Below are 144,179 nucleotides of genomic sequence, written 5' to 3' on the forward strand. Positions count from 1 at the left end.
TCTGCTCCGTGAGTCTGGGAGGGTCGGGTCCCGGCAGCCCGAGGTTCCTATGCTGAAGTTGTGAGTGGCGGTGGCAGGGGACCCTTCCCTCCCCACAAAGCAGGTAAGGTAAACACAGGGATGGGTTTCCTCCTGGGACCTCACAGTTTCTGAGCTGCTCCGGACACAGAGGACTGGGAAGTTGGGCCTTTTCTGCATCTCTGAGTCCTACCCGCGGGCGAGCGGTGAGGAGAAGGAGCTCTGTTGCTGGATTTCAGGGCATTTTCTCCTGATGCAGCTGTGATTTCCCACAGATCCCTCGTGAGGACGGAATCTAGAGGTGGAGGCGAAGGCAGAAATGGCCGGTTCTCAGGTGAGCCTGGTGTCCCCGCGGAGCCGTGTCCTCTGTTTCTCTGCAGCCCATCGCGTTTAGAAGCTGCAGATGTGGATGCCTCGAATCTGAGTGCTTCTCGCTTCTGCGTTCACCTATTTTTAAGATGTGGTCAGAAGTGATACTCATGGTTAGTTCTTTAGAATGCTTTTCTATGTCCCAGAGCCTTCTGTCCTGTGTCCCCAACCTGGCTTCGATAGTGCATCAGCCGTTGTCACTTTGATTTAAAGTCCCACAGGGAGTGACAATATTCCATTGGTGGCAGATCCAGAGGGGAAGGTGTTGAGTCCGAGATTCCTGTGGCTGATGAGATCTGGTCCTGGGATGTCAGGGAGGGAAATCATCTCTCATTCGGGCTCCTCTGGATTCTCAATCAGCTGTGTGCAGCCAGGGAGTAAAGAAATGCAGACATAAACTCGATGAGTGGAGTCCAGAAAAACTTGGAAACTTCTCACTCTAAGAAAGGAGGTGTGAGTGATGAAGTTCCAGAACCTAAGTCAGGTTCGGTGGGGTGAGGTTCGGAGCCGACGGCTAAAGAAAGAATTCTTAAGACGTCTCTGGTGCAAAAAGGTGGTTTATTAGAGCACGGGGACAGGACCCGTGGGCAGGCAGAGATGCAGCTGCCCAGGGCCTGTGAGGAGTGGCTGGTTATATACACAGGAGTTGGGTAGGTGAGGACAAAGGGGTGTTCAGAAGGGCTATTGGGGTAAAGAAGACTATCAGGATATTGAAGGCCTGGTTACTATCAAGCCAAGGCCACTTTCCCTCTAATGAGGCACTAACATAAAGACAATTGGGAGTCTCCTGGTGGAATGTTACATTCCTGCTATCAAACGTCCCTGTTAGTGAGATTTAGGTCTTAAAAGAAATTTAACTTTATTTACTTTTCCTTCTACCTCCGTCTCCTTCGGTTTTTTATGGAGGGGAGGGTGACGTTAGGGCTTGAGGAACTGAGTTATGTGTCCTTGGAAATTGGGCTATTGATAAGACAACTTCTTTGTAGTAAATCTCAAGGACATTTGTAAACCAAGAGAGACTCCTGCCTTGCAGGACTGTGATCTCTGCAAGATAACCATTTGCTCTTCTTTTAGGGCCGTCAGGGGTGCCTGTGAAATGTCACACATATTACCAAGGGGAGTGGGTGGAGAGGGGGTGCAAGGCGCCAGCCCTTGCTCCGTTCTCAGCCAGCCTCTTGCTCCCTCATCATGAGTGTCTTCATCTTCAGCACATGAAAGAGATATTCTACTTAAAGTCCACTAATGGAGTGTGCCTGGGGGCTCAGTCAACTAAGGTTGGACTGTTGATTGCAGCTCAGGTCGGGATCCCAGGATCCTGAACTGGTATCCCTGCTTCTGGCCCTGGGCCCAGAGGGGAGTCCGCTTAAAGATTCTCTCCTTTTCCTGCCCTTACCCATCTCCTCTAAAATATAAATCAGTCTTGGGGATTGAGGGTGCTTCTGTTGGTTAAGAGTCTGCTTTCTGCCTTCAGGTCAGGTCATGATCTTGGGGACCTGACATCCAGCCCCACATCAGGCTCCCAGGTGGGTTGGGATCCTGCTTCTTCCTCTGCCTCTGATTTTCTGCCTGTTTGTGGTCTCTCTCTTGCTCTCTGAAATAAATAACAATATTTTTTTCAAAACTTTACTTATTGTGGCACCTGGGTGGCTCAGTGGATTAAGCCTCTGCCTCCACCTTAGGTCTTGATCTCAGGGTCCTGGGGTCCAGCCCCACATCAGGCTCCCAGGTGGGCAGGGATCCTGCTGCTTCCTCTCCTTCTCCTGTTCTGCCTGCTTGTGCTCTCTCACTTGGCTCTCTTTAAAATAAATACAATCTTTGTAAAAAAAAAAAAAAAATTCTTTATTGGTAAGAAAAAGAGTGAGAGCACAAGTAGGATGTGTTATGGGCAGAGGCAGAAGGCTTCCTGCTGAGCAAAGACACTCCCCCACTGCCCCAATGTAGGAGGCATTCCCAGGACTTTGGGTCTTGGGCTGATGCCCACTGACTGAGCCATCCAGGTGCCCCTATAAATAGAATCTTTAAAGAAGATGAAAATAAAAATAAATCTTAAAAATTCAAAGAAAAGAAACGAGTAAACTAACTATTTCTAGCACAGGGATGCTGTGCTGTCTCAGTGTATTGTCTCTCTCAGTCGCTTGGGGCCCCAGACGAGTGTCTACGATTAGCTCTGAAGTCGGTGCAGCAGCACTGCCGGAATTCCGCTGCGCACACAAAGGTGGTGGAAGTTTCCTGAAGACCTAAGAGATCAGCAGGCAGCAGGGCACAGGAGAGCTTGTCTGCAGGGGGCAGTGTGTGGGGATTGCTTTTCGGGAGAAGGAAGGTGAGGAGTTCTGGGGAACCTGTGGGACTTGCTCCTTTCTGCTCACTGTACCTGGTTGTCAAAAGCCCATTGGTTCATTAGGGTCTTGCTAGTTTTGAGGAGGGTCCCCTGCTGGGCCTGTCTGGACTCAGCCAAGTGATCACTGGGGCCGTTCCTCCACTCCTTTGCTCAAGCCTCCTTGCCTAAAAGCAGCCTCTACAGATCGTATAGTGATTCACTTGGTTAGGTATAGCTACTGTATGTCCAAAATCAGATTTATATTCTGAAATCCTGTTTTCAGCCCAGTGGAAACACCAGTGATGATGTGTCCTTTGATGTGCATTAGGCGCTGATAACATTTGTTTCCATTCAGCTGATGGGAACTTCTTTCATTGGCTTGGTGCTGTCTGCCAGATTTTCCCCTGTCATGTACCTATTTTCCCTCCTATTATTTGTATACTGAGGAATATGCAGGAACTGTCGCATTTCAGATGTAAACTATTCTGTATTTCTCTTGTTGTAGGTTCATTCTTTCTTTCCTTCCTTTTATTTTTTTTTTTTAAGATTTTATTTATTTGACAGAGAGAAATCACACGTACATGGAGAGGCAGGCAGAGAGAGAGAGGGAAGCAGCCTCCCTGCTGAGCAGAGAGCCCGATGCAGGACTCGATCCCAGGACTTTGAGATCATGACCTGAGCCAAAGGCAGCGGCTCAACCCACTGAGCTACCCAGGTGCCCCTTCCTTCCTTCCTTTTAAATGTTTTCTCAGCTGAGAGAGAGAGTGCTTGAGAGTGATGAAAGGGAAAGAGGGAGAAGCAGATTACCACTGAGTGGGGAGCTCAACTCAGGGCTCTATCCCAGGAGTTTGAGATCATGACCTGAGCTGAAGGCAGATCCTTAACCAACTAAACTATCTGGATCCCCCTTGCTTTTAGTTTCTGAGAACAAAGTCAGAAGAGGTGTGGATAAGATAAATTCTCCATCAACTTCCAGTCAGTTGATAAATACCTGAGAAAGGCAGAGTAGGACATTCCTCAGGGAACTCACAACTGCCTCAAGGTTAATGTTTTGTTGGATGCAAAAAGCAGCCTTAGCCTAACAATAGACCTCCAGGATCCTGTAATTCCTCTTTAACATACGAAAATTGCTTTGAAAACTTGAACTCCATTCCTCAAATGTAGCTCAGGCACCATCCTTCAAGCTTGGGGCCACTGATAGAGATATCTGGAGGGTCTCCAGACTAAAAGTGTTATTAAACAGTGAGTGGCCTCATCAAAACACCAGCTGGGAGGCCCTGAGGGTCCTGGAAACTGGCTTCCAAATTCCTTAGAGCCTCCTGCTATCCCTCACTCCCTCCCCACCTGAAAGCATAAAACCAGCCCTGCTCACATTCCTCTCCACTTGTGTTAGGACCACAGTGTTTGTACCATGGCTATCTCAACAATACTTTCTTCATCATTCACTCCAGAACCCCAATATTTCACATCAAAACATGTCTAGAATTTCTTGACATTGGCTCCTCTCCCACATTCCAACACTTTGCACTGGGCAAGGAGGGCTGTCACCTCTGTGTAGTCAATAGAGTTGACTCCTGGGAGTGAAAGTTCTCAACCAGGCAGCCCTCTGCCCCATAGGTTTTTCTTTAACTCCACACGCATCTCAGGGAGAAGGAAAGGTTGGATCTGGTTCTAACTGGTGACATTAACTCCAACTTTAATCTTAGGATACATCGTGAACTGTGTCAATGGCCACTTTTGACTGTGGCATTTATTACAGGGACTGCTGACCTTCAGGGATGTGGCCATAGAATACTCCAAGGATGAGTGGGGATGCCTGACCTCCCACAGTGACAACTGTATGGGGATGTGATGTTGGAGAGCTACGGACACCTCCTCTTCTTGGGTGACGAAGACTCCTTCCAGATTTCCCAAACCCTACTCAGGGTTTTATTCCTTCCCGTGAAGACTGTCTTTTTGGAGATTTCTCTTGGAATGACTAGAATTCAGATCCAGGCAGAAAGGGAAATAAGTAGGGGTTTGTAGATGGAGAGAAAAATCTTCATGGTGTTTCCTTTTCAGCCTTAGCTTCTCCTTCCTCAAGGAAACATCGTTGCTTGTGTAAGTGAGTGGCAGTTCTCAACCTTTAGTGACATAAATGGTGCTGCTCACATCTTAAACTGAAATTTCCCCTTCTTATTATCATGTCTGCTACTTGGAAGTGTAGGTCAGGATGTGAACAATGGAAATTTCTCTTGTGTATTCTTTTTTTTTTTTTTAAGACATTATTTACTTATTTGACAGAGAAGCATGACAGGTAGGCAGAGAAGCAGGCGGAGAGACGGGGGGAAGCAGGCTCCCCACCAAGCAGAGAGCCTGATGTGGGGGTTGATCCCAGGACCCTGAGATCATGACCTAAGCCAAAGGAGGAGGCTTATCACCCTGAGCCACCCAGGTGCCCTGCCTCCTGTGTTTTCTAAAGGGACTGTTGGGGAACAGCTTTTGGGAAACCATTTTCTAAGATTGTACAATATCGTATCTTCTCTCCTGAACACAAGACTGGTGGATAGTTAGAATTGGCAGCAATAGTCATTTTCCTTTTTCCTCATAAACAGGTGTCCTTCTGTCAAAACCAGACCTGATAATGTTTTTGGAGCAAGAGAAGCAGCTCTGGGATGGGAACAGAAAGGAGACTGGAAGCTTCCCTTCAGGTAGGTGTGAATGAATGAGGCAGATGACAGAGGAGAGGTCCAAGTCTGAAGGAGGAGGGTTGAGCAGTGGTTCTAGTAGCTCTCCTTGAATGAATGTCAGTTGGAGACTTGCCTAGTTTAATGTCTCTCTCTTTCCAAGAGAAACAGTCTGCTCTCCAACCTTATCAACTTCTTGTATTCTCTAGGGGTACCCCTTCAGCTCCAGTGATGGTCCATCACGTCCATAGGGAGAGCCAGGACACTCTCCTTTGAGGGGGAGGACCTTCATAATCTGAGAGCTTTCTATTCTTGTGAGGGCCCAGGAGAGGTCATCCTATTTCTGAGGACCTGTACACCATGGCCTTTGTCAGTTCGGGTTTTCATTATGGGACAAGAAAGTCAGGGTAGTTGTATGCACACTGGGGTTTGGTGGGGAAATTCCTGGAACACTGGAGACAGATTTTTTTTTTTTTTTTTTTAGATTTTATTTATTTATCAGAGAGAGAGGGGGGGAGAGAGAGAGAGCACAGGCAGACAGAATGGCAGGCAGAGGCAGAGGGAGAAGCAGGCTCCATGCTGAGCAAGGAGCCTGACGTGGGACTTGATCCCAGGACGCTGGGATCATGACCTGAGCCGAAGGCAGCTGCTTAACCAACTGAGCCACCCAGGTGTCCCATGGAGACAGATTTTTAATGTTTTCTGGCTTATGCTTTCTAATGTTATGGAGGCTTTAATCTTAGTCTTAATAAATTGTCATTTATTACCTTATTTTTAAATAATCGCATCATTGTATGATTGTTCTGTGAACTTCTTGTGACTTTGTCATGTGTGTATTCATTTTCTAATTAGTTTTATGAGGTTTATCTTTGAATTTTTTACATCAAATGTCCTGATACGACATGGGCATGTGCTTTATAAGAAGTGAGTTATACAATTAGTAATATTCCCATATAGTGTGTTTAAAAATTTCATTTTTTTGAGACAGAGAGAGAGAGAGAGAGAAAGAAAATGAGTACGGAGGGGAAGGGCAAAAGGAGAGGGAGATGCCCAGTCCCTGCTGAGCAGGAGGCCCAGTGTGGGGTTGGATCCCAGTACCCTGAGCTCATGACCTGAACTGAAGGAAGATGCTTAACTGACTGAGCCCCCAGGTACCTCAGACCTCCATGTTTGAAAAATCCTTGTGCTCAGTAATGCAGTGTTGCTTTATGGGAAATTAATCATGAGCTTTTTCTTCTACTTTCCTCAGAATGTATCAGAATTTAATCCCAAATATTAATTTCATATACAGAGTCTCTCCACATATTTTCAACATCTATGATGTTTATTTATTCAGAAATGAAGATGTTCATTTCCTCTGTCTTAACGAAATGGACTATAGGGTTACATTCTGTGGAGGAGAATGAATATATTAATACCATAATACACGTCCTTCAAGCTTTTTAAGTGTTCATAAAGTTTTCATTTACAGCTGTTTATGATTGCTTTTAATGAGAATTCTTTATGACATTATAGTTCATGAAGACATGCCAATCAGTTGCTTGTTTTTCATGGGTATATGGACACAGTTCAAAATTATGGAAATATACAAGTTTTCCTTTTCTGTCATACATCAGTGTTTTATTTAGAATTTTGTGGGTTGAGTTTTTGCTTATTCTGGTTTGGTAATTTCTTAAGAATGTGCTTCCTTGTCTGGCTCATTCCATGACATTAGCTAGGTATGGGTTGGGTTTTATCTGTGCAGGTTGTTAGAGGAAGAGAATTTTCAGTTTGGAATATTTCGGCATATTTCAAGACCATGTGAGTATAACAAAAAAGAATGAGCTTTATGCTTTTTGCTGGTGCTGGTAAATTATGTGTATTTTTGTCTTTAGGTTGTATGTCGCACATACATACTATGTCACCCTTACTTTTTTCTCCTTGGCGAGTGGTCAGTGAATGTTGTACCATATCTACATGAGTTGTCATCCACATAGAATTAATTTCTTCATGAATTTGTGGGTGAATTTTTATTCTCTGCATGAGAGAAAGACTTTTGTGAATTCAGAGTAATTTTCAAACATTTTATACTTATGTATCATATTTTGGTATGAAATAAAAAGATATACTTTGATTAATTGTAGGATTAATACCCATGATATGTCTTGGTACCTTTGTCATTGAGTTAGGTATCTTCTATGAGTATTTTCATTGCAGTTACATTAGAGATTTATTAAAACAACTTAGCTCTAAAATGAACCTTTTATTTTTATTTTTTAAATATTTTATTTATTTATTTGACACAGGGAGAGACCACAAGTGCAGAGAGGTAGGCAGGGAGAGAGGGGGAAGTAGGCTCCCCACTGAGCAGAGAGCCTGGGGTGGGTCTCTATCCCAGGACCCTGAGACCCTGAACTGAACTGAAGGCAGAGGCTCAACTGACTGAGCTACCCAGGTGCCCTGAAACAAACCTTTTTAAAAACTCAGTATCAATTATACAGAAAACTCTTCTTCCTGTCTCCACCCCTGCAATCCTCCCAACTTTGTTACCGACATCACACATTCTTTTATGTTGTATACTTTATGACCTACATTTGTGATTTTTTTTTTTTTTCAAAACAAAGCTCTGAAGCAGAAATAAACATGACTGGTATCTCATTACAGCACAGAAGGTTTGTGTAATTGTCTACATATTTATGTTCAGTGGAGAGCTCTGTGTTCTCATGTGTTTGCAGTTTCTGGGTAGAATCCTTTTATGTCATCTAGAAAGACTTCTTTTAATGGTTCTTGTAGGACAGATCTACTGGTAAGATTAGAGGGGTTTTTACTTGGGAATGTCTTTGTTTCCACCTCTGTGGAAAAGAATTTTGCTAGGTAAAGTATTGTTGGTGGCTATTTTTCAATCTTTGAGTACCTGAGTACGTTATGCTGGGCCCTTTGCTGTTCGGACTGCTGAGAATCCTCCTAGTTATTTTCTAGGAGCTCTTGCACAAGATGAAGTGGGTTTGCCATTGTGTTCCTTTTTAGATTTATTTATTTGACAGAAATCACAAGTAGGCAAAGAGGCAGGTAGGGAGGGGAAACAGGCTCCCTGCTGAGCAGAGAGCTGGATTTGGGGCTCCATCCCAGGACCCTGAAATCATGACCTAGGCCAAAGGCAGGGGCTTAGCTCACTGAGCCACCCAGGTGCCCCTGTCATTTTTTTTTTTAAGATTTTATTTATTTATTTGACAGAGCGAGATCACAAGTAGTCAGAGAGGCAGGCAGAAGAGAGAAGAAGAAGCAGGCTTCCCGCTGAGCAGAGAGCCTGATGCGGGGCTTGATCCCTGGACCCTGGGATCATGACCTGAGCCGAAGGCAGAGGCTTAACCCACTGAGCCACCCAGGCGCCCCTGTCATTGTGTTTTAAAAGTCTCTCTCCATCTGTGGTGTTGGGTGGGTTAATTACGACATGTCATGAGTCGTCCCATTCTTTGTATGAGGTCTGCTGTATATACCATAGTTTTATAAGGAAGTAATTTGAAGAAATAAAATATGAAGGCAATCATAATGAAAAGACATTTATTGTAGTGCACTGGATTTATATCAAGCAAACTCCTCTATGTATAAGTGGACTGTTATTGATGAAAAGCACATTATTCAGTGGTTGGATGTATTTGTTAGTAGACCTGAAAGGATTCAGGGGCAGATGGATCTCTAGAGAGAGATGATTATTTTTGTGTGATTCGTTTTTTTCCCTTTGACTCTATTTTATATATGTAGATGGGTTTCCAAAGAAAGCCAGAGTAGCAGAAGTTTCATCAGATAAACTAGCCTTTTATCTTTTGTTTATACTGCTTTGCTGTCAGGGTACTGCTAACCTCACAGAATGGTTTTGAGTGTATTTCTCTATTTCCAAATTAGAAGATTTTATTTATTACTACGATTTTGATAAGGACTGTCATGAATGGTTTTTGTAAATGTTAGTTTCTTTTTCTTGTCCTGAGCCATGGCTCACCATCTAACACCCAGGGGTTCTACCTACTGATCGCTAATTGAACAAAGTCACTACAAATATAATGAGAAGCCACAGCTACACAATTCTCAAGGACTATTGATCAAATTTTACACTGTACGTTTCTCCTCTTGTTTTGTGAGCATAGAAAACACAAGGAGAGTTTTAGGGTTTTGATATGCACAAAATGCGATGTGTCATATTAAGCTAAAAGATAGATTTTGAAGTCCTAGGACTAAGTACGAAGAAGCATGTGTACATACATACGTGTGTGTACCTATATCTTCAGAAGGAAAAGGAACCTTAGTTCAAACCAGGTCATTTCCAAGTTTGAAAACTGATGATTTCCTAGCAAGTAAAGATATTCTAGATTTGTAATAGAAATAGTTTTTTCTGTATTGTATTGAATTTATGCTTACTACAACTCATGTATCTTAGAATCGTCTCTTACATAACTGGGTTTTATTCCTGTAGGATCTACTCTGTTTTCCTTATTCCTGTGTTGACGTGTTGCTTAGCTACCTTGGTAGGGATTTTAACAAGAGTTTCCATGGAATGACATGGTATTCAAATTTAATATAAATGTGAGAGCAATTCTCCAGGGGGCATTATAAATTCCTTTAGTTAAATTGAGACTTCAGTCCTTCCTTTGCAATTGGAGAAGTAAGAGTTCCTTAGTTGTTCTTGTCCCTTCCAGGAAGTGATGTCATCCATGTTGGTCATTTCAGTGTCAGCACTTAAAAACATGTAAAAACATGGAGACTTCATAAATCATGGTATTTGTTTTTCTTTTTCTTTTTCTTTTTTTAACATATATTTGAAGGAAACAGATGGAACACGGCTGGGTGCTGACTGGTTGTTCTAACATAAGCAGAACACAGTGGTCTGTTAGGAGTGATAGAGCAGCCCAATGGAAGAGATGAAACAGATCTAGGCTGAAACATTGGCCTGAATTCTTCATCTGGGGAGAGGACCCCTGTCCAAGGCTACACTACTGACTCTGAATCTAGAAAGAAAATTGTACTTCCTTTCTTCTCAAATCCTGTCCAGTTCTTCTGTCTCATCTCTATTTTGGTGATGGAGACATCACAGCTGACTTTCCCTCCTGTGTTCTGGAAACCTCTTTGTCACTGTACTACCCCTCCCACCTAAGCCAGGCAGGCCCTTGCCTACCCTTAGGAGTGGCTTGGAGTTTTCTTTTTTTTTTTTTTTAAGATTTTATTTGTCAGAGAGAGAGGGAGAGAGAGCGAGCACAGGCAGACAGAATGGCAGACAGTGGCAGAGGGAGAAGCAGGCTCCCTGCCATGCAAGGAGCCCGATGTGGGACTCGATCCCAGGATGCTGGGATCATGACCTGAGCCAAAGGCAGCTGCTTAACAAACTGAGCCACCAAGGCATCCCTGCTTGAAGTTTTCTAATGCCACTGTAAATGGCTGATAACAGGATCACGTGAGGCTGTATGTTTTAAATATAATGTTGTCACCACTGCACTGGAAGAGAATAAAAAATCCATCACTGGGCAAAAGGATTAGTTTAGGCATTTGGCACTGGAAGTTGTGAAGACAGATAAAACATGATGTTGTGACAGTTTGAGAGGAAGGTAAGTGCTATGGAAATGAAATATGGTGAACTCTTGAAATGTGAATGAAGATCTGGTAGAGAGGTCCCTTTGGTCACTGCAAGGCCTTAGGAAGCTATTCATGATGAGACAGAGAAGCGTTCCTGGGAAATGTGGCTGTCTGGGACGTCTGATGCTTTTCTCATGATGTAATGTATTCCCTGCTGGTCCTGAGGACCAGTTGCTATTGGATGATAGAGGTAATTGTACTCTCTGAGGCCCAGATGCATGGACTGTGTGGAGAGGGGGTATTAGTTGATTTAAACATGGTGGGCATAGCTTAAAAGATATCACATGACAGAATAGATGTTGAAGATGAAGAAGGCTGCTGGACACTAAGAGTGAGAACCAGCCAGGTGTGTGTTGCAGTTCCACAAAGCATTGGTATCCCAGGAATATAACCCAACATAGGTCTGATCCAGGATAGATGGGTCACCTTGCAAGCATGATGACCTGTGGTTGGCAGTGACCTCCCTCACTTCCACTCAGCCCTGGTGTGAATCTCTCCTGTGCTCTGATCCATGTGCAAGGCATTAATATATTTAGAAATCAGTCACCAATTACCAGCAGTGATGATTTCTGCTTCAAACAGCCTTCCCAGTATTTGGGGTAGCTGTCCCTATGTTGTTTCTGAGCCCACGCTATCCCTACACCCCTCTGAACCTGACTGAAGAGAGGATTTTTATGAGTTGTAGAGATGGGTAACATTCAAGTTGGGTAGCATGGAACACTCATATTGAACATGGGATCAGTTGAAGGGTAATACATTTTTCAAGGATCAGCTGTTCTACTGTGGTCAGCAATACCATGAAAGCCTGTTGTGTACATGCAGGAAAGAAGGTGGATATTTGGATATTTACATATCCAGTGAGTTGGTAGATGCTCAGATCTTCTGAAATAGCCCAGACAACCTCAAGTATAATCTGACTTTTACATGTCTTCTTTTTGGGATTGTCCCCCAGCCATGTGCTTATACTTGAATTATCCTGGCCCCAGGATAAGTGCCCAGCACCAGAGAGCAATCCATGTTTCTTATAGCAAATGAGACAGTGTAAATCTCATGGGACATAGTGAATTTGATTTGAACCATTTCTGTTCTCATTCAGGGAAAGCCTTCCTCTCTCTACGCCAGTGACCAGAATTGTCACAGGGGCAAGTCTATGCTGAAACACATAACTGTAGCAGAGGTGGATGTGGAAGATATTTTTGAATGTCTCTTCTTTGAATTCTTTCACAGTGTCTTGCACAAAGGCAATGACACTTTGCCCTGAAACTAACTAGCTGTTTCAAGGAAGCCCTAAAACTGAGAGTGTCCTTAGTTAGTACATGCAGATTTTCTGCTGCCTGCATTGGCATGCTGATGAAGAGCTGCTTAAGCCTGCAATTGTTTATGATCTTCCAATAAAAATAGTCAAATACAGATTTATCGTGAGAATACTATATTCAATACTATATAATCCCATAATATATATTAATATCTTTCATGCATTTCTTAACTTAAAAATGTATTTATATAAGTTCCAGATCAGTTTAAAATAAAGTATTTTACAGAAAGCTCAGGTGAGAGACAGGGGAGGGGCAGAGGGAAAGGGAGAGAGAATCTCTGGTTCTACAGTGTGCATCTTGGGTATCTTCCAGACCTTTGAAGTTGGCCCTATGGCTGATGGTTGGAAGATCTTAAAGTGAAACCTTCCAGGTACATTGACTTTGGAATTTACCCTGCATGTGACTGTACAGCAGTGCCAGGTGAGAAACAAAAGGTCATGATGGAAAATGTATCTTTACTGTGGTGGATATCTGAGCCAAACCATACATGTGCCTTATACAGTATTGTCACTCTTCCTTGAAGTCATGTGGTGACCTCGTGATCTGTGTGAGCATTTCTTTGATTGATGTTTTAGTTATAATGGTCATTCCACTCATATTTGTGTATAAGAAGGCTTGGTAGTGTAGTGATAGCATCTTGATCTTGGGTCGAGGACAGATGAGTTTATTGTACAGGAAAACAGATGGTCTGTTTTCATGTCCAAGGATCAGGCATATATGCTAGATGTTCCTTGAAGATACTGGGGTTTCCTATGCTCAGAGTCTCCAACAAAAACCCACTGCATGTGTTGGGGGTGTATGAGTTGGGGGTGGGCGGCTGGCCAGTGGAATTAGTGTGATGAAGATGTTTTATTATGTTTCCTGTGTTATGAGCCATAGGACACTTGGACTTTGACCTGGGAACCTCTTGTCTTCTGCCAGTATTGGAACACCATTACAGACCAACAGGTTATAGTATAGGATGTGTGTCATCTTGGAATTTTTATATTATATTAAGATTATCTATGGACTTGATTCAAAACAAAATAGACATTCATAGGTCTGTTTCTTGTTTGTTCATTTAAGTTGTTGTTTTGGTTGTAGACATAAGTGAATATGTATAGTATTTGTATGTCATTTAGTTCACATTGCATAACACCTTCTGGGTCAAACCACATTATCACAAATGATAAGACACAATGAAAAAAGCTGAAAGAGACACAACTACAATGTATAGCCTGAATGTTACCAGTGTGGAATGGAGAAGGATGATGGGCAACATGAGGAAGTGGGAATGGGAAGTACAGGCTTCCGTGGGGTGAAAAGAATACAGGGAAGTCCTCCAATGGTTTTCCCATAGCATTTTATGGTGCCAGATATTAGCTACTATTGGTGAGTATAGTAGCACCTATAGAGTTTTAAGTCCACATGTTGTACACCTAATGTAATTGGATATTGTAGAGTATATATTAATAGAAAGGAAATCAAGGTGGATACCGAGAAACATATACATATGTAGATTAGTGTCTTAAGAAGTTTCAGGTAAAGAAAACTAACCCTACTCTTCGAAAGAAGCTAATTCTAAGTACTCACAGTAGGATAAAGTCCTAGGAAAGCAAACTGATCTGTATCACAGTGGAGATAAATGTTCCTTATTGTAGAAGGGAAGGGACAGAAAAAGAGAAGCATGTGCCCAGCAGAGCAAAGAAGGGAACTGGAAGACCAAGAAGATCCTGTGGTTCTCACAGGCAGCCCAGGAAGAGCACCCAGGCTGTCCATGGAAGAACAGTCATTTCTGTGAGAGCTTCTTAACTCCATTTCATTGAACTTGGTCTCTCTTCTCTCACCACTGTGGAGCATCAGGAAGGCTTTTCTTTGGAAGTGGATTCTTCAGGGAAGACCATAAAGTGCAACCATGTTGTATAACTGTGCTAACTTTAGGCAAAGTCAGCTTTCAGAACTAAGCCTATGTTCAAAGAGGTGATCCTGTAGTCTGAAACCATGGGTTTTAGCAAAAATGCAGGGGAGAGGTGCCTGGGTGGCTCAGTGGGTTAAAGTCTCTGCCTTCTGCTCAGGTCATGATCCCAGAGTACTGGGATCGAGCCCTGCATTGGGCTCTCTGCTCGGCAGGGAGCCAGCTTCACTTCCTGTCTCTCTGCCTGCCTCTCTGCTTGTTTGTATCCTCTGTCTATAAAATAAATAAATAAAATATTTTTTAAAAAGTGCAGGGGAAACTTGAAATTGATAAAGACCATGGATGCAGTGGGCTCTAAGATAAAAAATCCAGCGTTGCAGCCAAAAGCAGATTTCCCCTGCATTTGTTGTGAAGGAGGGAGTTATTTCCATGAGTATTGTGGCATGGAAAATTGAAGAAAGAAAAATAAGAGGAGGTCCAGAGAAGTGTGATTGGGTTAAGTTTGTTATGCAGGAGTAGGGTTGGCTTGAATGAAGAGTGAAGGAAAGCGAAGGACTCCATACTCACCTGTATGCTCTGTCCTCTTTTTGGAATCTTTGAAACTGTCATGATTCAGTCTGATTCTTTGGTTCATGGTTAGAAAATCAGTCTTAATAACTTGTCCAATTTTAGGAATTTCCTGTTTTGTTTTGTTTTTGTTTTTTCATAAATTTCCTTATTTAAGGGCACTGAGTAGCTCAGTAGGTTAACGCCTCTGCCTTCACCTCAGGTCACGATGCCAGGGTCCTGGGATTGAGCCCGGCATTGGGCTCTGTGCTCATTGGGGAGCCTGCTCCTCCCTTTCTCTCTGCCTGCCTCTCTGCCTACCTGTGATCTCTGTCTGTCAAGTAAATAAATTAAATCGTAAAAAAAAAAAAAAAAATTCCCTATTTATTATTATGTAACGGTTATGGAGTTAACACATGGCCAGTTTTGTTTTATTGATTGAAATGGGCATTACTTTCTGTGTTCCGTTAATGTTAACCTTTTACTTTATTTACTTAAGACCTCTCTTTATTTCATTCCTCTACTAAATTTCATCCTAGTCTCTTCCTTTTTTAGTTTCTTGGTGGAAATTAAGTTGTTTATTTCAAGTTTTTTCTTAGCTCTGTATTGTATAACATGAACAACTTGGGAAATGGGAAGTCTAGTAGGGAAATACTGGCAGAAATAAACAATACAAACAATGACCAAAAGCAGTAAAAAAATTAAAATGATGATTTTAAGGCATTTCTGTAATCATGTCAGGTGTGAACAAGGAGTTTTACTGTTTGTTGTTCACTTTAGATTCCTTTACTCTATTTTTGGTTGTATAATTGTTCTGACTAGAGTGTCCAGTACTCTTCAAAGGCAGTGGTGGGGTCACTTCATTACCTGCTGATGATAGAGGAGAAGGTTGCAGATGGACCCTGCTGAATAGGTTTCATCTTTTCATACATCTGTGGCATTCATTAGGTTGGGGTTTCCTTCTCTCTCTACTTTGAGTGCTTTTAACCTGACACGTTGTCCAGTATGCCCATATTTGTATTCTGTCTCCCTTAATGTGATCATGTCATTTTTTGCCTTCATTCTGTTAATGTGGAGTCTTGAATTTATGGTTTTATGTTGGAGAGCCCTTAATTCCAGGTCTGTGTCCCACTTGATCATCTTGTAAAAAGGGAAAATGTGTGATTGATTCAGTTTACTCTCTTTTATTGGGGACTTTGAGTGAATATGCCTCACAGGTAGAGTTTCGCAAGCTTCGTGTTTTCTAGTGTTTTATTTATTTCTTTGACAGAGAGACCAGGATCACAAGTAGGCAGAGAGGCCAACATAGGGAGAGGAAGGGAAGCAAGCTCTTTGCTGAGCAGAGAGCCCGATGTGGAGCTCAATCCCAGGACCCTGGGATCATGACCTGAGCTGAAGGCAGAGGCTTTAACCCAATGAGCCACCCAGACACCCCTAAATTTTAGATTCTTTTTCTTGTCCTGAACCATGGCTCACAATCTAATTCCCAGGGGTTCTACCGAATGATTGCTAATTGAACAAAGTCACTACAAATATAATGATAAGTCATAGCTATACAATTCTCAAGGACTATTGATAGAATTTTACACTGTATGTTTCTCCTGTTGTTTTGTGAGCATGGAGAACACAAGTAGAGTTTTAGGGTTTTGATCTGCACAGAATGCAATGTGTCATATTAAGCTAAAGACAGATTTTGAAGTCCCAGGACTAAGTAGGAAGAAGCACATGTACATACATATGTGTGTGTACCTATATCTTCAGAAGGAAAAGGAATCTTGTTTCAAACCAGGTCACTTCCAAGTTTGAAAAGTGGTGATTTCCTAGCAAGCAAAGAGATTCTAGATTCATAATAGAAATAGTTTTCTCTGTATTGTATTGAATTTATGCTTCCTATATCTCGTGTATCTTAGTTTGAGAATCTCGCCATGCGAATTGTCTCTTACATAACTGGGTTTTAGTCCTGTAGGATATACTCTGTTTTCCTTATTCCTGTGTCGACCTGTTGCTTAAAATCTTGATAGAGATTTTAACAAGAGTTTCCATGGAATGACATGGTATTCAAAATTTAATTTAAATGTGAGAGTAGGGACGCCTGGGTGGCTCAGTTGGTTGGGCAGCTGCCTTCGGCTCAGGTCATGATCCCGGCGTCCTGGGATCGAGTCCCACGTCGGGCTCCTTGCTCCGCAGGGAGCCTGCTTCTCCCTCTGACTCTGCCTGCCACTCTGTCTGCCTGTGCTCGCTCTCACTCTCTCTCTTACAAATAAATAAACAAAAAAAAAAAAAAATTTAAAAAAAAAAAATAAAAAAAAAAATAAAAAAATAAAAAAAAAAAATAAATGTGAGAGTAATTCTCCAAAGAGCATTATAAATTCCATGTAGTTAAATTGATACACATCACTCCTTCCTTTGCGATTGGAGAAGTAAGAGTTCTTTAAGTTATTCTTTTCCCTTCTGGGAAGTGACATCATCCAAGTTGGTCACTTTAATGTAAACATTTGATTAGGTAAAAATGTGGAGATTTCATGAGTCACAGGTGTTTTGTTTTGAGGTTTATTTGACGAAAAAAAAGATGGGGCAGGGCTGGGAGCTGAGTAGATGTTCTAACTTAAAAAGAATAAAATCTGTTAGGAGTGATGGGGCAGCCCAGCGAAGAGATGAAACTGGTCCACGGTGAAATATTGACCTGAATTCTTCATGTGGGGAGAGGATCCCTGTCCAAGGCTATACTAATGACTCTGAATCTAGAAGGAGAAATTATACTTCCTTTCTTCCCAAATCCTGTCCAGTTCTTCTGTCTCATCTCCATTCCAGTGATGGAGGCATCACAGCTGACTTTACCTCCTGTTTTCTGGAAACCTCATTGACACTGTACTCCCCTTCCCACCTAAGCCAGGCAGGACCTTGCCTAGCCTTAAGAGTAGCTTGGATTTTTCTAGCCACTGTAAATGGTTGATAACAGGATCATGTGAGGCCATATGTGCATTTAAAATACAATGTTGTCACCACTGAACTGGAAGAGAAGCAAAAAGCTATTACTGGGTCACAGGATTAGTTAAGGTCTTTGGCACTGGAAGTTGTGAGGACAGATAAAGCATGATGTGACAGTTTGAGAGGAAGGTAAGTGATATGGAAATAAAACATGGTGAAGTCTTGAAATGCAAACAGAGATCTGTTAGAGAGATCCCTTTGGTCACTGCAAGGCCTTAGGGAGCCATTCATGGTGAGCAAATGGGACAGAGAAGTGTTCCTGGGAAATGTGGTTGTCTGGGACGTCTGATGCTTTTCTCATGATGTAATGTATTCCCTGCTGGTCCTGAGGACCAGTTGCTATTGGGTGACAGAGATAATTGTACTCTCTGAGGCCCAGATGCGTGGAGTGCATGGAGAGGGGGTACTGGTTGATTTAACCATGGTGGGCATAGCTTAAAGATGTGACATGACAATCGATGTTGAAGATGAGAAAGGCTGCTGGATACTGCTAGTGAGAACCAGCCAGATGCGTGCTGTGGTTGCACAAATCTTTGATATCCCAGGAATATAACCCAACAAAGGTCTGATCCAGGTTATATGGGTGACCTTGTAAGCATAATGACCTATGATTGGCAGGGCCCTGCCTCACTTCCACTCAGCCCGGTGATGAATCTACTCCCGTGCTCTGATCTATGTGCCAGGCACTGATTCATTGAGAAGCAAATTGCTAATTAACCAGAAGTGATCATTTCTGCTTCAAAAACCCTTCCCAATAGTTGGGAAAGCTGTCCCTATGTTGTTTCAGAGCCCATGCTGTCTCTACACTCCTCCTGACCTGAGTGAACAGAGGGTTTTTCAAGTTTTATAACTGTGCTCATTTTAGGCAAAGTCAGTTTTCAGGAGGAAGCCTAAGTTGAAACAAGTAATTCCATAACCTGAAGCCATGGGTATTAGTAAAAATGCAGGGAAAACTTGAAATTTATGAACACCATGGATTCAGTGGTTTCTGGTACAAAATCCAGCCTTAGAGCCAGAAGCAGATTGCTCGTGCATTTCTTGTGAAAGATCCTGTGATCTGAGGGGACTGCCCTTCTCAGTGAGGCTTGTCTCAGGCTTAGCAAGCTGAGTCCCTGCCTATATCTTGGCTTCTGAGCAGAGATTTTGCAGGGCTGCAGTCCTGGCGGAGTCGATTTCAGGTCTCCTTTCACATATCTTGTGAAAGATTTTCATGAATATGGTGGTGTGGTGAATTGAAGAAGGAAAAATAAAAAGAGGTCCAGAGAATAGTGACTGGTCAATATGGTTATGCAGGGATACAGTTGGCTTGAATGAAGAGTGATGGGAAGGGAAAGACTCCATGCTCACCTCTATGCTCTTCCCCCTTTTTATGATCCTTTGAAACTCCTTTAAGAAAAAGAGGGAGAGAGGATTTATTTATTTATTTGACAGAGAGAGGGATCACAAGTACACAGAGAGGCAGGCATTGAGAGGGGAAAGTGGGCTCCCTGCTGATGCAGGGCTCAATCCCAGGACCCTGGGATCATGACTGGAGCTGAAGGCAAAACCTTTAACCCACTGAGCCACCCATGTGCCCCCCTTTGAAATTCATCATAATTCAGTCCTGGAATTGTGAGTGGAACATACATTGTCGATGTAGGACATCAGTGGCACATTTGTAAAAAGAAACTCAGACCCCATCCAAACATCCAAATCAGATTATATGACCTTTAAGATCTTCAGTTCATTGTCATATCCATTAACACTGGAGAAGTACACATCTAGGTTACCTACACTCTTCCATTATTCTGCTGTTCTACTCTATTTGATAACTGTGTTTTATATGCCTTAAATCAGGATACATGCTCTTCATTTCCCAGATTATTTGGGATATGGGTTATCCCATGACATCCACATGAAGTTAGGGTGGATTTTGATCTTTGTGCAAAAATGGGATTGGACTTTTGGTAGAGATTGCATTTTCTATAGATCGCTTCAAGATTTATTGTGTTTCAAGTATTCCAGTGAAGGAACATAGATGTGTTTCCAGTTCATTCATTCCTTGATTCCTACACAGTACATTACATTTTCTATAATTTCTGGTTTGACCTCTACCATTATGTCAAATTGGAAGCATTTTTATTGGTGGGGGAGGTGTTTGCTCTAAAAGTGTGATGTTTCAGTTTGGGGAATTGTTCTTTGTTGTGTAGAAACAAAACTAATTTTTATATGTTGATTTGTGTACCAGCTTTATAAAATCCATATGAGTTTTAACAGGATTAAAACAGTAAGCATTCCAAAAAAAACAAAAAAAACAAAACAAAACAAAAAAAAAACAGTAAGCATTCCCAGGAGCAGCAATGGCAGTGGAGTAGGAGGATCCTAGACTCATGTGTCCTGTCATGAGCACCACTAGGTAACTGTCAGGTCATCCTAAGTGACATTGGGTCGAAGAGTGACAGGACAGATTTCCTAAGTAAAAGGAGAGAAGAGTCCACATGGAAGATGGCAGATAGTGTGGAGACATGGTTTAGAGAGGAGAGGAGTATAGCATTGTGGAGGGCAGGGAGCCCCCGCTGTGCAGTAGGTGTCATGACAGAGGAGCACTTGGGATGCCTAAGAAGGTTTCCCCAACACCATTGGCTTGGAATGGGAGAAGGGCTGAATTTTCTGAGTTCTTGGAACCAGCACATCTTAAAGCTTGGAGTTTTAATGGTCCATAGGTTTGGATAGGATAGAACCAGGAGGGCACTAGGGTGCTCCTGGAAAGAATGCTGGCAAAGAACCTGGGGGCTCACAGCATGGAAACAGCCATCTGAAGAACACCTGGAGCGCACAGTGGGGAGAGTATTCAGTAGTCTAGGAGCACATTCATGAGAGGAAACATTCAGTGACATGTGGCTCCAAGAACATGGGAGTTGGATGGTACCATTTCCTTCTCCCATCCTGGAGCACAAAGACAGGGCCCCACTCAGTGAGGACACTGACTGTCTGCCTTGCTTGCACCAGACCCCAACCCCTATGATCTGAGGGGACTGCCCTTCTCAGTGAGGCTTGTCTCAGGCTTAGCAAGGTAAGTCCCTGCCTATATCTTGTCTCCTGAGCAGGTATTTTACAGGGCTGCAGTCCTGGTGGAGTTGATGTTAGGTCTCCTTTCACGAGCAGACCAGAGCTCCCCTAGTTCAAACTGGCCACATTTAGGCCAGGGACCAAACAGGCAAGGAGAGCCCTGCAGACCCCTGGCCTGAAGGATACAGCAGGAAACATCATTGGCTTTTCTATCACAAAGAGGAAGGTAAAGACTTAGACAAAATGCCAAGATGAAAGAATTTATCCAGACAAAACCAGCAGATGAAACAAGGGCCGAGATGCAATGGAAACAGATCGTAGTAAGGAGCTTGATGAACAACTGAATGCATCAATCACAAAGGATACTGAAAGTGTTGAGAAAAGAATAGTGTGGACTTTACCAGAGAGATAAGAGTTAAAAAATAATTGGATGCGGGGCATTGGGTGGCTCATGGGTTAAGCCTCTCCCTTCAGCTCAGATTATGATCTCAGGATCCTGGGATTAAGTCTAACATCGGCTCCCTTCTCAGTAGCGGGCCTGCTTCTCCCTCTCCCTCTACCTGCCTCTCTGTCTACTTGAGATCTCTATAAAATAAATAAATAAAATTTTAAAAAATTAAATTAAAAAAATATTTGGGTGCTTGGCGGATCACTCAGGGAAGCCACTGACTCCTGATTTCTGCTCAGACCTTCATCTCAGGGTCCTGGGATTCAGGCTCAAGTCAGCCTCTGCAGTTAGTTTGATACCTGCATGTGATTCCCTCTCTCTGCAGTTCCCACCCAAACCCTTATGATCCACCCCTCAAATATATGTCTTTCTAAAAAATCAAACATAGGTGAACAATGCAATAAGCAAGATTAGAAACAGGCTTGATGTTAGTTAAACTGAGAAGGCTGGAAGAAGCAGAAGAATGACTTTATCATATAGAAGGAAAAATAAAGGAAAGTATGGACTATGAAAAACAATCTGAGCATTTTGAAGGGGTGGGGGGGTGGGAGGTTGGGGGAACCAGGTGGTGGGTATTAGGGCACAGATTGTGTGGAGCACTGGGTGTGGTGCAAAAACGATGAATACTGTTACACTGAAAATAAATGAAAATTAAAAAAAAAAAAAAAAGAAAAGAAAATACTGAATCTGCACAAAGGGAGGGAGAAGAATCATGCAACTCAGGATTTATTTAGGAAACTCATAGCCTTCATCAAAAGTAGTAAGAGTCCCAGGTCTTGGGCTTTTCTGTGCTGAGAGAGTATTACTTACAAATTCAACTCTAATGCTTCTTATTGGTCTAAGGAGATTACCCTTTTTTTTTGGTTCAAGGTTAGTAATTCATTTTTTTAAAGATTTTATTTATTTATTTGAAAGAGAGAGAGATCACAAGAAGGCAGAGAGGCAGTTGGGGGGGCAGGAAGCAGACTCCCCACTGAGCAAAGAGCCTGATGCAGGCTGGATCCCAGGACTCTGAGGTTATGACCTGAGCCAAAGGCAGAGGCTTTAATGCACTGAGCCAACAGGCCCCCCTAGTAATTCATTCTTAATAACTTGTCTGTTTTTAGAAATTCTGGGCTTGTCAAATAAATAAATAAATAAATAAAAATCTTTTTGAAAATAAATAAATAAAATAAGGGGCGCCTGGGTGGCTCAGTGGGTTAAAGCCTCTGCCTTCAGGTCAGGTCATGATTCCGGGGTCCTGGGATCGAGCCCGGCATCGGGCTCTCTGCTTAGCAGGGAGCCTGCTTCCTCCTCTCGCTTTCTGTCTGCCTCTCTGCCTACTTGTGATCTGTCTGTCAAATAAATAAATAAATAAATATCTTTTATAAAAAAATTAAAAAAAAATAGAAATCCTGTTTTGTTTTTTTTTTCCTAAATTGCCCTTTTTGTTATTATGTAATGGTTTATGGAGTTAAAGCATTGCCAGTTTTATTTTATTGATTGAAATGGACATTACATTCAGTGTTCCATTAGTGTTAATCTGCTCTATATTTTATTTTGGATTTTTCTTTATTTTGTTCCTCTACTAAGTTTCATCAAAGTCTCTTCCTTTTTTAATTCTCCTGGTGGAAATTCAGTTGTTTATTCCAACATTTTCTATATCTGTATTGTATAAGATGAAAAAATTGGGAAATAGAAAGCCTAGTAGGGAAAAACTGGCAGAAATGAACAATACAAACAAGGACCAGAAACAGTAAAAAAATTAAAATGTTGATATTTAGGGATTCCTATAATCGTGTAATGTGTGAACAGAGATAGTTTCAGTGTTTCTTTTTCAGTTTAGATTCCTTTACTTTATTTTTGCTTGCATAATTCTTCTGACTAGAGTATCCAGAAGTATATTCAAGGCAGTGATGGGGTCACTTCATTACCTGCTGATCATACAGAAGAAGCATGCAGACCATCCCTATTGAATAGTTTTCAGGTATTCATACATCTTGGCATTCATTAGTTGAAGTTTTTCTTCTCTCTCTAGCTTGAGTGTTTTTTAACATGACATGTTGTCCAATACCCCATATTTGTATTCTGTATCCCTTAATATGATCATATCATTTTTGACCTTCATTCTGTTAATGTAGAGTCTTGAATTTATGGTTTTCTATATGTTGGAGCACCCTTAATTCCTGGTCCGTTTCCCACTTGATCATCTTGTAAAAAGGGAAAAGGGAAAATGATTCAGTCCACTATTTTATTGTGGACCTCACAGGCAGTGGTTTGTAATCTTCATTATTTGTAGTGTCTTCGTCTGTCTTGAATAAGCTGATAATGCTGGTGCCACAGAGAGCGTGTTCTGCTAGTTTCTCTGATCATCACTCCTTGGAAATGTTTGAGGAGATTTGCAGTCCTTTCCCCTTCAGTGTCTGTTTGAATATCCAGTGAACTCACCTGGCACACAATTTTTGTTTGTTGGTTTTTTTTCTTTTTTTTTTTTCAAAGATTTTATTTATTTATTTGACAGAGAGAGATCACAAGTAGGCAGAGAGGCAGGCAGAGAGAGAGAGAGGAGGAAGTAGGCTCCCTGCTGAGCAGAGAGCCCGATGCAGGACTCGATCCCAGGACCCTGAGATCATGACCTGAGCCAAAGGCAGCGGCTTAACCCACTGAGCCACCCAGGCACCCCTGGTTTTTTTTCTTTATTCCTCCTTCATTCGGCTTCATATTTGTAGATTGGTTGAGATTTTTTCTACTTTTCTGAGTGATGGAGTCTAAATTGGTTATACCTTTTTTAAAATTTATACTTGTCTTTTAGTATCAATTTGTGGGCACTGATTATCCATTGTTGCCTCTTATAATTAAATTTTATTTCTATGGTCAGTTATACTGTATCTGCTTTCACTTCTTCACCTCTCACTTTAGTTGGTCTTTTCTCCATTATTCTTAATTTAGTTCATGGACTGTCAATATTGTTGATCTTTTCTGACAAACAACTCTTTCTGTGGTTGATATGTTCCTATTTTTACTGTACTCTGGTTCATTTCAGTTTTCTGTTTCAATATTGGTCATTCAGCTAATTTTGAGCTCATATGACCCTTTTCCTGATTGTTAGAGATACAGGAAAGTGATTTGTGCTACACTATGACCATACCGCAGAATTCTCTATTAGACTCTGTGCTCACTCAGTATGCTGTGTGCCATGTTGTGTGTCCATGGAAAAATAAAGTCCTGATGACTCCTCTCAGCCATCTTTCTGACATTGTCTAATTCACTTGCTGCTTCTATTTAAGAAGTTTTCAGTATATTCTTCTGAATGTAGTAAGTACAGTGATTTTATTTTTTTGGTATTTTTTATTTTATTTGGTATTTTTCAGCTGTATCTTCACATGACACCCAAAGTTTCCTGCTAAAGCAGAGCATAGAAGATTCTTTCCAGAAAGTATCAGTGCACAGATACAAACATAGTATTGTTGAGATTTTACACTTATGTACAGACTGGAACAATGATGGGCATAGTGACGGACATCAGTTAAATCCTGGACTATACACCCAAACCAAAGTCTATACACCCAAACCAATGTCTTTAATGAGAATCTCCGTGCCCCAAATGGTGAAGGATATAAAACGCTGTGGAAAACCTCCCTTTTTAAGTCAACTGTTTCTGCAGAGCAGTGTGTTTCTGTCAACACAAGCTCCAATCAAATATTCAAACATAGCTACTTGTGGACAGACCGTTTGGAATGTCTGGAAAGTAACCTAGTCCGTGCTGAGGTTAATTATTTGAGCCATTTGGAAGATAGGATTGGCCTGAAGAACAAAGTGCTCAGTGGGATCCATATGAGAGGGCTTCACTGAGGAGTCAACCATCCAGAATGACCAGAGGATTTTCACTGGAGACAGAATTGCTCAGTGCACTGAATCTCAGAAAACATTGAACCAGGGCTCCAGTGTTCACCGATGTGTCAGGGCTAGGTTTGTAGAGAACCATTATGAATGTGATAAATGTGGGGAAGGCTTTAATCCAAGCTCTAACCCCAGTATACATAATGGTTACCGTTTGGGAGATGGTCCTCATAAATATAGTAAATGTAACCAGTCCTCCATTGTTGGTGATCATGAGAGAATTCATGAGGGAAATCTTAGATCTATCCAGATCTAATAAAGCATGTTTAGCCAGTCATCAAGCCTAAATATACATAACATAATTCCTAGGGGAAAGGAAGCTTATACTTGGAAGGAATGTGGTAAATCCTTAGACTGCCACTCAACACATCTCAACATCAGTGAATGCATACTGGAGAAAAAATACATGAATGTGAAGAAGGTGGTAAAACCTTTAAGGACTGTCCATCAATAAATGGACATAGACAAACCTATACAGAAGAGGAACGTTACCAATGTCAAGAATGTGGCAAGGTTTTTAACTGCACTTCACAGCTTATTCAACATCACAAAATTCATACTGGAGAGAAACATTACCAATGTGAAGAATGTGGCAAGAGCTTTATGCAGAGCTCAGCCATTATTTTGACATCACAGAATTCTTACTGGAGAGAAGCCTTACCAATGTCAAGAATGTGGCAAGGTTTTTAACTGGAGGTCAAGTCTTACTGACCATCACAGAATTTATAGTGGACAGAAACCTTACTGATGTAAAGAATGTGGCAAGGCCTTTAATGACAGCTCAACCCTTGTTGAACATCACAAAATTCATACTGGAGAGAAACCATACCAATGTCAAGAATGTGACAAGATCTTTATTTACAGCTCAAGGCTTACGCAACATAACAGAATTCATACTGGAAAGGAACCTTAACCAATATCAAGTCTGTGGCAAGGCCTTTTACCAGAGCTCACATCTTAACGAACATCACAGGATTCATACTTGAGAGAAACCTTACCAATGTCAAGAATGTGGTAAGAGCTTTAACAACAGCTCATACCTTAGTCAACGTTACAGAATTCATACTGGAGAGAAACCTTACCAATGTCATAAATGTTGCAAGGCCTTTAACCACAATTCAAGCCTTACTCAACATCACAGAATTCATACTGGAGAGAAACCTTAACCAATGTACAGAATGTGGGAAGGCCTTTAATCAGAGGTCAAGTCTTACTGAACATCACAGAATTCATCCCAGAGAGAAACCTTATCAATGTCAAAAATGTGGCAAGGCCATTAACCACAGCTCAACCCTTACTCGACATAGCAGAATTCATACTGGAGAGAAACCTTACCAATGTCATGAATGTGGCAAAGCCTTTAAGTGTTCTTCACTCTTTAATCGACATTGCATGATTCATACTGGAGAGAAACCTTACCAAAGTAATAATGTGGCCCTCAGACCTTCCTTGACATCACAGAATTCATGCTGGAGAGAAACTGTACAAATACTAAAAATGTGGCAAGGCCTTTACAGGCACTCAATCCTCACTAAACATCAGAAAATTCATACTAGATAGATAGCTTACCAGCATACAGAATGTGAGAAAGGGGGCACCTGGGTGGCTCAGTAGGATATTTGGCTGCCTTAGACCCTGTTCCTGATCCCAGGTTCCCAGGTTTGAGCACTACAGGAAGCCTGCTTCTTCCTTGACCTCTGCCTGCCCCTTCTCCCTACTTGTGATCTCTCTCCATCTCTGTCAAATAAATAAATACAATCTTTAAAAAAGAAAAAAGAATGTGAGAAAAATTAGTTAAGGAGTGCTTACCTATTCATGCACATCAGAGAATTCATTTTGGACAACAACCTTGCAAATATGACAAATGTGACAAGGCCTTTGTCCAGCATGCACACAGTTACTAAATAGAGAATTCATACTGGAATGACAGCCGATGAATAATGTGGCACACCCTCTAGCTGCAAACGACTGTTATTGGGCATCACAGAATTCATACTGGAGAGAAAATTATGGATGTATGTGAGACTAAGGACTGTTCCCTCCTCACTCCATATCAGAGATTACATATAGGAGAGTTCATGTACAAATACTAAGAATGTGTCTGTGGGGCACCTGTGTGGCTCAGATGGTTGAGCGACTGCCTTTGGCTCAGGTCATGATCACAGAGTTCTGGGATCGAGTCCTGCATTGGGCGCCCAGCTCCACGTAGAGTCTGCTTCTCCCTCTGACTTTCTCCCCCTCTTGCTCTTTCTCACTGTCTCTCTCTCCAATGAATAAAAATTTTAAAAAGTATCTGACCTTTCACTGGAACTCCAAACTTATTAAAATCATACTTATCATATAGGAATAAAATGTAATAAAATGTAATGAAATGTAAAGGATGTGGCCAAGCATTTAACTGGAATTCAGTCCTTCCTCAGTATCTCAAAATGCATACTTGATTCAAACCCTTGCAACATAGTGAATGTGGGAAGACCTTCATTTCAGTATACATTGGAGCAAACACCAGAGAGAGCTTCAAGGAAAGTTAATTGAGAGTTAGCATTGTTTAGAAAACTAATTATTTGAACATCAAATGCCAATGTATGTAAGAGAAATCAAGCCAGTGGAATATATTATTCACTCTACTCAGACATTACTCTGTATGAACATAGTGATTATAAGGAAAAATCAAACTTAAACACTTAGAAAATGTATGTGGTATTCTGTTGAACAGATTTCGAGGGTGGACATTTACATACATATAAGGGATTTCAGTATTTTCTCATTCTTACGTTAACTGCATTTGAGATTTGTGACTAACAATATTAATCTATTTTCCTCTGAAATCACTCCCGAAAATTCCTCTGTTCCTCATGGGTGTGTAAGACTATGTGGTTGATTGTTGGTACATTAAAGATACTAAATGTCCTGCTCCATTAAGTGGGACGCATGCGTACCTAATTTTCCATGGAGGAGGACCATATGATATACAGCATATGAAGTACATCTCAGTGGAGATGGTACTTACAGTTATAACACTGATGTAAGATTCCATGGAATAGGTGTTCAGAGCACACACTTCTGCATGTACTGAAACTAAAGAACTACCTCAATATTAGAAATACAAGGTTTTCCTGATTGTTTTTTATGGAAAAAGAGGTTACTGTCCAGTAAATTACCATTGTATCTTCCTATGTGTTATCGTTAGAGAGTATGACTACAGAACATAATATATTTTTATTAATAAGACACTTTTTTAACATATGGATATGGGTGTGTCATGAATTATGTGTTATCTCTACATCTAGTGTTTGTCTATCTCAACGAGGGTTGTAGGGTGCTAATCGAGTCAATCATTTGTTTGATACTGGAGTAAAACAATATACCTAGGAATCCATTTTCCCAGTGGTCTGAAGGTTTAAGGGATATGTGATTATGTTTTCCCCTAGTCTATCCTGTGATTTTTCTCCTCTTTGTAAATACAATGATATTACTGTGAGTGTATTACTGAAGTATGTAACATAGAGATGATGTTGACGTTCTAGCACATGTACTCCATGATGCAGCTACTGGGCATTGATTTTGTGTAGCCAGTAGTTTTGCAGGGGTCTTGGACTGACAGGAGCCCTTCTCACTAGTGCATTCCCCAGTCAGCATGCTGCGGGGTCACAAGTTAGTATGACATGTGATACGACATCTGCACTCTGACCTTGTGAGCCACCATCTCTCATTTCTTCCAAAGCTTTCCCTCCTCCTGTGTCTCATAAAGAAGATTCCCCCTCCCCCAAACCTTTCCTAAATCTGTTTTAGTCGGAATGGCATGTTCTGGATTTAGACTTGGGACTCTATAGCACTGCACCATGGCCCCAAATGAAAGCATGTGCCCTGCACGCTACACTGAGTGTTGTTTTGATGTGTCTATGAAGTACACATGCACATATGACCATGCTATGTGTGTCATAGATACCCCGTAAGAAAGAGAAATCTATCCAAATAGGAGTCATGTGGTAGCCAGGAGAGACAGAAAATAAGATGAAAAATTAGCATGTAGAGAAGGACAACTGTCCTGAGTAGCCCAAGTGACTCCCTAGTTGTGGAAAAAGAACTTCTGTTTGTTTTATGACCTACTTTTCTCCAGATCTCCAGTTGTATTTGTCCTCATTTTTCTTCCTCTCTACATAGGAACCACAACCGTTCTTTTCTGCCTGTGGAGAGAGTGTCATCAGAAAATGCTTCATTGAGATTAGACAGATGGAAAGCTGGTGGGTATTAACACGTTTAGCACGGGAATGTGGGTTGTAAATCTGAGTAAAATTTGAGGAAGGCACCATCCTTAGAGAAGAAGACAAGACCTATTAAAAGGAAATGTGAGGAACTCTTTCCCTTGTGGGTAGGGAACCAGAGGTGGCTCCTTTTAGTCACTGGAAAGGCACATGAATACATGTAATGGGGACAAGAAAAGGCAAATGTGGGTTTCTCAGGAGTAGGGAGGTCCTGGTTTATCTTGACGATTTGATTGATCTCCTATGTCTTCCTGGGAATAATGCTGTTGGATGTCAGTGATTACTGTATGTCCCCGGCCTAGATCCGTGACAAAGGATGGAGGAGGGGTTGGATGATGCAATCATGTGGGCAACGTTAAGCTGTCCCACGGTAGAATGGATGTTTGAGATGAAGAAGCCTTCTGGGCAGTGGAATAGGCCAGATCAGCAAGGCATGTGCTGTGGTTGCTCCCTCATTTCCCAGGTAGGTAACCCCAGTCAAGGTCAGATCCAGTGTGATTGGGTGATTCTTCAGGGAAGCTGCTGTGTGGGACCTGCCAACCTTTCCTCAGTGCCATAATGGGTGTAGTTCTAGGGTCACGTGGGTGGCTCTGTCTTTAAGTGTCTGCCTTGGGCTCAGGTCATTAGCACTGCATCAGGCTCTCTGTTCAGCCAGAAGCCTGCTTTTCCCTATCCCCCTCCCCCATCTTGTGTTCCCCCTCTCACTATGTCTGTCTCTGTCAGGTAAATAATTATAAAATAATTTAAACAGTATAAAGAAACTGGTGGAAACATTTATATTCTATTACTGTCTGCAAGAGCCCACCCCCTTCAGTGCTAAGCATACAACAACCTCCTTCAAACATGAACAGTGTAGCTTTTAGGGGGTCTGGGGGATCAGTTAGTTAAGGGTCTCACGTTGGCTCAGGTCATGATGTCAGGTTCCCAACACAGCCCTGCGCTGGGCTCCCTACCCAGTGGTGACTTGGTTTCTTTTTCTTCATCTGCCCATCCCTATGCTCCACCATGAGTGCCTCTCTCTATCTCTTAAATCAAATATTTGAAAAAGGAAAAAAGAAGTGTACCTCTTTTTGAGCAGAAATCCCAGCCATGTGCTACATCAATAATTGCACCATAAATCATCATAGAAGTTCTTCCTGATCACTGTGCTGAAGGATCCGACAATTTTGTTATCCAGAAACCCAAGCTGGCTGCCATTTCTTTGAAAAGCCAATGCATAGGGCCAAGAGCTCTGATGGGAATGGAATATCTGCATTATTCAGGAGATGAGCCATTTGGAAAGAAGACAGACTCATGTTCAAAAATCAACTCCAAGGATTTTGCCAGTCCTTCAGAGTTTTTAAAGGAGCTTGAGGACAGTGAATCAATAGGAGGGACACAGGGAAGTCTGACACAGTTCATGATTGCCTGTGGACTTACTGTGCCTCCTACAGACATTACAGAGGTGCTTGGAGGTTGCAAATGGGTCCCCAGGGGTGTTTGTGCCAGAAGGTGGGATTACCAGTCCTTGGAAACAATGTGTGGTGTTTAGATGTACAAAGAAGGGTTTAGTCCATCATTCATGGAAAGGTGCATGCAGAAATTTAAGGACTATTAAGTTGGCCCAAGAGGCCAAGGTGAGGTTTCATGTTAAGTTTTGAAAACTGTCTTCCATGGGTACCTGGGTGGCTCAGTGGGTTAAGCCTCTGCCTTTGGCTCAGGTGGTGATCCCAGGGTCCTGGGATCAAGCCCTGCATCAGGCTCTCTGCTCAGCAGGGAGCCTGCTTCTCTTTGTGCCTCTCTGCCTACCTGTGATTTCTGTCTGTCAAATAAATAAAATCTTTTTATAAAATGAGTGATTTCCCCCCTACTTTATCTATTGTCCTCATTTCTCTTTATTGTGCTGACTGTGATATTATTATGGATATATTACAGATTTTGTAGAGGTATTGTTGACATTTTAGGTCATGCACTCCATGATACTGCTACTTAGCATTCACTTTGTGTAGCCAGTAGTATGGTAGGGTCCATGAACAGACACCCGTCCTTCCACTAGCATGTTTCCTAGACAACACTCTGCAGAATCACAAAGTAATGTAACTTCTGATACAACAACCCCAATCTACGCTTGTGCGCAACCATCTCTCCTTTTTTCCAATGCTTTCCCTTCCTGTGTCACTTACAGAAGACTCCCACAGAGCTGACATGGACCTGTTGTAGCTTCAGTGGCCTAATCTGGAGTTAATCCTTGGACTCGAAAGCACTGAATCGTAGGCTCCAAAAAGCTGTGTTCCCCACTTCCTATGGGGGGTGTTCCTTTGATGCATCTGTGAAGTTCACATGCTCATATGATAGTGCTGGCTGTGGATTTAGAAAAATAATTTCTGCTTTTTTTATTTCCTAGTTACCTCCTGATTTGCAGTTGTATTTTTCTTCACTTTACTTTCCAACTGCATAGGCATCAGAGCCATTTTTTTTTTTTTTTTTGAGTTGTGGTGAGAGTGTGCTCCAAAGAGTTAACTGAGATTAGAGAGATGGACAGCCACTGGATATTAATTCAGATATTTAGCCCTAGGAGGTGGGATGTGAATCTAAGTAAAATTTGGTGAGAGAGAGAGGTAAGACCTATTAAACATCAAGAAATCCTTCCCATGTGAGGAGGGAACTGGAATCAGCTCCCTTTAGTCACTGCAGAGGCACAAGCAGCTGTTGCTTTTCTCATCTGATGAGTACATGTTATAGAAAAAAGAATTGCCAAATATGTGGGTTTCTGAGTAGGGAAGTCCTCCTTCATTCTCATGATTTCATTATATTCCTGTGTGTAACTGAGGACCAGATGGCCTTAGATGACAATGATGACTGTGATCACCCAAGTCTGCCTCAGTGGCAATGAATGGAAAGGGAGGCATATTGGATGGTGGAGTCAATTGGGCATAGCTTTACAATGTCAGATGGTAGAGTAGCTATTGGAGGTGGGGTTTCCTTCTGGACAGTGGGATAGGCAGGATGTTGAGTAAGCCATGAACTCCAGTTAAAGGCCTTGCCACAATCCTGATTATTTATAGGGTTTCTCCCTAGTATGAATTCTGTGATGTCGAGTGAGGTGTGGGTGTTTGTTAAAAGCCATGCCATGTTGTTGACATTGGAAACATCTCTCTCCAGTATGAATTCTGTGATGTTCAGTAAGGTATGACCTCTGGTTAAAGGCCTTGCCCCATTCCTGACATTGGTAAGGTTTCTCTCCAGTATGAATTCTGTGATGTTGAATAAGTTGTAAATGAAAGATAAAGGCCCTGCCACATTCTCAACACTGGTAATGTTTTCCTCCAGTATGAATTCTGTGATGTTGAGTAAGGTTTAAGCTGTGTTTAAAGGTAGTGCCACATTCTGGACATTGGTAAGATTTGTTCCCAGAATGAATTCTGTGATGTTGAATCAGGTTTGAGCTTCCATTATGCCTTGCCACATTCTTGACATTGGTAAGGTTTCTCTCCAGTATGAGTTCTGTGATGCTTAGTAAGGGTTGAGCTGTGGTTAAAGGCCTTGCCACATTCTTGATATTCATAAGGTTTCTCTCCAGTATGAACTCTGTGATGCTTAGTAAGATTTGATCTCTGCATGAAAGACATGCCACATTCTTCACATTGGTAAGGTCTTTCTCTAGTATGAATTGTGAGATGTCAAGTAAGGTGTGAATTCTTGTTAAAGGTCTTGCCACATTCTTGACACTGGTAAGGTTTCTCTCCACTATGAATTCTGTGATGTTGAGTAAGTTTCAAGCAGGATTTAAAGGCTTTGGCACATTCATTACACTTGTAGTTTTCCCCTGCAATATGAATTTGGTGATGTCTATTAAGACTTGAGTGATTGTTAAAAGCCTTGCCACATTCTTGACATTTGCAGGGTTTCTCTCCAGAATAGATCTGCGAATGTCCATTTATTGATGAACAGTCCTTAAAGGTTGGACTACCTTCTTCACATTTGTGTATTTTTCTCCAGTATGCATCGCGGATGTTGAGATAGTGTTGAGTGGCATTCAAAGAATTTACCACATTCCTTAAAAATGTAAGTTTCCTTTTCCCAAGGGCTTATCTCATTGATGTTTAGGCTTGATGACTGACTAAACATGATCCATGGTTTATTAGATGTGAATGGGCTTTTTCCCTCACAAATTCTCTGATGATCATTAACACTGGAGGATGGGTTATGAGCTTTCCCACATTCATTATATTTATGAGGACTGTGTCCCAAATGGTGAACCATTATGTATACTGAGGTTAGAGTTTGGATGAAAGCCTTTCCCACATTTATCACATTCATAATAGTTCTCTGCAAACCTAGCCCTGACATATCAGTGAACACTGAAGCCCTGGTTCAATGTTATCTGATATTCAGTGTACTCAGCAATTCTGACTCCAGTGGAAACCCTCTGGTCATTCTGGACAGTTGACACCTCTGTGAAACCCCTCTCGAATGGATGCCACTGAGCAATTTGTTCCTTCATTTCTACATCTCTGATGATCAGAAATAGTTGACTGAAAGGACAGGCCAATCCTATCTTCCAAATGGCTCAAATCATTATTTTCAGCATGAACTAGGTTACTTTTTAGATTTTCCAAATGGTCTGTCCACAAATCGCTATAACTGAATATTTGATTGGAGCTTGTGCTGACAGAAACACAGTGCTCTGCAGAAACATTTGACTTAAAAAAAGAGGTTTTCGGCAGCAGTTTATATCCTTCACTATTTGGGGCATTGACATTCTCATTAAGGGAAACTGCCTTGGTTTGGTTGTATCATCCAGGATTTCACTGATGCTCTTCACTGTCCCCATCATTGACCCAGTCTCTGCATAAGTGTAAAATCTCAACAGCACTGTGTTTCTATCTGTGCATTGATCCATTCTGGAAAGAACTTTCTATGCTCCACTGTAGCAGGAAACTCTGAGTGTCATGTGACCATAGAGCTGAAAGATACCAAAAAAAAAAGTAAAACCATTGCACTTACTACATTCAGAAAAATATACTGAAGACTTCTAATGTAGAAGCATTGAGGCAATCAGACAGTATCAGAACAATGGCTGAGAAAGAGTCATCAGGACTTCATTTCTCCATGGACATACAAAATGGCATATAATGTACTGAGCATGGAGTCTAATAGATAATTCTGCCTTATGGTCAGGGTGTAGCACAAATCACTTTCCTGTATCTCTAGCAATCAGAAAAAGGGTCACATGTGCTCAAAATTAGTGGAATGATCGATATTGAAACAGAAAACTGAACAGAACCAAATAGAGTACAGTAAAAATAGGAACATATCAAGCACAGGAAGAGTTGTTTATGGCAGAAAATATCAACAACATTGACAACCCATGAACTAAATTAAGAATTGTAGAGAAAGACCTACTAAAATGAAAGGTAAAGAACTGAAAACAGACACAGTATAACTGACTGTAGGAATAAAAGTAATTATAGAGGAACAATGGATAATCAGTGTCCACAAACTAATAGTAAAAGACAAGTACAAATTTCAAAAAAGGTCTAACCAATAGAGACTCCATCATTCAGAAAAGCAGAATAAATCTCAACTGATCTACATCCATGAACCAGAATTAAAGACGAATAAAAGAAAAAACTCCAACAAACAAAAACTGCATCCCGATGAGTTCACTGGATATTCAAACTGACACTGAAGGAACTATACCTCAAGTCTCCTCAAAGATTTCTACGGTGTGAAGATCACAGAAACTAGCAGAACACTCTGTCTGTGGCACCAGCATTACCAGCTCATCCAAGCCAGATGAAGACACTACTAAAAACAAAGTTTACAAACTACAGCCTGTAAGGAATATTCACTCAAAGCCCACAATAAATAGCCATCTGAATCAACAGCACATTTTCCCTTTTTACAAGATGATCAAGTGCAAAATGGTCCTAGAATGAAGGGTGCTCCAACATATAGAAAAAAATATAAATTCAAGCCTCCACATTAACAGAATGAAGATCAAAAATGATATGATCATACTAAGGGAGACAGAATTCAAATATGGGCACACAGGACAACATGTCATGCTAAAAGCACTCAACGTAGAGAGAGAAGGAAACCCCTCAATGTAAACAATGCCATAGATGTGTGAAAAGCTGAAACATATTCAGTAGGGACAGTCTCTTAGCTTCTCCTCTATGATCAGCAGGTAATGAAGTGACCCCACCACTGCCTTTGAGTATAGTCCAGGATACTCTAGTCAGAACAATTATGCAACCAAAAATAGAGTAGAGGAATCTAAATTGAAAAAGTTAAAACTATCTCTAATCCCACTATGACATGATTACAGAAATCCCTAAAAATCATTGTTTTAAATTTTTTACTGTTTTTGGTAACTGTTTATTGTTTATTTCTGCCAGTTTTTCCCTACTAGATTTTCTATTTCCCAATTCCTTCATGTTATACAATACAGAGTTAAGAAAAAATATTGGAATAAACAAGTTAATTTCCACCACAGGAACTAATAAAGGAAGAAATTTTGATGAAACTTAGTAGAGCAGAGGAAGAAATAAAGAAAAATCTGAAAGAAATAAAATAGCAGATTAACACTAACTCAACACTGAAAGTAATACCCATTTCAATGAACAAAATCAATAAAACTGGCAGTGCTTTATCTCTGTAAAGCATTACTTAGCAACAAATAGGGTAATTTTAGGGGGAAAAATGAGAGAATTCCTAAAAATAGACAAGTTATTAAGACTGATGTACTAACCTTGAACCAAAGAAATTGGAAATCTCCTTAAAGCAGTAAGAATCCGGAAAGTTGAATTTGGAATCAATACTCTCCCAGCACAGAAAAGCCCAAGACCTGGGACTCTTACATTGATGAAAGCAATGAGTTCCCTAAATAAATTCCATGTTGCATGAGTCTTCCCCATCCCTTTGTTCAGATTCAGTATTTTCCTTTATTTTGCCTTCTATATGACAAAGTCATTTTTCTGCTTCTTCCAGTCTCCTCTTTACATCAAACCTGCTTCTAATCTTGCTTATTAAATTGTTCACCTATGTTTGATTTTTTAAAATTTTGAGAGAGAGAGAGAATGGAATTACAAGAATACAAGAGGGAGCTATAGAGGCAGAGAGGGAATCACAAGCAGGCATCACACTGAGGGCAGAGCCAGCAAGCATGTTACTACTCTCTGTTTCCCTTTTATCTCTGGCCTTGGCCTTATCTGTTTGTTATGTTGCAGATAAATTCTTTCATCTTGGCATTGTCAGAGTCTGTACCATCCTGTCTCTACACTGGAGAAGCCAGTGAAGGGTCCTGCTGTTTCTTTCAGGCCAAGAATCTGCAGGGGCTCTCCTTGCCTTCTATGGGCAGTGCTTGGTCCCTGACCTGAATGTGGCCAGTTTGAACTAAGTGAGCTCTGGTCTGCTCCAGAAAGGAGACTGGATGTCATCTCCATCAGAGCTGAGGCCCTGCAGAAATCTCTGCTCAGGAGACATGATGTGGGCAGGGGCTTACCTTGCTGAGCCTGAGACAAGCCTCACTGAGAAAGGAAGTCCCCTCAGATCACAGAGGGTGGGGCCTGATGCAAGCAAGGCAGACAGCCAGTGTCTTCACTAAGTGGGGCTATATTCCTCTCCTCCCTAAACCATGTCTCCACACTATCTGCCATCTTCCATATGGCCTCTTCTCTCCTCTTACTTGGGGAGTTTCTCCTGTCACTCTTTAGTCCAATGTCTGGGACATTTAGGATGACCTGACAGTTACCTAGTGGTACTCATGACAGGACACACGAGTCTAGGGTCCTCCTACTCCACTGCCATTGCTTCTCCTGGTAATCCTTATTGTTTTAATCCTGTTAAAACTCATATGGATTTTATAAAGCTTGTACACAAGCCAACACATAAAAATTAGTTTTGTTTCTACACAACAAAGAACAACTCCCAAAACAGAAATATCATACATTTACAGCAAACCTCTTCCCCCACCAACATCCTTCCAATTTATCATAATGGTAGAGGTCAAACCAGAAACAATGAAAAGTGCAATATACTGTGCAGGAATCAAAGAATGAATAAGTAGGAAACCTAACTATGTTCTTTCACTGGAATAATTGAAACATAATAAATCTTGAAGCGATCTACACAAAATGCAATCTCTACAAAAACTCCAATGCCATTTGTGCACAAAGATCAAAATCCATCCTAAATTTACAAGGATGTCATGGGATAACTCATACCTAAAATAATCTGGGAAGTGAAGAGCATATATCCTGATTTATGACATACAACAAGGCACAGATATCAAACTAATGTCCTATAGACATGACATCAGGAGTAGAATAATGGAAGAGTCTGGCTGAGCTAGATGTGCATGTCTCCAATGTTCATGTGTATGACAATGAACTGAAGTTCCTATTAAAATTCATATTCCGATTTGGATGTTTGGGTGAGGTCTGAGTTCCTACTTTTCACAAATGTGCCACTGATGTCTTACATTGACAATGCATGCTTCCCACAGAATTCCAGGACTGAATCACGATGAAGAGTTTCAAAGGTTCCTAAAAAGCGGGAAGAGCATAGAGGTGAGCATGGAGACCTTCCCTTCCATTCCCTCTTCATTCAAGCAACTCTACCCCTATAAAATTTTCTCTGTACCTCCTCTTCTTTTTGTTTTTTCAATTCACCACGCCACCGTATTCATGGAAATAGCTCCATCTTTAACGAGAAACGTAGGTGCAATCTGCTTCTGGCTGCAACCCTGGATTTTGTAGCTTAGACCCCACTGCATCCGTGGCCTTTATCAATTTCAGGTTTCCCCTGCATTTTTTTCCTAATACCCATGGCTTCAGCCTACAGGATCACTTCTTTGAACCTAGGCTTCCTTCTGAAAACTGACTTTGCCTAAAATGAGCACAGTTATACAACCTGGTTGCACTTTCTGGTCTTCCCTGAATCCACTTACACAGAAAAGACTTTCTGAAACCTGTGGCCATTATCACACTCCTCAATGCTGAGAGATGACAGAGATCACACTCAAGGAAATGGAGTTAAGAAGCTCTCACAGAAATGACTGTTCTTCCATGTACCCCCTGGGCTGCTCAGTCTATGAAGACCACTGGCTCTTCTTGGTCTTCTAGTTCACTTCTTCACACTGCTGGACAGATGTTTCACTTTCCCTATCCCCTCCCCTCTACATTAAGAAACTTTTATCTCCACTGTGATACAGATCAGTTTGCTTTCCTAGGACTTTATCCTACTGTGAATACTTAGGATTAGCTTCTTTGGAAGAGCAGGGTTAGTTTTCTTTACCTGCAACTTCTTAGGACACTAGATTAATCTACATAGGTATATGCTACTCAGTATCCATCTTGATTTCTTTTCTATTAATGTATAATGGACAATGTTCCACTAATTCAGGTGTACCACATGGGTATTCAACAACTCTGTGGGTTCTACTGTGCTCACCACAAGCAGCTACCATCTTGTACCATAGAATGCTATCAAGATACCATTTGAGAAGTTCCTTGTATTCTTTTCACCCCATGACTAATTATTCCATAACCGCAAGACTATACTTCGCATTCCCATTTCCTCATGTTGCCTATCTTCCTTCTCCATTCCACATTGGTAACAATTAGGCTACTCATTGTACTTACAGGTCTGTTTCTGCTTCTTTCATTGTGTCTTGTCATTTATGACAACGTGGTTTGAACCATGAAGTATTATGCGATGTCAAGTAACTTAGACAAAGACAAATACCATATATATTCACTTATGTATACAATCAAAACAAGAACATAAATGAACAAACAAGAAACAGGGTGCCTCGGTGGCTCAGTGGGTTAAGCCTCTGCCTTCAGCTCAGGTCATGGTCTCAGGGTCCTAGGATCGAGCCCCGCATCGGGCTCTCTGCTCAGCAGGGAGCCTGCTTCCTCCTCTCTCTCTGTCTGCCTCTCTGCTTACTTGTGATCTCTGTCTGTTAAATAAATAAATAAATAATTTAAAAGAAAACAAACAAGAAACAGACCTATTAATATCTATTTTATTTTGAATAAAGCTCATGGAGAATCCTAAGAAATATAAAAATTCCAAGATGACACACATTCCACACTCTAATCTGTTGTTCTGTAACAATCTCCCAGTACTGGTGGAAGACAGGAGGTTCCCAGATGAAAGTCCAAGTGTCTTATGGCTCATGACACAGCAAACACCATAAACTTCTTCATCACACTAATTTCACTTGTCAACTGCCCACCCCCCACTGATAAGGGAGATGCTGCACATGCAGTGGGTTTGTGTTGGACACTCTGAGCATAGGACACCCCAGTGTCTTTAAGGAATATCTAGCATAGCTGCCTGATCCTTGGCCATGGAAGGAGACATCTGTTTTCCTGTACAATGAACTTATTTGTCCTCTACCCAAGAGCCAGATGTGTTCACTATATTCCCAAGCCTTTTTATACACAAACATGAGTGGAATGACAAGTACAATTAAAACATCAATCAAGGAAATGCTTTTGCAGATCACGACATCACCACATGACTTCAAGGAATAGTTAAAAGTCTGTAGAAGGCACATATATGAATATATGATTTGGGGCACATATCCACAACAGCAACCAATATGTTTTCCTTCATGATCTTTTGCTGCTCACCTGGCAGTGATATACAGTCACATGCAGGGGAGATCACAAAGTCAATGTACCTGGAAGGTTTGACTTTAAGATGCTTCCAACCATCAGCCATAGGGCCATTTGTGAGGGTCTGGAAGACCCCCAAGATGCACACTGTGCCACCAGGGACACATCCCTGGCCACTCTGTCAACCTAACAAAGAAGTGTGCATCCAATGTCATGGCAGAAATCTTTAACCCAAAAGCTATCAGTGTGGGTCAGACTCCATTACAGACAATGTCCAATGTTTCCCTGTTTGGCAATAAAAGCTATAGAACTTATCCTACCTCCAGTGAAGTAAAGAGCGACATCTATCAGGTTGCCACGATTGCAGGGACAGCCTGCAACACAAAGCCTATGGCAACTGCCCAGCTCCTGGAGGCATGTCTGCTGTGGGAAAACAGGAATAATCATTCATCTGAGCACAGAGGCCCATGCATGGTCTGTGACACCACAACTGACATTGGGTGTCTGGTCCTGAGAGGCTGCTAACACCACTAGAGGAAGAATACATAGAGTTAATTTAACGGAGAAGTCAGCATCTAAGATCTTGCCTGTGTGAATCCATATCAAGACATGACTTGTGTAGGAAAGACTGTGTGGCTCAGTCAGTTAAGCTTCTGCCTAAAAACTGAATCCTGATGCAGGGTCCTGGGATAGAGCCCTGCCTGGGGCTCCCTGCTCAGTGGGGAGTCTGCTTGTCTCTCTGTCTCTGGCCCTCCCTTGAACTTGTGTTCATTATCTCTCTCAAATAAAGTCTTTAGAAAAAAAAAATGATTTGTGTAAGAAAATGGAAAGAAAACATAGTTCAACTTCTCCAGAATACGTTTCAATCTGTTAGACGTGTTGGGGGAAAAAATAGAAAACCTCAGACACTAAGAAAACCACAGAGCACAGTAACTTATAATCCATTTCTTACTTAAATTTTACACAAAATGATGTGTTTATAGAGGATTATACAAAGGATTCAGTCTCTGTGGTAGGGTATAAGAAAAAATTTCTAAGACGAGGGAAAAAACATCACTAACCACAAAATGTGAAATGAAGAATGAGATTACAATAAAATTAAAAACTTTTCTGCATCACAAGCTCAAAAGATAGAAATAGAGGTAGACTGAGATATGGGGACAAAAGACTCATTCTCACAATATACAGCCCTACAAAGATTGAAGAAAAAAGTGTAACGAAAAGGTGACCACAAGAATTCATTAGACACCTTGTAGAAGAGATTATCCCATGGTTCATGTCCAACTCTGTAATAACAGAGAAAGACAACACCAGCAAAATGCAAATAAAACCCAGACTTAGTATCATCATGTATGAACCAGGAACCCAACATCAAAATCACATAACCTACCAAAATGTGGAAAAGCCAGAATCCCCATGCACTGCTGGTGGATGTGAAAATGGACACAAGTGTTAGAGAAAGAACATGATAGCATCTATTAAAGCTGAACATATATAACCTATTTACCAACAATCCAGTCCCATATAAATAGCCAGCAGATATGCATGCATGTGCTAGTAAAAGACAAATTACAGATTTTACATACCAGTACCATTCATGACAGTCCGCACTGAGAACCCTCCCCCCATTAATAGTAGAATGATGCAATCACTTGGTATTCACACAATGGAATTGGAGCATTCTTCTTCTCCTTCTCCTTCTTAAGATTTTATTTGTTTACATGAAAAAGTGCTACACATCACTTGGAATCAGGGAAATACAAATCAAAACCACAATGAGATACCACCTCACACCAGTCAGAATGGCTAAAATTAACAAGTCAGGAAATGACAGATGTTGGCAAGGATGCAGAGAAAGGGGAATCTTCCTATATACACTGTTGCTGGGAATGCAAGCTGGTTCAGCCACTCTGGAAAACAGTATGGAGGTTCCTCAGAAAGTTGAAAATAGAGCTACCCTACAACTGAACAATTGCACTAGTGGGTATTTACCCTAAAGATACAAATGTAGTGATCCGAAGGGGTACGTGCACCTGAATGCTTTAGCAGCAATGTCCACAGTAACCAAACTATGGGAACAACCTAGATGTCCATCATCAGATGAATGGATAAACAAAATATGGTATATGTATATAATGGAATACTATGCAGCCATCAAAAGCAATGAAACCTTGCCATTTGCAACAATGTTGATGGAAGTAGAGGGTATTATGCTGAGCTACATCAGTCAACCAGAGAGGGACAATTATCATATGATCTCTCTGATATGAGGAATATGAGAGGCTGGGTGGGGGTCATGGGGGTTTGGAAGGAAAAACTGAAACAAGATGGGATGAAGAGGGAGACAAAGCATAGGAGACTCATAATCTCACAAAATAAACTGAGTGTTGCTGGGGCTGGGAGGGTAGGGAAAGGGTGGCTACATGATGGGCACTGGGGAGGGTATGTGCCATGGTGAGTGCTATGAAATGTGTAAGCCTGATGATTTACAGACCTGTACACCTGGACAAATAATACATTATATGTTAATTTAAAATAAGTGTGTGTGTGTGTGTGTGTGTATAAAATTTATTTGTCAGAGAGAGAGCACAGAGTGAGAGGTGTGCAGGCAAAGCAGGCAGAGGGAGAAGCAGACTCCCTGATGAGCAAGGAGACCCATTCAGGACTGAATCTCAACACCCTGGGATTATGACCTGAGCTGAAGGCAGATGCTTCACTGACTGTGACAACCTGCCTTCCGGGGACCCGTCCATTCTAATGAATGATGCACAGTAATACATGGGAATACACATCAACTCACAAATAGACAGAAACAAAGCCAAATACAAGAGCCCGCACTGCCTGACTCCATTTACAAAATGTACTCCAAAGTACAAAATGAGCACAGCAACCTCTTGCCTTACAGGTGAAAAGAGTGCCAAGTTTGGAGGAGGGTTACTGAGGAGCTCAGAGGGAATGTTAGAGGACAGTACTCTGTGTTCTGATCTCACTGGCTTGGAGAGATGTGAGCAGTTTGTGAAATTCCACTGAGTGGTTTTCACTTCTCTTATGCACACGTGACTTTACTTTAAATACAAAAATGTACTCATGAAAACCAGATGTACATAAATACGTAAGCATTACAATGTCCACGTACTGACAGACTGAAATCACAGGTATGATGTAATGTCCTACCGTGACCAGATTCAAAAAGCATGCTTAAGAAAAAAAAAGCATGCCTTGGGCACCTGGGTGGCTCAGTGGGTTGAGCCGCTGCCTTCGGCTCAGGTCATGATCTCAGGGTCCTGGGATCGAGTCCCGCATTGGGCTCTCTGCTCAGCAGGGAGCCTGCTTCCTCCTCTCTCTCTCTGCCTACTTGTAATCTCTCTCTGTCAAATAAATAAATAAAATCTTAAAAAAAAAAAAGAAAAAAAAAGCATGCCTTTATTTCTAGCTAAAGCAACGTTACTGAATGTGTAATGGTCACAGAGAAGGACTGAAAGTTTATATTTTCCTAATACAAACACAGGAAAACACAAAACAGAAATAGTAAAACAAAACAATAGGTAAGGTATAAAGTAAAACATTAAAATACATGGTCAATCCAAATCCCAACATCTCCATTATAATATTAAACATGAATGAAACAAACGTTCCAGGTAACACTAAATGATGCTTCAATATATTTCACTGGCATTTTTCCTGTATCTATAACTTAAAGAAATGACTATCAAATTATGAAAAAAAAAGAAAGAAAGAAAGAAACAATTCAGGTAGTGATAAGCAATCAAATAAGCAGCATGGCAACATAAACATCTCATAGAATAATTGTTAACACGAAAGGCATTTGTCTCTCTTAGCATGTTGTTTCAATATCAAAAAATTCACATTTTAAACATTCTACCTCTTGGATATCAAACATCTGTATGTGCAAATTCATACACACATATATACAAATACATACCCACAAACACATGCATTCAGAGAAACATCTCTTTTTAGCCTGGGAGAGAGAAAACCGTTCCTCACAGAGGGAGGACATCATCCAGATGGTGACAAAGTAGTTCCACTTTCGCTCAATGAGCAACTGTTCACATGAGACACCAGTGCATGATTCTCAATACAAAAGTGTGAGGCTGAAGCACCGGGGACCCCAGAGACCAAGAAGGACAACCATAGAAGTGTAACAGGAGCAATTTCACATGGACCCCAGTGCGTGTTCCCTGGGCCAACACAGTGTGCCACTAGCAAGGACCAGAAGGAACTACAATGGCTTCAGGATAAAAAAGACAGACCAGAGTGGACATCCAGCATTCCCCAAATGGCAAACCACTCCCTGGGTGGCCCAGTGAGAGCTCACCTCTCTGCCTCTCTGCTTCGGCCTTCAGCTTCCCTGGGGGAGTCTGTAGTGAGGGACCACTGGGGACCCTGTAGACACGGAGAAGGTGGGCAGGGCTTACAGTAACTAGTCCTCAGATCTTAGAGCTGCCAGACCAGACAGTGCTCCAACTTGTAGTGTCAATGAATCAGAGATCCACGGGAATGTGGATGTGGGCAGAGAGGAGATGAACCTACCTGGCTAAGGAGATTTGTCAGCAGCTGTGACTGACTTAGGTGTCCTGCCAACGCTTTGAACTACTTTGAACTGACTTAGGTGTCCAGCCAACGCTTTGAACTAGAACATTCTCTGTTCTCTGAGTAGCTTTGCAAGGTCTAAGTCACTTCCCATGGCTGATCCTAGCCTCCAATCCTGCCCCACTGGAAGCCTGAACAAAGATCCTAGACAACCTCAGAGCCTTTCTAACCAGCCTCTGGGGAGAAAACCAAGCCAGCAGCATGGACCAAGCACTGAGCATAACCTCTTGCTCTTCATGAGGAGGGAGCCTCCTCAGTGAACCTGGGAAGCCTCAGAGTGCAGCCTATGGTCCTGCCGAGCAACAGAGAATAGCCTTTGGTCCCGCCACATGCTTAGCATCACCTCTGGCCCCGGCTGATCATGGAGTTGCCAGCATAGGTTTGGAAGGCACTCAGGAGTCCACACATATCCATGGACAGATGTCTAGCCCTCTGTGCTCATAGAGAATAAGTTTATATCCAAAATGATCGCACATGTTTTACAGCAGAAGCTGCCGAGGTCCATGGGATACCTCTAGAAGGAATGCCAAACAGTTGGCTACATTCAGATGATGGTGAATAAAACCACTCAAATTTGCCTTCCTGGGGTGCCTGGGTGGCTCAGTGGGTTAAGCCGCTGCCTTCAGCTCAGGTCATGATCTCAGGGTCCTGGGATCGAGTCCCGCATCGGGCTCTCTGCTCAGCAGGGAGCCTGCTTCCTCCCCTTTCTCTCTGCCTGCCTCTCTGCCTACTTGTGACCTCTCTCTGTCAAATAAATAAAATTTAAAAAAAAATTGCCTTCCTGACAATTCACTAAAGGAGAAGTCACAGATACCAGAGTGAGCAGTTCCACAGTATTTCAATGAAAATTGGCATCAGACAGATACTTCCCATGTTTCAAATGCACATGGACTATTATTTTTAACAAGGTGCACTATTCACATTCAAACAGAGAGAATTCAGCATGAAACATGACTTGTGGGTGACTTTTTAATCATTAAAAACAAAATCCAAAATATTCACTAGTGTCTGATATTTTCCTCTGCATACTGCATACACTGTATGTCCCACACGTTACTGATGAATTATCTACTATTAATGTATTCAATGTTTGAGATTCCATGGATTAGGGCTAATACTACTGTCCTTTCACTGAAAGAAATGATTTAGATAAAGGAAGGTACAGGGAGCCTCTCACTATTGGTAGAGTCAGGGTTTGAATTTGGGTGCCCTACACAGGAACAGGAGGCACACAGAACATATACCATTCTAGAAGGTGCCCATGTTTGGGTTCTCTTCCCTTTTTGATACTGAATGGTTCACCCAGCCATCCACACACAGAACAGCTTCCATGAATGGACATTTCAAAGTGAACATTCTAGCCCATACCACAAATATAGACTGAGTGGTTTTCTGTTTGAATCCTCAGAACTAGACACAAAAGATCAGACATCCAAGGTACAATATAGGAAAGGCCCAACACACAGGAGTCCACATTCTCTCCTGGAGAACCAAGTCGACACAACTGAGTATCTCATTACCTTACCCATGAGCTACTACCTTCCCTGAAGAAAACAACTATGAATGTGTCCCCAGATATAGGTTCTCAAGGTCTAGTCCCTAGACAGCCACCTGAGACTGGGTAAGAAAGGAAAGGTGAGGGGCTGCACCCCCAGAGCTACTGACATGGGCACAGCAATTCAAGATTTACAAGTGCTCCCAGTGATTCTGACCCAGGGCAATTTGGACAACCTCTGCAGAAAATAAGTCCCAGGTCAACCCTGAGCTATTCCCACAGAAGTCACTCTCAAAAACCCTCTGTGCTTGTGGTCATGTTAGTGTTGGGACACATAGACACAACATACACAACACACATTTCCTTTATTCATTACTAAATCTGACTCTAACAGAGTCTGTCTTGGCTTCCTCCACTTCCAAGTCTCTCTTCTCTTCCAAATAATACCCATCTGAGGACAGAAACAGAAATAAGAACCACCAGGATTCTGCACCCCAATGGAGAAAAAAATGGACCAAATAACCTTTTAGAATGCTCCAGAAACCAGTTAGGAGAACACAGCACGCCCACACAAGTACAAATGAAGTAGAGACATTGAAGAGACAAGGAAAGATTGGGACAGTTTCCCACAAGGCTGTTCACCCTAACTTCCATGGCAACACTATGAGAAAACTCCTTCCTCTCCTCAGTGCAGAGACAAATGAGTGACCTGAAGCTTCAATAATCTGACTTCTTTTCACTTGCCTGACATGGAAGACACAGAGAATGAGAGCACCTCTGGAGGCAGTGTGGTGGCTACTCAGACAGAAGGCTAGTTTTTGCTCAAATAAGGAAGAGACTACAGAGCTGAAGGCAAAGGGAGAGGAGAGGATCACTCATTCTAAAGTAGTAACTCCCCTTCCTGAAACCAGGAAATTACTGTAGCATCGACTTGATAAAATGCTCAGGACATGTGTGACAGAACCCAGAACTGCTATTATTAGTGTTCGCCTGAAGAAAGCAAGTCCATCATTCTGGACCCACAGGCTATTTTCTTAAATTCCAAATTACCACTCAAAGATCACAAGGCATAAAAAGAAACAGAAAAATATGCTCCAATTAGAGGAACAAAATAAATCACCAAAACTAGCCCTAAGTTAATAAAGACTCATATATTGCCCCCCCCCCCAAAAAAATCACTGGGAAGAATTCAAATTACCATCATAAAGATCCTCATGGTGGAAGAAGAGAAAACACACAGGTGATGAAACATAATTGGGAAAATGAAGCATGACCAAAATATAAACCCAAAGAGACAGAAAGTGTAACATCCATGAACCAGAAATTGAGAGCCGATGAGAACAATTACTGAATTGAAAAATACACTAAGGGATCAGCAACAGTCTTGAAGGACAAGAATGAATCAAAACTCTTAAAGACACCTTTTCTAAATTCTCTACTGAGGGGACCAAAGAAATAGGTGGAAAAGGACAGAGTCTGAGGGACTCAGGGACACCAACGAGTGGTCCAATATGCACATTAAGAGGCCCCCATAAGGACAGGTGTGTGACCTCTGTGGACACAAGAGACAATTCAAGCTTGCTAAATTCTAAATAGGATAAAGGGCAACACATGAACCCAGTAACAGATTGTAATTAACCCATCAAACACCAAAGATAAAAAGAGACTTTTGACATGGCATGGCAAATGCACTTCACCTTGTGCAAGAGCTCCTAGAAGGATATAGTGGGATTCCCAGCAGTCCCAACAAGAATGGGGCTGGCATAATTTATTCAGGTACTGAAAGATCGAAAAATACTACCAAGAATACTTTACTGGGCAGAACTCTTTTCCACAGATGTAGAAATGAAGACATTCCCAAGTAAAGACCCCTCTACGTTTACCAGTTGATCTGTCCTACGAGAACCATTAAAGGAAAGCTCTCGATGAAATAAAAGGATTCTACCCAGAAACTGCAACCACACGAGAACACAGAGCTCTCCGCTGAGCATAAATACGTAGACAATTAAACAAACCTGCAGTGTTGTAATGAGATACCAGTCACATTTATTTCTGCTATACAGTATTTTTTTTAAAGATTTATGTATTTATTTATTTGACAGACAGAGATCACAAGTAGGCAGAGAGGCAGGCAAAGAAAGAGAGAGAGAGAGAGGAGAAAGCAGGCTCCCTGCTGAGCAGAGAGCCCGATGCAGGGCTCAATCCCAGGACCCTGAGATCTGACTTGAGCTGAAGGCAGAGGCTTAACCCACTGAGCAACCCAGACACCCACAGTTTTGTTTAAAAAAAAAAAAATGTAAGACTCATCAATGTAGGTCATATAGTACACACGGAAAAGAATCTGTGACATCGGTAACAAAGTAGGTGCAGAGAGGAGGAGACAGGAAGAAGAGTTTTCTATGGAATTGACACTATGAGTTTTAAATGGTTCAATTTACAACTAAGCTGTTTTAAAGAATCTCTAAGGTAACCACAATGAAAATACTCACAGAACACACAAAAGCCAATGAGAAAGTACTAGGACCTATCATGTGTTTTAATGCCACAATTAAAAATAAAATGTATGTTTTGAACTTCATACAGAAACATGACACAGAGGTATAAAATGCTTCAGAATTACTATGAATTCTAAAAAGTCTTTCTCTCATGCAGAGAGAATAAAAATTCACCCACAAATACATGGTGAAATTAATTCTATCTTTCTTTTTTGAAGGTTTTATTTGTTTATTTGACACAGGCAGAGAGAGATCACAAGTAGGCAGAGAGGCAGGCAGAGAGAGAGGGGAAGCAGGCTCCCCGCTGAGCAGAGAGCCTGTTGCGGGGCTTGATCTCAGGACCCTGAGATCATGACCTAAGCCAAGGCAGACGCTCAACCTACTGAGTCACCCAGGCACTCCAAAATTAACTCTACCTTGATGACAACTCAACAAGACATAGTACTACATTCACTGACCACTCAGCAAGGAGAGAAAAAGTAGGGGTCACATGGTACATATGTGTGACATACAAACACAAGACAAAGACACACACAATTTACTGGCAAAAAGCATAAAGCCCATTCATTTTGAGTTATACTCACATGGTCCTGAAATATACTGAGCTGAAAATTCTCTTTCGGTAACAAACAAATTAATATTTGGGGTTAAATTCTGATACATTCTGAGGAAAGTAGAAGAAAAAGCTCATGATTAGTTTTCAATGAAGCAACATTGCATTGCTGAACACAAGGATATTTCAAAATGGAGGTTTGGGGTACCTGGGGGCTCAATCAGTCAAGCAGGTTCCTTCAGTTCAGGTCATGAGCTCAGGGTTCTGGGATCCAGCCCCACACTGGGCTCTCTGATGAGCAGGGAGTCTGCTTCACCCTCTCCTTTTACCCTTTCCCCACTATTTCTCTCTCTCTATGTCTCAACAAAATAAAAATTTTTTAAAGATTTTATTTATTTATTTCACAGACAGAGATCACAACTAGGCAGAGGCAGGCAGAGAGAGAAGAGGAAGTAGGATCCCCGCAGAGTAGAGAGCCCGATGTGGGGCTCCATCCCAGGACCTTGGGATCATGACCTGAGCAGAAGGCAGAGGATTTAATGCACTGAGTCACCCAGGTGCCCCAAGAAATAAAATTTTAAACAAACTATATGGAAATAGTTCAAGTTCTAAATGTGCTAGTTCCCCAATAGCATTTGTTATGTAGGAATTCTAGGAAACAAATAGAGACATTACATTACTTCACCACTGAGGAATGGAACTCATAGGGTGGAAATTTCTATATGTAAAAAAAAAAAGAAAAAAGAAAGAAAAAGAAAAAGGACATTTTGAAGGGAAATAAAGTAGTACATTTTCTCATTTTAGGGCGGTGCTTTGTTATCTGAAGTTACTGACACTCAATTTTGTACGACTAAGATTAAACCCTACATAATATTAGAAAGCAAAAGCCAGACAACATTAGAAATCTGTCTCCAGTGTTCTGGGAATTTCCCCACCAAACCTCACTGTGCATACAACTAACCTGACCTACTTGTCCCATGATGAAAACCAGAATTGACAAAGTCTGTAGCGCACAGGTCCTCAGAAATAGGATGACTTCCCCAGGGCCTTCACAGCAATGGAGGGAGATTATGGAGGTCCTCCCCCTCCAAGGAGAGTCTACTGGCCCTCCCTCTGGATGTGATGGACCATCACTGAAGCTGAAGGAGAATCCCTAGAGAACGCAAGAACTTGATAATATTGGAGAGCAGATGTTCCTCTGGGAAAGAGAGAGACATAAAACTGGGCAAGTCTCCAACTGACATTCCTTCAAGGAGAAATAATCAAACCACTGGTTAAGGTCTACCTTCCTCCTTCAGACTTGGACCTCCCCTCTGTCATCTGCCTCAAACATTCCCACCTACCTGGATGGAAGCCTCCAGTCTCCTTTCTGTTCACATCCCAGAGCTGCTTCTCTTGCTCCAAAAACATGATCAGGACTGGCTTTGACAGAAGGAGATCTGTTTATGAGGAAAAAGGAAAAGGACTATTGTTGTCAATTCTAACTTTCCATCAGGTTTGTGTTCAGCAAAGAGGAGACCCTGTAGAATTCTAGAAAATGGTTTCCCAAAAGCTATGGCCCAACAGTCCCTTTAGAACACACTGGAGGTATTTACAATGTTCACATCCTGACCTCCACTTCCAAGTAGTAGACATGGTAATAAGAAGGGGAAATTTCAGTTTAAGATGTGAGAAGTGCCATTCTATGCCACCAAGTGTTTAGAACTGCCACTCAACTACATCAGGGTTGATGTTACCTTGAGGAAGGAGAAGCCAAGGCTGAAAAGGAAGCATCATGAAGATTTTTCTCTCCATCTACAAACCCTACTTATTTCCCTTTCTGCCTGGATCTGAATTCACTTCATTCAAAGTGAAATCTCCCAAGAGACAGTCTTCACAGGAAGAACAAAACCCTCAGTGAGGTTTGGGAAATCTGGAAGGAGTCTTCGTCACCCAAGAAGAGGAGGTGTCCGTAGTTCTCCAGCTTCACATCCCTGTACAGTTCCTGCTAAGAGTGGGCCAGGCATCCCCACTCCTCCTCAGAGAATTCTATGGCCACATCCCTGAAGGTCAGCTGTCCCTCTAATAAATACTAAAGTCACCAAGTGGCTATTGACACAGTTCATGATGATCCCTAAGATGAAACAGAAAGTTAGTGTCACCACCTAGAACCAGATTAGACCTTTCCTTCTCTCTGACATGGGTTTGGAGTTAAAGAAAAACCTATGGAGCAAGGGGCTGCCTGGTTGAGAACTTTCACTCCCAGAAGTCAACTCTATCGACTACACAGAGATGACAGCTCTCCTTGTCCAGTGCAAAATGTTGGGATATGGGAGATGAGCCAATGGTCAAGAAATTTCTGACATGTTTGTGATCTGGACTGAATGATGAAGGAATTATTGAGATAGCCATCATACAAACACTGAGGAAAGTTGTGAGCAGTGACTGCTTCTATTCTTTCAAGTGGGGAGGGGGAGAGGAATAGCAGGAGGCTCTAAAGAATTTGGAAGCAAGTTTCCAGGACCCTCAGGGCCTCCCAGCTGGAGTTTTGAAGAGGCTACTCACTGTTAAGCAACACTTTAGTCAAGAGACCCTCCAGATATCTATCAGTGGGCCATAAGCTTGAAGGATGATGGCCAACCTATATTTGGGGAATAGAGTTCAAGATGTTTCCAGAGCAATTTTCATATGTTAAAGAGGAATTACAAGGTCCTGGAGGTCTGGCTAGTGTCAAGTTAAGGCCTCTTTTTGCATCCAACAAAATATTAACCTTGAGGCAGTTGTGAGTTCCCTGAGGAATGTCCTACTCTGCCTTTCTCAGGTATTTATCAACAGACTGAAGGGGCACCTGGGTGACTCAGTAGGTTAAGCCTCTGCCTTCAACTCAGACATGATCCCTGGGATCTGGGATCAGGAGACCCTCATCAGACTCTCTGCTCATCAGGGAGCCTGCTTCCCCTCTCTGTCTGCTGCTCTGCCTAATTGTGATCTCTCTGTCATATAAATAAATAAATATTTTTTTAAAAAATTTTTAAAAAAGAACCAGACTTGAAGTTGATGGAAATTTAATTTTATCTACACATCTTTTGACTTTGTTCTCCTCATCAGAAAGCCTAAGCAAGGGGTCCCTGGATAATTCAGTTGGCTAAGGGTGTGCCTTCAGCTCAGGTCATGATCCCAGACTCCTAGGATGGAGCCCTGAGTTGGGCTCCCCACTCAGTGGAGAACCTGCTTCTCCTTCTTCCCCTTTCCACACTCATGTACTCCCTCTGTCTCAACTGAGAAAATGTTTAATCCAAACAAAAAAGAGAGAGAGAGAGAGAAACCTACAAGTAAGAGAAAATGAGATGAATGAAGTTTGCACCTGAATTGGGATAGTTCCTGCATATTCCTCAGTATCCTATGTTCCTTACAAATGACAGGAGGGAAAATAGATACATTACAGGGGAGGATCTGGAAGACAGCACCAAGCCAATAAAGGAAGTTCATATCAGCTGAATGGAAACGAATTGCTATCAGTGCCTAAAGCACATCAAAGGACACACCACTGATGGTGCTTTTCTGTAGACTGAAAACAGGAATTCAGAATATAGGCCTAATTTTGGAAATACACTGGATATACATACTCAATTCAATCAATATATGATCTGTAGAGGCTGCTTTTAGGTAAGCGGGCTTGAGCAAAGGAGTGGAGGGAGGGCCCCAGTGACCACTTGGCTGAGTCCAGACAGGCCCAGCGGGGGACCCACCTCCACTTTCCCAAGGCCCTAATGAACCAATGGGCTTCTGAAACCAAGTACGATGACCAAAACTGGGAAGGTTTCACATGTTCCCCATAACTCCCCTTTAAGAAACACCCCTACTCACTGTTCCTTACAGACCTGCTCTTCTGTGCCCTTCTGCCTGCTGGTCTTTTAGGTATTCAATTAACTTCTCCAGCCTTTGTCCTGCCTCAGGGGAATTCTGACAGTGCTGTGGGATGAGCTTCCAGCCAATCACGGACCCTCGTCTGGGGCCTCGGGCAACTGACAGAGACACTACACTGAGACAGAACAGTGTCCATGAGCTAGAAATAGCTAGTTTAGTCCTTTTTAAATTTTAACTCCTGAAGATTTATGTAATCTTTTCTTTTTCTTTTTAAGATTTTATTTATTTTTTTGACAGAGATCACACATAGGCAGAGAGAGAGGAGGAAGCAGGCTTTCCACCAAGCAGAGAGCCTGATGTGGGTCTCGATCCCAGGACCCCGAGATCACGACCCGAGCCCAAGGCAGAGGCTTAACCCACTGAGCCACCCAGGCGCCCCTATATAACCTTCTTTTTAAAGATTTTATTTATTGGAATGCCTGGGTGGCTCAGTAAGTTGGGCATCAGCCTTTGGCTCAAGAATGTCTCTCACAATGGTGGGCGGGTTTCCTTCCTCAGCAGGGAGCCTTCTCCCTCTGCCCACTGTTCACCCTACTTGTGCTCTCACTCTTTTCTTACAAATAAATACAATTGTTTAAAAAGATTGTATGTCTTTCAAAGAGAGTGAGAGAACGCACAAACAGGGAGAGGAGCAGCAGGAGAGGAGGGTGCTGGCTGATTTTGGAGCTCACTGTGGGGCTGGATCCCAGGTCCTCAAGGTCAGGACCTGAGCTGGAGGCAGAAAGCAGACTCTTAGCCAACAGAACCACCCTGGTCCCCAAGATTTATTTATACTTTAGAGGAGATGGAGATCAGCAGAAGAGGGAGAAAGAGAATGTCAAGCAGACTCCCCTCTAGGCACAGAGCCAGAAGCGGGGATATCAGTCCAGGACCCTGAGATCCTGACCTGAGCTACGACCAACAGTCCAAGCTTAGTTGACTGAGATTCCCAGGCACCCTCCTCTAGTGGACTTTCACATGCTAAAGGTGGAGAGATACACACACTCACATTTTAGAATGAGAAATTTCCAAATTTTTCTGGACTCATACCCACCGAGTTTATATCTGCATTTCCTTATTCCCCAGCTACACAGCTGATCGAAAATCCAGATGAGCCTGAATGAGAAATGATTTCCCTCTCTGATATCCCAGGACCAGACCTCAACAGACACAGGAATCTCGGACTTGACACCTTCCCCTATGGATCTGCCACCAAAGGAGTATTGTCACTCCTCGTGGGACTTCAATTCAAAGAGACAACAGCTGATGCCCTATCAAAGCCAGGTTGGGGTCAGGGCAAAATGCTCTGGGACATAGAGAAGCATTCTAAAGAACAAACCATGAGTATCACTTCTGATCACATCTTAAAAATAGGTGAATGCAGAAGTCAGAAGCACCCAGACTCAAGGCATCCCCATCTGCAGCTTCTAAACGCGAGGGTCTGCAGAGAAACAGAGAACACAGCTCCGTAGGGACACCAGGCTCACCTGAGAACTGGCCATTTCTGCCTTCGCCTCCACCTCTAGATTTCGTCCTCATGAGGGATCTGGGGGAAATCACAGCTGCGTCAGGAGAAAATGCCCCGAAATCCAGCAACAGAGCTCCTTCTCCTCACACCACTCGCCAGTGGGCAGGACTCGGAGATGCAGAAAAGGCCCAACTTCCCAGTCCTTTGCGTCAGGAGCAACTCAGAAACTGAGCTCCCATGAGGACACCCATCCCTGCATTTTCCCCACCTGCTTTGTGGGGTGGGAGGGGTCCCCTGCCACCGCCACTCACAACTTCAGCATCAGCATCAGAACCGTGGGCAGCATGGACCCGACCCTCCCAATCTCACTGAGCAGAAACCCTGTCACCTCTCCAGGACCAAAGCGGCAAATCCACTCTAGGAAAACCCTCAGGCTCCCCTCTGGCCTCCCTGAGAAACTCCTGGAGCTCTTAATTAACACAACAGTGTTGTTTTCACACAAACCAAGGGACAGAGTCTGAGGGTAAGGCCAGTAGAGAAGATCCTTCCTGAAACTCCACAGGTGACCTACTGGGAAGGAACTGGGGAGGTGACCAGGCCAAGCAGGGTAACCATGGCTGGGGCTGGGAGCAGAGTTTGAGCCCTGCCTTCTCCACCATCAGAGTTTCAGGAGGCTGACACCTTCTGCCTCTTTCTGCTACACAAAGGGAGATACCCGACAGACTGAACTTTACTATATAAATGCAAATGTGTCTTTCAAAGCAACACAGGATTTCAGAGCTTTTCCTTTATCTGCCTTTTATTCAAAATAACCAGCCGAAAATAATGCTCAGGCCAAGGAGACATATTTTGGGGTAACAAATAGTCCCCTTCAGTAAGTGTTTCTGTTTATAAGGACCTGCCACACAGTTATCCACAGTCCGTCTACTTTTTACTCTCCCATCAGCGATGTACAAGAATTCTAATTCTCAGCGTTCTCAGGAAAATTGGGTGTTGTGGTTTTTCTTTATTTTAGCCATTCCAGAAAATACTGACTGGTTTCTCACTGTAAAGTATGAATTCTTACAACAGCTGTCTTGCTGACTGAAATGAAAACCACTTAAAAAGCAATAGGTTGAACACAGAAAAAAGCAATTAATGCTTCAGTGGGACTCCATTTCCAAATAAGTAACCTTTCTCTTCTCCACAAACCTCTTCTCCTCACTTCTCAGCACTTTGTTTTGGGAATTGGTTCCACCCCGACAACATGATTAACAGCACTGGCAGCACAGATACAATTCCTCTGGAATTCAGACATAATCCAGTGTTTTCCTACAAACCCCCAACCCCTTCCTCTGGGTCGGCTGCAGGTTTCACGCCCCAACCTGCTGAGGCCTCCTTGGCTGGCAAAGCAATGAAGCTCTGGCTGCCCTTGATCCCCAGCTCTGTCTGCACGTTCTGTTCCGGGTCTGAAGCATGGAGGTCAGTTCACACAACAGAATGAATGTGAGGAGAGGAAAGTTTGTTTTTCCTGTGTTGTTCTCAATGATGTCAGACAGTTTCACAAACACACACACACACACACACACACACAAACCCACAAAAAACACCAAGTTCTTAAGTATGGGATTGAGAAAGACATGAGGCTCAAAGAGAAGGTGAGGCTTCTGTGTCATGGTGACTTAAGGAGGTGGAGGTGGGATTTAGAATTTCCAAGGAGGGGATTGTATTCAGAGGAGAAAGAAGAGACTAAATATTTATGAAACAATGTTTGTCCCTCCAGGTGGACCACTCTTTTTTTTTTTTTTGTAATTTATTTTTTCAGTTTTTGAAGACTCATTGTTTATGCACCCACCCAGTGCTCCATGCAATACATGCCCTCCTTAATACCCACCCCCGGCTCACCCAACTTCCCACCCACCCCCTCCAAAACCTTCAGTTTGTTTCTCAGAAACCACAGTCTCTCATGCTTCATCTCTCCTTCTGATGCCCCCCAACTAACTTCTCCTCTGCATCATGCAATGTCCTCCATGTTATTCCTTATGCTCCACAAATAAGTGAAATCATATGAAAATTGACTCTCTCTGCTTGATGTAGTTCATTCAGCATAATCTCCTCCAGTCCTGACCACGTTGATACAAAAGTTGGGTATTCATCCTTTCTGATGGAGGCATAATACACCATTGTATATATGGACCATTGTATATATGCACAATGTATACACCACTGTATATATATGTATATATACATACATATATAGATACATATATATACATATATATATATATATATATACATATACATATACATATACATATACATATATATATATGTATATATGGACCACATCCTCTTTGTCCATTCATGAGTTGAAGGTCATCTTGGCTCTTTGTGCACTTTGGTGACTGTAGCCATGGCTGCTATGAACATTGGGGTACAGATGGCCCTTCTTTTCCCTATATATCTATCTTTGGGGTATATACCCAGGAGTGCAATTGCAGGGTCATAGGAAAGCTCTATTTCTAATTTATCAAGAAATCTCCACACTGTTTTCCAATGTAGCTGTACCAACTTGTATTCCCACCAACAGTGTAAGAGGGTTCCCCTTTCTCCACATCCTCTGAAACCCTTTGTGTTTCCTGTCTTTTTAATTTTGGCCATTCTAACTGGTGTAAGGTGGTATCCCAATGTGGTGTTGATTTGAATCTCCCTGATGGTTAATGATGATGAACAGTTTTTCATGTGTCTATTTTAGGTAGGCAAGTCTTTTTATTTTTTTTTTAAGATTTTGTTTAATTATATGACACAGAGAGAGAGAGAGATCACAAGTATGCAGAGCAGTAGGCACAAGAGGCAGAGACGGGGTGGGGGTGGGGGGAGCAGGCTCCCTGCTAAGCAGAGAGCCCCATGCTGGGCTTGATCTCAGGACCCTGGGATCATGACCTGAGTCAAAGGCAGAGGCTTTAACCCACTGAGCCACCCAGGCGCCCTAGGCAACCCTATCTGTATCAACTGCTGGGGTGCCTGGGAGACTCAGAGGGTTCGGCTTTTGCCTTTGGCTCATGATCTTAGGGTCCTGGGATCCAGCCCCACATCAGGCTCTCTGCTCAACACGGAGCAAGCTTTCCCTTCTCACTCTGCCTACTAGTGAACTCCCTCTCTCTGTCAAATAAATAAATAAAATCTCTAAGAAATATATTTTATTTCAGAAAATGAGAGAGGCACTTGTGGTGCTGGGTGGTGATGGGCAGAGGAGAGAGAGAAACCAAATCACCACTGAGCAGGGAGCCCAATGCAGGGCTCATGACCTGAGCCTAAGGCAGACATTTAATGACTGAGCCACCCAGACACCCCTAGTACTACATTCATGATGGCACTGAAGAAGGGAGGAAGGTTTAGCACAGCAGTGAAGTATCTTCCCTGAAGTATCTCCCAACCACACTGGATCTGCCCTTGACTGGAGTTACCTACCTGGAAAATGAGGGAGCAACCACAGCACATGCCCAGCCGATCCAGCCTTTCCACTGTTCAGAAGGCTTCTTCATCTCAAACATATATTCTACCAGGTGACATCTTAAAGCTGCCCACATGATTGCATCATCAAACACCCTCCTCCATCCCTTGTCATGGATCTAGGCAGGGAAAGTACAGTCATCACTGACAGCCAACAGCATTAGTCCTCAGGAAGATGCAGGAGGTCGATCAAATCATCAGGATAAGGCAGAACTTACCCACTCTTGAGAAACCCACATTAGCCATCTCTTCTCCCCATGACATGTATTCATCAACTGACACCAGCAAGAGCTGCCTGTGCCTTTGCAGTGACTAAAGGGAGCCACCTCTGGTTCCCTCCCCACATGGGAAAGAGTTACTCACATTTTCTTTTTATAGGTCTTGTCCTTCTCTCAAAGGATGGTGCCTTCCTCAAATTTCACTTATATTGAATTCCCCCATCCCTGTGCTAAATGTCTTAATATCCATTGGCTTTCCATCTGTCTAATCTCAATTAAGCATCTTCTGAAGACTTGCTCTCCACAAGACAGGCAAAAGAGAACGGTTGTGGTTCCTATGTAGCTAGAAAGAAAAATGGGGGTGAATACAACTGGAGATCTGGAGATAGGTAGGTCATAAAACAGGTAGTAGTTATTTTTTTTATATCTAGGAAGTCACTTGGGAAACTCAGCACAGTTATCCTCCTTTACATGTTAATCCCTCCTCTGAAATTTTTTTTTTTTTCTCCTCCTGGGCTACCACATCACTCCAGTTGGGAAATATTTCTCTTTCTTATGGGGTATCTATGACATACATAGCATGTTCATATGTGCATGTGTACCTCACAGACACATGAAAACCACCCTCAATGCAGGACATGGGGCACATACTTTCATTTGGGGCCTTGGGACAGTACTTTAGAGTCCCAAGTCTATGTCCAAAATATGCCATTCTGACTAAAACAGATTTAGGGAAGCTCTGGGGGAGGAGGAATCTTCTCTATGGGACATGGGAAGGAAGGCATTAGAAGAAAGGAGTGATGGTGGCTCACTAGGATCGAGTACAGATGTCTTATGAGATGTTCTGCTAACTTGTCACCCTACAGCGTGCTGACTGGGGAATGCACTAGTGAGAAGGGCTCCTGTCAGTACAACGCCCTAACAACACTACTGGCTACATAAAATCAATGCCAAGTAGCAGTATCATGGAGTACATGAGCTAAAACACCAACAATACCTCTATGTCACAAAGCTTGGTAATACACACAATACACAGTAATATCATCCTATTCATAAAGAGGAGACAATCATAGCATAGACTGGAGAAAAATAATCACATATCCCTTAAACCTTCAGAGCACTGGGAAAATGGTGTCCTAGGTATATTGTTTTACTCGAGTACCAAACAGGTGATGGATTTGATCAGTTTCATACAACCTGCAATGAAATAGATGAACACTAGACGTAGAATAGGACATCATTCATGACATATTCATATCCATATGTTAAAAACCAGTATTTTATTGAAGCATGTGGGTGGCTAAGTGGGTTAAAGCCTCTGCCTTTGGCTCTGGTCATAATCCAGGGTCGTGGGGTCCAGCCCCACATTGAGCTCTCTGCTCCACCAGGAGACTGCTTCCTCCTCTCTCACTCTGCCTGCCTCTCTGACGACTTGTGATCACTTTCTGTCAACAAAATAAATTCTTTTAAGGAAGAAACACCACTGTTTTATTAATGAAAATACATTAATTTCATACATACACTGAGTAAGTAATACATATCAAATCCACTCTACTGTCTCCATTCAAAACACAGAACATACATGTGCAAAAGCATTCAAGGGTTGTCAGAAGGATGTGGGAGTACCTATTTCCAAAAATTTCACGACTGAGGTACATTGCTCAGAAATGTGTATGTGCAGTGGTATGGCATTGTAGGGAAGAGTTAGCTACCCTCCTGCAGTCATCTGTCAGGATTTCCTCATTTAACCACATCAAGTCATACTCTAACGTTTGCACTTAAAAAGATACATTCAGGGATGCCTGGGTGGCTCAGTTGGTTAAGCAGCTGCCTTCGGCTCAGGTCATGATCCCAGGGTCCTGGGATCGAGTCCCACATCAGGCTCCTTGCTCGGCAGAGAACCTGCTTCTCCCTCTGCCTCTGCCTGCCTCTCTCTCTGCCTGTGCTTGCTCGCTCTCTCTCCCTTTGTCTCTGACAAATAAATAAAATCTTTAAAAAAAAAAAAAAGATACATTCATAGTTTACTGCATGGCTACCTCTTTTTCCTTAAACAATTAGGAAAACATCCTATTTCTAATATTGAGGCAGTTCTTTAGTGTCAATACATCCAGAAATGTGTGCTCCAAACACCTATCCCATGGAATCTTACATCAGTGTTATAACCGTAAGCACCATCTCCACTGAGATGTACTTCATATGTTGTATATCAGATGGTCCTCTTCCATGAAAAATTAGGTACACATGAGTCCCACTTAATGGAGCAGGACATCTAATATATTTTATGAAGCAACAATCAGCCCTGTGTTCTTACACACCCACAAGGAACAGAGGACTTTCCCAGACTGAGTTCAGAAAAAATACATTAATATAGTTAGTCACAAATCACATACAGGGTTAATGTAAAAATTAAAAAATAGTGAAATCCTTATATATATAAAAAAGTCCATTCCCTAAATCTGTTCAACACACTACCATACACATTTTCTAAGTGTTCAGGTCTGATTTCTCCTTATAATCACTATTTTCATGCAGGGTAATGTCCGAGTAGGGTGAATAATGTATTCCATTGGCTTGATTTCTGTAACATTCATTGGCATCTGATGTTCAATTCAATAGTTTTCTAAGCATTGCTAACTTTCAATTGACTTTCCTTAATGCACTCTCTGGTGTGTGCTCCAATGTATACTAAAATGAAGGCCTCTACACATTCCAAGGGTTTGAATCTAGTGAGCATTTTGACATATTGAGTAAGCACTGAATTCCAGTTACAAGCTTGGCCACGTTCTTTACATTACACTTTCACTCTTGCATGAAAACAATGATGTGAAGAAAATTGGGAGTCCCACTGAGAGGTCAGACACATTCTTAGCATTTGTACACTTACTCTCCTCTTTAAAATCTCTCATATGCAGTGAGGAGGGAGCAGTCCTTAGGCACTCTCTCACATTCATTACATCCGTAATTTTCTCTACAGGGTGAATTCTGTGATGTGCAGAAAGGGTTGTCTGCCTGCTAGAGTTTTGGCCACATTACTCATCCGGTTTCTTTCCAGTATGAATTCTCTGTTTAGAAGGCGTGCATGCTGGACAAAGGCCTTGCCACACTGGTTATATTTGTGAGGTTATTGTCTAATATGAATTCTCTCATAGGCATGAATCGGTGAGCACTCTTTAACCAATTTTGCTCACATTCTCTTTTTCTTTCATTCTTTAAGATTCTATTTATTTATTTAAGAGAGATGGAGAGAGAACACAAGTATAGAGGAGGGTCAGGCAGGGGGAGAGGGAGAAGCATGCTGGCCGCTGAGCAGGGAGCCCGATGCAGAGTTCAACCCCGGGACCCTGGGATCATGACCTGAGCCTGAGGGAGCCCCATAAGCGCCTGAGCCACCCAGGTGCCCCTGTTCTTACATTCTATACACTGATAAGCCTTCTATCTATTATGAATATTATGGTGTTTAGTGAGGACTGAGTGCATGTAAAGGCCTAACAACATTCTTTTTTTTTTTTTTTAATTTTAAGGATTTTATTTATTTATTTGAGAGAGAATGAGTGAGAGAGAGCATGAGAGAGGAGGTCAGAGGGAGAAGCAGACTCCCCAAAGAGCTGGGAGCCAGATGTGGGACTCGATCCAGGAAGTCCAGGATCATGACCTGAGCCGAAGGCAGTCGCTCAACCAACTGACCCACCCAGGAGCCCCGCCTAACAACATTCTTGATGTAAGGTTTCTCTCCAGGATGAATTCTCTGATGCTCAGTAACACTTGACCTCCAGTTAAAGGCCTTGCCACATTCATGACATTTGCCAGGTTTCTCTCCGGTATAAATCCTGTGATGTCAAGTAAGTATTGAGCTGTGTATAAAGGCCTTGCCACACACCTGACATTGGTAAGGTTTCTCTCCAATATGAATTCTGTAATGTTGAGTAAGGCCTGAATTGTTGTTAAAGGCCTTGCCACAGTCTTGATATTGCTAAGAAGTCTTTCGATTACAAATTCTCTGATGCTGACTAAGCCTTGAGCACCAGTTGCCACATTTTTGGAATTTATAGGGTTACGCTCTAGTATGAGTTCTGCTATGTTGACTGAGGTGTGAGTTCACCTTAAAGGCCTTGCCACATTCCTGACACTAATAAGGTTTCTCTCCAGTATGAATTCTGTGATGTTGTATAAGGTCTGAGTTGTACATAAAGGCCTTGCCACATTGACATTGGTAAGGTTTCTCTCTAGTATGAATTCTGTGATGTTTAATAAGGGATGACCTCCGGTTAAAGCTCTTGCCACATTTTTGACATTGGTAAGGTTTCTCTCTAGTATGAGTTCTGTGATGTTTAATAAGGGATGACCTCCAGTTAAAGCTCTTGCCACATTTTTGACATTGGTAGGGTTTCTCTGCGTTATGAATGTTGTGATGTTGACAAAGATGTGAAATCCACTTGAAGGCCTTCCCACATTCTTGACATTTGTAAGGTTTCTCTGCACTATGAGTTTTCTGATGCCGAGAAAGATTTGCCCTCCTGGTAAAGGCATTGCCACATTCCTGACATTGGTAAGGTTTCTGTCCAGTATGAATTTTGTGATGCTGAGAAAGATCTGACCTCCTGGTAAAGGCCTTGCCACATTCTTGACATTGGTAAGGTTTCTGTCCAGTATGAATTTTGTGATGCTGAGAAAGATCTGACCTCCTGGTAAAGGCCTTGCCACATTCCTGACATTGGTAAGGTTTCTGTCCTGTATGAATTCTGTGATGTTTAGTAAGTTGTGAAGGGATGGCATAGGCCTTACCACATTTTTGACATTGGTAAGGTTTCTCTCCACTATGAGTTCTGCAATGTTCAGTAAGAGTTGTGCTGTCCTTAAAGGGCTTGCCATGTTCTTCACATTGGTAAGATTTTTCTCCACAATGAATTCTATTATGCTTAGCAAGACCTGACCTCCAGTTAAAGGCCTTGCCACATTCTTGACATTGGTAAGGTTTCTCTGCGTTATGAATGTTGTGATGTTGACAAAGATGTGACCTCCACTTGAAGGCTTTGCCACATTCTTGACATTGGTAAGGTTTTTCTGAACTGTGAGTTTTCTGATGCTGAGAAAGATTTGCCCTCCTGGTAAAGGTATTGCCACATTCCTGACATTGGTAAGGTTTCTGTCCTGTATGAATTTTGTGATGCTGAGAAAGATCTGAGCTCCTGGTAAAGGCCTTGCCACATTCTTGACATTGGTAAGGTTTCTGTCCAGTATGAATTCTGTGATGTTGTATAAGGTCTGAGTTGTGGATAAAGGCCTTACCACATTTTTGACATTGGTAAGGTTTCTCTCCAGTATGAATTCTGTGATGTCGAGTAAGGGTTGAGCTGTGGTTAAACCTCTTGCCACATTGTTGACACTGGTAAGGTTTATCTCCACTATGAATTCTCTGATGTTGAATAAGTTTTGAGCATGATGTAAAGGCTTTGGCACATTCATTACAGTTGTAATTTTTCCCTGAAATATGAATTTGGTGCTGTCTGTTAAGACTTGAGTGATTGTTAAAAGTCTTGCCACATTCTTGACATCTGCAGGGTTTCTCTCCAGAATAGATGTGTGAATGTCCATTTAGAGATGAACAGTTCTTAAAGCTTTGACCACCTTCTTCGCATTTGTATACTTTTTCTCCAGTATCCATTTGCTGATGTTGAGATAGTGTTGAGTGGCAGTCAAAGGATTTACCATATTCCTTAAAGATGTAAGTTTTCTCTCCCTGAGGAATTATCTCATTGATGTTTAAGCTTGATGACTGATTAAACATGGTCCCTGGTTTATTACATGTGAATGGGTTTTTTCCCTCATGAATTCTCTGATGATCACCAACATTGGAGGACTGGTTACGAGCTTTCCCACATTCATTATCTTTATGAGGACTGTCTCCCAAACAGTGACCATTATGTATACTGAAGTTAGAGCTTGGATGAAAGCCTTTCCCACATTTATTACATTCATAATGGTTCTCTGCAAACCTAGCCCTGACACATCTGTGAACACAGGAGCCCTGGTTCAGTATTTTCTCAGATTCAGTGCATTGAGCAATTCTGTCTCCAATGAAAAGCCTCTGGTCATACTGAAGGGTAAGCTCCTCAGTGAAGTCTCTCTCATATGGATCCCACTGAGCACTTTGTTCTTCATTTCTAAATCTCTGATTTAAAGTCAGACAAATCCTATTTTCCAAATGGCTCAAATCATTACTCTCAGCATGGACTAGGTTACTTTCCAGATGTTCCAAGTGGTCTGTCCACAAATCGCTATGGTTGACAATCTGATTGGAGCCTGTGCTGACAGAAACACACTGCTCTGCAGAAACAGTTGACTTAAAAAGGGAGGTTTTCTGCAGCAGTTTATATACTTCACTATTTAGGGCAGTGACATTCTCATTAAGGGCAATTGCCTTGGTTTGGGTGTATCGTCCAGGATTTCTTTGAGGCACTTGACTCTTCCCATCATTGTCCCCATCTGTGCATAAGTATAAAATCTCAACAGCACTATCTTTGTATCTGTGCGTTGACCCATTCTGGAAAGAACCTTCAATGCTACACTCTAGCAGGAACCTCTGGGTCTCATGTGAAGATACAGCTGAAAGATACGAAATAAAAGTAAAACCACTTAAAAGCACTTACTACATTCAGAAGAATATACTGAAAACTTTTAAAAGAGAAGCATAAAGGCACTCAGACAATGTCAGAAGGATGGCTGACAAGGAGTCATCAGGACCTCATTTCCCCATGAAAACATAACATGGTACAGAACGTAATGACCATATATCCTAATAGATAATTCTGTGATATGGTCACAGCGTTACCAGAAATCCCTTTCCTGTATCTCTAACAATCACAAAAAGGACCATATGAGCTCAAACTTAGCAAAAGAATGGTGGATATGGAGACAGAAAACTGAACTGAATCAAACAAGAGTACAGTAAAAAAGAAACATATTGAGCACAGGAAGAGATGTTTTGCAGAAAAGATAAACACTGACAGCCCATGAACTAAAATAAAGAATAACAGAAAAATACTGACTATAATGATAAGTGAAGAAGTGAAAGCCGACAAATTATAACTGACTATAGGAATAAAATTATAAGAAGCAATAATATTTGAGGGGGTAATCATGAGATTTTGGGTAGGAGCTACAGAGAGAGGGAATCACATGCAAGCATCACACTGAATACACAGTATGACTTGAGCCTGTATCCCAGGACCTGAGATCAAGATCTGAGCAGAAATCAAGAGTCAGTACAGGCACCAAGCACCCAATTATTTTTTTAACTCTTAGCTCTGTGGTCAAGTTCTCACTATTGTTTTCTCACTCCTTGAGTATCCTTATGATTGTGACTTTAAATTCTCCATCAAGCTCCTTACTACTATTTCCATTTTATCTCTGACCTTGGTCTTATCTGCCAACTTTCCTTGAGATAAATTCATTCATCTTGGCATTTCTCTAAGTCTCTACTTGCCTCTGTCCATTAGAAAAGTCAGTGATGTGTCCTGTTGTATCCTTCAGACCAGTGGTCTGCAGGGGCTCTCCTTGCCTGCTATGAGCAATGCTTGGTCCCTGGCCTGAATGTGGCCAGTTTGAACTAGGTGAGCTCTGCTCCAATTGTGAAAGGAGACCTGACATCAACTCTACCAGGACTGCAGCCCTGCAGAATCCCTGCTCAGGAGACGTGATGTGGGCAGGGGCTGACCTTGCTTAGCTTGAGGCAAGCCTCACTGAGAAGGGCAGTCCCCTCAGATCACAGGGGGTGAGGCCTGGTGCAAGCAAGGCAGACAGCCAATGTCCTCACTGAGTGGGGTTCAGTCTCTATGCTACAGGACAGGAGAGGGCTCCCATGTTCTGGAAGCCACATGTCACTGAATGTTTCCTCTCAGGAATGTGCTCCTAGACTACTGAATACTTTCCCCACTCTGCACCCCAGGTGTTCTTCAGATTACTGTTTCCACACTCAGTGCCCCCAGGTTGCTTGCCAACCTTCTTTCTGGGAGCACCCCAGTGCCCTCCTGGTTCTATCCCATCCAAATCTGCTGACCATTAAACCTCCAGACTTTAAGATGTGCTGGTTCCCAGAACTCAGAAAATTCAGCCTTTCTCCCTCTCCAAGCCAATGGCTTTGGGAAACCTCCATAGGCATTCCTCTGAGTGCTCCTCTGTCATGAATCCTACTGCACAATGGGGGCTCCCTGCCCTGTACAATGCTATACTCCTCCCTAAACCATGTCTCCGCACTATCTTCATCTTCTCTACTATTACTTAAGGAGATTCTCCTGTCACTCTTCAGCCCAATGTCTGGGGAATTTAGGATGACCTGACTTTTACCTAGTGGTGCTCATCACAGGACCAATGAGTCTAGGACCCTCTTACGCCACTGCCATTTCTTCTCCTAGGAATTAGGAGGATTAATTGTTGTGATCCTGCTAAAACTCATATGGATTTTATAAAGCGGGTACACAAACCAACACATTAAAAATTAGTTTTGTTTCTACACAACAAAGAACAATTCCCAAAACAGAGACATCATACATTTACAGCAAACCCCGTCCCCCCACAATAAATGCTTCCAATTTAACATAAAGGTAGAGGTCAAACCAGAAACGATGAAAAGTGCAATATACTCTGCAGGAATCCTAGTAACCTAACCTATAATTAGGTTTCCTAACTCACATTCCTAAGTAGGAAACCTAACTATATTCTTTCACTGGAATAATTGAAACACAATAAATCTTGAAGTGATCTACACAAAATGCAATCTCTACCAAAACTCCAATGCCATTTTTGCATAAAGATCAAAATCCATCCTAAATTTATGTGGATGTCATGGGATAACCCATACCCAAAATAATCTGGGAAGTAAAGAGCATATATCCAGATTTATGGCATACAAGGCACAGATATCAAATTAATGTCCTACAGACATGACGTCGAGAGTAGAATAATGGAGGAGTCTGGCTGAGCTAGATGTGCACGTCACCAATGTTAATGTGAATGACAATGAACTCAAGATCCTGTTATAATTTATAGTCTGATTTGGATGTTTGGGTGGCATCTGAGTTTTTACTTTTCACACATGTGCCACTGATCAACAATGCATGCTGTGCTCAAAATTCCAGAACTGAATCACGATAGTTTCAAAGGTTCCTAAAAAGGGGGCAGAGCATACAGGTTAGTATGGAGTCCTTTGCTTCCCTTTACTCTTCATTCAAGCCAATCCTACTTCTGCATAACAAACTTAACCCAATCACACTTCTCTGGACCTCCTCTTATTTTTCTTTCTTCAATTTCACATACCACCATACTCATGGAAACAGCTCCCTCCTTCACAAGAAATGCAGGTGCATATTGCTTCTGACTGCAACGCTGGGTTTTATACCTTGGACCCCACTGTATCCAAGTTTCCTCTGCATTTTTACTAATACCCATGGTCAGGGTACAGGATCACTTCTTTGAACTTAGGCTTCCCTCTGAAACGGACTTTGCCTAAAATGAGCAGCTTTACAACCTGGTTGCACTTTCTGGTCTTCCCCAAAGAATCCACTTCCAAAGAAAAGCCTTCCTGATGCTCCTCAGTGGTGAGAGGAGAGAGACCAAATTCAAGGAAATGGAGTTAAGAAGCTCTCACAGAAATGACTGTTCTTCCATGGACGCCGTGGGCTGCTCTTCCTGGGCTGTCTGTGAGGACCACAGGATCTTCTTGGTCTTCTAGTTCCCTTCTTTGCTCTGTTGGGCACATGCTTCTCTTTCCCTGTCCCTTCCCTTCTACATTAAGGAACATTTATCTCCACTGTGATACAGGTCAGTTTGCTTTCCTAGGACTTTATCCTATTGTGAGTACTTAGGATTAGCTTCTTTGGAAGAGTAGGGTTAGTTTTCTTTACTGGAAACTTCTTAAGACACTAATCTACATTGTATATGCTTTTTGGTATCCGCCTTGATTTCTTTTCTATTAATATATACTCTACAATATCCCATTACATTAGGTGTACAACATGCGGACTCAAAAACTCTATGGGTGCTACTATACTCACCAATAGTTGCTAATATCTGGCAAAAAAAAAAAAAAAGAAAGAATAAAAATTACAAATGTGGGTAATAGAGGATCCAACATAAAAGAATTTGTAATGTCGGTAACAAAGTCCAGAGGGTGTGCAGGTATGGAGACAGGAAGAAGAGTTTTCTATATAATTGACACTATGTTTTAAAACGTTTGTTTTGGGTGTGCCTGGGTGGCTTAGTCAGTTGAGCCTCTGCCTTCGGTTTAGTTCAGGATCTAAGGGTCCTGGGATCGAGATCCACCCCGGGTTCTCTGCTCAGCGGGGAGCCTGCTTCCCCTTCTCTCCCTGCCTACCTATCTACCTACTAGTGATCTCTCTCTGTGTCAAATAAATAAATAAATCTTTTAAAAATAAAAACAAATATAAAAGGTTCATTTATAGCTAAGTTGTTTTAATGAATCTCTAAGGTTACCACAATGAAAATACTCATAGAAGATGCATAACTCGATAACAAAAGTACCAAGATATATCATGGGTATTAATCCTACAATTAATTAGATAAAGTATATCTTTTTTATTTCATACCAAAACAGAAGTATATACAGAAGTATAAAGAAGTATACAGAAGTATAAAATGTTGAAAATTACTCTGAATTCAATAAAGTATTTCTCTCATGCAGAGAATAAAAATTCACCCACAAATACATGATGAAATCAATTCTATGTGGATGACAACCCACCTAGACATGGCACGACATTCTCTGACCACTCACCAAGGAGACAAAAAGTAGGGGTGACATAGTATATATGTGTGACATATAAACACAAGACAAAAACACACAGAATTTTCCAGCAAAAAGCATAAAGCTAATTCTTTTTTGAGTTATACTCACATGGTCTTGAAATACGCCAAAATATACTGAGCTGAAAATTTTATTCCTCTAACAACCTGCACAGATAAAACCCAACCCACACCTAGCTAATGTCATGGAATGAGCCAGACAAGGAAGCACATTCTTAGGAAATTACCAAACCAGAATAAGAGAAAACTCAATGCACGAAATTCTAAATAAAACACTGATGTATGACAGAAAAGGAAAACTTGTATATTACCAGAATTTTGAACTGTGTCCACATACCCATGAAAATCAAGCAACTGAGTGGCATGTCTTAGTGGACTATAATATCATGAAGAATTCTCATTAATGTCAATCATAAAGAGGTGTAAATGAGAATTTCATGAACACTTAAAAAGCTTGAAAGACGTGTATTATGGTATTAATATATTCGTTCTCCTCCACAGAATGTAACCCTATAGTCCATTCCGTTACAACAGAGGAAACAAACAATATCTTCATTTCTGAATAAATAAACATCATAGATGTTGAAAATATGCTGAGACACACTGTATATTATATTAACATTTGGAGTTTAATTCTGATGCATTCTGAGGAAAGTAGAAGAAAAAGCTCATGATTAATTTCCCATGAAGCAACACTGCATTACTGAACACAAGGATTTTTCAAACATGGAGGTTTAGGGTACCTGGGGACTCAGTCAGTTAAGCATCTTCCTTCAGTTCAGGTCATGATATCAGGATTCTTGGATCCAGCCCCACACTGGGCTCCCTGCTCAGCAGGGACTTGTCATCTCCCTCTCCTCTTGCCCTTCCCCTCCGGACTCATTTTCTCTCTCTCTCTCTCTGTCTTGAACAAATAAAATTTTTAAACAAACTATGTGGGAATATTACTAATTGTCTAACTCACTTCTGATAAAGCACATGCCTATGTCGTATCAGGACATTTGATGTAAAAATTCAAAGATAAATCTCATATAGAACTAAATAGAAAGTAAAAACACACAGGACAAAGTCACAAGAAGTTCATAGAAGAATCATACAATAATTATTAAAAAATAATGTAATAAATGAGAATTTCTTAAAGGCTACAAGTTCAAGTTCTAAATGTGCTAGTTCCCCAATATCATTTGTTATGTTGAAATTTCTAGTAAACAAATAGAGACATTACAGTATTTCACCACGGAGGAATGGAACTCATAGAGCAGAAATTTCTATATGGGAAAAAAAAAAGAAAGAAAGAAAGAAAAAGAAAAAAGACCATTTGAAGGGAAATAAAGCAGTATATTTTCTCATTTTAGGGTGGTGCTTTGTTATCTGATGAAGTTTTTGAAACTGAATTTTATAAGACTAAGATTAAAGCCTCCATACCTTAGAAAGCATAAGCCATAAAACATTAAAAATCTGTCTCCAGTGTTCCGAGAATTTCCCCACCAAACCCCAGTGTGCATATAACTACCCTGACCTACTTGTCCCATAATGAAATCCAGAATGTACAAAGGCCATAGCATGCAGGTCCTCAAAAATAGGATGCCTTCCCCAGGGCCCTCAGAACAATGGAAATCTAGCTTGGCGTGGCTGCAGGGGAGGCCGCGGCGGGGAAAATGGCGGACGGGAAGGCGGGAGAGGAGAAGCCTGAGAAACCGCAGCGAGCTGGAGCCGCCGGAGAACCTGAAGAAGAAGCAGAAAAACCTGTGAAAACTAAGACTGTTTCTTCCAGTAATGGAGGGGAAAGTTCCAGTCGCAGCGCTGAGAAGCGATCAGCTGAAGAAGAAGCTGCAGACCTCCCAACAAAACCTACAAAGATCTCCAAGTTTGGATTTGCCATAGGTAGTCAGACGACAAAGAAAGCCTCAGCCATATCCATCAAACTTGGATCAAGTAAGCCTAAAGAAACTGTTCCAACACTTGCTCCAAAAACCCTTTCAGTAGCAGCAGCTTTTAATGAAGATGAAGATAGTGAGCCAGAGGAAATGCCTCCAGAAGCAAAGATGAGGATGAAGAATATTGGAAGGGATACACCAACATCAGCAGGACCAAACTCCTTCAATAAAGGAAAGCATGGTTTTTCTGATAACCAGAAGCTCTGGGAACGAAATATAAAATCTCATCTTGGAAATATCCATGACCAAGACAATTAAATGATGTGTTGAAATTGGGGTGTGGGGGTGGGTGTAAAGTTAAAAGAACAGTTTCCTTTTTTAAAGAATGGTATAAGACTATCTTTGGAGCCGCCTTTTTTTTTTTTTTTTTTTTTTTTTTAAGATTGAGTGGTACACTAATAAATGAGAGTTTGAAATTAGAGGTAATTTATGTTTTATATACAGATTTCAAGACATTTGCTAATTTTGTAGTTTCATGTGATTAGTTTCCAAAGGTTACAGATAATAAAAAATCAGAAATGGTACCTTTCTAAGAATTGCATATTTTTTTAGACACAACTATTAGCACATTAAGAGGAACGCAAAAAGTTATCATCTATTAACCTGCAAGCAATTACTCTTAACTCCCTTATTAACCTAAAGTGTCTGGCTCCCAGGAACAGCCTTATAGAGAGGGAGTATTGTATTGGGAAGAAAATGTTACTGACCTATAACTGAAAAAAGTACGTTAGATAAAATTAAAATACGGCTTTTTTCCCCCCTAATGGGCATTTGTTTTGTTTCAAGTCATTGTAAACTAGATATTGCATTGCTATCAGTTGGTACAGATGCTTAGCTCTTCAAAAAATTTTTTTTAATTTTATGTAAATTGTTGAGTATTGGAAATAGCCCACTTCACTTTAATGGGTCTTGTTTACCTTAGTATTCAAAGACCATTTGCTACCAAAGTAAATCAGTATTTTGAATGTGCTTCTCTTGGTTTTTGTTACTAGCTAGTTCCTGTAAGCATTTCCACCAGATCTTGAGGCAAATCGTAAGGAAGCTGTTTCTTTTAAAATACAAACCACCACCAAAAATTTAAATGTACATAATACTTAAATATTTGGCTGTTTTTATTTTTAAAAGGTAGAAACACCAAAAAACAACATTGTATGAAGATGAAAATGAGAAAGATGCACTTGCTGTAACTTCATTTAAGCTTAATTTAAGTTACTAACTTGTGAAAGCAAATTTGATTTGAACCTAATCCAAGAATTATTTTAGTACAGTAATATGGTTTATTTGAAGTGTATACATATTAACCAGTGGCCTCTCAAAAGCACATTTTAGGTACTGAAGAAAGAAAGAAAATGCATCTTTAAACATATCTTATGGATTCGTTGACCACATATATGTTGTTAGACCTATGTATTCTAGGGTTTTTTTTTAAATTCTTGTATAAATTATTTTTTAATGTGACAGTAAAATACATCTTTAAAAGCTTTGTCACAAATAAAAGAAACAGTATAATGATTTCTTTGAATACTCCTGCAGTGCTTAATTTGGAGGCAGCTTCAGACTATTTTATTGGTGGTAACTACTTGCTGAGCTCTTTTAATAGGTAATAACTCCAGAGAAGCAGCCTGTATATATATATTCCTAACATTTTGTTCATTTGCATTTAAGTTTAGAGTAAGCCCCAAGTAAAACAATGGAAATGTATATAGAACTATTAGTTCTTACATGATTTAATTATATCAAGACACATGAATTTAACTTGCTTTAATGTAGGCAAACTTTCCACTTTTGTCCATTTTACTGCTTATGTTAAAATAACATCCCTCTCCTACTTACTCTTTTATTGACTCAAGTGAAATATTAACCTAAGGTCAAGATGGGAGAGAACGACTGAGATGAATGTCTTTACTAAAATACCAATAAATTTGTCAAACTCAAAAAAAAAAAAAAAACGGAAATCTCTCAGATTAGGAGTGCCCCCCCCCTCAAAGGAGAGTCTCCTGGCTCTCCCTATGAACGTGATGAACCAACACTGGAGCTGAAGGAGAATCCCTAGAGAAATCTAAGAACTTGATCATGTTGGAGAGAGATGTTCCTCTGGGAAAGAGAAAAAAAAAAAACTAACTGGGCATGTCTCCAACTAATCTTCATTCAAGGAGAGCTACTCAAACCACTGCGTAAGGTCTACCTTCCTCCTTCAGACTCGGACCTCCCCTCTGTCATCTGCCTCATTCATTCCCACCTACCTGGATGGAAGCGTACAGTCTCCTTTCTCTTCACATCCCAGAGCCACTTCCCTTCCTCCAAAAACATGATCAGGTCTGGCTTTGACACAGTGAGACCTGTTTATGAGAAAAAAGGAAAACGACTATGGCTGCCAATTCTAAATTTCCATCAGTCTTGTGTTCAGGAGAGAAGAGACGATATTGTACAATCCTAGAAAGTGGTTTCCAAAAAGCTGTCCCCCAACAGTCTCTTCAGAACACACAGGAGGTAGGGCACCTGGGTGGCTCAGGGGGATAAGCCTCTTCTCCTTCACCTTAGGTCATGATCTTAGGGTCCTGGGATTGAGCCCCACATCAGGCTTTCTGTTTGGCATGGAGCCTGCTCCCCCCACCCCGCCTGACTATTTCCCTACTTGTCATCTTTCTCTGTCAAATACGTAAACAAAGTCTTAAAAAAAAAACTCACAGGAGGAATTTGCAATGTTCACATCCTGACCTACACTTCCAAGTAGTAGACATGATAATCAGCAGGGGAAACTTCAGTGTAAGATGTGAGCAGCAGGGGCGTCTGGGTGGCTCAGTGGGTTAAAGTCTCTGCCTTTGGCTCAGGTCATGATCCCAGGGTCCTGGGATCGAGCCTCACGTCAGGCTCTCAGCAGAGAGCCTGGCAGAGAGCCTGCCTACTCCTCCTCTCTCTCTCTGCCTGCCACTCTGCCTACTTGTGATCTGTCAAATAAATTAAAAAAAAAAAAAAAAAGATGTGAGCAGCACCATTCTATGTCACTAAAGTTTGAGAATTGCCACTCATCTACACAAGCAATGATGTTTCCTTGAAGAAGGAGAAGCTAATGCTGAGAAAAAACATCATGAAGATTTTTCTCTCCATCTACTTATTTCCCTTTCTGCCTGGATCTAAATTCTAGTTATTACAAGAGAAATCCCCAAAAATACAGTGTTCACAGGAAGGAATAAAACCCTGAGTGAGGTTTGGGAAATCTGGAAGGAGTCTTCCTCACCCAAGAAGAGGAGGTGTCCATAGCTCTCCAACATCACATCCCGGTACAGTTGCCGCTGAGTGTGGGTCAGGCGTCCCCACTCCTCCTCAGAGAATTCTATGGCCACATCCCTGAAGGTCAGCTGTCCCTGTAATAAATACCACAGTCACCAAGTGTCCACTGACACAGTTCACAATGTTTCCTAAGATAAAAGTTGGTCAGCAGGGAGCCTGCTTCTCCTCTCTCTCTGCCTACTTGTGATCTCTGTTGTCAAATAAATAAATAAGAATAATAAAAATCTAAAAAAAAAAAAAAAAAAGCACCTATGGAGCATGGGGCTGCCTGATTGAAAACTTTCTCTCCTTTCTCTCCCAGAAGTCAACTATATCCACTACACAGAGGTGATAGCCCTCCTTGTGCAGTATAAAGTGTTGGGATGTAGGAGAGAAGCCAATGGTCAAGCAATTCCAGGCATGTTTTGATGTCAAATATTGGGGTTCTGGAGTGAATGATGAAGAAAGATTGTTGAGATACCCGTGGTACAACAACTGTGGTCCTAACACAAGGGGAGAGAAACGTGAGCAGTGACTTTGCCCAAATTGACAGGTATTGCAGGCATGTCTGATGGCAACTATGTGGCTTGGCTTCTGGCCTGAAGAGGCCACTAAAAGTTCAACCTAGAGATTCCTTATAAGAAGTTCCAGCAAAGCAGATTCTAAAAGATCTATATGATCACTCACTGTTCTTACTGAGGTTATGGTAAATAATTAGGCCAAGTTTGTTAAAACTGGACTATTTTTTCAAATAAATTAGTCCCGATATGGCTATTTCTGGAAATGAGGGTTATTTTAGAGAGAAAAATTATTTTTTAATAACACACCTTGATGGATGTTAAATTCTAGATTTGATTGTCTTTAAATGTTTGTTTACCTAAGCTAGGCAACTTGAGGTAAACTTCAGAGAAGTTGCATAATAGCTCAATTAGATGATCTTGCCTAATATTCTGTAGGGATAATAACAGAACCCATTGGGCACATAGCTCAAATATTTAAACATATGGAAAAATGAAATTGATTCCCCCCAAATTGTATAACTTACCTTTCACCTTGTGTGTGGCTGGAATAATGAAATTACCTAAAATTCAGCATACCGCACTCAATAGACTTAACTATGGACTTGTGGAGATAATGTATGACCCCATTTTATGATTGGATTGAATGATGCTTGGGGGACTCCCCTTATCTCTTGACAAGTTTTCTCCCACTTGCCAATGATCCTCTGTAATCAGGATATCGTTAAGGCTGGACCACTCAAAGGGCTTCTAAATGGTTTCATCCCTCTGTCATATTTATCCTAGAAGCCACCTCTGAGGTGCAGTTGCAAACAGTTGCTTTAGCAAAGCATAAAACAGCCTTCCTCATAGAGCCTCAGATCTCACTATGGGACAGTCCCTGACTGTAATGACTTCACATCAGGTCCAGATTTGTCTTAGAAGCCAAAGGCCATGAATGGATGATGGGGGTCGACTTATTAAATACTGGGCTACACTTACAGATATGCCAGAAATAATACTTAAAACTTGTCAAACTTTAAACCTAGTTACCCATATGCCTGAACCTGACCATTGTGCTTCTTTCTCTATGGAGCAAAAACTGTTTGAGGTTACTGATCTTGCTTACTCTGTTTGGCCAGATTTAAGATGTCCCTGTTAAAAATACAAATGACAGTTGGTTTACTGATGACAATACTTTTCATAAAAAGAATAAGAAAAGCTAAGTATGTCATAGTGCTCACTAGCACTTTGCAATTGCCAAAGCTTTACAAATAAACATGAATACTGACTCCAAATATGCCTTCCTGGTACTACATGCCCATGGAACTATTTGGAAGGAAAGGGGATTGCTGTCAAGCCATAACTCCTCAATCAAATATGGGCCTAAGTTACAAAACCCTCCATATTGCTATACTGACGATGGCATATATCAAATCTGGGATACATATTTGTGGCTCATACCCATTATTGGACAGCTCATTCAAAAGGCAGTTTAATGGTGGGAACAAAGAAATCAGACATATGATACTTGGGCAAATAACACACAACATCTGGGATGACTATCATTAGAAATGTGTTCCCAATGGGACGCCTGGGTGGCTCAGTTGGTTAAGCGGCTGCCTTCGGCTCAGGTCATGATCCCAGCATCCTGGAATTGAGTCCCACATTGGTCTCCTTGATGGGCAGGGAGCCTGCTTCTCCCTCTGCCTCTGCCTGCCACTCTCTCTGCTTGTGCTTGCTCTCTCCCTCTCGATATCTGACAAATAAATAAATACAATCTTTAAAAAAAAAGAAAAAGAAAAAGAAATGTTGTTCCCAAATAATAGTACTCCAGGCTACTGACGGTTTGCTACTAATTGGGTAAGGCGACCTGGCATTAGATGGTCAGCTCCAAACGGAACCCACTGGATCTGTGGAACTAACCTGGGCAAAGATGGACATGATCTCTTTTTAAATGGTAAGGTCACTTATCCATTTTTGCTCCATCTGTGGGACTAGAGCATGTTATGTGGCATGTAGAAGCCCTTAATAAATATACTACAAAGGCACTCTATGATTCACTAAATAGCATCTCTTTACTTAATACCGAAGTCTTACAGAAATGCAAGGCAGTCCTACAAAAATAGAATGGCCTTAGATGTTGTCGGAGGCAGGCCCCTGGCCAGGGTGGCCTCCGCCATTAAAAGATGGCGCCTGGCTAGTTGCCAGGTGAGGATTGACTCGTGAGACTAAGCGGAACGCCCAAAGAGGAAGTAAACAGCATTGGTTGCTAGCGAAGTTGTTCGTTTAGGTGCACAGCCTGATTCGCTCCCTCCTGTACCCTGCTCGCTGATTGGTCATGTAAGCGTATATAAGTGTGTAGACTTGCGGAAATAAAGAGAGAAGAGTGAGAAGATGCATCCGAACCAGGGCGTCTTGTCGTCCTTGCGGGGCGAGGGCGATAAGATGTCCTGACAGCAGCACAGGGTGGCACATGTGCAATTATCAAAGCAGAATGTTGCGTGTACATCCCAGACTATGGGACAAAAATGTGACAGGACTAATAAAAAATATGAATACCCAGATTAAGGTTCTACATGATCCTTCTCTCCCTCTAAGTGATTGGTTAAGTTCCTGGTTTAAAGGAGGACTATGGCCAACAATTAAAAATCTCCTTTTTGGGCTTTTCATTCTTATAGCCTTATTAATCTTAATATGTTGCCTTGTTCATTTTTTCTCTACTTGGTGCCAAGACTCCATTGCTGCAATGACTTCACAATGATCCTTACCATGCACAGAGACACTTCTTCACTGTCAGCCCTGGATTCAGCTGCCTCCATCTTCTGTAACTCCCCTCCACATTCCTCAACTGACCAATGTTGACCCAACTAGGTAGGGACAGTTCTACACCCCTATTCAGCAGGAAGAAGTTACAGAAGATGACACTTTCCACTTTCAACTACCTTAAAGAATTAAGGGTCAAAATTGTTCAGGAGGGAATGATGAGGAAGCAGGAGGCTGGCTGAGGACAAAGCAAAAGCTGGAACCTTGTACCCTCTCTCCACCCGCTCCCCTCCTCACACACCCTTGGCTGCACTAAAGGAAAACAAAGAGTTAACTTGCAGAGATCACAATCCTGCAAGACAGGAGTCTCCCTTGGTCTACAAATGTCCTACTGATTTAAAACAAAGAAGCTATCTTACCAGTAGCCCAATTTCCAGAGGCAAATAACTTAGTTCCTCAAGCCTTAATGTCGCCCTCCCCTCCATTAAAACTGAAGGAGGCTGAGGTAGAAGGAAATGTGAATAAAGTTAAATTTCTTCTAAACCTAAATCTCACTAAAAAGGATGTTTGATAGGATGAATGTGACATTCCCCAGGAAACTCCCAATTATCTTCATATTAGTGCCTTATTAGAGGGGAAAATGGCCTTGGCTTGACAATAATCAGGCCTTCAATATCCTGACAGTCTTCTTTACCCTGATAGCCCTTCTGAACACCCTCTTTGTCCTCACTTACCTAACTCCTGTGTATATAATCAGCCACTCCTCAGGATAGATGGGCAGCAGCTCTTCCTGCCCATGGGTTTTGTCCCCCTGCATTAATAAACCACCATTTTGCACCAAAAATGTCTCAAGAATTCTTTCTTAGTCATAGGCTCAGGACCTCACCCCACCGAACCTCACCTATGTTCTAGAACTTCATTACCTGGGAACCTGGGAGCCCAATGTGGGGCTGGATCTTAGGTCCCGGGATCACGACCTGAGCGGAACGCAGAAAGCAGACTCTTGGGGCGCCTGGGTGGCTCAGTGGGTTAAGCCGCTGCCTTCGGCTCAGGTCATGATCTCAGGGTCCTGGGATCGAGTCCCGCGTCGGGCTCTCTGCTCAGCAGGGAGCCTGCTTCCTTCTCTCTCTCTCTGCCTGCCTCTCAATGTACTTGTAATTTCTCTCTGTCAAATAAATAAATAAAATCTTAAAAAAAAAAAAAAAAAGAAAGCAGACTCTTAGCCAACAGAACCGCCCTCGGTCCCCAAGATTGATTTATATTTTAGAGGAGATGGGGAAGGGCAGAAGAGGGAGAAAGAGAATGTCAAGCGGATTCCCCTCAGGGCACAGAGCCAGAAGCAGGGATACCAGTCCAGGACCCTGAGATCCCGACCTGAGCTGCAACCAAGAGTCCAACATTAGTTGACTGAGCCCCCAGGCACCCTCTTCTAGTGCATTTTAAGCAGAATATCTCTTTCACGTGCTAAATATGGAGACACACAAACACCCTTTCTTAGAATGGGAACTTTCCAAGTTTTTCTGGACTCATACCCACCGAGCTTCTGTCCGCATTTCATTCCTCCCCAGCTGCACACAGCTAATCGAGAATCCAGATGAGCCTGACCAAGAAATGCTTTCCGTCCCTGACATCCCAGGAACAGACCTCATCAGCCACAGGAATTTCAGACTCGACACCTTCCCCTCCAGATTCACCACCATCGGAATATTGTCACTCCTCGCGGGACTTTAAGTCAAAGTGACAACAGCTGATGCACTATCGAAGCCAGGTTGGGGACAGGACAAAACGCTCTGGGACATAGAGAAGCATTCTAAAGACCTAACCCTGAATATCACTTCTGACCAGGTCTTAAAAAGAGGTGAACGCGGAGGAAAGAAGCACCCGAACTGGAGGCATCCACATCTGCAGCTTCTAAACAAGAGGGTCTGCGAAGAAACAGAAGACACGGCTCCGCGGGGACCCAGGCTCACCTGAGAACTGGCCATTTCTGCCTTCGCCTCCACCTCTAGATTTCGTCCTCACGAGGGATCTGGGGGTAAATCACAGCTGCATCAGGAGAAAATGCCCTGAAATCAAGCAACAGAACTACTTGTCCTCACACCGCTCGCCCTCGGGAAGGACTCGGAGATGCAGAAAAGGCCCAACTTCCCAGTCCTTTGTGTCGGGAGCAGCTCAGAAACTGTGAGCTCCCGTGAGGACACCCATCCCTGCATTTTCCTCACCTGCTTTGTGTGTGTGGGGGGGTCCCCTGCCACCGCCACTCACAACTTCAGCATCAGCATCCGAACTGCAGGCTGCATGGACCCAACCCTCCCAGACTCACGGAGCACAGACACCCTGCCACCTCTCCAGGATCAAAGCCACAAATCCACTCTCAGAAAACCCTCAGGCTCCCCTCAGGCCTCGCTCAGAATCTCCTGGAGCCCTTAATTAACACAACAGTGTTGTTTTCGCCCAAACCAACTGGCAGAATCTGAGGGGGAGGCCCGCAGAGAAGATCCTTCCTGAAACTCCACAGGTGACCTTGCTGGGAAGGAACAGGGGAGGTGACCAGGCCAAGCAGAGTAACCAAGGCTGGGTCTGGGAGCAGAGTTTGTGCCCTGCCTTCTCCACCATCAGAGTTTTGGGAGACTGACACCCTCTCCCTCTTTCTGCTACACAGAGAGAGCCCCTGACAGACTAAACTTTCCTGTATAAATGCAAATGTCTCTTTCAAAGTAAACACAGGATTTCAGAGCTCTTCCTTTTTCTGCCTTTGATTCAAAATAACCGGCCAAAAATAATGCTCAGGCCAAGGAGACATATTTTAGGGTGACAAAATATTCCCCTTCAGTGTTTCTGCTCATAAGGACCTGCCACACAGTTTTCCACACTGCATGTTCTTTTTACCCTCCCATCAGTGATGTATGAGAATTCTGATTCTCAGCATTCTCAGGAAAATTGAATGTTATCCTTTTTCTTTATTTTAGCCATTTCAAAAAACACTGAGTGGTTTCTCAGTATGAAGTATGCAGTCTTCTTACAATAGCTGTCTTGGTGACTGAAATGAAAACCACTTGAAAGGCATCAAGTTGAACAAAGAAAAAAGCAATTAATGCTTCAATGGGACTCCATTTCCAAATAAGTAACCTTTACCTTCCCCACAGACCTCTTCTCACTTCTCAGCCCTTTGTTTCAGGAACCTGGTGCCACCCTGATAGCATGAAGAACAGGACTGGTGGCACAGACAAATTCCTCTGGAAATCAGCCATTGTCTAGCATCTCCCCACAAACCCTTGGCCTCTTTCCCCAGGTGGGCTGCAGGTTTTGTGGACCCGACCTGCTGAGGTCTCCTTGGCTGGCAAAGTAATGAAGCTAATGCTGCCCTTGATCCCCAGCTCTGTCTGCACATTCTGTTCCGGGTCTGAAGCATGGAGGTCAGTTCACACAACAGAATGAATGTGAGGAGAGGAAGGTTTGTTTTTCCTGTGCTGATCTCAATTCTTCGGTTGGTCTAATACTTAAAATGATGTAAGACATTTTCAGTAGAGAGAAAACAATGAAGTTCTTAATTATGGGAATGAGAAAGACATGAGGCTCAAAGAGAGGTGTGTTATTCCCAATAATGGGTCCATGATTAAAGGAGTGAGACTGATATAAAGCGAAGGTCAAGCAAAGATTTATTTCACACCAAGCATCAAGAATCTAACCGAACGTTCAGGGATGCACCTCTTACAAGAGAGGGCGAAACTTTTCTCTTTCGCAGACTAGCTTTTAAGGACAAAGGCTATGCGGTTGGGCCTGTCCATGCACAGGTGGCCAATGAGATTGTCACAAACACAAGGAAACTCCACAGTGATGCTAGGACCTATTGAATTACAATTTACCCTAGTAGAAATTTGAACCAGCCTATCACCTTGGTCAGAATTCGTTCCCCAAAAGGTGACCAAAGGGCGGGTTCAGACTCCTTGGTAGCTATGGAAACAGTATGCAACCCCCTTCTGATCTGATGTCTGCACCTAGTCTGACCCACCCTTATATCTGGGCTTTGTTATCTGGAGCTGGTTTCTGGGACTTGTTTTTAAGTAAATCCCCTGGGGGGAGGGGAGCAGGGACAGGTTAACTTTAATGAAAGCCTCTTGTTAAATAGGTCCTTACAAAGTGATTGAAGCTTCTGTGTCGTGGTGACTTAAGAAGGAGGAGGTAGGATTTCGAATTTCCAAAGAGGATATTATATTCAGAGGAGAAATAAAAGATGAAATATTTATCAAACAATGGTTTGTCCTCCAGGTTGGCAACTCTTTTCTTCTTCTTCTTCTTCTTCTTCTTCTTCTTCTTCTACTACTACTTCTTCTTCTTCTTCTTTTTTCTTTGCAATTTTATTTTTTTCCAGTGTTCCAACATTGTTTATGCACCACAGCCAGTGCTCCAATATGTGCCCTCCTTAATACCCCCTACCGGGCTCACCCAACCCCTCCACCCCATCCCCTCCATAACCCTCAGTTTCTTTCTCAAAGTCAACAGTCTCTCACACTTCATCTCCCCCTCTGATTTCCCCCGAATCACTTCTCCTCTTCTTCTCCATGCTATTGTTCTCCATGCTATTCCTTATGCTCCACAAGTAAGTGAAACCATAAGATAATTGACTTTCTCTGCTTGACTTATTTCACTAGTCTCCTCTAGTCCCATCCATGTTGATACAAAAATTGGGTATTCATACTTTCTGATGAAGGCATAATATTCCATTGTATATATGGACCAGAGCTTCTTTATCCATTCGGGTGTTGAAGGTCATCTTGGCTCTTTGCACACCTTGGTGACTGTGGCCATTACTGCTATGAACATTGGGGTTCCGATGGCCCTTCATTTCACTACATCTGTATTTTTGGGCTAAATACCCAGGAATGCAATTGCAGGGTCACAGGGTAGCTCCATTTTTAATTTCACAAGGAATCTCCACACTCTTTTCCAAAGTGAGTGCACCAACTTGCATTCACACCAACAGTGTAAGAGGGTCCCCTTTTCTCCACATCCTCTCCAAAACTTCTTTCCTGTCTTGTAATTTTGGCCATTATAACTAGTGTAAGGTGGTATCTCAATGTGGTTTTGATTTGAATCTCCCTAATGGCTAATGATGTTGAACATTCTTTCATGTGTCTGTTATAGGAAGGCAACTGTTTGTGATATAAACTATGAATCTCTGGTATCCATGTAGGAAAGAATGTTATGGTTTGATACCCATGGCAAGGAAAGAATTCTCAAGATGTCTATGGTGCAAAAGGTGATTTTGTGAAAGCATGGGGACAGGACCCAGGGGCAGAAAGACCACACTCTGTTATGAGGCGTGGCCCATTATATAATTTCAAGTTGGAGGGGGTTATGGATAGCACAAGTATCTAAGGAATTTTGGAAGCAAGGTATTCAGGATCTTGAGGGGGCTATCAGTTCTTGGGAAAAGGTCATTTATTACCAACCAAAAACCCTTAGTCATGGGACCCGTCTGATATTTATCTGTCGGCCATCTGCTTGCAGGATGTTTACCAATAGGTAGCTAGAGGGTTTGAGAGAAAAGGGAAGTTTCCAAAGGAAATGTTTTAAGTTAAAGTAGACTTACAGGATCCTGGTGGGGGTTGGGGAGTTCAGGTCAAGATGGTCTTTTCCCTAGTAACAGAATACACACTCTTCTCTAGTGAACATGGATCATTCTCCAGAATAGATCACATCATCGGTCCTAAATCAGGTTTCAAGCGGTATCAAAAGATTGGGGTCATTCCCTGCATATTTTCAGACCAAAATGCTCTGAAGCTAGAACTCAACCACAAGAGGAAATTTGGAAAGAACCCAAATACATGGAGTCTAAACAGTATCCTTCTAAAGAATGAATGGGTCAACCAGGAAATTAAAGAAGAATTGAAAAAAATCATGGAAACAAATGATAATGAGAAGACGACAGTTCAAAATCTGTGGGACACAACAAAGGCAGTCCTGAGAGGAAAATATATAGTGGTACAAGCCTTTCTCAAGAAACAAGAAGGTCTCAGGTACACAATCTAACCCTACACCTAAAGGAGCTGGAGAAAGAACAAGAAAGAAACCCTAAACCCAGCAGGAAAAGAGAAATCATGAAGATCAGAGCAGAAATCAATGAAATAGAAATCAAAAAAACAATAGAACAAATCAACAAAACTAGGAGCTGGTTCTTTGAAAGAATTAATAAGATTGATAAACCCCTGGCCAGACTTATCAAAAAAAAAAAAAAAAAAAAAAAAAAAAGGAGAGAAAAGATCCAAATAAATTAAATCAAGAATGAAAGAGGAGAGATCACAACTAACACCAAAGAAATACAAACAATTATAAGAACATACTATGAGCAACTCTACGCCAACAAATTTGACCATCTGGAAGAAATGGATGCATTCCTAGAAACATATAAACTACCACAACTGAACCAGGAAGAAATAGAAAGCCTGAACAGACCCATAACCAGTAAGGAGATTGAAACAGTCATCAAAAATCTCCAAACAAACAAAGGCCCAGGGCCAGACGGCTTCCCAGGGGAATTCTACCAAACATTTAAAGAAGAACTAATTCCTATTCTCCTGAAACTGTTCCAAAAAATAGAAATGGAAGGAAAACTTCCAAACTCATTTTATGAGGCCAGCATCACCTTGATCCCAAAACCAGACAAAGATCCCATCAAAAAAGATAGCTATAGACCAATATCCTTGATGAACACAGATGCGAAAATTCTCACCAAAATACTAGCCAGTAGGATTCAACAGTACATTAAAAGGATTATTCACCACGACCAAGTGGGATTTATTCCAGGGCTGCAAGGTTGGTTCAACATCCGCAAATCAGTCAATGTGATACAACACATCAATAAAAGAAAGAACAAGAACCATATGATACTCTCAATAGATGCTGAAAAAGCATTTGACAAAGTACAGCATCCCTTCCTGATCAAAACTCTTCAAAGTGTAGGGATAGAGGGCACATACATCAATATCATCAAAGCCATTTATGAAAAACCCACCACAAATATCATTCTCAATGGAGAAAAACTAAAAGCTTTTCCGCTAAGGTCAGGAACACGGCAGGGATGTCCATTATCACCACTGCTATTCAACATAGTACTAGAAGTCCTAGCCTCAGCAATCAGACAACAAAAGGAAATTAAAGGCATCCAAAACGGCAAAGAAGAAGTCAAACTATGACTCTTTGCAGATGATATGACAGTATATGTGGAAAACCCAAAAGACTCTGCTCCACAACTGCTAGAACTTATACAGGAATTCAGTAAAGTGTCAGGATATAAAATCAATGCACAGAAATCAGTTGCATTTCTCTACACCAACAACAAGACAGAAGAAAGAGAAATTAAGGAGTCAATCCCATTTAAAATTGCACCCCAAACCATAAGATACCTAGGAATAAACCTAACCAAAGAGGCACAGAATCTATACTCAGAAAACTATAAAGTACTCATGAAAGAAATTGAGGAAGACACAAAGAAATGGACAAATGTTCCATGCTCCTGGATTGGAAGAATAAATATTGTGAAAATGTCTATGCTACCTAAAGCAATCTACACATTTAATGCAACTCCTATCAAAGTACCATCCATCTTTTTCAAAGAAATGGAACAAACAATCCTAAAATTTATATGGAACCAGAAAAGACCTCGAATAGCCAAAGGAATATTGAAAAAGAAAGCCAAAGTTGGCGGCATCAGAATTCCGGACTTCAAGCTCTATTACAAAGCTGTCATCATCAAGACAGCATGGTACTGGCACAAAAACAGACACATAGATCAATGGAACAGAATAGAGAGCCCAGAAATAGGCCCTCAACTCTACAGTCAACTAATCTTCGACAAAACAGGAAAGAATGTCCAATGGAAAAAAGACCGCCTCTTCAATAAATGGTGTTGGGAAAATTGGACAGCCACATGCAGAAACATGAAATTGGACCATTTCCTTACACCACACATGATAATAGACCCAAAATGGATGAAGGACCTCAATGTGAGAAAGGAATCCATCAAAATCCTTGAGGAGAACACAGGCAGCAACCTCTTCCACCTCAGACATCTTCCTAGGAACATCGCCAAAGACAAGGGAAGCAAGGGCAAAAATGAACTATTGGGATTTTATCAAGATCAAAAGCTTTTGCACAGCAAAAGAAACAGTTAACAAAACCAAAAGACAACTGACAGAATGGGAGAAGATTTTTGCAAACGACATATCAGATAAAGGGCTAGTGTCCAAAATCTATAAAGAACTTACCAAACTCAACACCCAAAGAACAAATAATCCAATCAAGAAATGGGCAGAGAACATGAACAGATATTTCTGAAAAGAAGACATCCAGATGGCCAACAGACACATGAAAAAGTGCTCCATATCACTCGGCATCAGGGAAATACAAATCAAAACCACAATGAGATATCACCTCACACCAGTCAGAATGGCTAAAATCAACAAGTCAGGAAATGACAGATGCTGGCAAGGATGCGGAGAAAGGGGAACCCTCCTACATTGTTGGTGGGAATGCAAGCTGGTGCAACCACTCTGGAAAACAGCATGGAGGTTCCTCAAAATGTTGAAAATAGAACTGCCCTATGACCCAGCAATTGCACTACTGGGTATTTATCCTAAAGATACAAACGCAGTGATCCGAAGGGGCACATGCACCCGAATGTTTATAGCAGCAATGTCCACAATAGCCAAACTAGGGAAAGCACCTAGATGTCCATCAACAGATGAATGGATCAAGAAGATGTGGTATATATACACAATGGAATACTATGCAGCCATCAAAAGAAATGAAATCTTGCCATTTGCGAAAAAATGGATGGAACTAGAGCGTATCATGCTTAGCGAAATAAGTCAAGTGGAGAAAGACAACTATCATATGATCTCCCTGATATGAGGAAGTGGTGATGCAACATGGGTGGTTAAGGGGGTAGGAGAAGAATAAATGAAACAAGATGGGATTAGGAGGGAGACAAACCATAAGTGATTCTTAATCTCACAAAACAAACTGAGGATTGCTGGAGGGAAGGGGGTTGGGAGAAGGGGGGTGGGGTAATGGACATTGGGGAAGGTATGTGCTATGGTGAGTGCTGTGAAGTGTGTAAACCTGGCGATTCACAGACCTGTACCCCCTGGGGATAAAAATATATGTTTATAAAAAATTAAAAATTAAAAATTAAAAAAAAAGATTGTCTTTTCCCATTAGCAACCTATTAACATCATGGCAGTTAAGTCCTTGGAGGAATGTCACTCTGCCTGTTTGAAGGATTTGTCAATGACTTGTAGGTATAAGGATATTATTAGTATGTTTTCTTCTGCCTTTGTTTCCCACATCATGATCCTCTCTCTTCCTAATAAAGGTCCCCCATCTAATTGACTCTTGCGCGCGCGCGCCCACACACACACACACACACACATAACTCAGCATCATAGCAGAAGGCAATAATGCCATTTGTATTACAGGACAAACCTTGAAGACAGGCTTCTAACTTTTTTTTTTAAGATTTTATTTATTTACTTGACAGACAGAGATCACAAGTAGGCAGAGAGGCAGGTAGAAAGGAAGGGAAGTAGGCCTCCCGCTGGGCAGAGAGACTGACACGGAGCTCGATCCCAGGACCCTGGGATCATGACCTGAGTCAAAGGCAGCGGCTTTAACCCATTGAGCCACCCAGACGCGCCAAGACAGGTTTCTAACTTAAATTGAAACCCTCCCTTGGCCTCTTGGGCCAACTTAATAGCCTTTAAGTTTCTGCGTGCACCTTTCCATGAATGGAGTAAACTCTTCTCTGTACATCTATATATCACACACTGTCTACAAGAAGGACTGGAAATTTCATCCTCTGACACAACCACGCCTGGGGACACATACATATCCTGCAAGCACCTCTGTCATGTCCATAGGAGGCACAGTGAGCGCACAGGCCATCAAGAACTGTATCAGACTGTCCTTTTCCCTCCTCCTGATTCACTGTCCTAAAGCTCCTTCAAAACTCTGAAAGCCTGGTAAATTTCTTGGAGTTGATTTTTTATTTTAAAGATTTTATTTATTTATTTGACAGGCAGAGATTACAAGTAGGCTGAGAGGCAGGCAGAGAGAGAAGAGGAAGCAGACTCCCCGCCGATCAGATAACCCGATGCGGGGCTCGATCCCACGACCCTGGGATCATGACCTGAGCCAAAGGCAGAGGCTTTAACTCACTGAGCCACCCAGGCGCCCCTGGAGTTGATTTTTCAATGGAATGGCAGCCAGCTTGGGTTTCTGGATAACAAAATTGTTGGATCCTTCAGCACAGTGGTCAGGAAGAACTTCTGTGATATTTTATGGTGTAACTTAATAAGTTTATTGAAGTAGCATGTGGATGGGACTTGTGTTCAGAAAGAGCTACACTTCTTTTTTTTTTTTTTTTTTTTTTTCTTTGAGAGAGACACCCTCCTGGTGGCAGGTGGTGATGGGCAGAGGAAGAGAAACAAAACAACTTACCACTGGGCAGGGAGCCCACTGCAGGGCTATGTGCTGGGAACCTCACATCATGACCTGAGCCAAAGTGAGACCTTTAACTGACTCACCCCCGGAGCACCTAAGAGCTATACTTTTAATGTCTGAAGGAGGTGGTTGTATGCTTAGCGCTTAAGGGGGTGGGCTCTTGCAGACAGAAGTAGATTATAAATGATTCCACCAGTTTCTTTATATTTTAAGAAATATTATTTTTCTCCCTTTTCTAATTTTTAATTTTTTAAAATATTTTTATTAACAGATAATGTATTATTAGCCCCAGAGGTACAGGTCTGTGAATCATGAGGTTTACACACTTCATAGCACATACCTTCCCCAATGTCCATAACAACCCCACCACCCTCTCCTGGCATTTCCCTGGAAACCCGCAGTTTGTTTTGTGAGATTAAGAGTCTCTTATGGTTTGTCTCCCTCCCAATCCTATCTTGTTTCATTTATTTTTTTCCTACCCCGCAATAAAAATATTATTCTTTTTGTAAGGGCCTACTTGGTCAGTACTGGCTTCATCCCCATAGAATAGCCATCCCCAATATATAGGTAGTGAACTTAGATTGAACATACCCCTTCCCCCAGGGAGAAAGCGCTTAAAAAACAAAACCAGTGAAATACAGCTGGCTGGTGAAATATGGCCAAATAGCCCCAATAATGGAGCACAGATACCAGGACATGTCACGCTGACCAGAGATAACAGAGTCCAGATACAGTGACATGTCCAGCCAGATGGGAACATCCAATCAAGGGAAAGCGCACATATTACCTCTCTACCCGCCAAGGACATGTTCAGCCAGGTGGAGTTGTCCAATCAAGTAAAAGCGCACGTATTACCCTCCAGGGAGTGTGAGCCCCTGCCCTTTGGATACCAGCCAAAGGCGCTGATTCTAGCCGAGGTCATAAGCTGAGTTAAGTGACTATCATGGGGTAAAATGTAATCTAATTGGCTGCCCGTACGAAACCTAGCATGATTGTGTGACGTTTTCTGTGTGCAGCATTCTCACTGGCCAGGCTCAACTATGTGGCTTTTGCTCTATAAAAACTAGCCTATGAGAATAGAAGGTTGTCACTTTCCTTTGTGAAAGGTGACCCCAAACGTTGGGTTCCGGTTTTTGATGCTTGGCGCGAATTAAAGCCCTGCTTAACCTTCGCTTTGTATTGGTCTCGTCTTTCTGTCACGGACCATTTCACTTTTTTTTTTTTTTTTAATTTTTTTATTTTTTATAAACATATATTTTTATCCCCAGGGGTACAAGTCTGTGAATCGCCAGGTTTACACACTTCACAGCACTCACCATAGCACATACCCTCCCCAATGTCCATAATCCCACCCCTTTCTCCCAAACCCCCTCCCCCCAGCAACCCTCAGTTTGTTTTGTGAGATTAAGAGTCACTTATGGTTTGTCTCCCTCCTAATCCCATCTTGTTTCATTTATTCTTCTCCTACCCCCTTAACCACCCATGTTGCATCACCACTTCCTCATATCAGGGAGATCATATGATAGTTGTCTTTCTCCGCTTAACTTATTTCACTAAGCATGATACGCTCTAGTTCCATCCATGTTGTCGCAAATGGCAAGATTTCATTTCTTTTGATGGCTGCATAGTATGCCATTGTGTATATATACCACATCTTCTTGATCCATTCATCTGTTGATGGACATCTAGGTGCTTTCCCTAGTTTGGCTATTGTGGACATTGCTGCTATAAACATTCGGGTGCATGTGCCCCTTTGGATCACTACGTTTGTATCCTTAGGGTAAATACCCAATAGTGCAATTGCTGGGTCATAGGGCAGTTCTATTTTCAACATTTTGAGGAACCTCCATGCTGTTTTCCAGAGTGGCTGCACCAGCTTGCATTCCCACCAACAATGTAGGAGGGTTCCCCTTTCTCCACATCCTCGCCAGCATCTGTCATTTCCTGACTTGTTGATTTTAGCCATTCTGACTGGTGTGAGGTGATATCTCATTGTGGTTTTGATTTGTATTTCCCTGATGCCGAGTGATATGGAGCACTTTTTCATGTGTCTGTTGGCCATCTGGATGTCTTCTTTGCAGAAATGTCTGTTCATGTCCTCTGCCCATTTCTTGATTGGATTATTTCTTGATTGGTTTTTGGGTGTTGAGTTTGCTAAGTTCTTTATAGAATCTGGACACTAGTCCTTTATCTGATATGTCGTTTGCAAAAATCTTCTCCCATTCTGTCAGTTGTCTTTTGATTTTGTTAACTGTTTCTTTTGCTGTGCAAAAGCTTTTGATCTTGATGAAATCCCAATAGTTCATTTTTGCCCTTCCTTCCCTTGCCTTTGGCGTTGTTCCTAGGAAGATGTTGCTGCCGCTGAGGTCAAAGAGGTTGCTGCCTGTGTTCTCCTCAAGGATTTTGATGGATTCCTTTCTCACATTGAGGTCCTTCATCCAATTTGGGTCTATTATCATGTGTGGTGTAAGGAAATGGTCCAATTTCATGTTTCTGCATGTGGCTGTCCAATTTTCCCAACACCATTTATTGAAGAGGCGGTCTTTTTTCCATTGGACATTCTTTCCTGTTTTGTCGAAGATTAGTTGACTGTAGAGTTGAGGGCCTATTTCTGGGCTCTCTATTCTGTTCCATTGATCTATGTGTCTGTTTTTGTGCCAGTACCATGCTGTCTTGATGATGACAGCTTTGTAATAGAGCTTGAAGTCCGGAATTCTGATGCCACCAACTTTGGCTTTCTTTTTCAATATTCCTTTGGCTATTCGAGGTCTTTTCTGGTTCCATATAAATTTTAGGATTGTTTGTTCCATTTCTTTGAAAAAGATGGATGGTACTTTGATAGGAGTTGCATTAAATGTGTAGATTGCTTTAGGTAGCATAGACATTTTCACAATATTTATTCTTCCAATCCAGGAGCATGGAACATTTGTCCATTTCTTTGTGTCTTCCTCAATTTCTTTCATGAGTACTTTATAGTTTTCTGAGTATAGATTCTGTGCCTCTTTGGTTAGGTTTATTCCTAGGTATCTTATGGTTTGGGGTGCAATTTTAAATGGGATTGACTCCTTAATTTCTCTTTCTTCTGTCTTGTTGTTGGTGTAGAGAAATGCAACTGATTTCTGTGCATTGATTTTATATCCTGACACTTTACTGAATTCCTGTATAAGTTCTAGCAGTTGTGGAGCAGAGTCTTTTGGGTTTTCCACATATATTGTCATATCATCTGCAAAGAGTCATAGTTTGACTTCTTCTTTGCCGTTTTGGATGCCTTTAATTTCCTTTTGTTGTCTGATTGCTGAGGCTAGGACTTCTAGTACTATGTTGAATAGCAGTGGTGATAATGGACATCCCTGCCGTGTTCCTGACCTTAGCAGAAAAGCTTTCAGTTTTTCTCCATTGAGAATGATATTTGTGGTGGGTTTTTCATAAATGGCTTTGATGATATTGATGTATGTGCCCTCTATCCCTACACTTTGAAGAGTTTTGATCAGGAAGGGATGTTGTACTTTGTCAAATGCTTTTTCAGCATCTATTGAGAGTATCATATGGTTCTTGTTCTTTCTTTTATTGATGTGTTGTATCACATTGACTGATTTGCGGATGTTGAACCAACCTTGCAGCCCTGGAATAAATCCCACTTGGTCGTGGTGAATAATCCTTTTAATGTACTGTTGAATCCTATTGGCTAGTATTTTGTTGAGTATTTTCGCATCTGTGTTCATCAAGGATATTGGTCTATAGCTCTCTTTTTTGATGGGATCCTTGTCTGGTTTTGGGATCAAGGTGATGCTGGCCTCATAAAATGAGTTTGGAAGTTTTCCTTCCATTTCTATTTTTTGGAACAGTTTCAGGAGAATAGGAATTAGTTCTTCTTTAAATGTTTGGTAGAATTCCCCCGGGAAGCCGTCTGGCCCTGGGCTTTTGTTTGTTTGGAGATTTTTGATAACTGTTTCAATCTCCTTACTGGTTATGGGTCTGTTCAGGCTTTCTATTTCTTCCTGGTTCAGTTGTGGTAGTTTATATGTTTCTAGGAATGCATCCATTTCTTCCAGATTGTCAAATTTGTTGGCGTAGAGTTGCTCATAGTATGTTCTTATAATAGTTTGCATTTCTTTGGTGTTAGTTGTGATCTCTCCTTTTTCATTCATGATTTTATTTATTTGGGTCCTTTCTCTTTTCTTTTTGATAAGTCTGGCAAGGGGTTTATCAATTTTATTAATTCTTTCAAAGAACCAGCTCCTAGTTTCGTTGATTTGCTCTATTGTTTTTTTGGTTTCTATTTCATTGATTTCTGTTCTGATCTTTATGATTTCTCTTCTCCTGCTTGCTTAGGGTTTCTCTCTTGTTCTTTCTCTAGCTCCTTTAGGTGTAGGGTTAGGTTGTGTACCTGAGACCTTTCTTGTTTCTTGAGAAAGGCTTGTACCACTATATATTTTCCTCTCAGGACTGCCTTTGTTGTGTCCCACAGATTTTGAACCATCGTATTTTCATTATCATTTGTTTCCATGATTTTTTTCAATTCTTCTTTAATTTCCCGGTTGACCCATTCATCCTTTAGAGGGATACTGTTTAGTCTCCATGTATTTGGGTTCTTTCGAAACTTCCTTTTATGGTTGAGTTCTAGCTTTAGAACATTGTGGTCTGAAAATATGCAGGGAATGATCCCAATCGTTTGATACCGGTTGAGTCCTGATTTAGGACCGAGGATGTGATCTATTCTGGAGAATGTTCCATGTGCACTAGAGAAGAATGTGTATTCTGTTGCTTTGGGATGAAATGTTCTGAATATATCTGTGATGTCCATCTGGTCCAGTGTGTCATTTAAGGCCTTTATTTCCTTGATGATCTTTTGCTTGGATGATCTGTCCATTTCAGTGAGGGGAGTGTTAAAGTCCCCTACTATTATTGTATTATTGTTGATGTGTTTCTTTGATTTTGTTATTAATTGGTTTATATAGTTGGCTGCTCCCACGTTGGGGGCATAGATATTTAAAATTGTTAAATCTTCTTATTGGACAGACCCTTTGAGTATGATATAGTGTCCTTCCTCATCTCTTATTATAGTCTTTAGCTTAAAATCCAATTGATCTGATATAAGGATTGCCACTCCTGCTTTCTTCTGATGTCCATTAGCATAGTAAATTCTTTTCCACCCCCTCACTTTAAATCTGGAGGTGTCTTCGGGCTTAAAATGAGTTTCTTGGAGGCAACATATAGATGGGTTTTGTTTTTTTATCCATTCTGATACCCTGTGTCTTTTGACAGGGGCATTTAGCCCATTAACATTCAGGGTAACTATTGAGAGATGTGAATTTAGTGCCATTGTATTGCCTGTAAGGTTACTGTTACTGTATATGGTCTCTGTTCCTTTCTGATCTACCACTTGTAGGCTCTCTCTTTGCTTAGAGGATCCCTTTCAATATTTCCTGTAGCGCTGGTTTGGTGTTGGACCCTTTCACTTTTAAGATTCTATTTATTTGACAGAGATAGACACAGTGAGAGAGGGAACACAAGCAGTAGCAGAAGGATAGGTATCAGGCTTCCCTCTGAACATGAAGCCCAATGCAGGGCTCATGACCTGAGCCTAAGGCAGACACTTAATTGCTGAGCCATCCAGGTACCCCTAGAACGACACCCATTATGGTGCTGAGGAAAGGGAGGAAGGTCACACAGTAGGAAGGAGCTTCCCTGAAGGATCACCCAACCACAATGGATCTTATTACCTACACTGGGGTTAAGTACCTGGGAAACAGGCCTTGGGATCAACCATAGCACATGCCTTGCTGATCTGGCCTATTCTACTGCCCAGAAGGCTTCTTCATCTCAAACATATATTCTACTGTGTGACATCTTAAAGCTGCCCACATGATTGCATCCTCCAATGCCTCCTCCATCCCTTGTCACAGATCTAGCCAGGGGAATTACAGTAATCACTGACATCCAACAGCATTAGTCCTCAGGAAGACACAGGTGGTCATTCAAATCATCAAGATAAAACAGGACTTCCCTAGCCAGAGAAAACCACCTTTGGCAAAAATAGCTTTTGTTTCCCCATTACATGTATTCATCAGATGACACCAACAAGAGCTGCCTGTGCCTTTACAGTGACTAAAGGGAGCCACCTCCTATTCTCTCCCCACACTGTAAAGAGTTCCTCACATTTCCTATTAATATATCTTGTTATTCTTAGTAAGGGTGGTGCCTTCCTCAAATTTTACTGAGATTCACATCCCACATCGTCGTGCTAAATGTCTGAATTAATACCCATTGGCTTTCCATCTATGTAATCTCAATGAAGCATTATCTGAGGACACTGTCTCTGTAGCACAGGAAAAAAGAATGGCTGTGGTGCCTTTGCAGATGGAAAGAAAAATGAGGGGGAATACAACTGAAGATCTAGAGATAAATAGGACCTAAAACAAGTAGCAATTATTTTTCTACATCTAAGGAGTCACTTGGGCAACTCGGGACCCTTCTCCTCTTCTACATGCTAATTCTTCATCTTAAATATTTTCTGTCTCTTCCCTGGGCTACAACACCACTCCTATTAGGATAGATTTCTCTTTCTTAAGGGTTATCTATGACACACATATCATGGTCGTAGGCTCATGTGTACTTCATAGACACATCAAAACAACACTCAGTGTAGAACATGGTGCACATGATTTCATTTGGGGCCATGGTGCAGAGCTATGGAGTCCTAAGTCTAAGTCCAGAATATGCCATTCTGACTAAAATATTTAGGGAATTCCTGGGGGAGGGGGAGTGTTCTCTGTGGGACATGGGAGGAAAAGCATTAAGAGAAAGGAGAGATGATGGGCCATAAGGACAGAGTACAAATATCCTATCAGATCTTCCACTAACTTGTGACCCTGCAGTGTGTTGACTGGGGAATGCACTAATGAGAAGGGCTCCTGTCAGTGTAAGGCCCTGAAAAAACTACTAGCTACACAAAATTGATGCCAAGTAGTAGCAACATGGAGTACATGAGCTAAAACACCAACAATATCTTTATGTTACATGCCTCGGTAATACACCCACTGTAATATCATCATATTCACAAAGAGGAGAAAACCATAGCACAGACTAGGGGTTAAACAGTCACATATCTTTGAAACCTTCAGACCACTGGGAAAATGGATTATTAGGTATATTGTTTTACTCAGTGCCAAACAGGTGATTGATTCCATCATTAACAGGCAACCTTCAATGAAAGAGATTAACACTGGAGGTAGGATAACACATCATTCATGGCACACCCATATCCATATGTTAAAACACTCTAGATTTTATTAATGAAAATATATTAAGCTCACACATACACTAAGTTATGCATTTCAAATCCAGTCTATTGTCACCATTTGAAATACAGAATACACATGTGCAGTAGCATTTGCGTGTTGTCAAAAGGATGTGGGAGTCCCTATTTCCAAACATTTCAGAACTGAGGTACATTCCTAAGAAATTTGCATGTTCAGTGGTATGGCATTGTAGGAAAGGGTTAGCTATCCTGCTTCTCATCTGTCAGGATTTCCTCATTTAATCACATCAAGTCATACTACGAATCGATGGTGCTTACAAAGATGCCTTGGTAGTGTACTGACTGCCACCTCCTTTTTCTTAAAGAACAATTAGTAAAACCTTCTATTTCTAATATTGAGGAAGTTCTTTAGTTTAAAACATGGAGTAGTAGGTGTCCTGAACACCTGCTTCATGGTAACTTACATCAATGTTTTAACCATAAGCATCTCCACAGAGATTTTCCTTGTATGTTGTATATTATACAGTCCTACATCTTCCATAGAAAAATAAGCATTCATGCATCCACTTAATGTAGCAGGGCATCTAGTATCTTTGATGGAGCGACAATCAGCCACATGCTCTTCCATATTCAGCAGGAGTAAAGGGATTCTCAGGAGAGATTTCAGAGTAAAATACATGAATATTGTTAGTCACAAAAGTCACATAGGGTCAATGTAAAACATAAAAACATTGAAATCCTTTATACATATGTAAAAGTCCATTCATTAAATCCGTTGAAGCAGAATAACATATACACATTGTAAATGTTTGAATTTTCCTTATAATCACTATTTTCATACAGAGTAATGCCTGAATAGAGTGGATAAAGTTTTTTTTTTTACTTGATTTATGTTACATTTATTGGAATTTAATGTGCAATTAAATAGTCTTCTAAATATTTATGCCATTTGACTTACTTTCCTGAATGCACTCTCTGGTGCATAATATTCAGTGTATATTAAAATGAATGTCTACCCACATTATGTTACAAGGGTTTGAAACTCATATGCATTTTGTAAGACTGAGTAAGGATTAAGTTCCAAAAAAGGCTTGTCCATTTTCTTTACATTTTATTTTTACTCCTATATGGTAACTATGATGTTAAGTAAGTTGGGAGTTCCTTTGAGAGGTCAAACACATGCTCTCTCTGTGTACAGTTATTCTCCTATATAAAATCAGATATGCACTAAGGGAGGAGCAGTCCTTGGGCATTTTCTCATATACATTACATTTGCAGGTTTTTCTCCAGTACGAATTTTCTCATGTCCAGTGAGGGTTGTTTGCATGTTAAAAGCTTTGCCACATTAAATTCACTTGTCAGGTTTCTTTCCAGTATGAATTCTATGTTTAGTAAGGTATGTGGCTGCTGGACAAAGGCCTTGCCACATTCTTGACATTTGTAAGGTTTCTCTCCAGTGTGAATTCGGTGATGTTTAGTAAGTGATGAAAGCCATGTAAGGGCCTTCCCACAGTCTTTACATTGGTAAGGTTTCTCTCCAGTATGAATTATTTGATATCTAATAAGCTCTGAGGGTGACTTAAAGGCCTTCACATATTCTTGACATTTGTAAGGTTTTTCTCCATATGAATTATGTGATGTTGGGTAAGCGCAGAGCACTGTTTAAAGGACTTGCCACATTCTTGACATTGGTATAGTTTCTCTCCACTGTGAATTCTATGATGATGAATAAGGGCTGAAGCCTGGCTAAAGACCATTCCACATTCTTGACATTGGTAAGGTTTCTCTCTCCACTATGAGTTTGGGGATGTTGAGTAAGGTCTGAAGACCAGTTAAAGGTCTTACCACATACTTGACATTGTAAAGTGTTCCCTCCTATATGAATTATGGGATGTTGAATAAGGTCTGAAGACCAGTTAAAGGCCTTGCAACATTCTTGACATTTGTAAGGTTTCTCTCCAGTATGAATTCTGTGATGATGAGTAAGCCTTGAGCTAATGTTAAAGGTCTTGCCATATTCTTGACATTTGTAAGGTTTCTCTCCAGAATGAATTATTTGATGTTGGGTCAGCCCTGAGCTCTGTTTAAAGGCCTTCCCATATTCTTCACATTGGTAAGGTTTCTCTCCAGTATGAATTCTACAATATTGCATAAGCTTTTAGCTGTGGTTAAGTGACTTTCCAAATTCTTGACATTGGTAAAGTTTCCCTCCAGTACAGATTTGCTTATGTCCATTTATTGATGAACAGTCCTTAAAGGCTTAACCACCTTTTTCATATTTCATTTTTTCTCCAGTATGCATTTGCTAATGTTGAGATAGTGTTGAGTGGCAGTCCAAGGATTTACCACATTCCTTAAGAATGTAAGTTTCCTTTTCCCAAGGGATTATCTCATTGATGTTAAGCTTGATGACTGACTAAACATGGTCCCTGGTTTATTACATGTGAATGGGCTTTTTCCCTCATAAATTCTCTGATGATCACCAGAACTGGAGGGTGGGTTATGAGCTTTCCTACATTCATTACATTTATGAGGACTGTGTCCCAAATGGTGACCATTATGTATACTTATGTTAGAGCTTGGATGAAAGCCTTCCCTACATTTATCACATTCATAATGGCTCTCTGCAAACCTAACCCTGACATATCAGTGAACACTGGAGCCCTGGTTCAATGTTTTCTGAGATTCAGTGCACTGAGCAATTCTGACTCCAGTGGAAACTCTCTGGTCATTCTGGAGGGTTGACTCCTCTGTGAAGCCCCTCTTGTATGAATCCCACTGAGCACTTTGTTCTTCATTTCTAAATCTCTGATGATCAGAAATAGTTGACTGAAAGGACAGGTCAATTCTATCTTCAAAATGGCTCAAAATCATTATTCTCACCATGGAACTAGGTTACTTTTCAGATGTTCCAAATGGTCTGTCCACAAATAGCTATGTTTGAATATCTGGTTGGAGCTTGTGCTGACAGAAACACACTGCTCTGCAGAAACAGTTGACTTAAAAAGGGAGGCTTTCCACAGCAGTTTATATCCTCACCATTTGGGGCATTGAGATTCTCGTAAGGGCAATTGCCTTGGTTTGGGTGTATCATTCAGGATTTCTTTGATGGTCTTCACTGTCCCCATCATTGCCCCAGTCTGTGCATAAGTGTAAAATCTCAACAGCACTATGTTTGTATTTGTGCATTGGTCCATTCTGGAAAGAACCTTCTATGCTGCACTTTAGGGGAAAACTCTGCATGTCAGATGAAGATATAGCTGAAAGATTTCAAATAAAATAAAATCATTGCACTTACTACATTCAGAAGAATATACCCTTGAATGCTAATATAGAAGCAACAAGTCAATCAGACAACGTCAGAAAGATGGCTGAGAAGGACTCATCAGGACTTCATTTCTCCATGGAAACATAACATGGCACACAACATACTGACCATATATCCTAATATATAATTCTGCAGTATGGTCACACATATTTGCTGTCTCAAAAATCAATTTCCTTTATATATAACCATCAGGAAAAGGGTCGCATGAGTGCAAAATTAGCAGAATGATGGAAACTGAAACAAAAAACTGAAATGAACCAAACAGAGTACAAAAAAAAAAAAAATAGGAATATATCAACCACAGGAAGAGTCGTTTGTCAGAAAAGATTAACATCATTGACAACCCATGAACTAAGTTAAGAATAATAGAGAAAAGACTGACTAAAATGAGAGGTGAAGAAGTAAAAGTAGATACAATATAAATGACGGTTGGAATAAAAGTTCTTATAAAGGCAACAATGAGTAATCAGTGCCCATGAATTCATACCAAAAGATGAGTATGAATTTCAAAAGAAATGTATAACCAATTTAGACTCCATCATTCAAAAAAATTAATAAATAACTGATCTATAAGCACAAAGCAGAATGAAGGATGAAAAAAAGAAAAAACTCCCAACAAACAAAAATTGTGTGCTGGATGAATTTGGTTTATATACAGACAGACATTGAAGAAGAGAGGACCGCAAATCTCCTCAAACATTTCCAAGGAGTGCCGATCAGGGAAACTAGCAGAACACTCTGTCTGTGGCACCAGCATTACCAGCTCATGCAAGCTAGACAAAGACACTACAAATGACAACGTTTGCAAAACTCTACCTGTGAGGAATAGTCACTCAAAGTCCACAATAAAATCAGCACATTCCTCAGTGGTGGAACAATCACCATGCCTTACTACCTACATCAAAGATTTTTATACTTTGGTGGAAAAATCAGCACATTTTCCCTTTTTACAAGATCAAGTAAGAAACAGTCCAGGAGTTAAGGGCACTCCAACATATAGAAAACCATAACTTGAAGACTCCACGTTAACAGAATGAAGATCAAAATGACATGATCATATTAAGGGAGACAGAATACAAATATGGGCACAGTGGACAACTTGTCACATTAAAAACACTCAATGGAGAGAGAGAAGGAAACTCCTCAACCTAATGAAGCCATAGATGTGTGAAAAACTGAAATCTAACCTATTCAATAGGGAAAGACTGCAAGCTTCTCCTCTGTGATTCCCAGTGGGTCTGACAGGACTGGGGCTGGCATCGAGTACTCAGGTACTGCAAGATAAAAAATGGCCACTAAGCATGCTTTATCGGGCAAAACTCTTTTCTACAGTGGTAGAAATGAAGACATTCCCAAGTAAAAATGCTCTACATTTACCAGTGGACCTGTCTTCTGAGACACGTAAAAGGATCACACTCTTGATGAAATGAAAAGGATTCTACACAGAAACTGCAAACTGCAACCACACGAGGACACAAAACTGTCTTTTAAACATAAATATTTAGATAATTACACAAACCTGTAGTGTTAAGTGTTGTAATTAGGTATCCCTGACGTTTATTTCTGCTACAGAATTTTGTTTCTAAAAAAGTATAAAAATCTTTGATGTAGGTAGTAAGGCACACGACCTAAAGACAGAATCTGTGATATCGGTAACAAAGTGGTTGCAGGGGTGGAGACGGGATGAAGAGTTTTGTGTGCAATTGATGACATGAGATTTAAAATCTTTTTTTTTTTTTTTTTTTTTTTTTTTTTTACTTCTAAGTTGTTTTAAGCAATCTGTAAGGTAACCACAATGAGAATACTCACATAAGACACAAAAGTTAATGAGGAATGTACCAAGTCATGTCATGGTATAATACTACAATTAAAGATAAAATATATATTTCTTATTTAATACCAAAACACAGTACAGAGCTATAAAATGTTTCAGAATTACTTTTGATTCCAGAAAGTCTTTTCTCTCATGCATAGAGAAACAAAATTCGCCCACAAATACCTGATGAAATTAATTCTGTGTTGATGACAACTCATCTAGACAGAATGCAACATTCACTGACCACTCACCAAGGAAAGAACTTAAGCAGTAGGAATCACAGAGTATGTATGTATGATATCCAAATACATACAAATATACACATAACTTTATTGACAAAAAGTATACAGCTCATTTTTTGAGTTAGGTAATGACTGGGGCTTTATTAAAGGCTACAAGATCTGAGTTCTAAATACTCTAGTTCCCCAATAGCATTATTTATGTAGGAAGACTAGGAAACAAATAGAGACATTACATTGTTCCACCACTGAGGAATAGAATGCAGAGAGTGGAAGTTTCTTTAATAGTTAATATTTTATTTAAAGATTTTATTTGTTTGTCAGAGAGAGAGAGAATGCACAAGCAGACAGAGTGTCAGGAAGAGGCAGACAGAGAAGCAGGCTCCCTGCTAAGCGATGAGCCTGATGCAGGACTCGATCCCAGGACCCTGGGATCATGACCTGAGCCAAAGGCAGTGGCTCAACCTGCTGAGCGACCTAGGCACCCCTGTATTAGTTAATATTTAAAAAAAAAAAAAAAAAAAAACTTTTGAAGGGAAATAAAACTACACACTGTCCATTTTTGGGTGGTGGTTTGTTATCTGATGAAGTTCCTGAGTCTCAGTTTTTTTTTTTTTAATTTATTAATATGACAGAGAGAGACACAGTGAGAGAGGGAACACAAGTACGGGAAGTGGGAGAGGGAGAATCAGGATCCTGCCAAGCAGGGACCCTGATGCAGGGCCCTATCCCAGGAGCCTGGATCATGACCAAAGCTGAAGGCAAATGTCCAACCATCTGACCCACCTGGAGAAGCTCTCAGTTTAGGGGGCACTCTCCCTCCAAGCAGTCTCCTGACCTTCCCGGTGGACATGACAAACCATCACTGGAGCTGAAACAGAATACCTAGAGAAATCTAAGAGCCTCATAATGTTGGAGAGCAGATGTCTCTCTGGAAGAGAGAGAAAAAAGAACCTGGGCATGTCTCCAACTAATCTTTTAAGGAGAGAGATTCAAACCACAGCTTAAGGTCTACCTTCCTCCATCAGACTTGGATCTCCCCTCTGTCATCTGCCTCATTCATTCCCACCCACTTGGATGGAAGCCTATGGTTTCCTTTCTCTTCACATCCCAGAGATGCTTCTCTTGCTCCAAAAACATAATCTGGTCTGGCTTTGACACAGTGAGACCTGTTTATGAGGAAAAAGGAAAAGTGACTATTGCTGCGGATTCTAACTTCCCATCAGGCTTGTGTTCAGCAGAGAAGAAGGGACACTGTAGAATTCTAGAAAATGGTTTCCCAAAAGCTGTTGCCCAACAGTCCTTTTAGAACACAGAGAAGGCATTTCCAGTGTTCACATCCTGACCTCCACTTCCAAGTAGTAGACATGGTAATAAGCAGGGAATATTTCAGTTTTTTTTTAAAGATTTTATTTATTTATTTGACAGGCAGAGATCACAAGTATGCAGAGAGGCAGGCAGAGAGAGGAGGAATCAGACTCCCTGCTGAGCAGGAAGCCCGATGTGGGGCTCGATCCCAGGACACCGGGATCATGACCCAAGCCGAAGGCAGCGGCCTTAACCCACTGAGCCACCCAGGCGCCCTGAAAATTTCAGTTTAAGATGTGAGCAACAGGGGCACCTGGGTGGCTCAGTGGGTTAAGCCGCTGCCTTCGGCTCAGGTCATGATCTCAGGGTCCCGGAATCGAGTCCCGAATCGGGCTCTCTACTCAGCAGAGAGCCTGCTTCCTCCTCTCTCTCTCTCTCTCTCTGCCTGCCTCTCTGCCTACTTGTGATTTCTCTCTGTCAAATAAATAAATAAAATCTAAAAAAAAAAAAAAATGTGAGCAACACCGTTCTCTGTCACTAGATGTTGAGAACTGCCACTAATCTACAATAGGGATGATGTTACCTGGAGGAAGGAGAAGCCAAGGCGGAAAAAAAATATCGTGAAGATTTTTCTCTCCATCTACAAACCCCTACATATTTCCCTTTCTGCTTGGATCTGAATTCCAGTAATTCAGACAGAAATCTCCCAAGAGGCATTCTTCACAGGAAGGAACAAAACCCTCAGTCGGCTTTGGGAAATCTGGAAGGAGACTTCCTCACCCAAGAAGAGGAGATGTCCGTAGTTCTCCAACATCACATCCCTGTACAGTTGCCACTGAGCGTGGGTCAGGTGTCCCCACTCCTCCTGAGAGAATTCCCTGAATGTCAGCAGTTCCTGAAATAAATACCACAGTCATCAAGTGGCCATTGACAGAGTTCACAATGGTCCCTAAGATGGAAGAGGAAGTTAGTGTCACCACAAAGAACTAGACCTTACCTTTCCTTCTCCCTGACATGGGTGTGAAGTAAAAGAAAATCCTATCAGTCAGAGGGCTGCTAGTTGAGAATATTCACTCCTTTCATTCCCAGAAGTCAACTCTATCAACTATGCAGAAGTCATGGCCCTCTTTGTCCACTGCAAACTGTTGGCATGCAGGAGAGGAGCCAGTGGTCAAGAAAGATCATCCTTGAAATGTTTCTGATGTGAAATCTTGGAGGCATGGGAGTGGATGATGAAGAAACAATTACTGAGAGGTCTTCAGTGCAAAAGCTGTGGTCTTCTTGATGATGCACAGGCACAGGCCCCACAGGTCAGAGATGCTGCACTGGGGTGTAAGCAGGAACTCAGTCTGCACTATAATGGTGAGTGGCTCAGGAGCACAGCCATCACTGAGGAAGCTGAAAGCAAGGTTCCCAGGACTTTGAGGGCCCGTCTGGTGTGATGATGATATCACTTACTACTGTTGAGTGAAACCTTAGACAGAAGATCCTGCAGATCTGTATCAGTGGGGGACATGCATGTAGGATGATGGCCAACATGCATTTGGGGAGAGGAGATAAAGAAAACTGATCTTGATGCTAAGGCACACCCAAGGACACACCATCACTGGTATTTTTTTTGTGCTCTGAAAACAGGAATTCAGAATACGAATCTCATGAAAACAGAGGATATATATACAGTTCAATCACCTAGAGTCTCTGTAGGGGCTGCCGTGAGGCAAGTGGGCTTGAGCAAAGGCATGGAGAATGGCCCCCAGTGACCCCCTTGCTGATCCCAGACAGGCCCATCAGGGGCCTCACCTCAAAGGAGCCACAGGCCTGAACTGACCAGTGAACTACTGACAACCAGGGACAGTGCCCAGAAGTGGGAAACTTCCCTGAGCCCCCTAACTCCTCACCTTCCTGCACTAAAAAGAGGCCCCACCACACCCACAACTCCTTGCACAGAGCCTCTCTCTCCTCTGCCACCTGCCCCCTGCCTCCCTCAAGATATTCCCAGAACTGCGAAGAGCGTGGTTCTGCCTCAGGTGAACTCTTCAATCCCACTTGATTTCCTCCACCCAATCATGGACCCGGGTTTGGGGACCCCACCTGACCGGCAGAGACACCACATTTAGACAACAGAGTTTCTATGTCCCCTATGAGGCAGTATAAATTTTTCTTTTTAAGATTTATTTATTTATTTGACAGACAGAAATTACAAGGAGTCAGAGAGGCAAGCAGAGAGAGAGGAGGAAGCAGGCTCCCCGATGACCAGAAACCCCGATGCAGGGCTCGATCTGAGGACCCTGGGATCATGACCTGTGCTGAAGGCAGAGGCCTTAACCCACTGAGCCACCCAGGCGCCCCGAGGCAGTATAGTCTTAATTACAGATTATTTACACTTTAGTGCAAGGGCCAGGGAGAGGGAGAGGGACAGAATCTCAAGCCGATTCCCAGCTGAGCCTGCAACCAAAGGAAGAGCTCATCCTAGGATCCTGAGATCAAGGCCTGAGGGGAAATCTACAGTCTTGAGGCTTAACTGACTGAGCCCCCAGGTTCCCCTCTAGTGTATTTTAACTAGTGTATTTTACATAAAATACCTACTGTAAGGGCATATTTAGCTAGAGAGATTCCATCTCGGTTAAACAGTGATTTTGTTGTTTATGCAGTAAGACTTACACTGACCTTGCCCCCCCCAGGGGAGCTTATTTAATAGCAAGTTCAGGAAACCAGTAAAATATAGTAGACCAGTCCCTGATAACAGAGCCCAAATACTAGGGGAGGTCAGGTCAGGTGGAGATAACAGAGCCTGAATTCCAGGATGAGTCAGGCCAGGTGGAGACATCCAATCAGTTGGGGTGCATACTGTCTTCCTAGTTACCAAGGAGTGTGGGCTTCACCTTTTGGATGCATTTTTGGGCACCAATTCTGACCAAGGTGATAGGCTAGTTCAAATGTCTATTATAGGGTAAATTGTAATTCAACGGGCCACCCGTGTGTGACCTAGCATGACAATGCAACTTTCTCTATGTGTTACAATCTCATTGGCCACCTGTGTGTGGCCAGGTTCAACCACATGGCCTTTGCTCTATAAAAGTTAGTCTGTGAGGCTGGGAGGGTCTACTCTCTCTGTAAGAGGCAGTCCCGGACGGTTGGTTTGATTCTCGATGCTTGGCACAAAATAAAGCTTTGCTTGAACTTTGCTTTGTATCAGTCTCGTTCCTTTGATCACGGACCCATCATTGGGGGACCTATCACTTACTTCACGTTCTAAAGAGCAAGTCTCAAGGACCCCACTTCCCACACTTTTCTCTCAGAGAACATCTGGAGTTATTCTGGACCCAAATACATCGAGTTCATTTCTTGATTTCCTGAGCCCTGGGCTACACAGTGCTGAGAAAAGCAAGCACTTGGGACCTAAAGGAGAAAGGTTTTCCCCCACTGACAGCCCTGGACCAGACCTTAGCAGCAGCAGAATCACAGACGCAAGGCTTCCCACTGTGTGTCTGTGATTCAGAAACTACTTTCAATGCTTGCAGGACTTTAACTCCCAGTGACAGCTTCTGCTGTCCTATTGTAAGGCATGTTGGAGACATGGGAGAGAAGAATCTGGGATACAGAGGAGAAGGGTTCTATAGACCTGGCCTTGAGTATCATTTCTGGAAAGATCTTCAAAATAGGTGAAAACAGAAGGGAGAAACATCAAAACTACAGGAACCAACATTTGCAATTTCTAGAAGTGAGGAATTTCAGGAGGAAAACATGACATGGCCTTTCCTGGGACACCAGGCTTACCTGAGAACTGACCATTTTTTCTTTCACCTCTTCCTCTAGATTTCTTTTTTTTTTTTTTTTTAAGATTTTATTTATTTATTTGACAGAGAGAAATTACAAGTACACTGAGAGTCAGACAGAGAGAGAGAGAGAAGGAAGCAGGCTCCCTGCCGAGCAGAGAGCCCGATGCGGGACTCGATCCCAGGACCCTGAGATCATGACCTGAGCCGAAGGCAGCGGCTTAACCCACTGAGCCACCCAGGCGCCCTTCCTCTAGATTTCTTTCTCACAAGATATCTGCAGTGAAATCACAGCAGCATCAGGAGAAAATGCCCTTCAGGCCACCAACAGAGCCTGTGCACCTGGAAACTGTTCTGGGACTGGGCTGGATCCTGCAGAAGAACCGAGCGGCCCTGGGAGACCATGGGGATCAGAGTTTATTTAACATCAGTGGGCTCAGAGGAGGGTGACTATTCTCCCAGGGTCTGAGCCCGGGGCACAAACAAAGGGGGGAGTTTATACACTTTTACTTCCGCGTCTGTTCCTCTCTTGTGGCCATGGATGGCGGGAAAGGGGGGAAAATCCAGAATGGGCCTGGGGCCAAGACAGGGATTCCCTGCTGGATGGGTTAGCTTCCTGAGAACAAGGATTTCTCTTATCAAAACTACTTCCCTGGAGGCAGGACACTGAAAAACAGAAAAGGCTCAAATTCCTACTCCATTGTGTCAGGAGATACTCAAATAAGCTCCTACTACCATAATAATCTTTGAATTTTCCTTCTCAGCTTTCAGGGGGCTCCCCTCCCACAGAATGCCCACAAATTGAGCTTCAGCATAGGGACCGTGCACTGCATGGACCTGACCCTCCCAGACTCACGCAGCAGAGACCACCTTACCTCTCCGTGAGCCAAACTCTGCTCTCCACTCCCATAAAACCACCAGAAGCCCTTGTGCTTAACCTCTGGCCCACTTAGAATCTCCTGCCACCCTTAGTAATGCAACAATGTTGTTTCCACCAAATGGATGGGTAGAATTTGAGGGGGAGGGGCAGCAAATAAGATTCTTCTTGAAACTGCACAGGTGATGCTATTGGAAAGCATCTGGGGAGGAGAGCCCGAGAAGAAGGGAAACCAAGGCTGTGGTTGTGACCACATTTAGATCCACGTTTTCTCCACTGATCAGAGTTTCTGGAGACTGACACCTTCTCCCTCTTTCTGCTACACAGGGGGAGACACCCTGAAAATGAAGTTTTCCCTTATCAATCCAAAGTATCTCACAGAGGGAAACCTGGGTTTCAGAGCTTTGCTTTTTCCCTTTCTTTAAAATACCAGCCTAATATAATCCTTAGGCTAAAGATGTATTTTAGAGGGACAAAATGATCCCCTTTATTAGGTAAATGTTTATTTTCATATATAACTCCAAAATAGTATTCCAAACTAATGTACTTTTACCATACCATCAGCAATATAGGAGAATTCGGATTCCTCAACATTCTCCACGAAATATGGTGTTTTAACCTTTTTCATTATTTTACCCATTCTAGAAAATACCGAATAGTTTCTCACTGGAACATATGAAGTGGTCTTCCTACAGTTGTCCTGGTGACTAAAATGGAAACCATTTCAGAGCATCAAGCTGAACAGAAATTAAAATGGCTGCATTAATGCTTCAGGGAGACTCCATTTCAAACTAAATGACACTTTGCCTCTCCCCTCCTTTCTCAGCCCTTCTTTGTTTCAGGAACCTGGTTCCACCCTGACAACACAGTGAACAGGGCAGGGAGCACAGACACAATTCCTGCGGAAACTGGTGAGATTCTCTATTGCCCTAGAAACCCCAGCCCCTTCTCCGGGTTTGCGGCAGGTTTCCTGGACCGACCTGCTGAGGACTCCTTTGCCGGTGAATCAATGAAGCTGCTGTTCCTCTTGATCCCCAACTCTGTGTTCACATTAGATTTGGGGTCTGAAGCGTGTAGATCGAATCATACAGCAGAAGTGAATTTAGGAGAGAAAAACTTGGTTTTATTGCTCCATTCTCATTTTGGCCTGCTAATAATTAAAAAGATGTAAGACAGTTTAAGGAGACTAAAAAAAAATCTTAATTATGGGAAACTGAAGGACATGAGGCTCAGAGACAGGTGACGGGGGCTTCTGTGCCACTGTGATAGGACGAGGGGAGAGGATTTAGAATTTCAAACAGGGGACATACATTCGCAGGAAATAGAAAATGCATGTCCAACAATGGTTTGCCAATCCACTGGGACAACTCTTCATGATTTAAAAAGTTAATGTCTGGCGTCAGCTCTCTTCTTTATAGATGAGGCAGAAAAGGCATTAGGGTTCCAATACTGATGGCCAATAAAGAATTCTTGAGAGGCCTTTGGTGTAAAAATGTGGTTTTGTTGAAGCTGGAGGACAGAACCTGTGGGCAAAAAGAGTTGCCCTGGGATTATGAGAAGTGACCTATTATATACATTCATGTTCTGAGGAGGGTAGGGATAGCTTAAGGCTCCCAGGTATTTTGGAAACAAGGTTTCCAACACCTTGAGGGAGCTAGCTATTGTTGAGAAAGGTCATTTATTACTGTTTAGTAAAATCTCTGGTATGAGACCCTTCAGATGTATATGGGAGGGTCATAAGTTTGGAGGATGATTGCCAACATGTATTTTGCAGGGTAGAGAAAAAGGATGATTCGAAAGCAGTTTTTATATGTTAAAGGAGATTTACAGGATCCTGGGGGATGGGCTAAGATTGCCTATTGCCCTTGGCAAAATGTTAAGCTGGGAGGCAGTTGGATCCCTGGAGGAAGGGCAACTCTTCCTGTATCAAGGACTTGTCAGTGGGCTGTAATTGTGAAGAAATATAATAATCTTTCTTCACCTTTATTTCTCATATCATCCCCCACACCGAAAAGTTTCTACCCTTAAATCTTGAAGGTTGCTCAGAGCGCAAGTTCTCATCTTTTGTAACTTCTACCTGCTGAATTGATACATAGCGATGTCCCTACTTATGGGTCAACATTGGTCATTTGGGGCTTATACAGACATGACTTATGAAACAGAAGCAGCTGAATCCAATGGAGACTGCGTATGTGGACATCTTGGGTGGAAAGGGTCATCTGTGAGCTTGAAGTCATGGCAGGTAAGGCATCTCAGGACCAAGTGGGGAGACTTGGGACAAAATGACAACACAAAAAGAACCCTAAATAAGGGTCCTCTGATAGTTGACAAAATCTCCTGGACTCTAGGAGTTTCCCTAAGCATTGAAGGAAGAAGAGCAATTGTCACATGCCAATCTGAGTGTCCATGTCTGTTAAAACCCAGAAATACTTTCGTAGTCATCTAGACTGTGTACACAGCATTTTGTTTTCAGGATAGCACACATTCTATCTTGTGCAGCTGTTACAACATCTAACGCCTTTCTAGTCAGAAAAACTGCTTCATGCATTCGTGTTACTTAAGTATTTAGTAGAGAAATACTATTCTGAGAATCATTTAGGGCTTTGATCATGTACTTAAGAGCTTTCCTGTGTCAAACAACCACCTCCAGTCCCAAAGAGGAAAAAAAGAATTAAGTGGTACTACCAATGAGACACAGAAAATGTCCACCAGTTTTAACTTTGTAAGGTTAGGGACACCTGCGTGGCTCTGTTGTTGAGCATTTGCCTTTGGCTTGAGTCATGATCTCAGGGTCCTGAAATGGAGCCCCACATCAGAGAGAGCCCCCTCTCCCACTCCCCTGCTTGTGCGCTGTCAAATAAATTAATTAATTAAGGAAACAAAAATAAAAATACACTTAGAAGGTTGGCTGGTTGATCATGGTGTTAATAATGCATCTGTGCATCCAGGCAAAACGCAGAGCACAGTGGACCCTCCAGCCTGAGGGAAGCCATGGACATATTAGAGCCACATAGCCACTGAGTCCCCCTAGCAGACATCCATCTAATTTGGGACCTCCTTTTGATGAGGGAGCAGAAGGCTGGCTGAGGACAAAGGAAAATCTGGTACCTTACAACCCCCCTCCCACCTCGGTGACACATATGACATCCCTCAGGCACTCCTGGCTGCCCTAAAAGAAAAACAAAGAGTTAACTTGCAGAGATCACAATCCTGCAAGACAGGAGTCTCCTTCCATCTACAAATGTCCTAGTGATTTACAACAAAGAAGCTTATCAACAGCTTCGGAGACAAGTAACACAGTTCCTAAAGCCCTAACATCACCCTCCCCTCCATAAAACTGAAAGAGGCTGAGGTGGAAGGAAATGTAAATAAAGTTAAATTTCTTCTAAAGCTAAAGCTCATTGTGTGATAGGAGGAATGTGACATTCCACCAGTAAACGCCCAACTGTCATCATGTTAGTGCCTCATTAGAGGGCTTGACAATAACCATGCCTTCAGTATCTTAACAGTCTTCTTTACCATGAAAGCCCTTCTGAACACCCTCTTTGTGTTCAGAAGGGCTGTCACCTACCCAACTCCTGTGTATATAATCAGCCACTCCTCAGGATATCAGGGCAGCAGCTCTTCCTGCCCAAGGGACCTGTCCCCGTGCTTTAATAAACCACCATTTTGTACCAAAGATGTCTCAAGGATTCTGTCTTGGTCATCAGCTCTGGACCTCACCCCACTGAACCTCACCTATGTTCTAAAACTTCATCACTTTAACTGCAGTCAAGGTATCAAGGGCTCTTCAGTTTTGGGGGGGGGGGGGGTCTTTTGAATTTGTGTCATAAAAGACAGTCTTCTGTCACTTTGTAGGGACCAAGAGAGTCCAAATCTAGGGACCAATTTTCTTAGCAAAGTTCTTTTTTTTGTTTTGTTTTGTTTTGTTTTTTTCTTTACCTCCGTGGACTTTCTACACAAATCAACAGCCTGGTGTAAACCCAGTATTACCTTCCACTGCTTATTTTTGTGTATAAAGATCTTTTCCTTCATTATCAATGAGACAGTCCTGTGCATTTTTGAATATCTTTGTTCCTGGGCTATGTGAATTTCTCAGTCTGAAAAGACTGGTCTTATGGACTTTCTTGAAGTTCAGACTGTGCTCACTCTGACAAATAAATAAATAAAATCTTAAAAAAAAAAATTGTTTTCAACCACAGGCCCAAAGAGGATTAGGCATCCTTACAGATAAAGGCAAAATAGAGAAACTGGTTTTTCCAGGAAGGGAAAGAGAAAAACAACTGTTCACATTTTCTCATCAAGAGCAGACCAAAAATTCAAGAAAACTTTGTCTTTTACAAAAATAAAGGAGACTCTCAGTCTTACACCAATGTACTTTAAAACCCATTCATTTCAGTCTTAGTCTATCCTGACCACACCTAAAATTCCTTTCCAAAGATTTCCCTTCAAAATGTTCTACAATTTTCCTTTGCATTCAGATGTTTCCCAGGCCACTTTTCTCCAAAGAAGCAATGTCATTTAGGACAAAACTACTTTCTTTTACCTTCAACAAAAATGTATTCCCATTCTTTGATCTTCGTTGTACACACAGAGTTGCTTTTCCTTTTTTTTTTTTTTTAAGATTTTATTTATTTATTTGACAGACAGAGATCACAAGTAGGCAGAAAGGTAGGCAGAGAGAGGAAGGAAAGCAGGCTCCCCATTGAACAGAGAACCTGATGTGGGGCCCTGAGATCATGACCTGAGCCAAAGGCAGAGGCTTAACCCACTGAGCCACCCAGGCTCCCCCAGAGTTGCTTTTCTTATTTCTATGAGTGTTAATTACATTTAGCAGCATTTTGCACTCTTCAAAATCTTAGTCTCCAGGGAAGACTAAGTAGTAATCAACTGTGAACTGTTACATCAGAACTCTTTGGATGACAAATTTATGAATCAGTTAAGCACAAAGCATTTTTACCCACACATTCAAATATCCTTAGTTCCTTTTCAATAAGAAGGCAAAAGCACAGTTCTACATTCAGTAATCAATGCTTTAGTATTTTATTTCATTTGAAATAAAACTAGATGTCCAATGAATTCAATCCCACTTATCATCCAAGCAAAACATTTCAGGTTACTGAAGACTTTGAAAGCTTTCTTAACAATGGCCCATGAAAACTTTGAGACAGACAGTGTTAACCATCATTTCAAGTCATCTTTTTGCTATCAAATCCCAAAAGAGGTAGCATGAGCTTATTTGACCTTTAGCAAACCTCAATAGGATAAAAGCTTTACATTTTATGCCAATAACCTTAAAGACATGTCTATCTTAATTAAACCAACAAAGTACCACCGCATTGCCAATTTTTACCTGGAACACTGGTGGGGAAATCTTAACTGGGCTGTGCCAAATCCACGGGGTGGTCTTCTTTGCTCCTCACAATGAATAGTAGTAGGAGGAGAAGCCAATGATTCTGGAGGCATGGAGGCCAGTAGAGAATCCAGTAATTCAGGCCCCACCCATGCTGGTGTAGAAATGGGTGGAGGGCCTGGAAGTGCTCCCAGAAAGCAGACAGAGGGTGTCGTCCACTTGGCCAGGGGATTAAGCACCATGCTTTTTCCACCAACAAGGGGAATTAGGCAGTCCATGTCAGGCCAGAGATGACAGGGAATTTCCCCTGAAACAAAGGGCGTTTCAGCAGCTGCTTGGGAATGCCCCTTATATGTCCCATCCTCCCCTTTTACAAAGATGGTGCTGAAAGCTAAGAAGGAAGCCCCTGCCTCCCCAAAACCGAAGCCAAAGCAAAGGCTTTGAAAGCCAAGAAAGTGGTTCTGAAAGGTGTCCAGTCACAAAAAAATGAAGATCCGCACATCACCTATGTTCCGACGACCCAAGACTCTGCGTCTCCGAAAGCAGCCCAAATACCCTCAAAAGAGCGCCCCGAGGAGAAACAAGCTTGATCACTATGCCATCATCAGGTTCCCCCGACTACTGTGTCAGCCATGAAGGAAATAGAAGACAACAACACTCTTGTGTTCATTGTGGATGTCAAGGCCAACAAGCACCAGATCAAACAGGCTGTGAAGAAGCTTTATGACATTGATGTAGCCAAGGTCAACACCTTAATCAGGCCTGATGGAGAGAAGAAGACATCAGTTCGGCTGGCCCCTGACTATGATGCTTTAGATGTTGCCAACAAAATTGGGATCATCTAAACTGAGTCCAGCTGGCTAAATCTAAATACAGTTTTTTCGTGATTTAAAAAAAAAAAAAATGTCTCATCCTGAGGGAGACCAACCACAGCTGGCTCCAGTCAGAGGCATTAAAATGGGCAATGAGTGAGGGTGAAGCCCCCACATCTATTAGGAGCAAGAACAGTGAGAGAGAGAGAGTCAGAAGCCCCTTCATCCACAATAGCCTCTTTCCTCCCCTAACCTGGGTTTGTTTGGAGGAGGCCTATTTAGATAATTACTATCCAGTAGGTCAGGTGGGAGTTTACTGGTCTGCTTGTGTCCAAACACATTCTGCAAGAGGCCTTTATGTTCATGTCCTGATTTAGAGCCTTGAAGGCCTGGGATGGACCAGGGTACTTATGTCTATTTTCCCAGTTTCCTGCAGAAAATATCTAACTGATAGATCCTACTGAAGCCATGCATGCATGCAGTAATTAATTGCATTAATTACATTTGCAGGCAATGTAATTAAATGAGGCATTTACATGAAAACAAAAGGAGAATGGTGATTCATGATTAAAGCAAATGTTAAGCCAGTTTCTGTCTTCTAAGGGTAGCAGTTGACCAGACATCTGGTCAGATGTCCAACTTGAAGTATCTTGAGATAGAGGACAGGTAGCAACCACCGGACAGATCTTCCTGGTTTATAGTTCAAATGCATCTGCTCTTGTTTTCAGTGGCTCATGGAGCCACAGCCCTAAGACTGTTTATACGGGAGCTATTAGGACAATTTTATTACATCAGATCATTTACGTTAAGTTTGAAGACCTTTGGGGGAAAAAGCCAGTTTTTGTTCTTAAATGATTCCAAGTGTGAAACATGAGAGAAGAATCAAAATGTTAATATAGGGATTGGAAGCCAGGCACTAGACGACCCTAGAAGAAATCTGGATTCAGTACATTTTATTATAAATACTATTAAAATTTTTAATCTATATACATGTGTTATTAAAACATATTTTTCTCTGTAATCACCTCATTGTTACCAAACACACCCAAATTAACACTAACTTTATTGTAAAGTAAGTCTAGCTCAAGAAAGAAAACTTGGCCTGGTTATTTACATAAGCACACCAAGAATAGAGTTTTGACTTATAGCCTCTTTTTTTTTTTTTTAGATTTTATTTATTTATTTGACAGAGAGAGACCACAAGTAGGCAGAGAGACAGGCAGAGAGAGAGAGAGAGAGGGAAACAGGCTCCCTGCCCAGCAGAGAGCCCAATGCAGAACTTGATCCCAGAACCCTGAGATTATGACCTGAGCCGAAGGCAGCAGCTTAACCCACTGAGCCACCCAGGCACCCTGTCTTACAGCCTCTTTAAGACCAGCTTTGCTGACCATTTCATAATGAATCTCTAGACTGAAATTTCAATACTTCCCCCAGGCCAAAAGTCAAGCCAAATACTTCCCAACAGACATTGCCCAGGAGTCCTATAGATTTGGGTGAGTTCCTCTTATCTTAAGATCCCCAAATATCTCTAGGTTCCTGCACCTGTTACAGAGTGATCCTCTTAATAACCTGGTAAGGCTGCTGGACACTCTCTAAGCAAGGTGTCAGGATGATATTTCCAAAGGGGTTTCATTGGTTGCATAAAGTGAATTTTAGTCCCTTTTAGCTGTCTCATTATGTGTGAGTCTATGCATTTCATTCACAGCTACAACACTCCAGTCAAAGCTTTGGTAATATAACCAGTGTTTGTTAAATACTTTTGTTTAAAAAAAATTTTTTTTAACATTTTATTTATTTATTGGACAGACAATCACAAGTAAGCAGAAAGTGAGGAAGGGAAGCAGACTCCCTGCCAGGCAGAGTCCAAAGTGTGGTTCAATCCCAGGACCCTGGGACCAGGACCCAAGCCGAAGGCAGAGGCTTTAACCCACTGAGCCACCCAGGTGCCCCGATAATTTTTATTTTATGTATTTCTTTGAGAGAGAAAGTATGAGCATGAGCAAGGGAAAGGACAGAGGGAAAGTGAGAAGCAACTTCCCCAGAGCAGGGACCTGATTCTGGGCTCCATCCAGGATGCTGGGATCATGACCAGAGGTCAAGGTAGGTGCCTGGTATGTGCTGAGCCACCCAGGTGCCCCATAGCCAGTGTTTGTTTATGTTTCTTGTCATAAGCAGACATAGTCTTATTGAAATTATGCAAATACATATTTTGGCATAAAAGTAGAATAGTCACTGAGAGTTTCTGAACTTGGGGGGAATCTGGAAGGGAGGAAAGAGAAATGTTTCAATTTGTTTCCAAAATTATTTTTTCTGCAATGGCTAGGAGTCAATCAATCTAAGACAAAAAGTTTAAGTCAGCCAAAACAAAACATTTCTAAGGCTCTTGTTTACATTTCAGTTAGTTAACATATAAGGTAATATTCATTCCAGGAGTACAATAGTTACTATACAATTCCATATAAAACCTGGTGCTTGTCACAATTGTACTCCTTAAACCCTGTAACTAGTTTAACTCATCTGCTTACTTACCTGGACGCTGGCTTCCATCAGCTTGCTCTCTATAGGTAAGAGTCTGTTTCTTTCTTTGTGTCTCCCTTTCTTTCTTTCTTTTTTCTTTCTCATTGCACACTTTTTCATTTGTTGAATTCTACCTATGAGTGAAATCATATGGCATTTCTCTTTCTCTGACTGATATCACTTAGCATAATACTCCCTAGCACCATCCACATTGTTGCAAGTGGCAAGATTTCATTCCTTTTTATGCTAATATTCCATTGTACCTACATATCAAATCTTATTTATTCATTCAGTAGTCAGTGACTAATTGGGTTGGACTGTTCAAAACAAAAATACTCATTCGCTCTTGCCACTGAACTGCTCCTGTAGCTAATCAGCACCACGGACAGAGCCAGAACCTGAGCCCATACTCCTCATGGTACTGACTAGAGAAGAGGCCCCACACAGCAATGCAGCTGCTTCCCTGAAAGGTCCCCCCATCTGCAATGGATCTAACCTTAACAGTGGTTATATTCTTATGGACTGTGGACTGGATCCTGGCCAAAGGACCAAGTGGCACTCAGAGACCATGGAGGACCAGAGGTTGATTTCACACCCGCAAGCTCAGAAGAGAGTACTCTCTCAAGGTCTGAACCCCGAACAAAAACAAAGGGAGTATTTATACATTTTTACTTCCTTATCTGTGTCACTCTTGCAGCTGTGGCTGGTAGGGCTAGAGGAAAGCCTGGGATGGCCCTGGGACTGGGACTGGGATTCCCCTGTTGGACTGGTCGGCCACTTCAGAACATATGATAGGTTTTCCTTAGAATATACATTCTTCTAATGCTGAGTCTGTTGTTCACCCCAGACCACAGTTCTTCACACGCTAATTCATCATGTTCTAATATTTTATATCTCTTACCTGAGCTACAATATCACTCCATTTAGAATAGGTCTCTTCTACTTCTGGCATGTCTGTTACACACACATCAAGGTCATATGCACATATGTACTTCATAGACACATCAAAACAACAGCTCAGTGTAATATACCTTTACTAGGGGCCATGATTCAATGCTTTAGAGTTTGAGCAGTAAGTCCAGACTAGGCCATTGAAACTAAAACAGGTTTAGGTAAGCTCTGCGGAAATCGTCTCTAAGGGACATGGGAGGCAGAAGCCTTGGGGAAAAGGAGATGGCTGCTCACAAGGGTGGATTGTTGTCATATCAGAATTTACATTGTCTTGTGACTCTGCAGGGTGTTGTCTAGGGAACACACTAGTGAAAAGGGTAGGTGTTAGTTCAAGGCTCCTGGAAAACTACTGGTTACACATAGGAGATGCCAAATAGCAGTATCATGGAGCATGTGAACTACAAGGTCAACCATACCTCCATATAATCTGTAACATACCAACAATAATTACACAGTATTCATAAAGAGGAGAAAATGATACAATAGATAAACTTGAGGGGGGAATCACACATGATTTTAACTTAAGGAACTGAGAGAATGGATTCCTAGGAATATTATTCCACTCCATTACCAAGTAGAGGATAGATACCATCAGCTCTCTACAACCTTTAATAGAGTGAGATAGTTTCACGTTGGTGGTGGGATAACACATCATTCATTACACACCCATATTAAGATGTTAAAAACCATTATGTTTTATTAGTTAAAATGTATTAAGTACACCAACTAGGTTATGCATTTCAAATCGACTCTATTATCCCTGTTCAAAATACAAGATGCAAGCATTAAAAAGCCCTCAAATGCTGGTATCATGAAGTGGGAGTAGTGATTACCATATATTTCAGGCCTGAGAATCATTAACAAATGTGTGTGTCCAATGATATGGCATTGTAGGGAACAGTGAGCTAGGATCTTTTTGCTATCTGTGAGGATTTCTGCATTTCAACCACAGCAACTCCTACTCTCTAAAGATCACTATTACAAAGATACATTAGTACTGAACTGGACGGCCACCTCTTTTTCTGTAAAGAACAATTAGTAAAACCTTGTATTTCTAGTTCGAGGCAGTTCCTTAGTTTTAATAATGGATAACAATCATGATCGGAACACCTATCTCATGGTAACTTACATCAATATTATAACCATAAACAGCATCTCCATTTAGATTTTCTTCATTTGTTGCATATTATCCTGTCCTTCATCTTCCATGGAAAATTAGGGATGCATGAGTCCCATCTAATGCAGAAGGGCATCGAATATCTTTGATATACCTACAATCAGCCACATGGTTTCACACACACACAGTAGGAATAAATACATTTTCTGAAGTGATTTGAGAATTAGGTACATTATTATTAGTCACAAATCTCAAATAGGATCAATGTAATGAAAAAGTGCATTGAAATTAATTATATCTTTGTAAAAGTCCACCCATTAAATCTCTTGCATATAACAACATATCTATTTCCTTCAACTTTGTCTTTTTCCTTGGAATAACTGTTTTGATGCAGTGTACTGTCTGAATAGAGTGACTGATGTATGGCTTTCTACTTGCTATCTGTCAAATGTTATTGACATCTGATGATCAATTAAATAGTTTTCTAAACACTGGTATCTTTCAATATACTTACTTTAATGTCCTCTCTGGTATTTGCCTAAGTGTATATTGAAAATAAGGCCTTTACACATTCATTATATTTCTAGGGTTTGCATTTTTTAAAAAGACTTTATTTATTTGACAGAGATCAAAAGTAGGCAGAGAAGTAGGCAGAGAGAGGGGGGAAAGCAGGCTCCCTGTTGAGCAAAGAACCTGATGTAGGGCTCGATCCCAGGACTCTGGGATCATGAACTGAGTGGAAGGCACAGGCTTTAACCCACTGAGACACCCAGGCTCCCCTAGGGTATGCATTTTTTGGAACTGAGTACAGACTGAACTCCAGTTAAAGGCTTGACCACTTTTTTTTTCACATTTTCCAGTTTTCTTCCTATGATAATGATGACGACGTTAAGTTGTGTGCTCCAGGGAGAGAGAGGTAAGACACATTCTTTATATTTGCATAGTTACTCTCCAATATGAAATCTCTGATGTAGTGTATGGTAGAGCTGTCCTTAAGCATTTTTTACCACATTCTTTATATTTGTAAGATTTCTATCCAGTATGAATTCTATTATGGTTACTAAGGTGTAAGTGCTGTTGAAAAGTCTTTCCAATTTCTTTACATTTATATGCAATTCTGTGATGAATTCTGTGATGAGTAAGTGTTGAGAACAATCTAAAGGCCTTGCCACATTATTTACAATTCTAAGGTTTCTCTCCAGTATGAATCCTGTGATGTCGAGTAAGGTTTGATTGCCTCTTAAAGGCCTTGCCACATTCTGGACATTTGTAAGGTTTCTCTCCACTGTGAATTCTGTGATGTTGAGTCACGTGTGAGTGCTGGTGAAAGGCCTTGCCACATTCTGGACATTGGTATGGTTTCTCGCCAGTATGAATTCTGTGATGTTGAGTAAGGTTTGATTTCCTCTTAAAGGCCTTGTCACATTCTGGACATTTGTAAGGTTTCTCTCCACTGTGAATTCTGTGATGTTGAGTCACGTGTGAGTGCTGGTGAAAGGCCTTGCCACATTCTGGACATTGGTATGGTTTCTCGCCAGTATGAATTCTGTGATGTTGAGTAAGGTTTGATTTCCTCTTAAAGGCCTTGTCACATTCTGGACATTTGTAAGGTTTCTCTCCACTGTGAATTCTGTGATGTTGAGTAAGGGCTGAGTGCTGGTTAAAGGCCTTGCCACATTCTGGACATTGGTAAGGTTTCTCTCCAGTATGAATTCTGTGATGTTGAATAAGGGCTGAGTGCTGGTTAAAGGCCTTGCCACATTCTTTACACTTGTAAGGTTTCTCTCCAGTATGAATTTTGTGATGTCGAGTAAGTGCTGAGTAAAATTTAAAATCTTTGCCACATTCTTTACATTTGTAGAGTTTATCTCCAGGATGGATTTGCCTGAGTCCAGTTAGTGATAAACAGTCCTTAAAGGTTTTACTAAATTCCTCACATTTGTATGGTTTCTCTACTGTATGATTTCTGTGATGCTGAAATAGGGTTGAGCTGAATTTAAAGGTTTTGCTACATTCTTTACATTGGAAAGGTTTCTCTCTGTATGTATGCTCAAATATTTGATTGGAGCTTTTACTGACAGAAACACACTGCTTTGCAGAAAGAGTTGACTTAAAATGTAAGATTTTTAGTGATATTTTATATCCTTCGCTATTCTGGTCATTTTGATTCTTATCAAGTGCAGTTGTCTCCAAATGGCTATGTCCTTCATGGTATCTTTGATGCCCTTCACTATCCCCATCATTGTCCCAGTATGTCAATAAGCATACGTTTTCAGCAGCACTATTTTCATATCTACCCATTGACACTTTTTGGAAAGAAGCTTCTATGCTTGGCTTCTGCAGGCAGCTTTGAGTGTCATGTGAAGATACAGCTGAAAGATATCAAATAAGAGAAGCTTTGCACACTGGCAGTATGATAGCCAGTGAGGTTTATCTGAGGCACAATTATTGCTAATTGAAAACTTTTCTGAAAGATATCAAATAAGAGAAAAGTAAAGTCATTCTACTTATCGCATTCAGATGAATATACGAATGTCTTCTAATACACAAGCTTCAAGTCAATCAAAGAATGTCAGGAAGATGGCTGAGAAGGAATCATGAGGACTTCATTCCTCCATGGATATAGAACTTTGCACACAACCTACAGACCACATATCCTAATAGATAATTCTGTGGTATTGTCATCTTGTAGCACACATCATTTTCCTATATCTCAAATAATCAGCAAAAGTGTCATATGAGAATAAAATTGTGGAAGGATGGATTCTTAAACATAAAACTGAAATTAACCCAATAGAATACAGTAAAAATAGGAACATATCCACAATAGGAAGAGTTGGTTGTCAGAAAAGATCAACAAAATTGACAGCCCATGAACTAAATCTAGAGCAAATGAATGAGAAAAGACCATGTAAAAGGAGAAATGAAGTAAAAGCAGACACAGTAGAACTAATACCATAGAAATAAAAGTAATTATAAAAGGAGACAATGTATAATCACGTACTAAGAAAGTGATACCAAAAATCAACAGAAATTTCAAAAAAAGTATAACAATAATGAAGAAATATTTTAAAATTAAAACTTATCAACAACTACTAAGCAGACTGAAAGAGTAGTGAAGAAACTCCCAACAAGGAAAAGTCCTGTGCTAGAAGAATTCACTGGAGAATTCAAACAGACACTTCAGGACAAAGGACTTCAAATCTCCTCAAACATTTCCAAGGAGTGAAGATCAAAGAAATCAGCTACTACCTGTGAGGAATATTCATGCAAAGTCCACAATAAAATAGAACAAACTAAGTCAAAAGCAGATTTTACCATTTGGCAACATAAGTGAAAAATCTCGCTGGAATTAAGGGTGTTGAAGTATGGAAAGCTATAAATTGAAACTCCACAATAACAGAATGAAGATCAAAAAAGGCATGATCATATTAATTGAGACAGAACACAAGTATGAGCATATTGGACATGTCATGATTAAAAATACTCAATAAAACTGCCTGTGTTAGGGCGCCTGGGTGGCTCAGTGTGTTGAAGCCTCTGCCTTTGGCTCGCGTCATGATCGCAGGGTCCTGGGATCGAGCCCCATATCAGGCTCTCTGTTCAGCAGGGAGCCTGCTTCCCCCCTCTCTCTGCCTGCCTCTCTGCCTACTTGTGATCTCTGTCTGTCATAAAAATAAATAAATCTTAAAAAAGAAAGAAAAGAGAGAAAAGAAAAAAGTTGGAATAAACAACTTTCCTACTAAAAGAAGGGAAAAACTGGGGTGCCTGGGTGGCTTAGTGGTTTTAGCCTCTGCTTTCAGCTCAGGTCATGATCTCAGGGTTCTGGGATCAAGCCCCACATCAGGCTCTGCTCAACAGGGAGCCTGCTTCCCCCTCTCTCTCTGCCTGTCTCTGTCTTCTTGGGATCTCTGTCAAATAAATAAACAAAGTATTTAAAAATATAAAATAAAATAATAAAATAATATAAGGGGAAAAATAATGAAAATAAGTTTTCCTTTCAGAAAAAGAACTACTGAAATTTAGTAGAGAAAGAAAATAACAAAAATGTGAAATAAATATAATAGATCAGAATAAACAATAACAATACATTGAATGTAATGCTTTTTAAATTTTTTATGTTTTTTTTTCTGTTGTTTTTTTTTAATTATTTCTTTTTTATTAACATATAATGTATTCTTTGGTTCAGGTGTGTAATGCCCTTTTTTAACCAAAATAATAAACAAAACTGGCAATGCTTTAATTAGGTCAACAATTACATACTAATCAGGTAACTTAGAAAAAAAAATACCCAGATAACTCATAAAAATGCACGAGTTACTAAGACTGAATTATCAACCTTATACAAAGGAAACTGGGAATCTTCTTAGACCAGAATAACATTTAATTTGGAAACAAAACTGTCTCAGCACAGAAAAGTCCAAGACCTGGGAATGATACTATATTTGATGGAGTCACTCTGTTCCCTAAATGAAATCTTGAGAGAGATGATATATCTCTCTTTGATTCAGATTCATTATTTTTCATTCATTCATTCATTCATTCATTGTCCTCTAGGTCAGAAAGTTGTTCCTCTATTTCTTCCTGCCTCCTATTCATTGCATCAAGTCTGTTTCCAAACTGATTGCATTGTTAATCTCTTTGATTTTTTTAAAAGATTCATTTATTTGAGACAGAGAGAGAGAGAAAGAGAGAGCATGAGTAGGAGCTACACGAGGGGAGAGGAAGGGAGAATACCAAGCAGACACCACAGTGAATGAGGAACTTGACTTGGGACTAGATCCCAGGATCCTGAAATCACTACCTGAACCAAAACAAAGAGTCAGATATTTAATGGAGTGAGATATTCACATGCACCTTTTTTTTTTTTTTCTCCTCTCTATGTTAAGGTTCTCATTATTCTTTTCTCATCTCTGGGAATATCCCTAAGATTATTTCCTTAAATTCTCCACCAAGCAAGGTACTCATCTATATTTCCCTTAAATCTCTAGCTATGACCATATCTCATTTCACGTAAGATAATTTTTTTCATCTTGGTATTTTGTCTAAGTCTCTGCCTTCTTCTGTATTTGGAAAAGCCACTGATGTGCCCTCTTCTATCCTTCAGGCCAGTGGTCTGCAGAGGCTCTCCTTGCTTGCTGTGGGAAATCTTTGGAACCTAGCCTCAGTGTGACTAGGTGAGCTCTGGTCTACCTGTGATAGGAGACCTGACATCAACTCCTTCAGAGCTGAGGCCCTACAGAACTCCCTGCTCCGCAGATGTGGTGTGGGCAGGGGCCCACCTTGCTGGTCCTCAGGCAAGCCTCACCAAGAAGGGCAGCCCCACCAGAACACAGGGAAGTAGGGCTTGGTGCAAGAAAAGCAGACAACCAGTGTCCCTGCTGAGTGGGGTTCTATGTTTATGCTATAGAGCGGGAGAGGGAGATGGTGCCATCCAACTTCTGTGTTCTTGAAAACGCATCTCACTGCAAGTTTTGTCTCAGTATAGGGCTTCTAGACTACTGAATAGTCTTCTACTCTGTGCCATCCTTCAGATGGTTGTTTCCATGTTGTCTGCTCCCAGGTTGTCTGCCTCCCTTCTCTCCAGAGGCACCACAGTGCCCTCTTGGCTCTATCCCAGACAAACCTATTGCCTATACTCATGTGTTTGGCAATAAATCTGTATAATTCACCTACACCCAGTGAAATAAAGACATAATAATAAAACACCCATCAGGTTGCCAGGATTCCAGCTACAGCCTGTGACATGAAGACTGTTGCTATTGCCAAGCCCAGAGGCCACGCTACTGTGGGAAGAGGAATAATCATTCATCTGAGTAGAGTGGCCCATGGAAGGTTTATGACATCCCAACTGACACGGGTTGTGTGGTCCTGTGTGATTGCTAAGCAGGACTAGAGGCAGGAAAAGATGGAGACAAATCACAGAGATATTGACTCCAAGACTGTGGCAATGTGAATCCATATCAAGAAATGACTTCTGTAAGCAAATGAAAAGAAAGCACAACATTTTCAGAATACATTTCAACTTGTTAGCTATGTTGGGGGATAAAAAAAGAATAGAAAACTTCGGTTACTACAGAAATCCCACAATACATTGATTTTTTAATACATTTCTGATTGAAATTTTAAGGATAAGGATGTGTTTACAGAAACTAAAAGGATTCTATCTCTGTGGTCTTGGTGTAAGAAAAAGTTCTGAAGAACAATAAAAAACACTAACCATGAAAGTTGAAATGACAAATTAGAGGACAAGAAAATTAAGAATTACTGATATGGTAATATGGGGATAGGCACAACAATCCAAGATTTCCAAGTGTTCCAGTGGATTCTAACACAGGCTAAAATGGACGCCTCTACAGGAACTAAGTCACAGGTCATCCCTGAGTTATCTATAGATAAGTCACTCTTGCAAACCCTCTATGCCTCTGGTCATGTTAGTGTTGGGACACAAAGACACACAAAATATACAACACACATTTTCTTTATTCATTAATGTATCTGACTCTGACAGAGTCTTCACTTCTTTCATCTCTCTCTTCCCTCTATACCTTCCTTGAGCTCCCACCTCAAATATACTTCCTTGAGCTTCCTGAGATGACCCTAGATGCACTTTAGTTCATGTTCTTGAATGAAAGCAATCCAAATTTAAGTGATTTGGAACAGGGGTACCTCGGTGGCTTAGTTGGTTAAGTGGTTATGACTCAGGTCATGATCTCAGGGTCCTGGGGTGGAGCCCTGCATTGGGCTCTCTACTTAGCAGGGAGTCAGCTTCAGAAATCCCTTTCTCTCTGCCCTTTACCCTACTAACTCTCTCCCTCTCTCTAAAATAAATATTAAATATTAAAAAAATAATAATAATAAAGTGTAGCTCCTGGGTGCTAATCGGTTAAGCAATGAACTCTTTGTTTCAGATCAGGTCATAATCTCAACGTCATATTATGCAGCCCTGGGTCGGACTTTGAGCTCAGCAGGATGTTGGCTTGAGATTCTCTCTCCCTCTCAGTCTGCCCCACCCTGCCACACTCCTTTGTACTTTCTCTAAATTAAGTACATAACTCCTAAAAAAAATGTATTGGAAATTATTTAAATATTTTTCATATAAGTCAAGAAATGTATACAAGACATTAATATAGGTTAAAAATTTTAAAGAGATTGGATATAACATTTTTACTCTAAATCTTTAATCAATTTTCTTTTAAGAACATACATAATTGCAGGTCTAAGTAGCTGTTAATCAGCTATGCATTTACATATAGCATAAAATCCCTGGGCATTAAGATTAAGGATACTGTTAATTCTAGGGCCTTTTTGAAACAACTAGTTTTGGGGCACCTGGGTGGCTCAGTGGGTTAAGGCTCTTCCTCCAGCTTAGGTCATGATTTCAAGGTCCTTGGACCAAGTCCCATGTCGAGCTCTCTGCTCAGCAGGGAGCCTGCTTCTCCCTCTCTCTCTGCCTGCTGCTCTGCCTACTTGTGATATCTCTCTCTCTGTCAAATAAATTAATTAAATCTTTTTACAAATCTTAAAAAAAAAAAAAAAAGAAAGAAACAGCTAGTTTCAGGACAAAGTTTGATCGCCTTTGCGCCAGATGCTGTGGTGAAGTTCAAGAGACGTTCTCAAATATCTACATCCATGTGTGTGACATTTATATATTACCCTGGCCCATAGAATAGTAGGGTTCAATGGCATTGTGAGAGTACTACCTTGGGGGAAAATGGTGTTCCCTGAAGGAAAACAGAAAGAATTCAGATCAAATTTCCTGAATCCTATCAGATTGACAGCCTCCTTTGCTGTAAGGAACAAGGATTGATGCCTAGTGGTGAGGCAGGTATCCTGGGGCAAAGAAAGGGCAAGAATAAGTGCAATGCCTTAGGATAAACAACACTAGAGAGAAGAAATGGAAAAACCAGAGTATATCTAGTGTATCTGAGCTATTTTATAAGACCTGAGCATCTACCTACTCACTGTGTACATAACACAAAATATGTGTCTTCTTTCCTACAAGTACACAGGAGCCTTTTCATGGTATAGCTGACCAGAAGATGACACATACTGAATAATGAGTTATTATCCTTCTTTTTTTTAAAGATTTAACTCACTTATTTTATGTACAGTGTGTGTGTACAATCACGGGGAACAGAAGGCAGAGGGAGAGAGACATATCTGGCTGAGCAGGGAGCCAGTTATGGAGCTCCTTCCCAGGACCAGCCTGTTCTAAGTAAAGGCAGATGCTTAACTAAATCACCCAGGTGTCCCTATCCTTCAATTGATTCAATTTTAAATGTAAGCATAACGGGGTACTCAAATTAATTTTACCAGCTTCTACAACTGATAAAAACCCACTTTTCACTCAGGTCAGGAGTATAAGGAGAGCATGGGCTTTGAAACAACATAGGGACATCTAACCTAAAAACTGGGTGGGCTGTTTGAAGCAGAAATAGTCACCTCTATTTGCTGGTGACAAAGAGGGAGAAACAGGGAACACAAGTAGGGGGAGCTGCAGACAGAGGGAGGGGGAGAAGCAGGCTTCCCACTGAGCAGAGAGCCCAATACATGGCTTAACCTCAGCACCCCAGGATCATGACCTGAACCAAAGGCAGACACTCAACTGACTGAGCCACCCACTTGCCCCTCAATTCTCTTTCTTTCTTTCTTTTTTTCTTTTTAGAATTTATTTATTTATTTGACAGAGATCACAAGTAGGCAGAGAGGCAGGCAGAGGGTGGGGGGGAAGCAGGGTCCCTGCTGAGCAGAGAAAATGATGCGGGGTTCGATCCCAGGACCCTGGGATCATGACCTGAAAAAAAGGCAGAGGCTCAACCCACTGAGCCACCCAGGAACCCCCCAATTTTCTTTTTTTGACAAATACAGTGCACTACTGTAAATTCACTTTCCCTTCATTATGACTGTTTTAATGTTTTATTTTCTCAAGTTTCCTTCATTATAGAAACACAATATACACCATTTACCCTGGCAAAGTATGAAATAATGGACTGTTAATGTTCTAGGTAAGGGTTCTGGTCAAAAATAGAATATTTCCGGGATGCCTGGGTGGCTCAGTTGGTTAAGCGGCTGCCTTTGACTCAGGTCATGATCCCAGCGTCCTGGGATCGAGTCCCACATCGGGCTCCTTGCTCGGCAGGGAGCCTGCTTCTCCCTCTGCCTCTAGCCTGCCACTCTGTCTGCCTGTGCTTGTGCTCTCTCTCTAACAAATAAATAAAATCTTTGAAAAAAAAATAGAATATTTCCATCCAAAAGTAGGTATGTTTTTCAGTTTGGGGGACACAAAAGATACACAGAGATGTCCAATTGTAGAGAGGTTGGCAGCCCACATGCCTATATTTTCCATGACTAAAATATAATTAATCTAGTTATTTTTTTCTCTAAAAATATATTCTGATTTAGAATCAGAGGAAAAGAATTAGGAAAACAGGGACACCTGGGTGGCTCAGTTGGTTGGGCGGCTGCCTTTCGCTCAGGTCATTGATCCCAGCATCCTGGGATGGAGTCCCGCATTGGGCTCCTTGCTCGACAGGGGGCCTGCTTTTCCCTCTGCCTCTGCCTGCCATTCTGTCTGCCTGTGCTCGCTCTCGCTCTCGCTCTCTCTCTCTCACAAATAAATAAATAAAATCTTTAAAAAAAAAAAAAAAAAGAATTAGGAAAACATGTTCTAATCGGAGGAATGAAATAAATCTCTAAAATTGGCCCTGAATTAATACAGAAGTACTTACTGTCTGAGGAAGAATTCAAATAACTGTCATAAAAATCATCATGGAGTAAGAAGAAAATTAGGAGGGTAACTAAATGTCATCAGTAAAACTATACATGACAGAAATGTAAACCCAAAGACACAGAAAACACAACAATCAACCAAAGCTGGGAGCTGAAATGTACAATCACTGAAATTAAAAATACACAAAGGGGTCAGTCACAGACTTGATTAAAGAGAAGAAAGATGCAGACAACCTAAAGACCCCAGGTTTTAAATTATCTGCTGAGAGGAACAAAGGAACATGTGGAAAAAGGCAGAGTAGGAACTCATGAGACACCAACAAGTGCTCTCATAGGCACGTTACGGGGACCCCAAATGTAGGAGAGAGTAAATGGGACAGAAGGTTTATATGAAGACCTAAGGGCTTATAATTTCCATGTTTGTGGAAAGAAGAGACAAATTCAAGAAGCTCAGGAAAATTAAAGTAGGATAAAATTCAAGACATGAACACAGTGACACCTTACAATTAACCTATGAAAAGTCACCAGTAAAAAAGAGAATTTTGAAACAGTGTGATAAAAACAACTCATCTTATTTAAGAGATCTCCATAAGATTATTACTGGGATTCACAGCAGACCTGGTAGGAAGCACTGCATGGGACAGTTTATTCAAGCACTGAAAGATCAAAATATCCACCAAGAATCCTCTATCTGGGAAAACTGTTTTCCATAAAGGTAGAAATAAACACTTTTCCCACATAGAAACCCCTGTTAAGTTTACTCCTAGTCCTGTTCTACAAGAAATGTTAAAGGAAATCCTTCTAGATCAAGTGAAAGGATTCTAAGCAGTAATTAAAACCATATGACAATATAAACCTCTCTGCTAATTATAAATATTTTCACAATTATAGAAACCTGCAGTGTTATAATGAGGTAACACAAGTTGTTTTTATTTGTGCCACAAAATGCATTCTTTATAGATTTTATTTATTTGACACACAGAGAGAGAGATCATAAGTATACAGAGAGGCAAGAGGGGGTGGGAGGGGGTGAAGAGAAGCAGGCTCCCTGCTGAGCAGAGAGCCCAATGGGGAACTCAATCCCAGGACCCTGAGATGATGACCTAACCTGAAGGCAGGTTTAACCCTCTGAGCCACCCAGACGTCCCTACAAAATGTTTTTAAATCAAAGTATTTAAATCATAAACCCAGGTAATAAAGTACACAATATAAAAGATAGAATTTGTGATACTGATAACAAAGTGGGTGCAGGGGTGGAGATAAGTTGAATAATTTTGTATGCAATTGAGAATATCAGTTTAAAATGCTTATTTAATGTCTCTTTTTAAAGACTTATTTTTTTTTATTTGTGAGAGAGAGCACGTGTGTACAAAGAGGGGAAGCAGCTGGCAGAGGGAGAAGTGGGCTCCCCGCTGACCAAGGAGACCAACTTGGGACTCTAGCTTCCAAGATTCTAGCTTCCAATCACAGTTGTGCTCAGTAGAGAAGAGAGAACATTGTAGAATCTAGAATCCCAGAACCCTAGGAATGTGACCTAAGCCAAAGGCAGATGCTTAAGTCACCAAGCCACTCTTGCATCCCCTAGAATAAAATACACAAGCAAAAAAGAAAGCACAACTACTTTATGTTGTGGAAAGTCCCAGACAAAAGGAAGTACATTATTATGGAATTGCAAAAAGCAGAATAAGACAAAATTGAAAATAAAAAATTCTCAATAAAAAAAATATATGAATTACCTAAAAGGAAAATCACTGTGTAACTGTATTTTCAAACACAGACTGTGACCCCATGAAAAACAAACATTGGAATTGTTGGCATGCCTTCACTGATAGTAAAATTGTAATGAATATTCATTAATATCAACCATAGAAAGTCTAATGAAAGATTTTACTAGTAAGCACTTAAAAGACATTGAAAAATGTATCATGTTGATATACACCTCCTTTTATGTAGAATATAAAGCTAAAATTCATTCTGTAGAATCAAGCAACCAAAATCCTTTCTTTTCTAAATAAACACCAACTTTGGAAAATATACTGACAATGACTTTATTTTTTTTTTAAGTATTTGGATGAATTCAGGTATATTCTGAGGAAATCAGAAGAAAAATCCAATGACTAATTTTTCCCTGAAGTAAAATTACATTTATAAGCAAAAGTTTTTCTTAAATATGGGGATTGTACTAATTATCTCCCTCACTTCTTATAAAGTACATGTCCATGTCCCGTCGGAACTTTGGATCTAAAAAATCAAAACTGAATCTCATATACAACTAATTAGAATGGAAAAGCACATAAGAACTTCATATAAGATTAAATTATTAAATGGTGCAATTATTAATAAATAAGGTAACAACTGAGACTACATTAAAGGCTATAAATCGAGTTCTAAATATCCTAGCTCCCCTATGGCATTATTTAAGTAGGAATTCTAGGAAACAAACAGATACATTACATTATTTCACCATTTAGGAATGGAACACCCAGACTGTGAACTTCTGAAGGGAAATATAGGATGTGAATTTTCTCATTTTAGGGAGGTACTTTGTGATATGATGAAGTTACAGAGTCTCAGTTTTGTATAGTTCATATTAAACCCTCCATAACACTCAAAAGCATAAACCTGAAAGTATGTCTGTCTCCAGTGTTTCCGGAATTTCCACACATACTCCAACATGCTCAGCACTAACCTGACACACATCTCACAGAAGGCAAAACAGAACTTACAAAGGGCTTAACATGAAAGTCCTCAGAAGTAGGGTGATTTCCACAGGGCCCTCACAGCAATGGAGAAACTCTCAGATTAGGGGGCCCTCCCCCTCCAAAGAAAGACCCTCCCTGTGGATATGATGGACCATCACTGGAGCTGAAGGAGAATTCTTCAAGAATGTAAGAGTTTTATCATCTTGGATAGCATATGTCCCTCACTGAGAGGGAGACCAACAACACTGGGCTTCTTGAACTAATTTCCATTCAAGAAAATGCATGGAAGCTACACAGTTTAAGGTCAACCATCCTCTTTCACATTTGGATCTCACCTCTGTCATCTGCTTCATTCTTTCTCACCTACCTGGATGGAAGGTTACTGTCTCCTTTCTTATCACATCCCAGAACTTATTCTGTTCCAAACAGGACACCAAGTCTGGCTTGGGCCCAATGAGACCTGTTCATTAGAAAAAGGGAAAACAGGTACTGCTGGAGATTCTAGGTTCCAGTCACAGTTGTGCTCAGTAGAGAAGAGAGAACATTGTAGAATCTAAAAAATGGGAAATGGAAATCTAGAAAATTTGGGAAATGGTTTCCCAAATGCTATTGCTCAAAATCCCCTTTACAACAGGATGGAGGGATTGCCAATGTTCACACCCTGACCTCCACTTCCAAGCAGTAGATAGAATAATGAATGAGAATTGGTGCAGAAGATGTGGGCAGTACCACTTAAGCCACTCAATGTTTAGAACTGCCAGGAATCTAAAGAAGTGATGAGGAAAGGGAAGCTAAAGCTAAAGCTAAAGCTGAGAAGGAAGCATCACAAAGATGTTTCTCTCCATCTACAAAACCCTACTTATTCCCCTCTCTGCCTGGATCTGAAATTCAGTCATTCAAACAGGAATCTCCCAAAAAACAGTCTTTACAGGAAGGAGCAAAACAGTCTTTACAGGAAGGAAAATCCAGAAGGAGTGTTCCTCACCCAGGAAGCAGAAGTGTCTGTAGTTCTCCAACATCACATCTCTGTACAGTTCCCGCTGAGCATGGGTCAGGCATCCCCACTCCTCCTCAGAGAATTCTATGGCCACATCCATGAATGTCAGTTGTCCCTGCAATAAATACCACAGTCACCAAGTGGCCATTGACACAGTTCACTACGGTCCCTAAGATGAGAGAGGGAGTTAATGTTCACCTCTAAACCCACGATCCAAACTTTCTTGGTCCTGCTTTTACCCTCTGAACTTTCTGCCACATTTTACTTACCCTCTTGTTTCCACCTTTTCATTTTTTTCAAAACACCCATGGACAGAGTCTGTTCCCAGGAAAACAGAAAGTGTCCAACTAAGGGCACTTACAGCCCTGAGGAAGAGCTTGGGCTTGCCCAATTTGAACTTCACCCCCATACACCTAAGCAGATGGACCAAGCAGTAAACGTTGGAGTGATCTACAGTTCCCTTTATCTCATGATAATATGAAAATCTCCACTGAAGACGGTACACAAAGTCCATTTACATAAATACAAAGTATCTAGACAAGGTTTTCTTGAGGCTCTTGTGCCACCTAATGCCCAGCTCTACAGAAGATAAGGCTCCAGTTTCTGAATATGCACCCTAACCCCAAATAATAGGAAATCCTTCTCCCTTGTTCTAGGGGTCTCTATGTTGCAAGTTATTCCCTGTGATTTTTCTTTTTTGAGGCAAATCAAGTTTGCATTCTGTGACAACACCACCAAATATAGTTTCTATCTGTGACTCACCAAGCAGTGAACTCATGTTAGTCCAGTTTTATGAAGACAACTGGTTCTGCCTTCAGAGAACATCCTCCTTTATATAGGAAGATCATTTTTAACCCAGTAATAGGCTCTAATGTATTCTGTGACTTTGAGGTAAGAGGATGGCATAGAATCCACAAAACCAGTATAAATACTGTGTGTTTATCCAAAGTAATTTGTCAAATGAAGTCCTCAACAAAGTAACACACAGTTTTGAATACTGTGTTTCTATCATAGAGTATAAGCTCTGGCTACTTCTTAGGTGGGATGTTTTACTGGGTTACAAATGTACTTATCAAATTCTATTGTGAATTCAAATTTTAAGTCAGTGCATTGGAGACCTTGTAAAAATGTAGATTCTGGGGGCGCCTGGGTGGCTCAGTGGGTGAAGCCGCTGCCTTCGGCTCAGGTCATGATCTCAGGGTCCTGGGATCCAGTCCCACATCGGGCTATCTGCTTAGCAGGGAGCCTGCTTCCCTCTCTCTCTCTCTCCCTGCCTCTCCATCTACTTGTGATTTCTCTCTGTCAAACAAATACATAAAATCTTTTTAAAAAATGTAGATTCTGTTCAGAAATACTGGAATGGGATGGGAGTCTGCATTTCTAAGGAGGCAATAGCCCATGACCCAAGAGATATATTTTTTAATGAGAGCTAGAACTCCAAGGCATGAATTACTGGAGGACTTGGAATTGATACAGTTGGTTTTTGTTTTGTTTTCTTTTGTTTTACTGATTTTCATTTAATTTCAAACACAGAGAGAAAGAGAGCAAGAAACAGCAGGAGCCGGGGTGGGTGCAGTAAGGGGAGGGTTGCAGAGGGAGAGGGATAAGCAGACTCCCCACTGAGCAGGGCCCCCATCACAGGGCTCCATCTCGGGACTCTGGCACCATGACCCAAGCCAAAGGCAAACAGTTCACTGACTGAGCCACCCAAGTGTTTCTGAGTAGGTTTTATACCAATGACAGATTCTACTGGAATAGCAAGAAAGTCAACAACAATCCTTTTCTCACCATTTCCTAGTTTCTAGAGAGCATCTAACAATTGTTCATAAATTAAGGTGAAATGAAGAATAATAATCTTAGAAAAAAAACATTATTCTTCTAATTTTATGGGAATATTTTGTCAAACATCCAGAAACATGGAAGGGATCAGGCTTTCACCAAGGTTATCTGACCTAGAGTTGATTTAAAATGGCACTCAGGTCAGTATACAGAGAGACCCTAAAGTAGTATTCATAGAAGGTGCCCAACCTGAGAAGAATGATGAAAACAAGAAGGATCCACCCAACACTGATCTACCATTGTACAGTCATGTACACATCCATATATTTAGAAAATACTTATACCCACAGGAAAAGTGATAGAATAGAAAATTTTCATGCTGCCTAATTTAAGAAACTGTTTCAATGACATGACATTCATAAATCTTTTTGCTGATGATGATGCCTTTTTTTTTTAAATATTTTATTTATTTATTTGACAAAGAGAGATTCAGTGAGAGAGGGAACACAAGGAAGGGCATTGGAAGAAGCAGGCTTTCCACTCTGCAGGGAGCTGGATCCGGGGCTCCATTCTAGGACCCCAGGATCATGACCTGAGCCCAAGGCAAAGGCCAAATGACTGAGCCACTCAGGTGCCCTGATGATGATGCTTTTCTTTTATTACACTATCAACACAAACATACTGAATGACAGAAAGAAAACAACTTCTCTTTCTGATACTACTATTATGAGGACTAGAAGCAAATAATGTTCACTTGTAGTCCAGGGGGCTGACCTACAGCTGGCATAGTTTTTCTGTTGTTGTTGTTTTAAGATTTTATTGAGAGAGAGAGACAGAGAGAGAGAGTGAGCAGGGCAGAAGGAGAGGGAGAAGCAGACTCCCCACGGACCAGGGAGTCTGATGTGGGCTCAATCCCAGGACCCTGAGATCATGACCTGAGCCAAAGGCACACCCTTAACTGACTGAGCCACCCAGGCACCCCACCTGCATAGTTCTAGAAGCATCAGCTAGGCGCAAATTGCTACATTCTCAGTGGATCTTGGGACTACCTGTACATATCCCCCATATTAATATCAAGTGGAATAAGTGCTCAAGGAATCTTGCAAAAGGACTTTTATAAGTACAGATTCAAAGAAACATTTATGATCTTATACTCCCTGCACAGCCCCTTCCCAGTAAACATTAAGCACAGAACCACCAGCTTGATGCAGCCAAAGTGCAGCTTTCCTGCCCATTGATATGGTACTGTTGAAATAAACTTACTCGGGGTGCCTCGGTGGCTCAGTGGGTTAAAGCCTCTGCCTTCTGCTCGGGTCATGATCCCAAGGTCCTGGGATGGAGCCCCACATTGGGCTCTCTGCTCAGCGGGGAGCCTGCTTCCTCCTCTCTCTGCCTGCCTCTCTGCCTAATTTTCATCTCTTTCTGTCAAATAAATAAATAAAATCTTAAAAAAAGAAAATAAACTTACTAACTTGCACCATATATCCTCTCAAGAATTCTCTCTTTCTTGGCCATTGTAGTCAATGATCCTGTACCATAGTAGCTCGTTGAAAATTTTGATTAAATTATCATTTGTGTATTAGATCTCAGGATTTTAAGATACTGAACAATGTTCATTATGTGATTCTTGGTTTGTTTGTTTGTTTGTTTTCTGAAAACACAAAGAAGCAAATAGAAGAGTAAGTCTGTGATAGGAGTGTCCAGTAGAAGAAAAACTATAGGATGGCGGGTTGACTGAATGAGAATCTCCAACCCAGAACTCATATCCCAACTACATAGAAGTGAGAACCCTCCTTGTCCAGTGCAAACTGATGAATTTTGGATATGAGCCATTTGTCAAGAAAGAATTCTTTAGATGTTTTTGATGTGAAATATTGGGTTTCAATAGTGAATTATGAAAAAAAAACAATTATTGAGATATCATTGGTGCAAAAAAATGTGGTCTTATTAAACTGTGGGTCAGGACCTTTTGGTCAAAGAGTTGCACTGGGGTTGTAAGCAGTGACTGATTACATACTTTCAAATGGGGAGAGGGTGAGGGATGGTGGGAGTGTCTAAGGAATTTGGAGTCTAGACTCCTAGGACCTTGTCAGGAGACCCATTAGATATCTATCAGTGGGCCATATGCTTGGATGATGATGGCCAACACTTATTTGGGGAGTAGAAATAAAGGAAGTTTCCAAAAGGATTTTCATATGTTAAAGAGGACTTAGAGGATCCTGGAGGTCTGGCTGCCATCAAGTTAAGGCTGCTTTTTATCTCCAACAAATCATTAACATTGAGGCAGTTGTGAATTCCTTAAGAAATGCCATACCCTGCTTGTCTCAAGTATTTATCCATGGGCTGCAAGTTGAAGGAAATGTACCCACACTTCTTAGGACTTTGTTCTCTTCCTCAGAAACTATAAGCAAGGGGCACCTAGGTGGCTCAGTTGGTTAAGGGTCTGCTTTTGGTTCAGGTAGTGATGTCAGGGTCCTGTGATGGAGACTTTCCTGGGGCTCCCACTCAGTGGGAATTGGCTTCTATCTCTCCCCCACCCCTAATTCTAATACTCTCTCTCAAAATGTAAATAAAATATTTAAAAAACAAAAAAAGAAACTTGGGGTGCCTGGGTGGCTCAGTGGGTTAAAGCCTCTGCTTTCAGCTCAGGTCATGGTCCCAGGGTCCTAGGATTGAGTCCCGCATTGGGCTCTCTGCTCAGCAGGGAGCTGCTTCCTCCTCTCTCTCTCTCTGTCTCCCTGTCTGCCTACTTGTGATCTCTGTCAAATAAATAAATAAATAAATAAAATTTTAAAAAGAAAAAGAAACTAAAGTCAAGAGAAACTCAGAACAAAGAAGTTTCCACCTGGAAGGCGATGGTTGCTGCATGTGGCTCAGAACATCTAAGCTCCTTACAAATAATGAGAGGGTAAATATGAACATTATAAGGGATGAATCTGGCAGTCAACAAAAAGCGAATAAATGCAGTTCACATCAGGTGTATAGAAACAAATTGCTATCAGTGCCTAAGGCACAAGCAAAGACACACCATCACCAGTGTTTCCTTAGAGTCTGGAAACAGCAATTCAGAATAAAATCTAATTATGAGAATGCAGTGGATTTATATACATTTCAATCACATGTAGATTCTGTAGAGCCTGCTTTTAGGCAAAGAGGCTTGAGTAGAGGAGTGGAGAATGTGCCCATAGTGACCCTCCCGCTGAGTCCAAATAGCCCCAACAGGGGGCCCACCTCAAGGTAGCCATAGGCCCTAACAACCAGGTACAGTGATGAGTAAAGGGCCTTAAGTCCCCACAACTCCTCACCTTCCCCCTTTCAACACAGCCCCACTCACTATATCCTGGAAGCCAGCCTCTCCTCTGGTGCCCTGCCTGCAGCTCTCTGGCAGGGTGTTCAGTCAATTTATGTCTCCTCTGTTCTCCCTTAGGTGCATTCTTCTCAATGCCCATATGACTGGCTTTCTCCCAATCTTTTTTTTTTTTTTTTAAAGATTTTATTTATTTATTTGACAGAGAGAGATTACAAGTAGGCAGAGAGGCAGGTAGAGAGAGAGAGGAGGAAGCAGGCTCCCTGTTGAGCAGAGAGCCCGATGCAGGACTCGATCCCAGGACCCTGAGATCACGACCTGAGCCGAAGGCAGCGGATTAACCCACTGAGCCACCCAGGCGCCCATCTCCCAATCTTTGATCCATGTTTGAAGTCCCCATCTGATGGTCAGAGGCATTGAAACACCAGTTTCCATGACCTGTAATAGCTAGTATATATATATATTTTTTTTTTTACTTTATTTAAATATTTATTTATATTTTAGAGAGAACAGGGGAAGTGCTGAAGAAGAGGCACAGAGAGAATCTCAATCAGATTCCCTGCTGAGCATGGAGCCAAAACAGGGCTTCAGGACCCTGAGATCAGGACCTGTTCTGAAATCAAGAGTCTGACACTTAACCCACTGAGCCATGCAGGCTCCCATCTAGTATATTTTAAATAGAGTATCTTTCTCACATCCTAAAGAGCAAGACTCACTCCATGATTTTTCCCCAAGAACTTTCCAAGATATTCTTGATTTCATATCTATTAGGTTGATTTGGGCATTTTCTTATTCCTGGGCTACACAGAGCTGATAAAGTATCTACATGGAACCTACATGAGAAATGTTTTTCTTCGCTGAGATCCCAAGAACAAACCTCAGCAGCAATAGGAATCTTGGATTCACACCTTCCCCTCTAGATCAGTCACCAACAGAATATTTTCAACAGTTGCAGGTTTTCATTGAAATTGACAGCTCTTGATACCATGTTGGAACCCAGGTTGAAGACACAGGACACAGTCTCTGGGATATAGGGGAGAAGTGTTCTGCAGACCTAGCGTTCAGTTTCATTTCTGAAAAGGTTTTAAAATGTTTTAAAAATAGGTGAAAATATAAGAAGAAACATCAGAACTAGAGGAAACATTTGCAGTTTCTAAATGCAAGCAATTTCAAGAGAAAAGCATGATACAGTCTCTCCTGGGACACCAAGCTTACCTGAGAACTGGCCATTCTTTCTCCTTGTCCTCTAGATTTGTTTCTCATAAGCTTTTTGTGGAGAAATCACAGCTGCATCATGAGAAAATGCCCATAAAGCCGCCAGTAGAACCTCTTCACCTGTAAACTATTTACCCAAACGCAGGACCCAGAAATGCAGAGAAGTCCCAACTTCTTGGTCCCTTGTGTCAGGAGCCATTCAGGAAATGTGACTTCCTATTTTATACCCAATCCCTGACTTTTCCTTCCTGCTTTTAGAACCCACAAATTCACTACAGCATAGGAACCATGTGCTGCATGGACCCGACCCTCCAGATTCACATAGAAGAGACCCTGTTACCTCTTCGTGAGCCAAAGCCGCCTCTCCAATCTCATAAAAAGCACCTGAAGCCCTCGGGATTACCCCTGGCCTCATTGAGAATCACCTGGAGCCCTTAATTAACAAAGCACTGTTATTTCCACCCCAAAAAACTGACAGAATCTGAGGGGGAGGACACCAGTCATGATAATTTTGAAATCCCACATGTGATCCTACTGGGAAGCATTTGGGAGGTGACCTTTGCCTAAGCATGAGAACCAAGGCTGTGGTTGTGACCACATTTAGATCCATGCCTTCTGCACTGGTCACAGCTTCTGGAGATTGACACATTCTCCCTCTTTTTTTTTTTTTTTTTTTTTAAATTTTTTTATTTATTAATTTGACAGAGAGAAATCACAAGTAGACGGAGAGGCAGCCAGAGAGAGAGAGGGAAGCAGGCTCTCTGCTGAGCAGAGAGCCCGATGCGGGACTCGATCCCAGAACTCTGAGATCATGACCTGAGCCGAAGGCAGCGGCTTAACCCACTGAGCCACCCAGGCGCCCCAACACACATTCTCCCTCTTTCAGGAACACAGAGGGAGACAACTTACAGATGAAGTTTCCCCTTATAAATCCAAATGTCTCTTTCAAAAGCAAACAGATACAGGGTTTCAGAGCTTTTCCTTTATCTGGTGTCTATAAAAAAAATTAAAAAAATATATTTAAAAATATTTTTTAAAATATCAGCCCCAATTCATCCTTGGACCAAAGAGACATATTTTAGGGTGACAAAATGCTCCCATTTACGTAGATAAATGTATATTTTCATAAATATCTGCCACAAAGTTTTCCAAACTGAATGTACTTTTTACTCTCCTAAAAACAATATATGAAAATTCTAATTCCTCACCATTCCTTGAAATTTGGTGTTATCCTTTTTCTTTATTGCACCCATTCTAGGAAATAGTAAGTGCTTTTTCAACTATAGAAAATAAAATAGTCTTCCTATAGTTGTGTTGGTGACTGAATTGTAAACCACTTAAAAGCATCCGGTTGCCATGTTTATCTGTTGTTTTTTTTGTTTTCATTTTTTTTTTTAATTATTATTTATTTATTTATTTTTATGTTGAGTTTGAGGAGTTCTTTATAGATCTTGGATATCAGCCCTTTGTCTACAGTGTCATTGGCGAATATCTTCTCCCATTCCCTAGGATGCCTCTTTGTTTTGTTGACTGTTTCCTTTGCTGTGCAGAAGCTTTTTATCTTTTTTTAAAAGATTTTTATTTATTTATTTGACAGAGAGAGATCACAAGTAGGCAAATCAGCAGGCAGAGAGAGAGGGAAGCAGGCTCCCCACTCAGCAGAGAGCCTGAGGCAGGGCTCCACCTCAGGACCCTGAGATCTTGACCTGAGCCAAAGGCAGAGGCTTAACCCACTGAGCCACGCAGGCACCCCCAGAAGCTTTTTATCCTGATGAAGTCCCAAAAGTTCATTTTTTATTTTGTTTCCTTGCCTTTGGAGACATATCTTGAAAGAAGTTGCTGTGGCTGATGTTGAAGAGGTTACTGCCTTCATTCTCCTCTAGGATTTTACATCACAAAATGGGCAGAAGACATGAACAGACACTTCTCCAAAGAAGACATACAAATGGCTAAAAGACACATGAAAAAATGTTCATCATCATTAGCCATCAGGGAAATTCAAATGAGAACTACATTGAGATACCACCTTACACCAGTTAGAATGGCCAAAATTAATAAGACAGCAAGCAACAACTGTTGGAGAGGATGTGGCGAAAGAATCCTCTTACACTGTTGATGGGAATACAAGCTGGTGTAGTCACTTTGGGAAGCAGTGTAGCGATTCCTTAAGAAATGAAAATACTGGGCACCTGGGTGGCTCAGTGGGTTGGGGCCTCTGCCTTCGGTTCAGGTCATGATCCAGGGTTCTAGGATCGAGTCCCAAGTTGGGCTCTCTGCTCATGGGGGAGCCTGCTTCTCCATCTCTCTCTGCCTGCCTCTCTGTGTGCTTATGATCCCTTGTCTGTCAAATAAATAAATAAAATCTTTTAAAAAAGAAATTAAAACATTGAAAAAATAAAATTAAATTGAGATGTTAAAAAAAGTTTCCATTTATAGATACAGCTTTATCCCATAGTCAATGTCAACAATGATCAAAGATCTAGAAATCTTAATAAATGCAGAGGTAAGGTAGACTCTGCCCTTCTAGTTGAAACAGAAGCCACTTCCCACTATAAGGACTGTGGGCAGATGTGAAGGTCCTAACAGCTTCCAAGCCCTGTAATCTGCAGGGTATGTAAGTAGTGTTTCTTTAGGAAACTACACAGCAAAGTTCACTTTTGCAAAAAATTCTGAATTATTTTAGACCACCAATACCTTCCTGTTTATTTGCACTTTTTTTTTTTTTAAGTGGGCTTACGTAGCCTGACTCAGGTCTCAAACTCATGACCTGAAATGAATATCTGAGCCCATATCAAAAGGCAGATGCTTAACCAACTGAGTCACCCAGGTGACTTTAAAAAAAAAAAAAAAAAGATTTATTTGTTTTTTAAAAGATGTCTTAAAAAAATATGTACTTTTTAAGAAAAGATTTATCTACCTATTTTAGAGAGAAAGAGAGATAAAGGAGCAGGGGGGGAAGAGGGAGAGAGAGAAACTCAAGCAGAGTCCTTGCCAGGTGCAGAACCCAACACAGGGCTCGATCATACAACCCTGAGATCCGACCGGAGCCAAAATCTATAGTCCAACTCTTCACTGACTGCCACACAGGCACCCCAGATACCACTCTTTCTAAGAGGTGGAGACTGATTGACCTGCTAAACTTACTGACTCCCTTCCAGTCAGTACAGAATGGGGATGGGCAGATAGCAATTTTACAGTGGAGAGACTGGATAACACTACCAACTCTTGATAACCACGTGATTGAGATTAACATCGCCAATGATAAGTAGTGATTAATTGCATGAATTCCCTGATGTGATATGATGTGATTAGATGAGATGTGAGATGTTTTTATAAAAATCTATATACATGTCTGGAATCCATAAAAATCCTTGAAGAGAACACAGGCAGCAACCTCTTTGGCCTCAGCTGCAGCAACTTCTTCCTAGCAAGGGAAGCAAGGGCAAAAATGATCTACCGGGACTTCATCAAAATAAAAATCTTTTACATAAAAAAGAAAACAGTCACCAAAACCAAAAGACAGTGGACAAAATGGGAGAAGATACCTACAAATGACCTATCAGATAAAGGGCTAGTATTCAAAATCTATTAAGAACTTATCAAACTTAACACCCAAAGGACAAAAAATCCAATCAATAAATGGGCAGAAGACATAAAAAGACACTTCTGCAAAGAAGACATCCAGGCCACCTGGGTGGCTCAGTTGGTTGGGCCTCTGCCTTTGACTCAGGTCATTATCTCAGGGTCCTGGGATTGAGGCCCATGTCGAGCTCTCTGCTCAGCGGGGAGCCTGCTTCCCCCCCTTTGTCTGCCTGCCGCTCTGCCTACTTGTAATCTCTCTCTGTCAAATGAATAAATAAAATCTTTAAAAAAAGAAAAAAAAAAGAAGAAGAAGAAGACAGCCAAACAGCCAACAGACACATGAAAAAGGGCTCAACCACTTAGCATCAGGGAAATACTAATCAAAACCACAGTGAGATCCCACCTCACATTGGTCAGAATGGCTAAAATTTACAAATCAGGAAACAACAGGTGTTGGTGGAGGATGCGGAGAAAGGGGAACCCTCCTACACTGTTGGTGGGAATGCAAGGTGGTGCAGCCACTCTGGAAAACTGTGTGGGGGCTCCTCAAAAAGTTGAAAATAGATCTACCCTACCACCCAGCAATCACACTACTGGGTATTTACCACAAAGATACAAAAGTAGTGATCTGAAGGGGAGGTCCAAAAATGAGTGCTGTGAATTTTGTAAGACTGAGAAATCACAGACCTGTACCCCTGAAACAAATAACACATTATATGTTAATTTTTAAAAGGGAGAAAAAACATCTATAAACACTATCTAATCCGACAAACCCAATTTCAGAGGTATTCTAGAAAGTACTTGGCCAGTCCTCTGCACACCTATCATGTTCATAAAACCTGAGGAGGCAGAGAATCTGACAGAATCTGACAGAGAGAAGAGGAGGTGGGAGACACATGTGGGCTACATGTAATGTGGTATTTTTGGATTGGATCCTGGAAGAGGGGGAAAAAAAGACATTTGTGTTAAAATTGATGAAATAAGAATAAAGTCTACAATTCAATTTCTAATGTGGTGTCACTGTTGGTTTCTTAGTTTTCCAGAATGTACTATGGTAACCTAAGATGTTAACAAGAGGGGAAACAGACTGAGTGGAAGATGGGAATTCTCTGTATGTTCTTTGCTAAACTGACTCCAAAGTTAAAAAAAAAAAAAATTACATTAATGTTGCAGCCATCTGACATCTAGGTTGTTCAGTTGGTTAAGTATCTGCCTTCTACTCAGGTCATGATCCCACAGTCCTGGGATCATGCCCCTGGTTGTGCTTTCTGCTCAGCGGGGAGTCTGCTCCCTCTCCCTCCACTTGTGCTCTCTCTCCCTCAGTCAAACAAATTTAAAATATCTTTTAAGAATAATAATAAAGTTGCAACCCCTATAATTTAATTTATTTACAGATATCTGCATTAAATTATGTGTGAGTTGATATCTACTGTTTCTTTCAAATGTGTCCATTTGCTCTGGTGCGTGATTTCAAAAGCAGGAAAATTCATTAAACAAAACAGACTCAATAGATTCATGTTTCTGGTCTCCAAATTGCTGCTCCTTTACTAATCCAAACTTGATGAAGACTTTCTTTATAAGCTTTTCTCCTCAAATTGGATGCAGACACCCACCCTAAAATCTGCTTCTTAGCAACTAGCTAGTTGGCCCCAATACCTAACCCAGAACAATCTACCCTCTGCAGACCCTAAAAATTGATTCATTTTTTATCACAGACATAAAACATTTATTTATTATTTGCTTTCCACCTCTACCCTTTTATTTTTTTATTTTTATTTTTTAAATAGATTTCATTTATTTATTTGAGAGATTGAGAATGAGAGAGAGAGCATGAGAGAGGGGGAGGGCCAGAGGCAGAAGCAGACTCCCTGCTGAGCAGGGAGCCTGATGTGGGACTCCATCTGGGGACTCCAGGATCATGACCTGAGCCAAAGGCAGTTGCTTAACCAACTGAGCCACCCAGGCGCCCCACCTCTACCCTTTTAAAACATTAGCTAACATATCCTCCTGCAAGATTCTCCTTCATCCCCTGGAGTTCACAATTCCAATGTTCAACTGAAAACATTTTTAATATGTTCATCTTTCTCCACACACATGTTTTCTTATTTCAAACACCTACCATTCTCTAAGGATGTAAGACACAATTTGCACAACCTGGATGTCATTGTCCTTCACAACTAAAACCTAATTTTCCCCCAGCTTTACCTCAGGCCACTTGCATCCCAATACAGAACCCAGAACCCTCTTAGAACCCTGAATTCTCTGATCATCCCACATGTTATTCCCTTGAAAGGCACTGGCCTATCTAGGAAGAAGTAGAGAACCCTTCCCCCTCCAAAAAAAAAGGCACTGGCCTTACTATCACATGGCCAGTAAATCTTGAGAACATTTGGTATCTCACATTAAGAATTACGTATGCGAGCCTCGGGGTTCCACTTAAGGCCCCTCCTGCGCTCAGCTCCGTGTCCGAGCGGCTGCTGCCAAGTCTAGATCCAGTCTCGCGCGCGCTGCTGACACTCGTCCTCCCGACGTGCACTCCCGATTCCTTTTGGTTCTAAGTCCAAAATGGCAACTCTGAAAGATCAGCTGATTCAGAATCTTCTTAAGGAAGAACATGTCCCCCCAAATAAGACTACAGTTGTTGGGGTTGTGCCATCAGTATCTTAATGAAGGATTTGGCAGATGAACTTCCTCTTGTTGATGTCATGGAAGACAAACTGAAGGGAGAGATGATGGATCTCCAGCATGGAAGCCTTTTCCTTAGAACACCAAAATTTGTCTCTGGCAAAGACTATAATGCGACTGTAAACTCCAAGCTGGTTAGTATCACAGCTGGGGCACGTCAGCAAGAGGGAGAAAGGCGTCTTAATTTGGTTCAGCTTAACGTGAACATCTTTAAGTTCATCATTCCTAATGTAAAATACAGCCCAAACTGGAAGTTGCTTGTTGTTTCCAATCCAGTGGATATCTTGACCTATGTGACTTGGAAGATAAATGGCTTTCCCACAAAACGTGTTATTGGAAGTGATTGCAGTCTGGATTCAGCTTGGTTCCATCACCTAATGAGGGAAAGGCTGGATTAAGCTGTCATTAAGCTTAAGCTTAATTAAGCTGTCACAGGTGGATCCTTGGGGAGCATGGAGACTCCAGTGTCCCTGTATGGAGTGGAGTAAACATTGCTGGTGTGCCTCTGAAGAATCTGCACCCTGACTTAGGCACTGATGCAGATAAAGAACAGTGAAAAGAGGTTCACAAACAGGTGGTTGACAGTGCCTGTGAGGTGATCAAATTGAAAGGCTACACTTCCTGGGCCACTGGACTGTCTGTGGCAGATTTGGCAGAAAGTATAATGAAGAATCTTAGGTGGGTGCATCCAATCTCCACCATGATTAAGGGACTCTATGGAATAAAAGATGATGTCTTCCTTAGTGTTCCTTGTGTCTTGGGGCAGAATGGAATTTCAGATGTTGTGAAGGTGACTCTAACTCCTGAGGAAGAGGCCCATTTGAAGAAGAGTGCAGATACACTCTG

At 41.5% G+C, this 144,179-nt stretch overlaps 5 protein-coding genes, 1 long non-coding RNA gene and 4 pseudogenes across 11 annotated transcripts; 5 read left to right on the plus strand and 5 right to left on the minus strand.

The window, feature by feature from the left end:
* Positions 1–291: 291 nt before the first annotated feature.
* LOC131817405 (uncharacterized) lies at positions 292–31,229 on the plus strand. 6 transcript variants are annotated; one of them, XR_009348493.1, is made up of 6 exons: positions 292–352; positions 4,464–4,589; positions 5,299–5,394; positions 29,255–29,334; positions 29,658–29,818; positions 30,434–31,229. It is a non-coding gene; the product is annotated as an uncharacterized LOC131817405 (long non-coding RNA). The 6 variants fall into 6 exon arrangements; XR_009348495.1 differs by lacking the exon at positions 29,658–29,818 and having other exon boundaries at positions 30,434–31,228; XR_009348492.1 differs by lacking the exon at positions 30,434–31,229 and having other exon boundaries at positions 29,658–29,819.
* Positions 24,761–27,392, plus strand: LOC131817386 (zinc finger protein 678-like; annotated as a pseudogene).
* A 985-nt stretch (positions 31,230–32,214) lies between the features above and the next one.
* On the minus strand, positions 32,215–40,074 carry LOC131817690 (zinc finger protein 724-like). Its single transcript, XM_059151222.1, is given in 4 exon segments — positions 32,215–32,641; positions 32,809–33,390; positions 37,823–37,886; positions 39,984–40,074. Coding segments are annotated over 4 exon segments (1,164 nt in total).
* A 6,368-nt stretch (positions 40,075–46,442) lies between these two features.
* On the minus strand, positions 46,443–69,986 carry LOC131817691 (zinc finger protein 678-like). Its single transcript, XM_059151223.1, has 7 exons — positions 69,971–69,986; positions 62,630–64,791; positions 62,066–62,137; positions 57,929–58,089; positions 54,498–54,556; positions 50,469–50,564; positions 46,443–46,528 (listed from the first exon to the last, which is right to left on the minus strand). Exons 1-7 carry the CDS (start codon positions 69,984–69,986, stop codon positions 46,443–46,445), a joined length of 2,652 nt encoding a protein of 883 aa, XP_059007206.1.
* Positions 69,987–70,621: 635 nt separating this feature from the next.
* Positions 70,622–71,467, plus strand: LOC131817397 (PEST proteolytic signal-containing nuclear protein-like). Its single transcript, XM_059150683.1, has one exon. The coding sequence runs from the start codon at positions 70,665–70,667 to the stop codon at positions 71,199–71,201; it is 537 nt and encodes a 178-aa protein (XP_059006666.1). The 5' UTR covers positions 70,622–70,664; the 3' UTR covers positions 71,202–71,467.
* Positions 71,468–73,172: 1,705 nt separating this feature from the next.
* On the minus strand, positions 73,173–77,532 carry LOC131817693 (KRAB domain-containing protein 5-like). The gene is made up of 3 exons (XM_059151224.1): positions 77,482–77,532; positions 74,182–74,308; positions 73,173–73,282 (listed from the first exon to the last, which is right to left on the minus strand). Exons 1-3 carry the CDS (start codon positions 77,530–77,532, stop codon positions 73,173–73,175), a joined length of 288 nt encoding a protein of 95 aa, XP_059007207.1.
* An 18,924-nt stretch (positions 77,533–96,456) lies between these two features.
* Positions 96,457–98,368, minus strand: LOC131817694 (zinc finger protein 724-like; annotated as a pseudogene).
* A 20,151-nt stretch (positions 98,369–118,519) lies between these two features.
* LOC131817695 (zinc finger protein 501-like) lies at positions 118,520–119,635 on the minus strand. Its single transcript, XM_059151225.1, has one exon. The coding sequence runs from the start codon at positions 119,633–119,635 to the stop codon at positions 118,520–118,522; it is 1,116 nt and encodes a 371-aa protein (XP_059007208.1).
* A 93-nt stretch (positions 119,636–119,728) lies between these two features.
* LOC131819054 (U4 spliceosomal RNA) lies at positions 119,729–119,880 on the plus strand (annotated as a pseudogene).
* A 23,293-nt stretch (positions 119,881–143,173) lies between these two features.
* The window catches only part of LOC131817395 (L-lactate dehydrogenase A chain-like), a 1,325-nt pseudogene continuing 319 nt past the window's right edge, over positions 143,174–144,179 (plus strand).

Source organism: Mustela lutreola, chromosome 16 (genome assembly GCF_030435805.1).
Source record: "Mustela lutreola isolate mMusLut2 chromosome 16, mMusLut2.pri, whole genome shotgun sequence".
Lineage (NCBI taxonomy): Eukaryota > Metazoa > Chordata > Mammalia > Carnivora > Mustelidae > Mustela > Mustela lutreola.

Excerpts from the sequence above, each read along its gene's own strand:
- LOC131817695 (XM_059151225.1), bottom strand. The coding sequence starts at position 119,635 with ATGGGTAGATATGAAAATAGTGCTGCTGAAAACGTATGCTTATTGACA.
- LOC131817693 (XM_059151224.1), bottom strand. The coding sequence starts at position 77,532 with ATGGAGGCAGCTGAATCCAGGGCTGACAGTGAAGAAGTGTCTCTGTGC. Across the intron at positions 74,309-77,481 it reads AAGAAGTGTCTCTGTGCATG|GGACAGCTGACCTTCAGGGA; the intron begins GTAAGGATCATT and ends TATTTATTACAG. Across the intron at positions 73,283-74,181 it reads TGGACACCTCCTCTTCTTGG|GTCTCACTGTGTCAAAGCCA; the intron begins GTGAGGAAGACT and ends TCTCATAAACAG.
- LOC131817691 (XM_059151223.1), bottom strand. Across the intron at positions 62,138-62,629 it reads AATGTCAAGAATGTGGGAAG|GCCTTTAACAACAATTCAGG; the intron begins GCCTTCAAGTGG and ends GACTGTGGCAAG. Across the intron at positions 58,090-62,065 it reads AGAAACCTTACCAATGTCAG|ATCCATGACAAGGGATGGAG; the intron begins GTGTGTGGCAAG and ends TTCCCTGCCTAG.
- LOC131817397 (XM_059150683.1), top strand. The coding sequence starts at position 70,665 with ATGGCGGACGGGAAGGCGGGAGAGGAGAAGCCTGAGAAACCGCAGCGA.